General features: G+C 49.0%; 3 protein-coding genes and 1 long non-coding RNA gene across 5 annotated transcripts; 2 read left to right on the top strand and 2 right to left on the bottom strand.

Moving 5' to 3' along the window:
- Window positions 1–91,358: 91,358 nt before the first annotated feature.
- On the top strand, window positions 91,359–98,577 carry MANEAL (mannosidase endo-alpha like). 2 transcript variants are annotated; one of them, XM_030538953.1, is made up of 5 exons: window positions 91,359–92,303; window positions 95,573–95,682; window positions 96,142–96,218; window positions 97,020–97,610; window positions 98,387–98,577. In XM_030538953.1, exons 1-5 carry the CDS (start codon window positions 91,838–91,840, stop codon window positions 98,394–98,396), a joined length of 1,254 nt encoding a protein of 417 aa, XP_030394813.1. In that variant the 5' UTR covers window positions 91,359–91,837; the 3' UTR covers window positions 98,397–98,577. The 2 variants fall into 2 exon arrangements, with proteins under 2 accessions (XP_030394813.1, XP_030394812.1); XM_030538952.1 differs by having other exon boundaries at window positions 91,477–92,303; window positions 97,020–98,577.
- A 1,065-nt stretch (window positions 98,578–99,642) lies between these two features.
- On the bottom strand, window positions 99,643–105,247 carry YRDC (yrdC N6-threonylcarbamoyltransferase domain containing). The gene is made up of 6 exons (XM_030539365.1): window positions 105,103–105,247; window positions 104,442–104,637; window positions 103,268–103,382; window positions 101,804–101,923; window positions 101,173–101,315; window positions 99,643–100,797 (listed from the first exon to the last, which is right to left on the bottom strand). Exons 1-6 carry the CDS (start codon window positions 105,245–105,247, stop codon window positions 100,728–100,730), a joined length of 789 nt encoding a protein of 262 aa, XP_030395225.1. The 3' UTR covers window positions 99,643–100,727.
- A 48-nt stretch (window positions 105,248–105,295) lies between these two features.
- LOC115637618 lies at window positions 105,296–108,994 on the top strand. Its single transcript, XR_003997308.1, has 4 exons — window positions 105,296–105,369; window positions 107,509–107,674; window positions 108,251–108,370; window positions 108,737–108,994. It is a non-coding gene; the product is annotated as an uncharacterized LOC115637618 (long non-coding RNA).
- A 2,776-nt stretch (window positions 108,995–111,770) lies between these two features.
- Window positions 111,771–136,630, bottom strand: MTF1 (metal regulatory transcription factor 1). Its single transcript, XM_030538856.1, has 11 exons — window positions 136,551–136,630; window positions 134,576–135,040; window positions 128,992–129,230; window positions 128,336–128,467; window positions 127,686–127,759; window positions 124,893–125,026; window positions 123,388–123,465; window positions 121,799–121,901; window positions 120,549–121,105; window positions 119,499–119,562; window positions 111,771–117,912 (listed from the first exon to the last, which is right to left on the bottom strand). Exons 2-11 carry the CDS (start codon window positions 134,987–134,989, stop codon window positions 117,524–117,526), a joined length of 2,184 nt encoding a protein of 727 aa, XP_030394716.1. The 5' UTR covers window positions 134,990–135,040; window positions 136,551–136,630; the 3' UTR covers window positions 111,771–117,523.
- Between the last annotated feature and the right edge of the window lie 5,857 nt (window positions 136,631–142,487).

Below are 142,487 nucleotides of genomic sequence, written 5' to 3'. Positions count from 1 at the left end.
GCTGTGTAGAGCTGGCTGAACAATAGAGACCCGGACAGGTAATTAGTATCAGAAGGGAGATTTTATAGGATTAAGAATAAACAAAGGGAATCAATTATCTGATAGGAGGTTTCAGTCAGAGTCACACAATGGGATATAAATTACTGACTCCAGAGATCTGATGGAGTCCAGATAACAACAAAGCAAGACAAATCCAATTCCATCCCAGCTCATAATGGACCTGCAGCCCCTGGCTCAGGACCAGCCTGAGACTGTAAATACTGGGGAAGGCTAAAACGAAAGCATTGCTATGAATCAGCTGCAGCTTTGAGTGGACCTGGCCAGCCAGCATCATTACAGCACGGACTGATGCAGTGTCACCAGCGCTCCGGGGCCTTAGAGTGTGCCCCACTCAGAGACGGACACAGGCAGGTATGTAATCTAAGTGCCATTGACATTAAACACAAGAGGGGAGCAATGAAGAAGGGGGCTGGAAGGGGAGCTGGGGGAGGGCTGAGGTATGGAACAGCCCTACCTGTTTGGGGAGCAGTAATGTCGCTCACTAGCAATTGTCACTAGCAAGGACTAACAGTAGGCATGGCGTGTGGACACAGCCACTGTGGCAGACAGTAGATGAGGCAATCGAATGTGACAGGGCCAGGGCTTGGGCATTACAGATGGAGTCTGCTCATCCTCCCTGCACCGGGCAGGACACTTACCAGCTCTCCAGAAGTGAGGGGGGAGATTCTGGGAATTTCATTTACTGAACATACTGGTTCCCTGCCATCTTCCACTCCCATTCACACTACACAGCCTGTACCATGCTTGGAACCTGCCACCTTGCTAGACAAACAGCGCTGCCCATCCCTGCTAGGCCTCTGAAGACTTTGCAGAGAACACAGGCCAGCTGAAGCCAATGGATTTACCCCAAGGAGGGTTTTAGCCCATTCCCTCTTACGTGCCCCTGCAATGACAACTGCTCAGCCATTAATAACAGCTCTGATATTCACTGTGATGATATTACTCAACAGGAAATCGTTGGGTGCTAATAGAAATGTAATTTAGCACTCCAGAGGAACCCGCTTGTAATTTAGTGCTAATTAATGTCCAGTTACTTAAAGTAAACAGATTGAATTTGAGACTGAATTATTTTCTACACATTTAAATAGTTTCTGAACTAACACTGTCATGACTATCAAATTCATGTATTCTCAGAGCCTGAAAGCCACAAGCCCCCAGACGTGGGTGTGTCTCCGGCCATAAGGAAAAACAATGAGGAGTTCTTGTGGCACCTTAGAGACTAACAAATAAATGTGTTAGTCTCTAAGGTGCCACAAGGACTCCTCGTTGTTTTTGCTGATACAGACTAACACGGCTGCTACTCTGAAACCTGTCAGCCATAAGGAGTCTGTCAGCCAGCAGCACTGAGGGGAAGTTACTGTAGCTGCTTTCATAGCCCAGACTCCTCAGGCTCCTTCACTGATCCTGAAAAACCAGCCCACTGCCACCGTCTGGATTGTCAAAAGTAACTCATGATTTTTGGAAGCCTGAATTCACACACCTTAAATGGGCCTGATTTTCAGAAAGTGCTGAGCACCTGCTCTCTGAAAATCAGGGCACTTCAAAGAACAACTTACCTAGGAATACGGTGGCCTCTCCGTCTCTTGACCTCTTTAAATCAACGGGCATGTGTAAATGCTACATGGCAGCCCAGACAGAACTATTGAGCCTGATGCAGCGTGAGAGTCCCTGGCTTGGCTTGCGCAGGAGGTCAGACAGGCCACAAAATCTCTGAATACAAGGGGCCTTCAGCTGGGCCCCAAAAATCCAGGCACCTAAAAACATTGGTCATTTTTGAAAATCTTGACCCTTATTTTCCTTCCATCGTTCTCAGCAGAACCACATACCTGCCAGCCTCCACTTCCAACCCTTCGCACCAAAGCCCTGTTGGATACAACACACCCCATGCCATGTAGCTCCCATAGACCAAGCCACAATACACCCCATGGCTCTGGGTTGAGCCTGCTCTTTGTTTGTTGCGTTTGCTGCAGGAGGTGTGCTCCGGCCTACGCCTGTTGGTGGGTAGGAACGGGTCTGTGTGTTTAGGTGGCATCTGCTGTCTATCCCCTCGTTCCCTGTAGCTGAAGGTTTTGCATGAGTGGGAAGCTCCCTTGGGTGAATTCAGCTGTTCCTCAGCAAAGAGTTTTGTGTGGGAATTTATGTCTATGCTGAGCCTGAGCAGGCAATGTCAGCTCCTGCCTTTCAGCACTCAGGGCTGGGGGTCTCTCTCGCCTCATGTCCCTTTGTTCCACCCCGGCCCCCAGCAGGCTTAAACAGAGCCCAGCGAGCATGGTGCTACGCTGCTTGGCCACAGCGATCTGTCCAGGGCACTCACCACTGAGAGCTCTTTTGCCCAGGAGCCACTGTGCCCCTGTCCCCTCCGCACACAGCAGCAGTGCAGGGCCCAAGTCCTTTCTCTGCTCTGGCTGTCAGGATGTGTGGGTGAGTTTTTACCTGACTATACATTCCTCTTCCTGGTTTGCTCAGCCTGTTCTCCTTCCTGTCTGTGCTCAGTCCTTGGGATGCCAGAGCTCAGGGTTCAAGCCATTGGCCACGGGGTACTGTCCTCCCTGACATGCAGGAGGAAAAGCAAGTGGACTCCAAAAGGAGCCTTGGCTCTGTGCCACCCCATTGCTAAATCGCATTAGCAGGGAGAAACGCGTCACTTGGGTGCCCTGGCAGCAAGTTCAACCCCCTACGAGAGAGGCTTGGGCAGAGCAGTGACTGCTGGTCTGAGTCTGCTCCTGCTCCTGGCAACTGCACTTCAATAGTCAGCAACTTGGGCTTTCCCTGCAGCCACCTCCCCACCCTCACCCCACCCCACCTCAGTGCTTCAGTGACTAAACCCAGCAATAGTCTGGGGTGAATCCAAACCATCATTGATTTGTTGCTTTGCATTTTAACATGAGGCCATCACAGCTTGTCACCCAAGAGACGATCAGACGAGCAGATACACCCTAGGCCAGTGGTTCTCAACCTGGGGTACGCATACCCCTGGGGATACGCAGAGGTCTTCCAGCTCATCTAGATATTTGCCTAGTTTTACAACAGGCTACATAAAAAGCACTAGCGAAGTCAGTACAAACTAAAATTTCTTACAGACAATGACTTGTTTATACTGCTCTATATACTATCCATTGAAATGTAAGTACAGTATTTATAGTCCAATGGATTTATTTTATAATTATATGGGAAAAATAAGAATGTAAGCTGTTGTTCAGTATTAGTGTGCTGTGACACCTCTGTATTTTCATGTCTGATTTTGTAAGCAAGTCATTTTAAAGTGAGGTGAAACTTGAGGGTACACAAAACAAATCAGACCCTGAAAGGGGAACACACCTGCTCTAGGCACCAGTTACAAATGGGTCAGTGGTAGCATCGTATATTGTGGCCAAAGCAGTCTAGGATTTGTGGTCCCCATACCAGGGTGGAGGCAATGCCTACACATCTAAGCCCTGGAGGTACCCTCATAGCAGCGATTCAGGATAGCTTGTGCCTTAAGGGTTAGTGTCCAGAAGGCCACAATTCAAATCTGAGGCGGGTGAACTCTGCCCTTTATGGGGATGAATTGACTTGTGGGCAGAGTGTGGATTCTTCAGATAAGATCTTAAAATTCAAGTCCCTGTTTCCCCAGCATGGACAGCAAAGATCCAGGGCACGTTTCATAGGAGCAGGGCTTTTACCAAAACGACCCTCTCCTCTCTGTTGTGCTCCTGGCTGCCAGCCTGCAGAGGTAGCTGCACTCAGCGGTGCTGTGCGAATATGGGGTGTGCAGGTCAGTGAAATGTAAAGTCTAGCTTGTTACGTTCAGACTGGTAGTGTGGCAGGGGCCGGGGGCAGGGCGGGGGTGTTATTCACTTGTTTCCTAGAGTGATAGGATGGATACACCTGGGTACAACAACCTGCTCCCTCACCCGTGAGCCAATCAGACTCCACAGGAACCAAGATAATGTTCCTGACAAGCTCTGTCAGCGGCGCTCAGACTGAGCAGCACCTCTGCCTCCTTCCCCAGGCAGTGAAATCAAGGCAGCCGCTTGCACGCCCTGTAAAACACTCCTTGGCATGGGTGAGGGTGATCGACTCTGGCCCCAAGCGTGCGCTGGCATGGGAAGGACCTGGCACGCTTGGGCAGAGCAGAGCATGAGTTTGGTGGCGACAGAGCCGAGGAGGTGGGTGACCTGTGGGGTCAGAAGGTGACAGGAAGTGCACTGCTCTGCCAGTCATTTGGGCTGTGAGGCTTTCGAGGCAGAACAGGGCACCTGTGGGGGCCTTTCCAGGCACTTTCCTAGGCAGAGGCAAAGGGCGTCCAGCTCTGAGGTATAAAACACAGGACATGGGGGTAGACAATCTGGACTGGATGGGGGAAGGCTCAGCTCAGTGCTGCTTGCTCCCTCCGCACCCCCCACATTCTACCCTTTAAAATGGCAACACATGGAGAAGTGTGAGAAGAAAGCGCCAAGCCACTGATGGGACCTATGTACCTGGGCCTGGCCCTACTTTCCCCCTCTGAGCCTCCATGGGCCCCATGCCCCCTCCTTCACCCAGGCCTGAGGATAATGCCCAGGTCTTCTCAGCCCTGGCTCCCTGCACAGGCAGCAGCGCCCCACCCTGTTCCCTCCAGCTCCCAGGGCACAGACTTGGCAGGGAACGAAGCCAAGGGTGGCCCCTTGTACAAAGGGGAAACCCAGAAGGAAAGGCAGGCCACACGCCTGGGAGTGGGAGGAACAAGGACCAGAATTTTTGATGTCCCAGGAAGACACACAGCTGAAAAAGTTATTACAGATCATAAAATCTTCTAGTTTTATAAAAAAAATAAACAGTCCAGTCGCTGTGATATAGAGAGAAGAATACAATACAAGGAGCAGCAATCCCTAAAGAGAGGAGATTGTAACCCTTGAGCTCCCGGCAAGAGAAGAAATAAATGAAATTAAAAATACTCCTGGCACTAGCATGGCCCTTCCCTCTGGCCCCAAGCGTGCATCTTGCGTGACTCTCCACCAACCTCCTCTCTGGGCACATTGGCTGTTCCATTGCTGAGCTGTTTGAATCAGGGACCTTCTCTCCTGCATGTCTGTAGAGTGTCTAGCGCCGTTAGCACTAAATAAATAATAATAGCTAGAGACGAGGATTAGCTGTTTAGACTTATGCAAAGGAAGCCTCCGGGGCCTGAAGCAAAACAAAGTTTAGTGCGACTGTGCTGGGCTGCTGGGATGAATCATATTTTACTCCATCCTTATTACAGGATGTTCTCATTGAACATTTCAGACGAAAGCCTTCTTTGCCTGTAAACACTGAGCCTGAGTGCCTGTGATTGGTGACTGCACACAGAGGTCTATCAAAGAAATGCTAAGCACTGTTGGATTCAAGAGCACCAGAGAATAACTGAGTGTGTGTGGAAATGTCGGCTTTTGAAAAAAAGAGAGAGGCTGAGATTTGACTTGATGTTTCTCTGAAAAATTCACAAAGAACAAAAGGTGAACAGACCAAGGGAGAAAACCAGAAATTCTGGCAAAAGCAAACCCAGGCCCGAGAAAGACACAGGCCAGAGATCTGAGCAGCTGCTCAGCCACCTGCCTTCACATCTCTCCAGGAAACTCAGTGGGGCCAGAGAATCATGGCCCAGACCAACATAGGGGTCAGTCCCATAGAGTTAAACAATTTCCAGGAGTTAAACTATCACTTCAAACTGCAGAAGCATCGCAAATATCAACAGCCCTCTGCAAGGGCTTCCTCCCCCCTTCTGCATAGAAGAGCCTGAAAGCAGTGCTCCCAGAAACACAGCCAAGACAGAATCACAGCCACCGTGCGGAACAATGCCCAAGCTGAACCATGCACCACTCCCCCCACCCTACAGTTCCTTCTTCTGACCACGCTGTGATTCACAGACCTGTCAGGGAGGGGCCTTTCCTGGGTCTCTGGATCACTTGTTCAGACCCGTATTCTTGCTCTTTGGCACAAGAAGGCCCCACCGCTAGCTCTTAAGATCAGAGCAAACTGCTCACAGACATCCTGGGGAACATTCTGCTGGATGCACGTGTTGTTCCTTGGGGAGAACCTCCTGTTTGCCCTGACACTGCGGGTCTTCCGTACAGGTGTGGTCCCTTCCCTGCCTACTCCCCTGTACCCTGCCCACCCACTCTGGCGGCAGGCTGGGTGTGTGCTGGCTGAGGGCTTGAGTCCCCTGGAATGCTCTGGGCTGGGGTTTTGGAGAAGCTGTGGGTGGAATGGAGGGTTTGCTGGGAGAGGCTGGATTACTAAAGCTCTTCTACACGGACCCTGGGAGCAGCTCCTGCAGCTCATTAATGACACCAAACATCAGCCAATTTCACAGACTGACACCTGCTCCCAATGACTCCTGCCCGGACACTTTGGGTGGCAGAGGGTGGGACCCCGCCCTCAGCTCCATGGAACAGTCTCCCCCAGTGGGGATTTGCTCTCCTGTTTCCTGGTCTCCTCTCAAGCCCCTTCCCCTCCACAGGGCACCCCGGCTGACACAAGGAACATCACAAGCGGCATCGATGGTGCAGTGAGGGCAAGGCAGTCCATGGGGTGTAGGAGAGCTGTAGGAAAGGGAAACAACTCCGGAGGGGTGTAACTACCCCTGCTTTGGGTCAGCCACAGAGTCTGAACCAGGACATCCAGCATCCAGGCACAGACCTCCCCCAGTTCAGCTAAAGGAGAGACTCTGTCGGCTGGCAGCAGTGGAAGGCTGCTATCCGCAATGTAGATGAGCCACGAGAGTGGGATATATGCTGCACATTTTACAAGTGTGGTACTGGTGCACTACCATAAGTGAAGACAAATCCTTCTGTGTGTGTGTGTGTGTGTGTGTGTGTGTGTGTGTGTGTGTGTGTGTGTGTAATTAAGGGGAGATGACTGGTTGTTGTACAAGTTGTCAGCCTGGCTGTAAGGATGAGGAATGACACATAATACCAGTCTTGTTATTAGACAGTTACCAGTATATTACAGCTCTTCTTCCGTTAGAAAACCTATGGAGTGTGAGTTATAAGAACAATTAATCCAGTAATGGCAGCGCCTCAGACTGAATGCCATTAAATGTTTCTGCCCTCTCATTTACCTGCAATGACCTTTGTTCACCATTAGCCAGGGTAGCACCTTCATGCACCAATCCCAGATCTCTAGTGAGACCCTTCATTGGTTCCCAGCTGCAGAGAATCCATTGCTGACCCATTGAGCTGCCTCTCAGAATCAGTATTTGCTGCGCTGTCTTTCTAGAGGACCGGCTGTCTCCCCCTCTGGCTGAACTCCTGCTTGGGGCACTTCAGGACTGCCTGGCCAAAGAGTATGCGGAATGGGGCTGAATGTCCCTGCTGTAGCAGGCAGAGCTCCAACCTTCCTAGCATTGAGGGGCTTATCTCCTAAGCTCACTAATGTTGTTTAATGCAGAATTATTTTTTAATTTAATTCTCATCCTGGGCTAGGCTCTGGGATGCCCTGGCTGTTATGTGCCACAATAAGCAGCTGCCTTGCATCACCAGAGTCTTATTGCTGCATCTGGACCTGGCTTTGCATGTGGGAAGGCTCTTTGCCGGTTGGGAAAAGGTGTGGCCAAGCCAAGCCAGCCAGAAACCCATAACTGGGACACGTTTCTAATAAAGGCTTTTTCATATGAAAATAACCAGTGGCTGCTTCTTAGACTTTCTGCCTCTAGGAATGTGCTGGTGGAAGTCTCACGACTCATCTGGTGCAGCTTAGAAGTTCCCTCTGAGACAGTTCTTATCCTGCAAAGCTACATCTAAGGGAAGCTTTCAGCTGGACCACAGGGAGATGATTCAGCTTTATAGACTCAGTAAAAAGCTGATAATTAATGAGTCTCTTTCTTCACTGGAAACGGATGTCAGGGAGGTTAGAGGAAAATTGAGGGCTGAACTGTGGCTCTTTGCAGCCCCGCAAAGGTCAGAGACGGGGCAGGGGGAGGCGCACCCACCCCTAGGCAGCAATCTTTGTTGGTGCAGCCAATCACAATAATTTACTCTTTCCTCCCTCTGAGATGAGAGAGCATTTTCGGCTTTGAACACCTGAAAGTGAAGGAGAGAGAGGAGCTTCAGATTAATGTGTTGGATGCAGGAAAAGGTCCCTGGCAGTCCTTGATCCGCCAAACCTGAGTGAAGATGTCATTGAGTCCAGGATGCACAACTGCCCATGGTGTCGGTCTCTGGGCCCAGAGGGCCATGTGCTGCTCTGTGGGCCCTTCCAGAGGGCTTAGCTCCTTCCTATTGATTCTGCTGATCACCAGCTGGAAGGTTTTCCAGAGGTTTTTCCTTGTGTTTGTTTTTTGTATCTGGTGTTTGATCCTGTTACGAGGAGGGATCTTTCTAGGGTTAGCTTTCCTAGTCTTCTGAGCTAGGCCCTGAGTAGATTATAAAGTGGACAGGTGGGATCTGAAAAGATGCAGCTCATCCCTTTCAATGGTTCAGTTCAGTGATGTAACAACTAGCTCAGCCAGGGCTTCATAGCACCAAACGGAGATAATGAATCTGGTTCCCTAACAAGATGATGTGAGTGATGCAGTCACCTCCCCTGCTCTCTTTGCATGGGTGCAGTACTCAGAAATCATCATCTTCCTTTCCAGAGCACTCCCTGCTCTGCATAGAACCCCTGGGAGGCAGGGACATGCTATGCCCCATTTAATGAGCAGGGAGGCTGAGGCAGAAAGGTCGGGTGCTACTGCCCACACGTGTCGGGTAGCTGTTTAACATGAGTCCATGACAAATGTTTGTGTGAGGAGGTGGCAATAGGCACCATTGTGTCTTTCTCTGTGTCTGTCTCTCTGTCTCAGCACTCCATGGCATCTGTATGCCCACTCTGCTCTCTTCTGCCACCTCCTATTGCCATTGCCAGGTCCCTGGGCAGAGGAGAGGGCTGGCTCTGGTCAGACAGAACTGGCACATGCAAATGGCTGAGCAGGGTCATCAACGTACACATAAACAATAAGGCCCGAGACTGACAGTCTGCAAACGAGGAAATTAGAGCTCTGTTTTTCAAAAGGCTCCTGTCAGCTTTACAATGAATTCACTGATAGAAACACAGAGCAAACCCAGAAGGAGCAAATTCAACGGCTTTCAATTCATGAAGCCACAGGGCTTTGAACAGGCCACATCCCTGTGGCTGACAAACGCCTCATTCCCATTCTCTCTTTCTGAACTGCTGTCTCTAAACCAGCAAGGGAGCGGCGTTTCCTTGAAATAAGAAGCCTTCCCTGCTCCCGCAGCCCAGCCTGTATGCTGAGGGGTGGAGAAGGCCTCTGACAGGAACAGAAGGGAGCACAAGGGAGGCACTGCAGGGTTTGTCTCACCTCTGCTCCTGCTACTTGCATAGCCACTCCTTCTAGAGCTGGCAAAACTCCTGCCTTCATCCCATATAGCTCTGCAAGTCAGGCACCCCCTCAGCCACACAGAGACTTCCGTGCAGCCTGGGAGAGTCATCCCCATGCAGACAGACAGCACATGGCCCGGCACCACTCAAATCCCACAAACCATCTCCAAATACAGCTCGTGGAAGAGAAGTCATGCACACGCCTTGTGCTGGCCCTATGCAGAGGGCCGAATTTCACTTCCTTATAGCAAGAGCTTCAGCAACTAATGCAACGGATAATGTCAATATCCACCAAGCAGCAGTTGCAGCCACCAGTCAGTTCCCAAATTTGGCAGCAGATGACATTAGAGAGGAAGGAGACTTAGCAATTTACTCAAAGCCACTGCCTATGGGTTGTTTGGTATAAGGAAAAGAACAGTGAATGTGGCCAAGAGATGGGGTATTCAGAGCACTCCGTTACTTTCAGAAACCTTGTAGATTTCCCTTTGTATTTCAGAGATTTTCTTGCCAATCCCCCTGGGTACAGAGCAGGGCTTCAGGGATCACCTCCTGAGGGCTTTTTCCTGGGGTATCAAGTTTCTCACTCTTGCTTTGGGAGGAGCCTGGAGAGTCAGTGCACCTGCACAGGGTGAGGGGCTGAATATGCTGCCCCCACCCCAGCCCTCTGTAGGGGGCTGCTGTCTGAGCAAGTTACTGAAGGACACGCTGCATGTGAGTAGAACACCATTGCTGGGGCCGGCCAGCCCTGTACAGGCTGATCCCCAGGAGTCCAGGCAAGTTCAAGGGTGATTGGTGCCTCACGCTTTCAGCATCTCTAGGCTCATTTTAAGCCTCCTTTTCCCTCCAAAGTGCACTCTGAGGAGAAAGGTGCTGCGCTGGGCACAGTCACCCTGGCAGTCAATGACTGTGAGATTAGCAGGGGCCCTTAGGTGCTCTCAGCACAGGGGCTTGTCTGGGAATCCCTGACCAGCTGTTCAGTGTGACCCGGAGTGTCAGAAGGGCCCCATCACTCCAGGGTCAGGGGCTGCTGTTTCTGGAGGCAAAGGGAGTTTGGTCTAAGTAATAAGGACATCAGAACTGACCCTAAGCAGCTTCTCAGGGAACTGCACCAGTGTAACCAGACAAAGATCTCAGCTCCACCAGCCAGCGCCTCCTAGCCCCTGCTGACTGGTCCATGCTTTGCCCCACCACGCAGGGTGGCTGCTCAGACATTGTGAGGCTGGAATCAGGAGCAGCCGAAATCCACTGCCAACTAGAGTCTGCTCTGCTGAGTGGCAGATGGGCAGGGAAGCGGAGCTGGGGCTCAGCACAAACAGAGGCTTATCATTAAAGTGGGGAGAGGACATTCACAGCAACAGCCATTGGAGCCTGGAAAGATCAGTTCTGGGGTGTGTGGCACTGGCATAAAGGTACCAAGGCAGAGAATGGTCACCTGTGATCTGATGCTCAGTCTGGCCCAGCATGAGCAAGCTGAGCTCTCCGAATCCCAGCATGGCTGGAGGTCTGTTGGTTCTCAACACTTTACAGTGGAAATTCCCAACTGGTTCTATTGCTCAGCACAACAAGGCAGCTGGCAAGCCACCTTCTCCTAAGGAAAGATACCTGGCCATTTCCACCACCTTGTGCCCTAAGCAATGTCCCTGGTGTGGCATAAAGGCCATGAGGAGCATACCGTGTGCCAGCACATTGAACTCGGAGTACGTTCACAGGGAAAAGGTAAGCTGCAGTTTCCCACCAAAGGCTGATCATAGAAAACTGCATTTCACAAAGGCCCCAGATTCTCCCTGGAGGATTGTTCCGTGAACTTCCCAGCAGCTACCGCAATCATGGACAGTCCCAGCCCACAAGGCAAAAGTGGCTGCCTCTTGGTTGCTGTCCATGGTGCTGCATTTTTGGCCAGGACTTTGGCATTCTTTTCTGTGCACAGTTCACCCCAGTGGCTTTGAGGTTGCATGAAGTCACTTGCCCAATCTCACCCTTTACCTAGACATGTGCAAAATAGCATCTCATCCCAAGTCACTGCTACAGGCTTCTTTGTACTCGGGTCTAAAACAGGGTCATTAATTTTTTCCTCACTTTGGTTAATATATTACGTTTCAGACTGAGAACTCATGTCGGAGCCTTTGAGTCCAGAGGTCTGTGATGGAAAAGCTGACCCACCTCAAGTATAATGGTGCAAACCACCATTATTATAATTCTGATACCCAGTTATATGTAGTTTGAACAAAGGAGTTTGCATGGCTTTGATTTGCTCCTCTTGTATTCCTGGCTGGTTTTATTAAAATCAGTTAGAGAGATCTGCAGCAGTTCTGTTTGAAGCACAGTCATTAGAATTTGCATTTTCAGTGGGGTCAGAAATAGTTTCAAAGGGGCTTGCTTTTGTTTTACAGTGGGATCCGTGAATCATGGGCCATACTTTCCCACCAGATCTATTTCCAGGCTTGATCTTGTTATGGTTCCAGTTGTGTTGTTCTTATTCTGCTCTGCTACCATAATGAAAAGCAATGTAAAAGTTCTGAATCTAGGCCACTAAAGACCTGTGGAAGATCATTGCAATGTGTGTGTCTGCACACCAACTGCCTGGTTTCTGTTTCTCTGTCACAGAGCAGAACCCTACGGTTTCTTTGCAGGTTGGGCTCCTTATGGTACCGTCACAAAGCCGATTATCAGACGGCATCCCTGGGAAATGTCTGCAATGCGAGGTCCCCAGTACAAGTCAGAGGGTGGGATGCGGTTGCAGTGTACTGGAGCTCTAAGTACCCACAAGCCTGGGCCAGGGCTTAGCCAGACAGCACTGATGAGACAACTTCTACAAGTTTAACAGCAGCCTGAACGGCTCAGTCGCTGTTTCACTGGGGCTCTCGCACTGGTTAGGACCAGCTATTTGGATAACCTGGCGCCTGCTTAGCCCAGCCCATGTGCAGTGCCAGCGCTTCATCTGATACCAAGATGTGCTTCCTGACACTTTCTTATGTTAGGCTCTTTAACTGCCAGCCCCTCTGATGATCTCTGTAGCTGGCCCAGGGCAGGCAGGGAGATGCTAGCAGGCTGCCTTCCTGGGGGAATTGGAGCAGCAGAGACAGTGGAAAGAGAAAAACTGAAATAACTTTCCACAATCAGTCACTCATATTTCAGTGGATTCACTCTGACTGCTGCATTCACAGCCAGTGACACTTTTCAGGGTTATCTGAGGTGTCCAGGGTGAATTGCTACCACCTGCTCACAGCAGAAGGGAGCCCTGTCTGTGCCCACCTGGGACAACACTCCCCAGTTACCTGCTGCTGGCAACCTAGGTGCCCCACTCCAGGCCCTGTGACCTTCATTTGTTTCCAGGGCAGGCGAGCACTTTACACACCCACTTCCTTACATAAGTGCCCAGTCCCCTATCTTTTGGACCCCTATAATGCACACCAATCTGCTGCCTCCATGGAGACAGTGCACCACAGTTCCCTGGTTCCATCTCAGTTCAACACTCTCCAAAGCATGAGGCATGTAGACAGGTTCCTAGTAGAACCAGACTGAAGTGCATTTAACAGAGCTTGAGGTAAAGATTCAAATAAAAGCAAATATAAAGATGTGGAAACATAAGGTTCTAGGTAAAAGAAAAACATAACATGCAGTCTAGAGCCTGTCCATATGAACAAGGGACTTTCCAGGCTAATGAGATATTTCTCACTCAGTGGGATCCACTTTTCAGTGCAGCTGGGATCCACTTTTCAGGAGACGCTCATGCTGATAGAGCATCCCCCCCCCCCCAATAGATAAGCCACATGATCAAATCTTCTGCTCTTACCTGACCCTGGGCTTTTGTCTTCTAGCTGAGAGGGCCCTTTCTTCCGAAACTCTCCTGGCTGTTGTTTTCTGTAAACCTCCAGCCTGCCTCGTCTCCAGACAGTAACCACAGGCTGTCTGCATGGGTGCCCCTTGGTCTCAGGTTGATTGCGTCAGTCTCCAGCTCACCCTGTTCAGGAGTAGGTGTTACTCCCAACGGGTCTGGAGCACAATATTGACGTGTTACATAACTCTAAAGCTGTATCCATACAAACATCTCACAATTACCATGACAATTAGCTAGACAGTAGTTTCCGCCAGACACCACACATGGCCCCCTTGGGCTTAATATCAAGAAAAGGATTGGACACAGGTATAATACACCTGTCAGGACATGCCTGGGCATGTCTGTGTCACACAGCTTGGTTGCATTTGCTTTTTGCAGTGAGTCTAATCAATGAGCTGCCTGGCCAGAAGGTCACTGAAACAGCGACTGTTAAGTGACTATTGTAAAATATGATGCTGTACGTATTTATCTACTCCTGCCAGCGCCCGCAATGTACCAGACAATGAGCTCATGGAAAGGGAATTTTGAATTTTTAGTCATGAACATTCACACCAGGATACTGATGCTAAGAAACTATGCTCATCACTCAGAGAACAGAAACGTATCAGGTGATCTGTGTCAAATCAAGATACATTGAGAACTGCTTGAAAATGAGCTACAGCCGAAAAGTTTTTAGTGGAAATTATTGAGCAAAAAATTGTGAATTCTGAATCCATTTGAGAAAATTGCAATCTGGAGGACTGTGACTTCAAGGAGGAGACATTTGGAAAATAAATGATTTGTTAAAAATAGTTCCCTTAATGTCAGAAATCGCTCTCCATTCCAAACTTTGCTTTGAATGTGACCCTGATCTTGATACAATCTTATAATCTGTCACTTGAGTCTCACACTGTGGAGCTGGTGGGCTGAGCTTTTCACAGTTGTGTAGGGGATTTGGACACACAATTCCATAGGATGAACAGGAGCATTGTGCCTAAATCCCTTAGTCAGCTTTGGAAGTGGCAGCCAAGGTCTCACTTGTGTTTTGGATTTTCTTCCATTTTACAGTGGGGCCTCTGTTTATTGCTGGGGAAGGAGCTTCTGCATTTTGCATCTGATCCTTTGCATCAACTCACCATTTAAAATTAATTAGAATAAATTCTAACTTTATTAGTTCCTGAATCACTCAAAAGTAAATATCCGTTAACAACAATCACACTGAGGTGACTCACTTACGGCAGACAACTCTGGTGGATTTCCTTGGGGGGAATATGCCTTTGGCTCCTCTACATTAGACAGTCACAGAGGCAAGGTGCATAACATACTAATGAAGAAGGACACTTGGGCGATAGCTCCACCACTCAATAAGCACAAGCAGCGCAGCAATTATCCCTCAGTCTCAGGACCTGGGTTGTGGGGAGGTCATGCAGAATGAATCTTTCTTTTTTAGTTGATAAAAGCTGGTAACAGACTTTGCAGCAATTTATTCCAGCTGAGGCTAATTCCTGACTCCATTCTCACCCCAGGACTCGGCACTTGGGCAGACTCTAAATAAGGTGCCAGCATAGTGTGTCTGACGCCATTAAGTCTCCTCAGTAATTGCAGAGTGTTCACTGAGCAATGGGATGCTGGTTCGCGTCTTGAGGCTGTGGAGTTTCTATACCCAGAACTGCTGTGTCTGTGTATTTGAGCTGGCTGGGGAACCTCTAAAGGAAGCAGAATCCTCTTTAGGGCCCTGCCTGCCCCCCAGGAAGGTTCCACAGAGCCTGGCTGCCTGTCCACCTCCTCTCCAGTGTCCAGCGTGATCTGCATTCCCAGAGGGATCGAGATGATCTGTGCTCCCGTCTCTGAGCCCAGGGATGTCTCTGGGGTGGGTCACTGCCCTTTCCAGTCTGATTCTGCTGTTTCTGGGAGGAAACCGCATCCCACCCAAGCATGAATTTCATCTCTGAGCCACTAGCCAGGGCCTGAACCTGCACGGTGTGAAATACCCACTGCTGGGACTGTGCTGGACCGAGCCTCACAGCTGCTCAGTCCATGCAAGGAGGTCACACTGAACCAGTGCAACCAGAATGGCTGGAAGGAGTCGATACAAACTCTCACTGCAGGGGAAGATCAAGATTTTACATAACACTGAGATCAGAAAAATGCCAATTTCCCTGCTCCTTGGAAGAAGAATTAGTGTCACTTTGCCCAGAACGCTATGTCCATATTAACAAGAGATGGGGGCATTCAGTGAGTAGGACTCTAGGCTGAGACTCAGGAGATCTGGGCTCTACTCCCAGCTCTGCCCTGACATGCTGTGTGATCCCGTCCACATGCCTGCTTCTCTTTCCTCTCCCTCCTTTTGTCAATTCCGAGCATGAGCCCTTTCTCTCAATGCTACCCCAGGGGCCCTGCTCTCTGCTGAGCCCCCACCCCCAGCCCTGGGCTATTGGAACGCACACATGCAGAAGAACAGAGTTAAGAAGACCCTGGGAACCTTAACCCAGGAATACAGATTTAGTTTAAGGTCTCAGGTGCAATCCCCCAGGTTTGCAGTCTGCGCTATATTCCATTTTCAATGCTGCATGGCTGTGTCCTGGCTGCTGCAGCAGTCAGCACTGCGGGGATGGCAAGTTCATCCATCACAAGGCATCCATCGGCCCAGCTGTCATTAGCCGCCCATCAGCACAGCTGCCCACGGTCTGCAGGAACCGTCTCTGTTCTATTTATTCCTGAATTTGTCCAAGGTGGCTCTCACAACCCCAGGCACATGTACATAATGATCCACGCTACCTCAATGGAAACACATGCAAATGGTCCTGAATTCAGCAAAGCATTTAAACACGTGTTTAATTTCCATTGACTTCAGTGCTATTTGCTGAATTGGGGCCAGAAAGCTCAAAAGCAAATAGGAATTGGAGAAATCTCAGCCACTCTAGAGGCTTTCACCTGACTAAATAGATGAACCTTGCAACAGGCACTGAAGGTCAAAGCAACAAAGTGCCAACCATAAAGAGGAGGCCTTGTCTACGTGGGAAGGTGTCAGCAGTTATACGGACAGAGGCGTATGGGCATAGCCCCTTTCCCCCACCCCCCAGACTCTCTTTCGCTGGTACCAGAGTGGTTTTTCAGTTAGCTTGAACCCCCCACCCACGTGACAGAAGCTAAACCAAAAAGGGCCCCATTTGCCCCAGAATAAGGGCTTCCCCATGGGGCACCTGTGGGGTAACCAGCACCATTTGAATTTACACCTTAGTTTATACTGAAAAGTCTTTCCCAGGTGGGGGAGCAGCCGGGTGGCCCTGCTCTGCACTACCATGTGTCACTCTCTGGGGGTGTCAGGGGGGCAGCCCCTTGTGAGGAGAGGGCCCCTGGCCCAGTGGTAACCCCTCTCGGCAATGGCAGGACTGCACGGATAGCTCCAGGATCGCTGCCTCAGGGCACAGGGTATGTGAGGTGCAGCAGGTGCTGGGGGCTCTGACTGACGTGACGATCCCCTTCTCCATGACCATGACCAGCACTGTTCCTTAGGACTGCAGAAACAACCCCCCCAGCCCAGCTGAGCTGCCTGCCTGCAGACTCCACGCAGTGCCCCTACTCTACCCCAGTGGATTCTGCCTTATGGGCCACCTGATCTCCGCTATGCACTGAGGCTGGGGTACCCAGAGGAGCCCCAAGGAGCCTGGCAGCCGCATGCTATCGAAGAGGGGCCATGTCTGTTCTGTGTCTGCAGCACCCAGCCCAGTGGCGCCTGAGCCGTGCTGGGCCCCCAGCACTAGTGCAGTGAGTGCCTGATGCCCTCTGGCTCCTTTTGAGAAGTTCAGCCTAAATCCAGCACCCCCAGCAGAGCACCCAAAGCCTGTTGCCTTTGGCTCTGTCCTGCCCCGATGCAGCCAGGGTCAGAGCTCTGTCTGATTTCAGTGCGAGCGGACTGAAGCTCTTTGTCTGGTTAGTGCAATCCAGCTCCTCGCTGCTCAGCCTCTGCCCCTGCCTCCTTCGCTGGAGTCCCGCTCCCTCCTTTCTGTTCCTGCAGTTAAAAACTTGCAGCCAATTAGGAGGAGAGTCGGGGGGGAGTCCTGGGCTCTGGAAGGCACTGTAACAAGCCCTGATTATAATGGTGTGTTTGCTTCCCACGGTGAGATTGCTACAAAGCTTTGCAAAAATATTGCTTAAATAAACAGAATGAGAGGAAACACTAGTGAGTGTCCAATCTGCATTATAATTAGGAGGAAGAATAACAATGGCGGAAACAACCCTTTTCCATCTGCAGCTGCAGTTTGTGCCAGCTGTATTTGAGGGGATGTCTGCACTGCAGTGTAAGCCCACCATTCAAACTCACGCTGTAGTGCCTATCCCTGGAGAAACAGCTGGTCTTTCTCTCTCCTTCCAAAGGGATCTCAAAGCATGTCCATAAATACAGGTAAGTGTCACCACTGAAACGCAGCCACCTCAGGGTGGAAGGGGGCAGCTCACAGCAGTGAGGAGAGGAAAAACATTGGCCAGGGACCGGGGTCAGAGCCGGACTGTTATGCAAAGTGCCCTGAGATCCCTTGTCCAGACTACAGGCAGGCAGGAGTTTGGGGTTGAAGAACTCATCTGAAAATACCATTTATTGTTGTTGTTTTTCACTAGGGCAAACACTTCATTGTGAATACCACCAGCCAGGGTGGTGCCAGCCATTCCCGCTGCCAGTGGAGGTCGTCCTCGAGGAAAGAGGCAGGACCAGACTGGACAGTCACCGTGATTCTGAAATTAACTCGCACTCAGGATAAATTCGGCGACCCACACTGTGCCTTCGGGGCTAACTGTGGCATTACATAAACCAAACCCACTGTGCAAAGCCTGACTGGGTCCTGTGAGACACTCCGTCTGGTGGGACTGTAGCCTCAGAGGCAGCTCTCCCCTCCGCCTGCTTCCCCTTCTCTCCTGCTGCCCTAAGAAAAGCCCATTGCCAGGTAGTGGGAGAGAGACCCCAGTGCAGGTGAGACACATCGTGACTACCCTGGCTCACGTGGACAGGGCAGCAGTTACGGAGACACCGGGGACACGAACACATTGTTACAAACTGCGACTCTCTCTTTCTCCCTGTTGGGCCCCTCTGAGTAGGGCTACACTGCAGTTCAACCCCCGCGGCCAGCCTGCACCAGCTGACTTGGGCTCATGGAGCTCAGCCTGCAGGCCTGTAAAACATTCGAGCTTGAGCTGGAGCCTGGGCTCTGAGACCCGGCGTGGAGAGAGGATCCCAGAGTTCAGACTCCAGCCCATGCCCAAACACCTACCCTGCAATTTTCCAGCCCCTTTGCCTGAGCCCCAGTCAGCTGGCACAGGCCAGCCGCGGGGGGTTCATTGCAGTGTAGACGCACCCTCTGAGGCCTCAGCAGCCTTGGTCCCCTCCCCTCCCCTCTGCAACTGCGTCTCTCCCCAGATGCAGGAAGCAGCTGGGTGGAGAACAGGCGGCATGAGGCCTAAGTGATGGCATTTCCCAGTCACTAACAGACACCTAATGATTCCATTTCCTGGCAGGAGGATGGTCTCCTTCCAGCTGACACCTCCTGTGCAAAGCTCCAGCCGAATGCGATTGCAAGCGACCCAGGTAATAAAGGCCAGGTTGGGCTGTAATGGAAATGCCAGCTCAGCCTGGGCTGCAGGGGGGCGGCAGGCACAAGCCTAATGACGATGTGACATATCATATTTCCATGGCAGCAAGAGTAATTACATGGCAAAGGCTGAACAAAAGCCATTCAGACTGATTAGAGCATATCCAGGAGCAGGGCACCGAGGAGCAGGACGGGGCTAGATTGGATTTTACCAGCAGGAGGGAGCACAGCTTTCAGTGGACACCAGCCATGGAAGAGTCCAGCATCTTCCTGGTTAGTTAGCCTCTATCACCGTAAGCCATGGCAGCTTGGATTGTACTGCTGGTTCTGGAGGGAAATGGGGCTTGTCAGGATGCTGAGCATGGGCAGCGGACATGGAGGTGTTGTATGGTTGCTCGGGAAGTAGGCAGCATTGTTTAGTGGTCAGACCCAGGAGGGAGTCAAGACTTCTGTCAGCCATCTATGTCACTGACCCACTGCGTGACCTTGGGCTATTCATTTCACTGCTCCGTGCTTCAGAATCTCCATGTGTGCAAAGGAGGTGCTGATACTGACCCAGCTCCCAAGGGCCTGAGGTCGAGGTCCCTGGGCAGGTGGTGGTGTTATTTATTGTTAGCACGCTGGTTTGTTTCTTGTAGGGTCTCCTATCCTCACTGAGCAGCACACACATTACTATTCTGGTAGGGTTGCTCTGCTCTCCACCAGAGACCTCTCTCCCTGGTTTTCCTGTCATCCCAACCACAAACTCAAAGGAGTTTTCTGCGCTATCCCCTTGGCTTCCCAGTGCAGTGACAGGAGAGCTCTGGTGTCTCTCTGCCTGGGCTGCACAAGCCGATGTACCTAGAGAGAAATGTTCCAGCCTCAGACTGCGCTTGCCAGCCAGCCTCTGCAGGTCCCAGGTGGCTCCATGCTAGGGGATCTGGGAAGGTGGCAGTAAATCAAGTTGATCGGTGTGTGTCTCTAGATGAGCGGTGCCTGTGCTCCTTCCCCTAACCTCTGGCTGCTCCTGGAGCACGAGCCTGTCTGGCACATCACTGGGGCTTGCACAAACAGGTACGAGTGCTAACAATCGGCATGGGCGCCTGTCCAGCATCTCTCTGCAGACATGGGCCTGGATCCCAGCTCCCTGACTGTGAGCGGGTTCGGCTCAGTTTCAGACCCATCTCTAAAGTCCTGGTGCCAACGCTGTACCGAGGCGGGTGTTTTCCAGGCCCAGACGAACCTTCCCAACGAGGCTGGCAGGCGAGACTGGAAAGAAAGTGGCGTGTGTAATCAGAGACTGAGGAATGACAGCATGGTCGAAGGACGCGATCACACACTTCTCCAGTTAGTCACACACCACAATGGGAACGCGGAGTCTGAGCGTCACTTAAACCCTTCAGATCAAAGCAGAATGCGGCCTCTGGCGAGGTGACTGCAAGCACCTGTGCTGTGGCTGTCTGGGGTCCCGGTCAAGCAGCCTCATTCTGCTCACTGCCACGCTGCCTTTGCTTTACCAGACTTGCTTTTAGTTGCCTGGCCGTGAGATGCCCAGTGTCTTTGGGCAGAGGCATGAGAGGGAGAGGGTACACACAGTGCCCAATGTGGGGCTGGGATGGCTGGGGAGGCAGTGACCCAGGCAGGGAGAGCGGTGACCTTGGCTGGGGGGAACGGCGACCCAGGCTGGAGATACACAGATTCGTCCCTCTCTCTACTCTGCCCATGGGTATTTCTACTCTCCCCACTGCTGACAGGTGTGGTGGGTCTGCGGGGACAGCCCCCACTTGGAGTCTGCCTATCAGTGCCCTGGCCATTCTGGCAGCCCCAGAGCTGTGTGCAGGAGCGGCTGTGTCGGCCTGGCTCTCTGTGGTACAGTGATCTCCTCCCGGGACTGCCAACGAGCACAGGCATACCTGCCCCAATGCCTTCCCCCCAGCCACACAGCGACACTGTGAGCTGGGGCAGGAGCCTGGGTCAGCGACAGTTAGAGGAGAGCTGAGAAAGCCTGACAAAGCCACCAGCATGTGAGCAAGCTCCCCACCCTGGGTCTGTCTGTGTGTGTCCCCCTGTCATAAACAGATAGCTAAGGGTTAATGTCTCTTTCACCTGGAAAGAAGTAATCTGAACCACCTGACCAGAGGACCAATCAGGAAACCGGATTTTTTTCAACTCTGGGTGGAGGGAATTGGGTGTCTGAGTTCTTTGTCTGTCTGCCTGTATGCTCTCTCAGATGAGGAGTGATTTCTATTTCCTGCTTTCTAATCTTCTGTTTCCCAGCTGTAAGTACAAAAAGATCAAATAGGATTTATATGTTTTTTTTGTATTTACATGAATATAGTTGCTGGAGTGCTTTAAATTGTATTCTTTTTGAATAAGGCTGTTTATTCAATATTCTTTTAAGCAAATGACCCTGTATGTGTCACCTTAATACAGAAAGACCATTTTTATGTATTTTTCTTTCTTTTTATATAAAGCTTTCTTTTTAAGACCTGTTGAAGTTTTTCTTTAGTGGGAAATTCCAGGGAATTAAGTCTGTACTCACCAGGGAATTGGTGGGAGAAAGAAGTCAGGGGAAACTCTGTGTGTGTTAGATTTACTAGCTTGATTTTGCATTCCCTCTGGGTGAAGAGGGAGGTAATTCTGTTCTCCAGGACTGGGAACGGGGAGGGTGGAGTCCCTCTGCTTAGATTCACGGAGGTTGCTTCTGTGTATCTCTCCAGGAGCACCTGGAGGGGGGAAGGGAAAAGATTTCTTTCCCTTTGTTGTGAGACTCAAGGGTTTGGGTCTTGGGGTTCCCAGGGAAGGTTTTCGGGGGGACCAGAGTGCCCCAAAACACTCTAATTTTTTGGGTGGTGGCAGCAGTACCAGGTCCAAGCTGGTAACTAAGCTTGGAGGTTTTCATGCTAACCCCCATATTTTGGACGCTAAGGTCCAAATCTGGGACTAGGATATGACATGGTGGCAGAGGTGGGATAGACAGAATCCAGAAGTCAGTAGGAATATTATATTTTTCTTTTCTCTGCTAGGGGCTTTTTAGCAGAGAGAGTTTGGTTTTAAAAGGGAACCAGAGAGAATTTTTTTTTCTGCTCTCTCTGGCAGTCTTTGGCTTGCATATTAAGCAAGCAACCATTAAAGAGACTATTTCGGGGCTTTTGTCAGACAATAGCCCTCCCATTAGGAGGCAAGTATCAGCACTATATACATGCAAATAAAGTGGTTTTTCAGGTTTACTTTACATTGAAAAAAATTAGCTAGAAAAAAAGGGAAAAAGGCACTGTTGCTAGGCAGACCCCAGGAGGCAACAGAGCCTGCAGTTCAGACAATAAACACCGGAGGGCACCCCAACACAAGAAAACAGGAACCATGACTTCTAAGGCAAAAATGGAGGCTGAAGAACAAATCAAAGACACCGAGCACAGGCGAGAGATGGAAAAAATCCTGTTTCCTGATTGGTCCTCTGGTCAGGTGGTTCAGATTACTTCTTTCCAGGTGAAAGAGACGTTAACCCTTAGCTATCTGTTTATGACACCCCCACACTAGTGTCTCCCTCTCCATCTCCCTGGACCCTGCCCTCCTGCAACAATCTCCCTCCCTCCCTCTTGTTTGACATTATCTGAACTGGCAAATCTGGAGCAGAGTTTGGCAAAGTCTCTGGAGCCATGGAGAGTGAGAGAAATCTCCCCCGTCCTCTCCCACCTAGCTCCCTGGGGCCAGATCTGCCCACCAAGCAGAAATCGCCAGCCCCACAGCATCCTGGATGGAGTGAAGGAGGCAACCTGATAAATATGCTGGAAAGAGACTGTGCCAGTCCCAAACCATCCCAGCTGCACAGCCTGCTGCAGGTCGACTCTGAAGTCCTCTGTGCATCTCCCCAGCAGCAGCATCCGATGCACCAAGTCCCAGCAAATCGCGCTCTGCGCAGGGCATCTGTTCTGGTGATGTGCTGAGCTGGTGCCTTGGGATGGACTCAGACTCTCCATGTGCTGTAGCTGCAGATGTGGTTAGAATAAAAACCCTGGTGCTCAGCACCCTCTGCCCACCACCCTGGAGGGGTCAAAAGCCCCAGGCAACTTTCTGGCTGTTAGTGCCTGGGTTTAACAGGAGTTTGTAATCAGTAGTAAACGTGCTAATGGGATAGAAACGCAGGGAGTTCATGTTCCTTCCTCCTTCCCATTTAGCACAAACATCCCTTCCGCTCCTGGATCTCCTGCCTGTGTGTTTCCCAGGGACCATGGGACTTTGTGTCTCACACTTCAGTAACTCAACTCCTTCCTGAAGAGACAGCGCCACTTGGACAGCTTTACGGTGGCGTCTTGGCACCAGCGGAAGCTCTTACACTAATTGCGTGGGATGAATTATGCTGCTTGTAATTTTGAAATAACTGGGCAGATTCCTGCCTTGATACAGGCTCCCTATTGCTGTGAACTGGGGCCACTCCTGCGATGAGGCTGTGCAAGGTGCTGGTGAGGGACAGGTGCACCCACAGCTCACTAAGCTGCATCCTTCCTGGCTAACTGCATCCTCAGCTTTGGGGGAGTGCAAGGAATTTCGCAAAGGGCCAAGTTATTTGAAGACTAAATTGCCTCTCACACCTGCTTCCACTGATGGCCTGCCAAGCCAAAAGCAAACGCCTCCTGCCCTAACAAGGCAGAGTGGAAGATACCCTAAGGTTAACAAGCAATGCACACTGGGAACCCAGAGCCGTCACTGAACTCTCCAAGGGGCGACGACGGCTCTGCCACTTGAGCTTTCAAAAACAGGCCTGGACAGCACACGCCGGGATTTGCTGCAGAGATGGATCCTTCACCAACCTCACTAGGGGAAGGGACCTGGTGCCTATTAATTTCTAGAATGCTCCAGAAGCCAGAATCTCAGGGGAGCAGAGGCGCTGTAGAGAGGGTCAGAATGTTAATGGCCCTTACGGGAAAAGTTTTGGCACAGCGGACCTGGTGCACTGTACACAGGCAGTGCTGCTCCGTGACCTTTGTCAATGGCTGCACAAGGGGCAGGGTAGTGCAGGATCAGACCCTGTACAGCAGGATCCAAAGCTCCCTCCACTCCCTCTTACCATGTCTCCTGTCTCAGTACAAGTCTTGCTCCATCCCACACCCCAGGGCTCCAGCGCTAGACTACAGAGCCACTGGCTATGCCATGGGACCCAGTGATATGGGTCACAGCTGGGTTGCAGTGCGATCCGAGCAGTGTGTGTCTGCTGGCTGCAGGAGCGATGAATTTCACAGCCATTTCTTGGGTCAGAACATGCCACATTCAGCAGCTGTGGCTCTCAGGCCTCCAGTCTTGATGGGACCTGAGGCCTGGGGTCCAGGCTGGGCTTTGCCCGTTACCAAGCATGGCTCCAAAATCATGAACAACAGAAAGACACCTGCTCTACCTGACCACTTATTAATGCCTAAAGGGAGCAAGGATCTGGTGTGAGGAAGCCCCCATGCCCACTGGCACTGGTCCTCCTGGAGCTTGGGCATGTTCCTGCCTATTGCTCCTTCCTAGCTCCATTCTCCTCCTGGTGCCCAGCCCCTGGTTCAGGCAGTAGGAAATCTGTCCTGTGCCTCTGGCACTCTCCACCTAGCACAGCTCCTTTCGCATCCCAGCTTCCCTCCCATCCTGGCACAGGGCACATATCTGGGAGAGTCCTGCTGCAGAGGGTGGGACCTGTATTCCCTCTAGGAAACCAGAGGAAAATGGGACAAGAAAGCAGAGAATCAGAAATACAAGAAGGGACACAACTGCCCTGCTCCCCTCCTCCCCCGGAGCAAATGGGCAAATCTTGCGTTATATTCTCCCGAGGGAGGGGATGGGAGTGATGCCTTGACAGGCTGGTGCTGCTTTCAGCCCATCATCACAATGCCCTGCCCTTGGTGCACACGGCTAAGGAGCATCGGGGTTTGTGTCTCCCAGGACCAGTGGAGACAGCAGAGCTGAGTTACAGGGAGTGCAGCAGAGACCCAGGCAGAGACCGCAGCCCCGGAGTCAGGCTTTCCATGTTCCTAGGGAATATTCCTGAGTGTGGACGTGGTGGGCTTGTTACACATGGCCAGGGAGATATGATAATAATAATGGATCCAATTGTACTGAAACCCTGCCTAGCTCCCCCAAGCTGCATGGCAGAAGGAGTGAGAGCAGTGCTCTCAGCCTTAGGGCTGGCTGTTTGGTCAGGGCTGGCCACAGATCCTGTGAGTCCTCTAGGTCAGGAGAAGATCCCAGAGCTGCCCTATGCTGCCGCCCCTGCTGCCCCAGCACAGCACATTTCAAAGGCCTCAGCTAGGAGCTAAATGTTAGTGGTGGCCCCATGGCCGGTGAGTAGCAGAGGGGCCTCGGCGTGGGGAGGTACAGGTTCTTTTCCCACCTCTGCCACTCACCGTGGCAAGGATACTTCATTTCTCTGTGACTGAGTTTCCCCTTCTGTACCATGAAACTTTGAAGGTGCTCTGAGGGTGAAAGACACCAATGAGAGCCAAGAGTTCTTATTTAAACCATGTTACTTGCCTAGTAAATGATATTCCGATGGTGTATCAGGGTCTGTGAGAACATGGTCTTTGCTTTACTGTACATTTCTCACTTTTGCGTTTTTCCCACCAGGACTTTTCCTCCAAACCCGTGATAAGGCGAGGAGCAGGCAGCCCTTGGCATAGGCTGGAGCCAGGCAGGTTTCAGGATTAGAAGCACCAGGGGAGAAGCAGCTGCAAGACTTGCTGCCAACAGCATCAGATACAAGATGGGGAGGCAGAAATGAGGCTTTAGTGGGGGACCAGTTAGCAAAACCCAAATACTTCCAGGTGCCCCAAGACCCCCCATCCAGGAGGTGCAATTGGAATGAGCTCTCTGCCATGTGCATGACAAGAACTCACTTTCAAAAGTGCCCTAAATCCTGCACCGCATCCCAGCAACACAGAGCAAATAGACCGGCTAATCTGAATGATTAGGAGATTCTGTTTAGCTATTTTCTCTTGCCTTGGGTGTTTCCACCTGGTCTCTTGCTATGAGACATCAGCAATGCCTCCCGTCCGGCACCAGATGCTTGGAGAAAAAGCTCAGAGACTTTGTCAAATATTATCAGAGGATCATTTTTAATCACAGTCAGAAGCAATGTGAAGTGACTGGGCCTGGCCTACACCGACTGACTCTTACCTGCGCTCAGCATCACAGAGAGTCAGGACAGGAGGGACCATTGGTCTGCCCTCCTGTGTGGCACGGGCTGGGGAATACCAGCTGGTGGTTCCCAGCCCAGGCCTTGTGGCTGAGTCAGAGCAGATACTTTAGGAAGAGCCATCCACCACATCCCCAGCTCAGCTGCTCCAGTAGTTAATTCCCCTCCCCTTATTTCTAGTGTGAACGTGGCTGGCTTCAGCTCCCAGCTGTTGGGTCTCTCTCTCCACTGTTGTCTGCTCGACTGCTACCTTTTCCTGCCAATAAACCAGAGGCCAAGAGCCTTCAGCCTCTCCCCGGGAGACGGGCTGTCTAGAACGAAGTCAGTCCTGTAGCTCTTTGTCAGCTGACATTCCTGTGACAATTGGCTGACGCTGTCTCAGCTGGACCAGGCTGCGATGGGCTACGTTGGTGGGAATAGAGACATCTCCATTTTGCCCTGCACAGGGATGTTATTTCGGTATTTCTCTTGGTCAGACAATATGTGGGCCCCACAAGCTGTAAAGCGTAAGCTGGGTAGCAGCAATACCCTGAGGCTGGGGGTGACACTGTCACGGAGTGTGGGGGAGTCAGGCCCTGCACCCCTCTTCCTGGGACTCACAGTGACTCTCAGCCAGCCAGTAAAACAGAAGGTTTATTGGACAACAGGAACGCAGGTTACAGCAGAGCTTGTAGGCACAGCCAGGACCCCTCAATCAAGTCCTTCGGGGGCTCAGGAAGCTTAGTCCCCTGAATTCCAACCACCCAGCCCAAAACCGAAACTAAACTCAACTCCCTCCAGCCGGCCCCTTCCTTTGTCCAGCTTCCCGGGCAAAGGTGCTGACACCTCTCCCTGCTCCCTGGCTCAGGTTACAGGCCTGGGTCCTGGTCCCTCACCTAAAGTAATCCCCGGCTCTCTCATCCCCCACACACAGTCCCTACTCCATCACAGGCACACACAGCAGTAACCCCTTGCTATGTGCCTGCCCTCTAGCTCCGCTGCAGCTCCCATGAGCTCCATCACTGGGATGTTCTCTCCCTGCAGCAAAGCCCTTCCCACTGTCATCTCCTGGAAGCTGGATATCCAGCCCAGGACCTCCTGGTGCAGCCTTGGCTGGGAGACGCACTCCGAGCCGGGCATGCACTGCTCTCACCCTCCTTGCTGCAGAGCCGCTACTTGGATGTTGCTGCTGCAGAGGCCGTGGCTCCTCGTGGCTTCCTGACAGTAGTGATGACGAGCTCGCCCCAGCCGTCGCTGCTAGGACTTCGTTCATTAACTCAGCACAGGGACCATGCACACAGAGCTCCGCCTCGGTGTGTCTCGGAGCCTTTACAGCGGGACAGGTTCTTCCCCATCCCCCTCAGATTGTCTCAGGCAGGAGCTTCACTCTGCAGAACTCAACCTGCAGATAAACCTCTTTCCACTAATCTGATGTGCAAAACTGAATGGAGCTTGGAATCACTGGCCAACCTGGGAATTCTACAGAAGAGACCTGGGGATAGATCCCACTCTCCGTGACTCCTGATTGACACTGGTGCAAGCCCATGAGTTGTGTTGCATGTAAACCAATGCAAAGGAGAGCAGAATGTTTATCCAAGACCCTTGGTGGTACTCCTAATTCTGTTTCCAAGGCAGACTGGATTTCAGCTTCTGAACTCTGTAATTCTAATTACAAGACCTTGGGTAAGACCCGTAGCATCTTTGCTGTGGAATCCAGGTATCAAGTTCTGATTTATCTTTGTGACATCTTATTTTCAGCCTCCTCAGTAGAGATTTTAACCTTTCATGTCAGGGCCTCTTTGAATTTACTTTCTGCCCCGAGGTACAAAAGAAACCTAGAGAAATCAATTTCCCTTCCTCCAAGACTCCCAAGTTTTCAAGAACTTTTAAAGGGCAGAGAGACCAAGTAGGACATTTCTTATCTTTAAAAAAAAATCATTTTATATTTTCATTAATCAAGCAGCTTTGCTCCCAGCCTCCCTTCTTATGCAGAGAAGCTGAGAGAGATCTGGAGACCTCCCTGAAGCCTTCACTGGAGAGGGGAGAACCCACTCCCAGTAGCTGATGTTCAGGTACTGCCACTTGTTTGTTTACTGGTGAATGGTTCCCTAGGGCAGATCTTGCAGGGATGTTGTAAAGGTTTTGGGGCCCAGTCTTAAACCCACCACACTTTGGAAATGTGACCATCTGTTGGGGAAACATTTCTCAGAACTGAAGCCATTTGTTTGTTAATCTGAATGAGCTAACCGCTCTGCCCCATTGCAGAGGCTTTTCTCGAAGCATCTCCATGTTTTTGCAAATATCAATATGGCTTCCTGAATTCCGCGTGTGGTGGTGGAATATTCTTACCCCTGTTTTACAGAGGGATAAACTGGGGCACCAGGCCAGAGCCGCCTAAGATCTGACCCACAGAGAAGGGAAGTGACTTGCTGCAAGTCACACAGCAGAAGAGCTCACAAAGGAGCAAACGCAGCTTGGCTCCCTGTCCCCCCAGCCAGCACCCCCCTCGGTTCGTTTGTACCTCGCCTCAGCCAGCATCAGGGCTGAGTGGATTCCCTGGCAGGGCCAAAACCCTGGCAATGTAAGTGGGGGCCAGCCCCCAACCAGAGCACAAACCCAGTATCCCACTCCAACCTTCCTGTGGTGCAGCCTGGACGTGTGTGTGTGGGGGGGGACCGTCTAGGCACTTATCTAACCCAAGAAACTGACTAAATGAGCCAGTTCTGCTCAGTGCACCAGCCCTCCCCCACCGGGTGCTGGAAAGCGGCACTGGCAATGACATCAGCCGCAGGGCCTGGGAACCGGATGCCCAGCTGTATTGTGAAGGACACATCCCACAGCAGCATTTGCAATGAGAGAACCGACTCCCAGAGCCTCAGCTGCCCCCCAGCACCTGGACAAAGACGTGTAACTCTTCCAGGCCTGCAGAGCTTGACAGACTTCCTGCCAGGGGGGCAATTTCCCCATCTCACTTGGCTCCGGTGAGGTTCTTGCCTTTGCCGAGGATGTCCATCGGCCCTGTGCTGTGAGTGCTGGGCAGGGCATGATGAATGGGACATTCCCAGATTACCATGGAGCAGCCAGGCTGTCCAGAGGGGAGGGCGGTTTGCCTGGGGCCCCAAACCAAGTGGCAAAGGTTGGGGTTGCAGCACCACTCAGGTTGGTCCCACCTGCCCCTCTGTCAGGGGGGCACCATAACCCCATCTGCCAGGCCCCACAGGAAACCACCCCCAGCCCCACGGGGAGGAGACACCACTGCTGCAGGAGGAGCATGGGGCAGGGTCGCTCGGCTCCTTCCTCCCCCAGCCAGCCCGGGCCCCCTTGTCTTTGGTATGAATCCTTGGACTTCACTGAACCTCAAGGCCACAGGTGCTAGAACTGGGGGCACTGGGGGTGCTGCACCCCCTGACTTGAAGTGGTTTCCAACATATCCAGGTTTACACTTTGGTTCAATGGCTCTCAGCCTCCCACTGTACAAACTATTCCAGCTCCTCTGCTCCAGGCTGGTCATTGCACCAGCAAATGCAGCCCTGTGGAAGTACTGACTTCGGAGATCTCAGCTGTTCCTCTCACCCCTCCGCACCCTCTGGCGCAGACACTTAGCTGGGGCTTTTCACAGTTCTGCTTGACGTACCAGTGCAAGTGGTGCCAGCTAGTGACCAGGTGTCTAGAGAGATCCAGGGTGATCAGCCTGGTATGATGAATTCCGCCGGTGGGCACACAGCTGGAGGACTGCTTCTTCGGGATTCGGGATGAGGGCTGGACAGATCCAAACGGGTATTCACAGGCTCTGATTTGTCTCCTACGCTTCTTGTCTTGGGTGCTTGCTTAAATTAACTGGCTTCATCCTCCTTGCTGGGTGGGGCTCAGAAATCAATGTAGTCTGTTTCCAATGGCTGCTGTAATTCCCACCTCCGATTCCCTGTGGTGGGTTCCCATTTAACCCAGTCACAAGATACTCTGAGTGTCTTCTTGTTTATTTCAAGTCGCAAGCAAGCCCCATTTAGAATGTAAACTGAAGGGTCAGCTGTGGACTTTGCAACACAATTCCCCATGCAGCAAACCCAGGGCCGAGCCCAGTGGTCGGTGAAGTGATTCCTGGGGCTACAGGGTCCATTTCTGCCACCCTGGCTCAGGCAGAGCAGCAACTGGACTCCTGTGGGGAGCAAGGCACTGCTAAGCGTGTGAGGGTCTGAGACAGGCCCTCGTGCTAGAGAAACCATAGCCCTGAGCAGTGACCCCTTGGGTGGATTCACAGACGTGCCCCCTCCAGTGAAGCTGGGCTGGAGCAAGAGGCTGTGAAATTCATTCACTTCATTCCCAGGCATGGCTCTGGAGGCCCAGGGAGCCTTGGTGCCTCCTGGGCAGTGACTGGCAAGAGACACCTTCCTCCTGCTTGCCAGATGACATGCGTAATTCAGACGAAATATTCACCTACGGCTGCCTAAGCCAGCCAACGTTATGACATTACAGGTCACTGAACGCAGAGGGGATCCTTCTCTGAAACACGCAGCGATTATTTAAAACAAGTCTTAATTGTGACAGGAATTGATTTCTCTTTTCTAATATCCCTGACTTTTAATTAAAAGACAGTTAAGGAGGCGCCAGGTTCCCGGGCCCGCGAGAGGCAGAGCAGCTCCAGGAGCACATGCTTTCAGTGCAGAAGGGTTCTGTGTTAGTGAGTAAAGTGAGGTTCCATTTGTGAATGTTATTTCACGCTGGCTGGGATGGCTCCCATTAAACCGAGTAACCGACCCCACTTGTCATCGGACAGGGTAGAACCTGGGCCCTCTGGACCTTAGTGCAGGAGCTAAAAGCCTGGCCCTTAGCTAAGGCTGTAGCAGACTCACTAATCGCTACGTGATCTCAGTGCCCCGAGGGGACAGACCACCACACTCAGCAGATGTGTGAGTTACAGGAGCAGGAGAGGAAGGGGGAATTGCCTTTCCCAGGGGCTGCACTTTGCTGCCATCACATGGGATTATATCCCAGCAGCTCCATCTTTGTCTGACCTCAGCTCGATTCTCTCCTGTGCCCTGAAATTAGCTGCCGGTGAGGAGCCCACAGCTCCCCCACCCTTCAGGGGTCTCCTCCCTCCCAGCAGTGCACCCCTTGGCCTCTAATCACTATGAAAGCAGGACAGCAGTCCCTGTGCATGGAAAGGTAGGTTACAGCCCCATCCAGCCCCCACTGAAGAAGTGAGACCTTTTCCCCAGAGATCGACTGGGCCCAAGCCCCATGTCTGGCTGCTTAGAGGGGTGCTGTGATGACATCCTCAAAGGCATGTAGGCACTGCCATGCCAGATCAGACAGGTGCCCAGTTAGCCCGGTGTTCTGTCTCCAGCCAGGACTGGATGCTGCAGAGGAAGGTAGAAGAAGCCCCAGAGAAGGCAAGTGGGAGTAATCTGCCCCCAAGGAGAGCTCCTTCCTACCCACTCAGGGGCTGGCTAGCTTTAAGCCCAAGGCAGCAGGGTTATCTCCCTTCCAAACGTCTGTTTCTCATCCTTACTATTGTTACTCTGGCTATTCAGTTCTTTTCTCGACTCCTACCAAGCACTCAGCTGTGGTGATATTTTGTTGCAGCAAGTTCCGCTGGCTAATGGTGCATCGTATACATTTCTTAGATCAGTTTTCAATGTGCTGGCCCCAAGCTCTCTGATATGCAGAACGAGGCAGCTGGACTGGTCTGTAGCTTCTTCTGTACAAGCTCTGCCTCAAACCGGCTCCGAGAGTGAAACGCCAAAGAGCAGCAGCGGGAGAGCGCGCTCCTGAGGACATCTGGGAAGAGCCTCAGCGTCAGTGGAAAGATGGAAGGAGTTGAAGGCACAAAGCTAGGAGTGGCAGTGATGCCAGTCAGCTGGTGCTGCAGAGCGAGAGGCTCCCGGACAGGAGTGGAAGGAGAGGCCCCACTTCGCCACTGCAATAACCCAGTTTTATTGCATGTCACCGGGTGCTGAAGACCTGCGTGGGATCTGTACATGAATGGCGCCATTCTCCCTCCCCATGTCATGAATTTGGTTGTCCTGCCACAGAGCCAGGGCCTGGGGTTTTCGGGGTCTCTTCATCCCCAGCTCCCTTCTGAGCAGCTGCTTCTTCCCTTCCCTGTGTCTGAGCTGCCGGGATTTATGAGGCTTTGAGATCAAAAACACTCTGCATAGCAGCTAATGGCTCATAATGGGAATATGTCCAAGTAATTAAAATAAAGAACAGCCCTGCTGCAGGGAGGGGACGCATGAGGCTAATATCTATTAGAGTGACAGAATAGTGCTGGAAACGGCTGTTTGGGTTGGATCTGCTCTGTAATGGCTATTTAAGCTGGAGTGAAACCTAATGCAGTGGCATAATAAACAGGGCCTTGCTGGCTGTCTCTCCAAAGGACAGGGGAATGTCTCAATTACCATCCATTCCCTCACTCTTCTGCCCAGCCTGAGGTGGCAGTGAGGACAGAGCCTCTTGCAAGAGGCTGACTGGTAGCTCAGACCACAGTGAATATGCAAGTCTTGGTGTGACTAACGATGCTTTAAATGTTCCCAGCATCAGGCTTTGCATTCAACCCTTCCCTGTGCACCAGAAACAACCATTTTTCTGTAAGTGAAACACAGATTGTCATCAGCCGAGGTCTCCTGCTCTGAGGCTGCTCCGGTCCTGTGTTTGTCATTCCTCAGCCTGACCTAGCCAGCTCCTTCAGAGCCTGGCCAATGCGTCTGGAAGGGGCTGCGCTCCCTGCTCCTTCCTGGTATGTGATGTGTGCTCGGCTCTAGCATAGCAGCCAGGCTTGATTAGAAACATGAAAATGTTTCCACTTGTTCTGCTCCCCGTTCCTCTGGGTTCTTCGTACATCTGCATTCAAACCCTCGTGCCTACCAAGTGCCTCTAAAGCCCTGATTCTCCTGCACACTCCAAAGCTGCGATTTGCCCTTGGACTGCAGGATGCAAACACCAAATCTGGCGCATTTTGTTCTCTGCGGCAGCTGGATTCCTACGGGCTGCGAAGGCCAGGCCAGGTCAGGCTGGGTGCATCGAGCTCCAGGCATTCTGGAGGAAGCAAGTTGCCTGCAACAAGCTCCAAAGCCCCCACAGTGACGCAGGAAGTGTCAGACGTGCTGGGGGTTGAGCTCCATTGTTAGTGATGGGGAGTCCCAGACAGCCCAGGTGATAAGCAGCCAGAGGCTGAGGCACGTCTCTGTTCCCAGGATACCTCCTGCGTCTACCTAGGGGAGCTACTTCCGGCCACCAGGCCCCCTCGCTCAGCTCTGGAGCTAGGCGTGGGCACAACTTGGGGAGGGCTTTGGGTTTTTCTCACACTGTTTGCTTTCCCCAGTTCATTTAGCTAATTGCAAACCACTCCCCAAATCTCGTGCCTTGCCCCAGTGACCCCAGCTGCGTGCATGGGGCAGGCAGACATTTGTTCATCTGACCTCACTCCCATTTATATCCACCCTGGCAAAGGAGTGTTCCCCATTGTGGTATTGGAGCCAAACCTGTTTACACTTCCATAAGGCCACCCTGAAAGCAGCCTCTGTATGCTGAAGGGATGGGCAGCTTCCCCTGGGAGCGCAGCAGAAGGGCCCTCCCCACTTCCCACTGCAGATATGGACACCTGGGTACCGTGATAGGATGGGAATTCGCCCTGGACTTTGGTAAACCAGGCAGAAGACACAGGATAAGGGGTCTGGCTCCTGGGCATCATCAGTGGTGGAGAAGTAGGGCCAGGGAGAGGAGGGAGCATCTGGAAGCCAGAATGAAGGCATGGGACGAACGAAGCCCTGCAGCCTTCCTCCCAGTCTCTGGCACGTCCTGCTGAAGAGATGCAATGGCAGAGCCACCGGATAGCTGGGAGCTGGGACCCTGAAATGTTTGCTGGGAAACTAATCACAAACTTGGCCAGAAGCAGCTCAATCAGCCTTAGTTAAAATAAAATGGGCCGTGGCAATTGAATTCAGCTGGAGAGAGACCTGGGATGATCTTCCCTCTCCTGTTAGCCGCAGGTGCTGCAGCTACCTCTGGGCACCAGCTTGACAGAGCTTTTTCTCATTCTTACGTTGTACGGGGGGCTCCTGGATGTCTCTTGCTCACCTTTGAAGAAGGCCCGGTGCATGGCCCTGACCTGTATGAAAGACTGATGCACGTTCTTGCCTGGAAACGGGAATGAGCTGCCTGGCATCTGGCTTCCAGGAGGAACTCATAGGCACACTTTGCCTCTGGAGGAAGAAGCGGGTCTGCTGATTGACAAGGGCTCTGACCTTATCTCAGTTGACAGCAGCATTTTCCCCCTGTCATATCTAGCCAGCTAGGCACAGAGACGTGAATTTATTACTTCAAGAGCCGAGGGAATGAAGCTCCAGGGCAGCGGGAACCAGCAACAGCTCTGCTGGCTGCACCTTGTGGACGCACACAAAGACACCATCTGGGAAACAAGCCCTCACAGCCACATATGCCACGTGCACCAGGGGAGACTTTGCTCCGAGAAGATCCCCTTGTGGCAGGGAGTGACAGAATGCAGGCCCAGCGTGTCGCAGTAGCAGAGATTAGCTTTTCTCAGTACCTCTTTTGGCCAGCGGAGCCCATGTATTTATCCTTCCCTTTGGATGTGGAGTTTGATTGGGGTGGGGGACGGACTTGAAAGCTTTTGCAAGAAATGAAGAAAAGCTTTTCCCGGATCATTAACAGAGTAGGTGGGTAGGCTTGGAAATGAAAATGCACAACTGAATGTTCACCACCTGAAATTCAGCTCCTCTTCGGCTTGCCTGACAGGGGTCCTGGGCTGGATTCTCCCCAGCGTGTCGCCTGGTTTCATTGTTTAAACTTGTGCAAACTGTGGGTAAAATGCTACCAGATCAGACAAGTGTCAGTCATGACCCCAAGCACAGAGCAGCAGGGACTCAGTCCTGGCAAGCGGATACCAGCCCAGGCAGAGCCAGCAAAGGCTGGATTGTAGGCTTTGTGAAGTCAGTGCCCCTTGCAAAGGGAACCCTGATTCCTGAAGGGTGAGAGGGAACAGCTGATTGTCAGAGGTGATTTAAAACACCAACTTTATGTCAATGTGTCACGGAGTGTGGGGAGTCCGGCCCTCCACCCCTCTTCCTGGGACCCACAGTGACTCTCAGCCAGCCAGTAAAACAGAAGGTTTATTGGACAACAGGAACACAGGTTACAGCAGAGCTTGCAGGCACAGTCAGGACCCCTCCACCGAGTCCTTCTGGGCTTTCAGGGTGCTTGGATCCTAGCTAGGATACCCTGAATTCCGCCCACACAGCCCCAAGCCCAAACTCAAACTGCTTCCCTCCTGCCACCCCCTTCCTTTTCCCCTTCCCGGGCAAAGGTGTTGACCTTTCCCCTCCCTTACCTAGCTCAGGTTACAGGCCCTGGCATCGTCCATCCCCTAAAGTCCTCCCCTGCTCTCCCACCCCCCACACAGACAGCCCCTACTCCATCACACAATGTCTTGAGATTTCAAGCAGCTGTTTACTCTTTAGTGGAAAAAGTTTTTCCTTTTACGCTTACAAACACCAGTAAAGAGATGAATTGTGAGCTGCCATATCACTCAGCATTTCCGGAGTTTAAAGCGAAGGGTAATAATTATATCTTGGATACAGGAGTTCTCCAAATCTGTCCTCCGAACATGTCTATCGGCTGGAGTCTTATCCAGAGAAAACCGCTGTGGAGTTCTGAGCAGCTACACAAACCTATGCCATTACTGCGTAGCCTCAGGACTGAAAGGATCTCCAGGTCAAAGGGTTCTGGGATATTGTTTGGAAGCTTTCTTGTTGTTTTCTCTTACTGAGTCGTGCTGCAGAAATGTGTCCTGGGTGTCTCGTCAATGCATTAGCGTCCAGGGCCAGAGGTGACTGGTTTGAACAGGACCTGGCTGAAACATCTGGGCTTGAGGGCTGTTTTATTGGGTTCATTGTTCACTGTTTGACTTAATGAGGCTTCTGAGGGCAAAGTAGGCCAGGCTTTTCAAGACCTGTGCAGGGGGAGGCCTGGAGGAAAGTGCAGTGTGGTTTTGGCCGAAGCAGGCAAACAGGCAGGGGCAATGAGATTGGAGATGAGTGCCGAAGGGCAGAGGGGTGAAGGGTATTGTAGGCAAAGACCAGGAGCTTGAATTTGATGCACTGAAACAGAGCTGGAGGAGAGGAGGAGAGAGAGGGCAGTGGCCTGGGCAGAGTTACAGGCCAGCGTGACAATCTGCAATAGGTTGGAGTCGGGACCCTGTGCCCCGATACCTTTAACAGTGTAGGATACCGTAGTGCTCAGACACAGGGCAATAGGGTCCCTAGAAATACTACGATCGACTGAGAGGAGGTACTTGGAGGTCTGCTTCTCCTGCCATACAAGGAGCAGAATGAAGCTGGAGGAAGGGGCTGAGAACCCTCCATTCTGCACCATTCCCCACACACTTCACATTCATCCGCATTACAAATGCCCAAGTATCGGCTTCAGAAATAAAGTCCATTTATTTAGATTATTTGGCTCATGAGCTATGAAGCAAAGTACAGACAGTGAGGAATGGCTGCTTGACACTGCAAGCTGTCCTCCACCACTTCCCAGCAGCTCCCACCACACAGCTGCCCTGCCAAATACTCCGTGCATGAACTCGGGCGTCAACCCGAGAACCCGACATGCACCAGGAATGTCTCTATCAGAAGGAGATAACGAGAGCTCCGCCAGCCTCTGTGAGCGCCCCTCATCCTCAGGCCATGGCCTCGTTTCCAAAGGGGTGTTCCTGGGAGTGACACTCATCCCATCACAGGGTAACAAAATCTTCTGCCTGCCTGCTCCATACCAACTGGGGTGGCCTGTTTCTAAAGTTCAGTCTAAGCTGCACAAAGCTCCTGAGTCAGAATCCGTAACAGGATTCATCACTTTGGCTTCACTGCCAAAACAGGTGTGTTTTTACAAGGAGCATGTAATGTGCCAATGGAGATGCACCTCACGTAGCTCTCACCTCGGTCTAGCTAGTCGGTGTCAGTGTCACGGAGTCACCGGGCGATGCTCTGGAACTGCTCCCCACCAAGTCAGTCAGGACTTTGGGGAGCCTCCTCTCCCTTGGAGCAGACTTGTTCAGGGCAAGCAGCTCACACGGCTTCACCTCCTGGGTCCCTCCTTGGAGAAGCTGAGGGAACTTGCTGGTCCCACCACTGCCACCAGTTGTCACGGAGTCCCCGGGCGATGCTCTGGAACTGCTCCCCACCAAGCCAGTCAGGACTTTGGGGAGCCTCCTCTCCTTTCGAGCAGACTTGTTCAGGGCAAGCAGCTCGCATGGCTTCACCTCCTGGGTCCCTCCTTGGAGAAGCTGAGGGAACTTGCTGGTCCCACCACTGCCACCAGTTGTCACGGAGTCCCCAGGCGATGCTCTGGAACTGCTCCTCACCAAGCCAGTCAGGACTTTGGGGAGCCTCCTCTCCCTTGGAGCAGACTTGTTCAGGGCAAGCAGCTCACACGGCTTCACCTCCTGGGTCCCTCCTTGGAGAAGCTGAGGGAACTTGCTGGTCCCACCACTGTCACCAGTTGTCACGGAGTCCCCGGGCGATGCTCTGGAACTGCTCCCCACCAAGCCAGTCAGGACTTTGGGGAGCCTCCTCTCCTTTCGAGCAGACTTGTTCAGGGCAAGCAGCTCACACGGCTTCACCTCCTGGGTCCCTCCTTGGAGAAGCTGAGGGAACTTGCTGGTCCCACCACTGCCACCAGTTGTCACGGAGTCCCCAGGCGATGCTCTGGAACTGCTCCTCACCAAGCCAGTCAGGACTTTGGGGAGCCTCCTCTCCCTTGGAGCAGATTTGTTCAAGGCAAGAAGCTCACACGGCTTCATCTCCTGGGTCTCTCCTTGGAGCATTCAGCATCCTCTGCCCCTCCGTGCGCTTCCCACAGCGAGTCAGCCCCAGCGGGGTCCTGGGGAAGCCACAGGATCCTGCACCCCCACTTCGCAGTCAGACGTGACTCTCAGCCAGCCAGTAAAACAGAAGTTTATTCGATGACAGGAACAGGGTCTTGTCATAAACAGATAGCTAAGGGTTAATGTTCTTTTACCTGAAACACTTGACCAGAGGACCAATCAGGAAACAAGACTTTTTCAAATCTGAGTGGAGGGAAGTTTGTGTGTGAGTTCTTTGTTCTTTGTCTTGTGTCTGACCCTCTCGGCTCTGAGTTTTACCTGAAACACCTGACCAGAGGACCAATCAGGAAACAAGACTTTTTCAAATCTGGGAAAAATGTTATGACAGGTCTAAAACAGAGCTTGTAGATACAGCGAACCAGACCCCTGGGCCAGGTCCATTCTGGGGGGCAGCGAGCCAGACCCCCTATGTCTGCACTTCACTCCTCATCCCCAGCCAGCTCCAGACTAACCACCCCTCCCAGCCCCTCCTCTCTCCTCAGCCCCTTTCCCGGGCCAGGAGGTCACCTGACCTCTTTGTCTCCAACACCTTCAGCTGGCACCTTTGCAGAGCAGGGGCCCAGACCATCAGTTGCTAGGAGACAGAGTGCCAGGCATTTAGGTGCACTGGCCCTTTGCTCTTCAGCAATCACATGCCCTTATCCCACCACCTAGATACTTAAGAACTGCATAGGGGACACTGAGGCACCAACACAGTATTCAGAGGAAACACCAAGAACATTCCCAGTTCATCACAGTCAGCCCAGGTGGGGGACAGCTGGCCTCACCGCCACTGAGATTTTGAACCACACCTGGCTTGGCAGTGACAACATAGCCCAAGTCCTTTGGCTTTCTCACAGGTTCCAGCTCCCGGCACTGCACCAGTGTCTGTTTGAGCAGGACAATTTGCTCTCTGAGCTCGTTGGGTCCCAGCTGCTCACCTGTCTCATCCTGACAAGGACAGGACATGGAGATGGAGCTCAGGAACCTGCAGCTTTTCTCATCTCCTGGTTCGGATGGGGCAATGGCGCATGAAAGCCTGTCCACAGAGGTTTGGATTCTTGTGAAAAAATCCTTCACAGAAAGAGAAATCCAACAGTCGTTACTTGACCCTTCCCTGAAGGAAGGATAATGGTATCTGGCAGCGTCTCTGCTCTCCAGAAGGAATGGAATAGCCCTGTCAAGTCCCAGAAGAATTTGATGTGCTGACATACCTTTTTAAGCTGTTAAGCTTTTAATTCGGCCAACTTTGTTACCTTGGATATTGTGTTCTCCAAATCAGCGCAGTCCTCATCAGCCTTCATTAACACCACTGGGTACAAAACCTGGCACTTTTTACTTTGATTCTGCTGTCGTCTGGGGCAGGCTGAGAGGAAAATAAATCTACTAATTCTTCCAATTCCTTCAGAATTGGTTTGGACCAGGGAGGACATTGGATGCCAATGTTCGTCATTTGAAAGGAAGAGCTCTTCGCTTGCAGATGGTTGGAGACCTTGATAACACCCCAGGCTTTGACATCGTTATGCAGCCACAGAGCAGCTGCCAAGCAGCATAATGCTTCAATAAATGGAAAGAAAGCTCCTTCATCCTGCCGCCTCTCGTCCTAAGAGGGGCCTTTCATCCTTCTTCACAACCCATTGTATTAGGAGCTGTGTAAAGCACAAACCAAAAATCAAGCAAGGCGCTTAAATACAATTAGTGACTTGTCTTTTTCAAACAAAAATTTGCATTTTCTCTTTGAAGGCATCCAACCTGTGGCTGACTCGTTCCCAAAACATACTGCGGCTCTGGTCATTGAGCACAGGGAGCCAGTGTTTGCAGACAAGCCTGTGTCAGCAGTGTGCAGACTTCACGGTGTAGTGTTAGCTCATCCTGCATTCCTCTACTCCATACCATTCCCTCCCTCCCTCCCTCCCTGCACAGGCTTGCGGCCCCAGAATAGAGACAGGAACCCAGTCTCACAGCCAGTCATGCACTTTGCATGATGACCATTCTGCTCAGAGGCTGGATGTCCAGGAAGTTCAGAGAAATGTTCCCATCACCTCTGCCCACTGGGAGACTCAACCACGTTCATGAGGCTTCCGGGACCCTAGACGTTCATTGCAGCCTCAGGTTTCTAGCAGGTACTTTTCTGCAGTTCAAGAGTGGTGCCCGGTTAGATAAAGTGCCTGTCAGACGCGTATTTGTCTGTTGACCCCCATCACTAGCTTAGCCCTCCACTAGCAGCAGCATGTCCCAGCAGCATCTGGGGAAAGGCAGAAGGCTGGTGTGTTTGGCAGATATTGCATCAGTTTGGCTGCAGAGGAGCCTTGTGGCTTGTTCACAGTCACTGTGGACAGTCCTTTTTGCCAGGATTTCCCTACATTTGAAGGAGAGACTTTTCCTTTGCTGCCAAAGGGTCAGAATGACAAACCTTGGCCCAGGTTCACTGGACCTCAGGGCTTGGAATTGCTGGCTAATAAAAAGGGTCTGTTGCAATGGTGAGGAAAGGCTCCATGCTGTCTGGACAGGAGCATCAAGGCTGTTCCCTTCGCACCATGTGAAGATCTATAACTGAATTGCCATGACAATGATTGCCAGCAGCTGTAACTCACCATTTCACCAAGTGTGTAGCCTGCTAGTGTATGGGAAGTGATATACAGCCCCTTCAGCTGAGCATGTAATTAACTGGCGTAATTAACTGGCATGCCAAAGCTGTGGCAGGACAAGAATAGATGGCCAAGTGAAATGCTTCCTGGGCACTCTCCTTCCGTCCCCGCCATTCAACGCGCTGCCATAGTGTGGGATTCACAGAGCTCACCCTCGGAGCAGTTGGAACTCCTTCTTTGCAGAACAGGCCGTGCTGTACAAGGGTTAAGATGGACTAAAGCAGAACATAGACCATGTGCTGGTTGGCTGCACAGATCACCCGATGCCAGTAACAAGCTAGGTAAATTGCACACAGGTTTGTCGTGCCCAACATCTGCCTTTTAAGGATATAAAAGCTAACCTTCCAGATGGGTTAGGTCTCAGAATCCACCTGCAGAGAAGAGCTGGAGACTCCCCACGGGCGGTATCAGGGTGTTACAGTGTGACCATGGGAGAATTCTTAGGACTTGTCTCTAGTCTTGTGTTCTCAGCACTGTCACAGGCGAGCTGGCTGCAGCAGCGGCAGCACAGTCCTTTACTATCTAAGGCAGAAGAAATGCGGTGAAGAAAAGCACGCCACAAAGCTGTACTGCGGTGTATACAGGGAGTATCTAGCCAGACACGGGGCTGTGGCTCCAGGTCTATATATCTGCTAGAAGAAGAGAGCCCTGCAAGTTGTGAGAAGAATATTGAGTTAGTGCCTTTCACACACACGTCTGGGAGAAGAGATATACCTGAACGCCGTAAAAAGGGGACTTCACCTTCACTGGTCACAGGTTTTGGTCCAGGCCTATGTTGCTCACAACCTGCTGCCACACCAAAGCTTATCACTAGTGCCCCTTGTGTGACACATCGCTTGGGTTTCTGCTGCCAATGCAAGAGAGAGAGAGAGGTCTCCATGCAGCTACCAGCTCTGCTAGATAAGTGGCTTTTTACTTCTTAAAAGAACTAGGACAAAGGCATAGCACCAGCACTCGCTCCAGAGGCTCCCGCAGAGACCAAGCTAGTCCCTTCTTTGGCAGGAGCGGTGGGTATTCAACTGAAAAGCTGCTTCAGAGTGAAGTCTCGTGCACAGGGAATGAAAGTCCCAGCAGAGAAGAAGTCGCTGGCACTGAGTCTTGTATGAATGTAGGGCGCTGCCAATTACAAAGCATGTTAGACCCTGGCTGCAAATCAAACTGACTTTGTTCCTGTGAGACTCGCATGTCAGAGGAGACTTTTCACATACCCCTGAAAGCACCAGGAGTCCCTGCTCAGGGATAGTGGCCAGGAAATGCTGCTAGGCAGGCAGGAGCACCCACGGAAGGTTTAGCAACAACAAACGCAAATGAGCCCTAATGGGAATTAATCTGCAAGTGGCACCAAACTCACTCCCAAGTGGAGACAGCCCAGTTTCCAAGAAGCTGTCCAGCACTGTAGCCCTGGGAGTGGACCGCAGAGCAGGGGTCATTCTGTCCTTAACGCCACTGAGGAGGACACCAGAGAGTGGGAGTTTATCTATACTGGGAAATCCCATCCCTGCAGTGCATTGGACGAGATCTCCCCGGATGCTGTTTACTCCTGGGGGCCAATTGTTGTGTCAGCTCAAACCCCGCCCTCCAAACCTGGCTGGTTGCTCCCTCAATCAGGACTAATGTAGCACTGAAGTGTTGCCTGGGGCTTGTGCCCAGGGTGGGTTTTCAGGACCCTGCTGAGAGGTGAGCTTCACATGTGGAGAGACCAGAGGACAAAATTGCTGCCTGACCCTGCCAGGCGAGCGGTGCAGTGGGAGGGGAGGGCAGCTCCGCATTGCCCAGGAAGGGCTGAGAACCTGGCAGCGCAGAGCCCTAGGTACTTTGCTCCCCAGTGTGACACTTTCCTTCCCACTCCAACATCTGTCATGCTAATGGATCTGAGGCATCATCACACTCAATAACTTACAGAGCAGCAGCTGCAGGTGAGGTGAGAAACGGATTTTTTTGGTGAGAACAATGGACATTTATAATGTAGACTTCCGAGAGCAGTAACAGTAATTAAGTATTGACTGAGAATGTCCTAAATGAGCCCTGGGTGCACATTACATTCTGCTTAACTCAATAATTACTGTATATATTATCCCTTCCCTCACTCAGTCTTTATTAAGCTAAAAGGTCTGTAATTAGTTACTTAGTTTAAGTGCAAGATTTCAGTTAATTCATATTATGAAATATAATTGCTTATTAGAGATAATGTTGCATATTCCATCACATGAGCATTGCTTTGTAATAATTTAACCAAAATACAATAGTTTGTGTCACAATGGATGAGCAGAACATTTATTCCTCAGACACCAAAATGCAAACGTGTCCTCTACATAGTAAAAAATAAAAATAATCAAGAAACTGGGGCTCTCGGAATCTGGCTCTGTGCTATCGAAATCGAACTGTTGTGCTCACTCAGGGTAAATTCTGCCCATGCAAAGGAGCAGCACAAGACCCACTTAAGGCCCAGTTTAGTCCTCAAAATAAGGCTTAAATAGTGTGCGTTGACCTTTGGTTAGCCTTCTGCCCTGGGTGAATTTCCCCTTCAATCAATACAAGGTAAGCGTGTAGCCACCTTCCTTCCAAGGCTGTAGAAAGCCCCATTCAATACTAAGGGAACAGATACTGTTAGTTATCCCTCTTAGCCCCACTCTCTGCCCTCTCCTTTCTTCATAGTGGGGTAAACCGTGGGGAAGGCTGATAAACATTACAGCCAAAACAAGAGTGAAGGGCAGCGAGGAAAACCCACTGCAATCGTTTAGAATCTGTCAAAGGAAATCATCCAGGAAATGAAGCCAGCTTGGCTCCACTCCTCAGGCTGAAAGTTCGCTCAGGGTGGCCTTCGCCCCGAAGCAAAGGTCAGCCCCACAAGACACAGGAACCATGCAAGTACTGAAGGGACGTATGTGGTGCATAGCCCTTATAACTGACACTTCTGGGACCAAGGTCTCTGGACAGGACCAATGTTGCCAATTTTGCAGTATTTGTGGTGGTGGACATAGGGGTGTTGCTGATTTTGAGGTTTCTCATTTCTCATGATCTCATGAGAAGTTCCTGGCTTCAGCCGCTAGCCGCTGTGCCTGGGGCAGAGCCAAAGCACCAGTCCATGGGGGAGAAGCCGTAGCAGCTCCATTACCTCAGGGCACTTTACATGGAGCAGGGGCAGTGTCCATGGAAGGAAAGAACTGGACAGGGATGAGCAGGGGCAGTGCCCTGAGAAAGAGCATCTGAAATTCCCTGAGTAGGGATCACGGAGATGTACGGGAAGAGTCTTTCCCACCCGTCATAGGGAAAGGGAGGCGGTTGCCCAGGTATGGGTGTTTGTACACTTCAGACTGTAGAACAGGCTTATATGCCCACAGGACGCACACACATGGATGTGTATACACCCTGCAATGACACACACACAAAGGGGCAATTTCTACCAATAGCCCAAAAATCAGAACAAAAAGGTCCTAAACAAACATGCTGTATAAACCCCACCTCTCCCGTTGTTTTGGGGTCTGCCTCATGATTTCTGAGCAGGCAGAGATGGCAATATTATAACGATGGCCTTGCATTAGCCAGGCACCCACCTTTTGTGGGAACTCAGTTTGATCCGCAGCAGAACTTGAGAAATGTTTGTCATAAACAGTCAGAAGAAGGTGAAACGGCCAATTTTCATGGCTTGTGTCACCCCTCCCAGCTCTAGTAACATTCAAGGAAAGGTAATTTACGTAGAGCCCTGTTCTTCGCATAATGAGACTTGTTAGTAAATCTCACCTGAACGGATGCCTGAAATGTTATATTCAGTTCATGTTTGTTCACAGCCAAAGAGTGTGATTGATTTAGCTAAAAGGGGCCGTAGTTCCTGAGCTCACGACCCCCACGCTACAATCCTTGGGTAGCACCAGGCCCTGGAAGTATATAAAATGTATTTAGCCGATGATTTTGGTGCCGATTCAATTTAATTTAGACTTTAGGAGATTTTAGTTTAGGACTTAATATTTTATTTATGAAGGTATGTAAACACAGCACATCAATTTAGCAGCTGCCGCCAGTTTACTATGAGACTCTGCTTAAGACAGGACAATCTGTCTAGCTACATAATGTCAATTCTGTGGCACTATTACACAAATGCAAAATTGCTGTGACATTCGGAAACAACAGCAGCCACACTAGACACTTAGAGAAATACTCTGTAAACAGCACAATAAACTATTGACTCTGCGGCACTTGGTGCAGAAGTAAAATGACAAAGTTTTTATCTGTAAAAAGCCATTTACATGGTGTCAAGGCAGCAGATGATTCTTATCCTCCAGATAAAGAATTTCAAAGCTTTGGTGGTGCAGAAAAAAACATATTTATTGTACAATTGAGGAGGAGAGAAACAAGCAGCTCCTTCTGACCACGAATGGCATTTTACTGCCACGGGTGAAAATGTATTTCCTTTTGCACTCTCCTCCATCTTGAACAAGGCAAGATGAAAGAAATCATGTATTTGCCCAATTAGCCATTTATTAGGGATTCCGTGTACATATTCCGGGGGAGTGGGGAATTAATAGTCACAATCTACCCTTCATTCAAACTAACAATCTGTTCAGGGCCCAGTTTTATGAGTCATTAATTCCTAATAACTAGAAAGTTGTGTGATGGGCTTTGGATATGAATAGTTTACTGTATCAGAAACAATTCATGATCTAAATTACCAACTATAAATCAATTTCTGAAATGTTGACATCTCTCTAATAATGATAAATGCAGAATTTATGGCCTGTGCCAAAGTTCACATCAAGTTTTTTGATTTATGAGCATCCTGAGCTTGAGTGAGGAGGTTATCGCTGCACACAGCACCTTCCCCCCAGACTCGGGCCCACTGGTGTTTCCCCAGCCCAGTGGCTGAGAGGGTGTCTGCTAGCCCCGTCCCCTCCTGTGCCCAGGGACTGGAGGCTCCCCCCGCTCAGGGGCAGCTGACACTGGCAGACAGCTCTGAGGATCTAACAGCTTTGTCAGTTCATTTCCCCCATCACAAAGGACTAGACAGATGTATGGGGAGGGTGTCACTTCCAGCCCAGTGAAAGATGCTCACCAGTGTCTCAAAATGCCCAGTCCTCAGCTCATCGTCCTTCCTGTTTCTTTTGATTCTCCTGGCGCTGAAGAGGGCCTGCATTCTTCCCTCTGCTCACCTCCTGGCATGGAGCCCGGGATGCAGGCTTGGCACAGAGCCCTGTGGGGAGGCAGGGCATAGGGGTGGTGTGATTGGAGCGTTAGAACATGCTGGGTGCACCATGGAACCCAGAACTGAAACAGGCCCCACTCTCCCGAGCTCCCAGCCTACAAGCCAGAGGCTGAGGTGGCAGGACAGACTGGAAAACCCAGGAGAAGGGAGAACTTGAGGGAGAAGGTGGCAGGCACAGGTGAGGAGGGGAAGAGTGAAAGTCCCTGAGAGATGAACATGACCTGGCCCAGTTGCAGGGATGGAGACAAATTCCAGCTTCTATTTTTGCATTAGTCCCATGATAGCCCCGGCTCTCCTGGGCCCAAGACACTTAGTGGATGATTTAAACCACAGCCACAATGCCAAGCTGCTCCCCACAGCTGCATCTGGGATCCTTTTGGCTCAACAGTGAGAAGAGAAGAGTTCCTCTCCCCAGGCTCTCTGTGCCTGTACCGGGTCTTCAAATACCTCCGCTGCCTGCTGGCAGTGATTGCCTGTCAGCTTCAGCATGGAGGGGGGGTTCTTACCCACCCTGCCTCTGATGCTCATTTCCACACTGACTTTCGGGATCAGCACTCTGTGTCACAGCAGGCAGCCCCCGCCCTGACGAGCTAGCGTCCCAGGTAGCCCCTGAACATGATTATTCCCTTTCACAGAGGCACAGCGAGATGAAGTGACCTGCCCAAGAGCACCTAGGACAGAGCTGGGACTGGTCCCAGGCACATACCTCAGCCCCACAGCCAGCCTCCCACCCCGCTCCAGATTCCTGTGGCTGTTGGCTGCAATGTAACAGCTCAAATGGCTGCCTAGTGCCTACTCCCAGTTGTAACCACCTTTTAGACCAAATATTGCCCAGTGAATGGCCGCAATGTGACCCTGGTGCTCAGGCAGACAGAGCCAAGGAGTAAAGCAGGTATTTAGGCTAAATAAACCAAGACTCCTGTGTAGCTTTGCAGTGCTCCAGGGCACCCCTCTCCCTGGTGCTGCCACAGGTGTTCACATAGCTTTGTCAGTGAGGCCGTCTGTGCTGCCAACCCGCATGACTTCATTTGATTTCAATTTAGTACTAGAATTAAGCTGACACACAACTGTGCGTGAAGGGAAAATTTACTCTATCAATTTCGTCACTGAAAATAGGGACTTCACTATCTGACCATTCATGTTGCAGGGTCTAAATCAATTTATTACCCAGCTCAGCTCCTGGCACAGGGAGAAGCTCTTACATTTCATTACTAAATTGAAAACAATATTTGTTTAAAACAAACAATAAGTGATAAATAAACCCAGTGCCTATCACTCCTCCTCCACCCCAGCCTCGTCTTCCCGTTTTTCTTCCTGATTAGCCAGTGGTCTGTGAGTGGGACTCGCATCGGTCAATACAGGCCCCAATGGATCTTCTCAGGGACCTGGGGCAGCACTATGTCTATTGCCTCTTGATCCGTACCTAGAGCAAATCCACAAACAAGTGGGGTCAACGTTTCACCTCCTTAGAGCAGAAAGATAAAGGTGTGGAATGAGGAGGGTTCTCAGTTATTTGTCTCTTTAGGTCCAGGCTCCTATCCCCATTGCCCTTGGCTAGAGGGGACACCTGGGATCCTTTAGCAGGAAGAGACGGTGGCAAGGCAGTGTTTAGCAACGTTTCCCCATCAGGCACAAGCTCAGAGTGAAATCTGAGGCCTAATCCATGGCAGCTGCGCTCGTGCTGCCACGTGTCATGTGCCCCGCACTGCACAGGCAGGGGAACCTCTGCAGAGGTTCTAGTGAAGGAACAAGAACACTTCCCAATTACCATTATAAAGCAGCAGAATTCCCATCTTTGCACAGAGAGGTTTCCCATAGGTCCATGCTGTGACTCAAATTCGTATCTAAGGGTCAATGCTTACAAGTAGCCCTTTGTGATAGCAGCCACTCAAGTTCACTGGCTAGGTTGCTAGTTCATACCTGGCCTGTGCAGCAGTGATGGTACCAGATGATGGTGGGGAGCCAGTTGCGGTGTTCCCCAGAATCCCCAGCCCTGGTGTGCCAGGTGCTGTATAAACATGTAACAGAGAGACAGCCCCTGCCCCGGGGAGCTTACAGTCAGCTAGTGGCTTAAGCTGAAGTCAGAAAAGCCTCTGATATCAAATCACTTTTGCTCTCAGCCTGGTCCCATGGGAATAAGGTCGAGTATCCTTCCGAGGAGGAAAACGCTACAACACCCTGTTGGAAGTGGCCCCTGTGCAAGGGGGCCAGAGTTAATCGGCCACTCCAGCTAATTGGCTGCATCTTCCAGAGACTATTCATCTCCAGGAAAAGGGTTACAATGAGAAGCAACCTTATAAAGGCTGTGAAAGTAAATGCTGACCTCCCTTCAGCCATGTGTCTGAGCCCTCTCCCCCCACCCCCCCGCTCTGGGGCTCCTGCTCTCCCATCCCCCACAGTAACGGTCAGAAAGGCTGGAGGAGAACAAGGAGTTTTAAAGTGGTTAGAGATGCGCAAATCCCTCTTCAATGGTGTTTCTTTGCTCTCCTGGCAGCCTGAGAACAACGCTGACATTGATTTATTGTTCTCCGATACTGCAATGATCACCTGCCATTTTGTTTTGACAAGGGCCATGGAAACACATATTTTTGTCAGTCGCTTCATGAACATTGGAAGAACTCCCACTGCAGACAGAGGCATTTTTGCCCTTGGCCTTTCAGTTTTTTAAAGTGAGGTAAATAGGCACCATGTCTATGTCAAACCCTTCTCGTTTATGCTGTTGTCCCCTATACATTATTCATTTGAATGCAGGGAGGTGCACACAATGGGGAGGGAGTAGCAACAGGAGTTACTCTTGTTCCTTTGAAAGCTGTTTTCAAAGGTGACCTTTCCAGAAGCATAAAGAAATCCTTGGCAATATAGCCCTGAAATCCAGCTGGGCAGCCTCACTGATTAAATATTAAAGGTGCCACAAGAAGGGTGGGCAGGAAGCAAGGATTAGGAATCAGCTTGTTCACTTCTGTAGTCGGATGTGGAGCAAGATGATCAACATTTACTTATGTCCCGGGGCCCGTGTGTCCATGGGAATCACAGGTTGGGTGTGCCAGAGACAACTGGCTCCAGGCTGCTCAAGGAGGAGTAAACGCAGAGGAGAAAATTCCGCATGTGCAGAGACCAGCATAAGGCCTAGGCACCATGTAGACCTGACTTTGAAGATTTAAGGCATACACAGAACTGTTGAGAGGCATTGACACGTGGGGGAATTCCCTCCAGGCTTGGGGTGCACAAAGGTGTGCTGTGTATCCCTGGGTCTAGGCGGAGATATGGGACCATAAGAGCTGCCAGGAAACTCAGTGACAACATGAAAAGAACCCCTGGTGACTGTCCCTGGCTTCCTAAAGCAAGGCCTGTGGCTGCAGGCCGCTCTTGGGGGTCTCGTCTTTGCATACAAATAGTTAGAGAGCTGTGATAACAAGGACCGTTACTGCTCCGGAACGCAGAGCCCTTATTACAGTGGATATAGATAGAATGGGCCAGACTGTGCCTTCAGCAATCCTCATTCAGCCCCACTTGGCCCTGTGCGTATCTTGCAGACAGCGATGACATGGAGATTGCTGGTTTTCCTCCACACCACTGAGTCAGAATTTCCTGCTTCCCAGAACCAAGGAACCCTTTGTAACACAAGGACAATGGTGGTGCTGCTGGTCACCTTGACTCCTTTCCCCCCTGTCAGCCTGACGGGGCTATTTCTTGAGTGCCCGTCGTCATCAGATCTGCCCCTTCCTCCCACTGCTGAGTGAATGTCTCTTCTCAAAAAGTGTGAGCCAAGGGAAGGACTTTTTAGTGGAATGAGAATACAGAGCTGGCCTGGACTTCACTCCATGGTTTAGAAAGTGTAGAATCAAAGTTCTAAAGTCAGAAGTGTGGGAACTACTTAACCCAAGCCAGGGCCATGACAGCTCCCCAGCCAGCCACAGAAACCTTCATTAATTCTAAAGCAAGTAATTAGTGACTATAACATATGACCAATACAATTACATTGAGCTTTCCCCCACCCCAGAGTACTGGTGTTCCGTCGTCCCATAATTAGATGACAAAACTGACAGGCAGCTGCAAAGAAACAGCCCTTCTTCACACTCATCTAACTTTGCAGACACCCCAAGTGTTCTGCACCAATAACTACTAATCAGGTTACTTCTCTGAATATTAAAAAAAAGTTTCACAGGTAATTTATGCTTAATAGCAAAGGGCTCTGTACTGGCGAACAGCCAAATGGCTACAGTTGCGGAACATTCTCGTCTGAAATGGTATTTAAGTTTGTGACACAACTGACAAAAGCAGAGACACCCAAAAAGTGCCACTCCAGCTCCTGCCGTGGTCATCATGCCCTTGTCTCTGCACCTGGGAACCCTGCACTATGTGAATGCCATGCCTTCAGTTAAAATCATCCAGAGTATAACCAGTGCATTCAGCTGGGATGGGCCCTCGAAGTTTGTACTGTATTTGACATTGGTTTGTCCATCCAGTTTGGGGATGAATTATTTGACCTTTCCCTGTTCTTTGAGATGGCACCACTATACCTGTGAGTTTGCACATTTCAGTGATGCTCTGAGACCCCTTGTCAAAGCCAGAGACAGGGAGGAGGTGGAGAATATTTATTATAAATATTATATATTATATATTACATTGCTTAGATGCACATAGTGGCCCTGATTCTCCTCTGACTCACAACACCATCACACTGGTGCAGCTTATTAAAACCAGTGTCTTTATGGCAGACTTTGGCCCCGTGTACTCAGTGAAAGCCAAACAAGACAGATTGGTGTGTAACGAATTAGCATGAAAGAAGCCTGTGGCTGGTTCGCTTTTCGCCTTACAAACCTCGTGTCATTCTCTGAACTGGCCAAGTCCCCAAAGCAACAAACTCACTTTTCCTGACTCCAGATGACTTCAGAAAACTTCATTTATCCTATGCTGCTGCTCTTGGAAGAACATCTGTCACATGAAAGCCACTTTGCTACAAATTAATTATGCTCCCATTATGCTGGCGGTTTGGGTTTGGTTTTGTTTCTCTCCGATCACCCAGTTAATAGCCATGCTTTCCAAGACAGAAATGTGTAGTTTATAATGCTTCATTGAAGTGATTTACCACTAGTGGAAGGACTGACAGCAAGAGCCTCTATTTATCCCGAGAACTCGTACAGCACAGGGGAAAATAATGCAAGCTCCCTCTCTCTCTCTGTCGCTCTCTCTCACACACTGCCTCACCAGCACACCTCCTGGCAGCTCTGGGTCCCATTGAGTCCTTGGCCTCTCTGCTGAGCCAGCCACAACAGCACCAGTTATTGCAAGCTGGGATGGGAGGGTTTCTGCTGTCAGTAGTAGGCTAGGAACTGGTTAAACTGAACTATCTCATTTCAGACACGCCACCAAGCCGTCCAAAGGCAGTGACTAGTGCCTGCAGCTGAGCTGGGCCCGGTAGGATTGTATCATCAGTCTTCACACTTAACCCATTTGAAAATTCAATCTGAATCTCCAGCCTGCCACACCAGAGTGCCCCAAATCCCGGTTCCATGCTGCAGAACTGAGACCTGGTACACTGGGCCCTGGACATGAGATCAGGAGTCAGCAGACAGCGGCTCTTTATCCCACACCTTATCTCCTGAGCCAATCAGCCCCCTAAAACAACTGCATTTTCATCAAGGAGGAGGGGCTGAATCAGACGGAGTAACTCCAAATGAATTAGACCTTCGCAGCTTGAATATATCTCCATGTAAAAAGGGTGCAAATATTTTACATATCAAGATTCACTCTACAATAAGCTGGTCTCAACGTAAGATATTGAAAAATGTGTTTTAAAAGCTCCAGTTGCAGGTAATTGGAGCTAATTTAAATATCTGGGGAAATTGGATATTTGAATTTTAAACTACTTGTTGGTCAGATTCTTGGGTGGGGTCAATCAACATAGTTGCATGGAAGTCAATGGAGTTACACCGATTTACACTAGCTGAGAATCTAGCCGTGCATGTCTGTCTATCTGCCTGACTGTCCCCCTGCTTTAGCTACTACTGAAGCACCTCTCACTGTTGCATTGAGGCACCATTATTCTATTGGATCTTTCCAGTGGCTTCCACAATGTTTGCTCCAGATTTACAGCAGTGTAACTGAGCAGCATCTGTCTCCAGGGGCTGAATCTAGTAGAGGCTGACAAAGCATCTGACATCAGAGACTTTCACATTTTCTTTTTTCATTCCCCTCAGCCTGGAAGAGCGGAGAACAAAATTACACATTTGTTAAAGAGAAACAAAAATCAGCCATGAAAACTAGTAATGAACTCTGCCAGGCTTCAGTCCCATACTATGTCAAATGTCTGAGCTTTCAAAGCCAGTATCAGTATTAAACATTTGCTACGGGCTTTCATGTGTCCATAGCCACTTGTCATCGTCAGTTAGCACATCACTCGGCAGCGATGTGAAGCCAGCTCAGAAACCTAGCCTGGCACACTCGAAGGGGTTACAGCCCAGTCGCCTCTCTATTGCCATGGCTGCTGTTTGTACAGACCCTAGGAAGTGAAGTGCATTAATAGGAACACAGTCAATATTTTCCGGCTGTTAACAAACTCTCGGAGCTCAGGCGAGCAGTTCTTTCTATTCTCTTTACTGAGTTTTACTCCAGTATTAAAGAGTGGGAAGAATTGCACAGGAGCCAAAATCGATTCTAGAATAACAATCTTTACAAAAGCCTGGACATTTAATTAAACTCCAGGAGCTGGGTTCCCATTCTCTAGCTGAGCCTGCTACTCTGCTGGTGGCCAACCTGAGGAGATAATCTCTCAGAACGTTCTGCACATGTGGGTGCACAGAAGGGTCTCCAACTGGTACCTGCCTATTCCACTAGAAAACAAACAAATGCAAACGGGGAACAAACCGAGCAGGATTTTATCAGCCATCTACCGTCACTGTCAGATCTTCACAGCAAAATGCAACAAGAGCGTCACAAAGCCCTGTGGGAGCACGTGTGGATAACCTGCCTCCTATTATCCCTAACACATTGAGATTGATGTAAATGCTGAAGCATGAGGTGTTATCCCTTCCAAAACCCTGTGTCAGCCCTAACATGCTATCCACATACACATTCACTTCCTCTCCGAATCGCAAAGTTCTTGCTTCAAGGATGCGCCCAAGCACCATCAGGCTTTTTCCAGCTTCTCAGACTCCATAGACGTAGCACCCAGTTCACCACCACCTCTTTAAAGCTGTACAGCCATGAAAGACAGCCTCAAGCTGAAGTGGTGAATGAGATCCAGAGGGAAGAGGAGCAATACCTGGCTGGAATCAGTGCTACGGGAGGCAGACAAAATCTCCTGGGATGACCATGAGAGCTCCAGTCTGGTGTTGTTTGGCTTCCAGATGTTCACATCTCCTTCACCTGTTCAGAGCTGATGTTGCTCTCTGCATGTTTGGTGCAGTCTTGTTATAATGATGTCGTCCATCTGTATTTTCTTAGACTCTACCTGGTAAAAATGCCCCAGAGTCTGTAATTTGTCACCATAACAGAATCCCAGAGAACAGCTAAATAAACTACTAATATTGACCAAACAAACAAACAAAAACCCAATAATGATTCTATTGATCCAAGATCTGAAGCTGATGGATGACCTGTAAACAATGGATCTGAATTATCCATGAATTGATATTGATTTCCAAAATCAAAATGTAAATTTTGACTCACAGTTAAAGTAGCTGGAAAAGTTTTTTTCCTTTGAAAACGTTTCTCTCTCCCATTACTTTTCTACATAATATTCATAATTCTTAGCTAAGAGCATCTCCAGTCACAGTCAAGATCTGTCCTTATAACTTTAGCTAGGGCTGCAAGAGCCTGTTAAACCTACGCAGGAGGCGGGTTTCTGAAGCCTCCAAGAGCTGAGAGACTCTCAGGGAGATTCATTAAAATCAACTGAGAATATAAAAGTAACAAAAGCACCAATGCCAAGGCAGGAGCGTCCTGGAGAAATCTGCAGCCTGGTCAGCACTAATGTCCAATCTGGGTTCTCGGCCTTCGGATCACTCCACCTCCAGGATCATGACCACCCTCCCTTTCTTTGTGGCTCCATAGGAAATGAGTCCTGAACCCTTCTTCTTTGGTTACAGGGGGTCCTGTGTGGAACTACTGCTGCAAGGGACATGGCCCTCTGCTGAGAGCAGTGAGAAGATCTGTATTTAATAGGCCTCTGGCACTGCACCAACTCCCACCAGCTCTGAACTTGGCTCAGGGTCTCAAAATGAGTGCAGTGTGGAACTATGAACCATAAACCTAGCACACTCCTCCCCTGAGCTGGTCCATATCATCAGAGAATATCTATGGTGACTTTCCGAACACCTAGTTTTCAGCACTTCTCCCATCCCCTGTCACTAGTTCTACATCTGTCAAGCCAGGATGATAATACTGAGCATACAGCAGAGATGTTCATGCAGACAGCGGGCTAGGTCCTGCCAACACCAGGCAATTTGAGGTGAATTAGTAATAGGCATGTAATCAGACACACAGTGTACGCCTTAAGGTCCAACATACAAGAGACCTGGCCTGCCAAAGAGAGATAGGAGAGCCTGGGAAAGGTGACCTACATAGCAGCCACTGTTGAAAATCCTTGCCGTTTGCACATGTGCTTCTCTGTCTCCAGTAGCTGATGCCCTTTGCTGCTTCCCTGGACCCATGACAAACCTATTAGGATTCCAAAGATTGGAATAACTGCAATCCCTGGGAGATGCCCAGCGCCGCTGCAGTGTTTTGCACAAGGCAGCAATAAATTACTGACAGTCACATATGATTTATCACTACCTGGGGTTCCAGAGAGTGATAGTGTTTCACCAGAGAAACGGCCCGTGAGCGCTGGAGCCTGTGCACCGGTTTGTGTCTCATCACGTTGATTGGTTATTTTGTTGGGACTGGACACAGCCCCCAGTTAGGGTGATATTTGAATGTTAGAAGTGACACCTTTGGCCACGTGATGTTCTGCCGTTGTGCAGATTTACTCTGGCAATCCAAAAGGGGCCATGTGCCAGAAGTGAGATTCTCAGACAAACCTAATGCAGTTTCTGCTTGGAAAATGAACGGTTCTGCCAGAGACCCTGTGTGCTGCCCCAGTCCTGGGCATTACAGCAGCAGGCTTCCAAGTGAGAGAAAGAAACAGCCCTAGGATTTGCTAATGGCAAAGACGGCCAGTTTCAGAGGGTTCCCAGGAGCGCTTTACACCCCAGAGCAGAAAGCTATTCTGTGGCCAGCAATCCTCCAGAAGGTGGGTAGGGACAGGGGTTGGGAGGCTGACATCCTGCTTACTGTCCCTGTCTCTCCACTGACTCTCTGGGTGACCCTGGGTGAGTCCCTTCCCCTCACAGGATGATGCTTACCTGCCTCCCGGAGATTCGTTCACTCACTGCCTGGCAGGAGCACTGATGGGCAGAGCATCACCTGTCTCCGTGTTCACTGGGGCCTCGCTCAGGCTACACCCCCATGGACTTCCCTGAGAAGCCTCCTGCATGAAATGCCCCTGATGGGACCCCAGCCCCAGTTCACTCCAGCTCAGCATGTGCATCGTCTTACTGCCATCACAAAGTGCTTTGCATTTTATTCCCTCGGCCTCTCTCTCCGGCCAGCCTGCCCCTGCCCTCTCTGAAATCAGGGCAGTTTGGTCATTGCCCTCGATGGGAAGACCCTTACCTGACAGTGTGCACACACATGCATGCGTGTGTACATCAGGGTGACCAGATGTCCTGATTTTATAGCAGCAGTCCCAATTTTGGGGTCTTTTTCTTATATAGGCCCCTATTGCCCCCCCATCCCGATTTTTCACACTTGCTGTCTGGTCAGCCTAGTGCACATGTGTGTCACTGCACTTCCCCACCTGTGTGTTGCATCACTGTGGGCATGGGATGAGATTTGGCTGTGAACACAGACCCTTCTGCTGGGCTCTGCATGACCAATGTTGGTCACAGAGCATGTCCGCAGGGGATGCCCAGCACCTGTTCCTGTTCATGAAGTAGGGGGATAATATGACATATGGTGGCATGTGGCAACCTGGCAGCCCCTGCCCTCACAGCCAGCAGGGGTACTCCCCCCCACCCCAGCCCCTCTGCAGCAGCGAAGCCCTCACTCTGAGTGCTGCTGTTCTTGTCACCTTGTGTCCTGAGCGCACACGCCGATCCCTAGCTCATGCTCCCAGTCCTCCGATCAAGCCTGGATTCCATGTGACTATGAATGGGGTGGTCTCCTGCTTATCCACCCATTAGCCAGCTCCCAGAGATTAGTCACAGGCTTTATGTCCCTCTGTTGGGTCTCAAGGGCACTCCAACCCTGGAGTGTGACTAGGCTGCAGCTTTTGAGTTAGAGCAGAGCATCGCGGAAATCGTCTGCTCCAGCCCCCTGCCCTGTGGCAGGACCAAGTAAACCAAGAACATCCCTGACAGAGGTTTGTCCAACCTGTTCTTAAAAACTGCTAGTGATGGGGAATTCACAACCTCCCTTGGGAACCTGGTCAGAGCTGAACTACCCTGAGAGTTAGAAAGTTTTCCTAATCTCTAACCTAAATCTGCCTTGCTGCAGATTAAACTCATCACTTCTTGTCCTACCTTCAGTGACCATGGAGAACAGTTGATCACTGCCCACTTTTTAACAGCCTTTAACATATTTGAAGACTGTTATCATGTCCCCCACCACTTCAGTCTCCTTTTCTTGAGACTAAACACCATTTTTTTAACCTTTCCTCATAGGTCAGGTTTTCTAAATCTTTTATCACTTTTGTTGGTCTTCTCTGGACTTTCTCCAATTTGTCTACATCTTTCCTAAAGTGCAGTGCCCAGAACTGGACCCAGTACTCCAGCTGAGGCCTCACGTAGAGCAAGACAATTATCTCCTGTGTCTGAAATACAACATTTCTGTTAATACACCCCTGGATTATAATAGCTTGTTTTGCAACTGCATCAGTTGGTGGTCCTTTGCTGCAGTACCACTGCCTAGCCAGTTATTTGTTCATTTGATTTTTCTTTCCTAAGTGAAGTACTTTGCACTTGTCTTAACTGAATTTCATTTTGTTGATTTCAGATCAATTCTCAAATTTGTTGAGGTCCTTTTGAATTCTAATCCTGTCTTCCAAAGCGCTTGCAGCCCTCCCAGGTAGGTGTCATCCGCAAATTTTATAAGCATGCTCTCCACTCCATGATCCATATAATTAATGAAAATATCAAATAATGCTGGACCCAGGACAGAGCCTGTGGGACCTCACTAGATGCATCACCCCAGTTTGACAGCAAACCATTGGCAGCTACTCTTTGCGTAGGGTCTTTCACTCAGTTATACACCCACCTTAGGGTATTTTCACATGTCCCTAGATAGGCTGCCCCATGTATGCGATGACTAAACCAGCATTGCTCCCAGCAAACCCCCCTCCCCCCCGCAGCTCCGGGAGCCAGTGCTGGCAGATCCTTTCATCTCTGCACTCTCCTCCCAGCCTCGGCTCTCCCAGTGCACTTCATAGCAATGGAGCTCAGCACAGCCACATTCCTGGGTCAGCAGCGACATGGGCATGGCAGTGGGTCAGGATTGAGGGACATTGGCAGAGCTGTGGGAAGAGAGTGACCCCAGGACTGGACTAGCAGGGGACAGGGGAAGCAAAGGGGGGGCTGTTGTAAGAGGCCTGTATTTAAGTTTTTCAAGGTAGCAGCAGTCCACACAGCCTGTTACATACACCTGTTTATAAAAGTCACCAAAAGATGGAGCCAGACTAAGACAAACCGGATTGTTTAGGTTAAAGACCTAGGCCCAGGGGTCTGCCATAGTCTGGCATGGCAAGGAGCTGAGCAGGTCAGCCTGGCAAGGGGAGGGAATGTTTGCACGTGCAGTCACTGCAGTGTGTTATGATTGATTGGTTCGTGTTATGGGGAGCAGCTGCCCACTCTTGTTAGCCATAGGTTATCAGGGCGGTCACTCAATGGGAGTGGGGGGACTGAAAGAAGCAAGCATTACCGTCACTGCTGCCACCTCCCACCATCTCTCGAGACCCCCAGGTCCACCATGACACCGTTGGGCCTTCAGCATCCTGACCAGAGCAGCCCAAAGAGCAGGAACCCATTAAATCACCTCTACCTCCCCCAGCCTTGGCTGAACCCTGGTCACCTGGGATGTGAGATGTGGGTTCCTGCCCTCACGCCCTCCTTCATGTGTCTTCTTCCTTCCCCACCTGACTTCTTCCCTTTCCTGTCTCTCTCTTTTGGCCTCTGTGTAATAAAAGTCTGGCTTAGCCTGCCAAGACCATATTTTGCAACAGTGCTGTGCGCCTGGGACCACAGAGGCAGCTAAAAGCAATGGCCTGTTCAGCCCAATGCCAGTACAAGCTTGCCAGGTCCCAGAGCAGCTGATTAGACCATGTGCTGGACCTGCATTTCTCCAGCAGTGAGACTTCCAGTGAGAGACAGCACCAGAGACAGATGATGCATTTTCTGGTCTTTTCTCTCCCATTTTGTGTGTGTTTGTCTCATTTGTCTTCAGGGAAACAGGATCAGACTTTAATAGCAGCAGCAGCCCCAGAGCACCTCAACCAACCTTTTCACTTGTCCCAAAAAAGGGCAGGTATTACCATGTGTCACGGAGTCACCGGGCAATGCTCTGGAACTGCTCCCCACCAAGCCAGGCAGGACTTTGGGGAACCTCCTCTACCTTGGAGCAGACTTGTTCAGGGCAAGAAGCTCACACGTCTTCACCTCCTGGTCTCTCCTTGGAGCATTCAGCATCCTCTGCCCCTCCATGCGCTTCCCACAGCGAGCCCGCCTCAGTGGGGTTCTGGGGAAGCCACTGGGTCCTGCACCCCCCCACTTTGCAGTCAGACATGACTCTCAGCCAGCCAGTAAAACAGAGGTTTATTCGATGACAGGAACAGGGTCTAAAACAGAGCTTGTAGGTACAGAGAACCGGACCCCTCGGCCGGGTCCATTCTGGGGGTCAGTGAGCCAGACCCTCACGTCTGCCCTCAGCCAGCTCCAGACTAACAACCCCTTCCAGCCCCTCCTCTCTGCTCAGCCCCTTTCCCGGGCCAGGAGGTCACCTGATCTCTTTGTCTCCAACACCTTCAGCTGGCACCTTTGCAGGGGAGGGGCCCAGGCCATCAGTTGCTAGGAGACAGAGTGCCAGGCATTTAGGTGCACTGGCCCTTTGCTCTGCCAGATACTTAAGAACTGCCATGGGGACACTGAGGCACCAACACAGTATTCAGAGAAAACATTAAGAACATTCCCAGTTCGTCACACCATGCCACCTACAACAGTCAGGCAGGGGATACCCACTTCTAAAAACCCTCTACCACCAAAGGGCCTAAGGGATATTGCTACAACGAAAGCCTTGCTTAGTCCTTTACAATTCAAAGGCTTGAACTGTGTTTCCTTCTTTTTCTGTATCTCCAAAAAGAGGTTAAAGAGTTTTTGTGCTGGGTGTTGTAATGGGAGTCACCAGTGATAATGTGGCATGAAACCCCGGCCCACACAGCCCCGTTCAGTGTCGTAACAGAGAACAAGGGTTTTACTAACCTTCAATCCCTTGCTGGGCCTGAGACACCCTCCTGGCAACACAACAGGACTGAGGGGCATCAGCAGATGGCTGGAGAAAGCTCAGGGCTGGAATACCAGCGGGCTGTGAGTGGAGATATTGTGGTGCATCGACAGAGCAGGAGGGGTAGAGGCGGGCCAGGGGGGCACCCCCCAGGACTGGGATAGTAGCAAGAGCTGCCAGTCAGGAGTCAAGGGCATTGGCATAGTAGAGGTTGCAAGATGGCTGCCTGCCCCAAATCAGGCAGGAAAAATAATAACCAGCAACTTTTCTGAAATAAGTAAATACCTGGAAATGTGAGCCCTTTGAATTATTAATGGTCAGCTCAGTTCTTCAGACACCTCAGTCATTACTGCCAAGAATATTTGATGCAAATAAAACCCTTTGCCTGCTACAGCTGCAGAGAGAAGGAATCAAACTTGTATATTAAACCAACTGCCTTGAGGTGCAGAGAAATCATTTGAAAAATGAGCTCAGCGGCTGGTGAATCCCTGAATGCATCAGGGATCGACTGCCTCATTATCACCAGCATGGGGAGCTGTGCCCGCACAGGAGCGGCAGGAGGCCGGATTGGTACACACAGCACTCCGTGGCACTGGCAGGTCAATAGAACAGCTACTGACAGGAAGAGCAGTGGTCTGGAGCTCTCCACAGCCATTCCCACCGCCAGTGCCTGGACCAGCAGTCACCCCTGGGTGGCCGTTTAATCCCATCCTGCACAACATCATGGCCCCACTGAATTCCATTGACTTGGGTGGGGCTGGAGACACAACCGGGTTTGCTTTTTTAAACAAACATCTTCCAACCTATGAAAACGCTGCTGAAGGCCGTTCACCCAGCTCCGGGTGTGATCGGATACCACGGCCAGGCATGCAGGCTAAGAACCTGAACAGACTAGAACAGCTCTGGCTATGGCATTTGCCAGCCCTTCTGCCCAGCTCCTGCCGGATGCCCAACGTCTGCAGAACGCCCTGAGGAGACCCATCTCCATGGGACAATCCCGTCTAGCCAGGGTCCTTGGGGTTTCAGCCTGCAGACACCACTGATAAGCAGCGTATTTAGAGAGAGCCAGAGTCCCACAGCCATTTGCCCAGGACTGCTGCTGGGTGTAATTGCTACCAATCGCAGGCACCACTAGCTGTGAACAAAAGGAGCTGATGGGCTGCCCAAACCACAAGGAGGTAAAGTGGGGCTCAGAGTCCAACACAGAGCTGGGAGTGAATGCAGCCAACGCTTGCTCAGTGTCAGGCTCCTGGCTCAGCTTCCTGGCCTCTCCTTTCCAACCTGTCATGACCCTGCCACCCATCTCTCAGTTCTTGTCTCTTGCGATGTGGCGTGTCCTCCCCACCAGTGAGACTGGCTCTGAGTGCCTGTCTGCCTCTCCCACAGACATCGCTGGCCTCAGCCATGCTGCCCCTATACCCAGGACACCCTCCCCACACTGACCCTCCCCTCCGACACACCCCTCTGCCTCTGTCTCCTCCAGGAGGAAGCCAGCACACGTGGTGTGGTGTGTTATCCCTGCCCTGCCCAGCGATATGGAAAGACCCCTAGCTGCCGACGTACCCATGTGTTCCAGACAGTGTGACACTTGTTTGCTGGCCCACTCGCTTGTTCATCTCTTTCCAGACAGACTGTTGGCTCCTCTGGGCAGGGACCTGGCCTCGCTGTGGGTCTGAGGAGAGCCTAGCTCCCTGGGACCCCATTCTGACGGAGCCTCTGGGGGCTTCTGGAATCATCCAGTAAACAGTGAACAAGGAGGCAGTGCAGCCAGGTCTTTCTAGGCCTCCACCCTGCAGAGAGGCAAAATATGCCAGCTCAGCTATCTGCCCCCAAATGCCGGCTAAACATTCCCTGTATTCCCAGCCAGACTGTGTGGGAGAGCTGGGGCCTGGGTGGGGATCCGTCGGAGAGGTTCGTGAATGACGCTCAGGGATCATGCACAGAAGCAGCGGCTGTGACCCATAAAGAAAATCCAGCTGCTGCACAGGTGAGTCTCGGACCTGGGCACTGCGGCCCCCCAACCCATGCGACTAGACCCTGGGGAATGGAACTATCAGAGGCAATGAGATAAAGAGCCTCAGGTTCTCAGCCATGAGATTCAGGTTCACTTACCCCAGGCACAGCTTGAGAGAGAGCTACAAACCAGCTGCAGGCGCAGGTCTCCCCCCCTCACTCTCCTGGGTCTTTGCCCCCCTCCCTCAGGGACACAGCGGCACAGACAATGCTGGTCAGGGAGTGAGACACTGCAGGGGAACCTGGCCCATCCTCGAGCAATCACCCAGCGTGACCTCCCCCAGTGTGCTGGGATGCAGCGAGGCGAACCGCATTCTCCAAAGTAACGTAGCACAGACTGGGCTACCCCCACGTCAGCGTGTCCCCCTCTTGGCTAGCAGTGCTCCACTTACCCCCACTCGCAATGGCACCCACCTGCCCCACTCTGCTCCCCTGTGTGTCTGCCACCTAACAGAGCCCCGACATGTCCTCTGAGAGGCAGCACCTCCAGCAGCACAGCGCCCCCAGGATCCCCTGGGAATCACACAAATTTGGATCAAAGTTCATGTGTACTTTGGGCTGCGCTCAGCAGCACTCAGCATGTCAGGGTGTCCCAGCTTCACAAGACAGGCACTACTCCTTTCTTGTATCTGTTCTGGACAGGCCCAGCTCCCTGCGGCCCACTGCACAGCACAAGAGTGGGTCCGAGCCCTTGAGCGCCCGGTCCTGGCAGGAACCCAACCCCATGGCATGCAGAGAGCAGGGAGCCACTTGCTGTCCAGGATCTAAATAAACTTCATCAACATGGGCTGCCAGCCCAGGAAGGGGCACTCAGATGGTTCCAGTCCAGGAAGGGGCACCCAGATGGTTCCAGGCTGCCCAGTGAGCCGACATCCCAGCACTGATTTAATGACCTGCCTGCCCCAGTGTAAATTAGGCTGCCAGCGGGGCATCAGATGCCTGCTCTGAACCTGCCTCGTGTGCGTTTCTCAGCCAGGCCCCAGGGAGCTGCAGGGGGGGCAGGCCACGTGGGATGAAGAGGGGGAGGCTGGAAGGATCTCTGGGCAGTGGGAAAAGGCTATGTCCCCTCAGCGCCGGGCCTGCATGGGCATTACTCAGTGAGTCCGTGACTGTCTGAATGGCCTCCCCACTGTGCCTACTCCAGCTAGGCTGTATTCTTTGGTTATGGTCAGACAAGTGCTGATGGGGCAGGTAAGTCTGGCAGCTGGCGCGCACTGACCTGGGGGTGAACAGTGGCCCCATGGTTAGCAGGTTGGGGAGCTATGATCCCCCCACCTGCCTATCCCATCTTCACTCACATCCCGCTTGACCACGCCTTATCACACCGATTTGCAAGGGAGCCTGAGAACCCCAGCAGTGCCTGGCCCATCCCATGCTTCGGGGTGGGCAGCACGAGCTGACTTTTCGATCTCCCTGTCAGACAGGCCCCTTCATCTCGTCGGAGGCTAATCGATTTAATTCCATGCACCTTGGTATAAAGTCAGGGTCCAATCCCGAAAGCAATTTGTGTCTCCCGGAGCAGGCAGTTGTAACATTTCCCATTAAAATGTAAATTTAGCTAAGTTTTCTGGCATCTCTTTTCCTTCCTTAAGGTAAAAAGAATATGAACCTGTATTATTTTTTCCATCAATGTTATCTTCCTCTCAGTTTTGTGCTAAGTAAAAAAGCTGCCCGATATACACCTTCTGCAAATTAAATTTGAATTGAGTCTGACAGCAGTACAGGGATACAGATTACAAAGAGATGTGCTAGTCTAATTGGAATCATTTCTAAAGGATTATTCGAAGCAGTTTTCACCATGGAAGGCACAAGTGGAGAGATGTATTTAGTTCTCGCATTGAACTCTCATCTCCGCAGGTCCATGTTCCTGTGGTGGCCTGCAGAAGGGAGGACTGGCTGCAGACAGGTCATGAGAGTGAGGGGGACGGGCTGTCTGGCAGGACATCTCCTGCACCGAACAGGACTTTGCTGGGAGCAGCACACCCAGGAACATGCATATTTTATTAGTGTTGTTTATATGCCACTGGCATCCCACTGAGCTCAGGCCCCCATTGTGCTGGGCAGCGTCCAGACAAACAGCGGGAGCTAAGTCCTTCTCCAAACACCGACAATCCGAGACAGGCAAAGGGTGGGAGAACCAGTGTTATTATCCCCATTTTAGAGAGGAAACAGAGACACAGAGAGATTAAGTGACTTGCCCAGGCTCACAGGCCGTCGGTGGTAGAGATGGGAGATGAACTTGGTTCTTCTAAGTCCCAGTGCAGTGATTTAACCGTATGGTCACTGTTCCAGTCATGCACTGCACACACCGGGGCATACGCACACTGGCGGGTGTGTACACTGCATTCGGGGTGTGCACACACTGCAATGTGCATATGCTGTGTATGCGCACTGGGATGTGTGCGCACAACAAACCCTGGGGTCTGCCCATGCTGCATGCTCTGGGTGTGCACGCTGCGGTGCTCACCTGGTGCATACATTGGAGATGCATCAGCTGCCAACTATTACTGAACATCATTGCAGGGAACAGCAGGAGTGCCCCTGCCGCAGGTTTGCTTCCTGTCCCCACCCTATTGCACTGACTGAAAGGGGCAGGAATGGACTGTGCACCAAGCAGTTTTCACAGTGACTGCAGCACCTGCAGCTCTGGCGTCAGGGTGGCTCAGGTAGGGGTGGGACAAGCCTCCCACTGCTCGGTCACTGCTGTGAGCTCAGCCTCGGCCTGCAATGAGCCACCCTGAGCTCTGTGGCCTCGGTGGTTGAGGGGAGCCTCCCCCAGCCGAATGCACAGCAGCCTTGAGGTCGGTGGTGATTCCACACAGCCTGAATTACGCTCCCCTCCCAGGCAGAGCAAGCCGACCCTGCTGTCTGCTGCCTACACTGGGCCTGCTTTGTTGATTGGGTCTTCAAAGCTCTCAGCCCATGCAGCATCTTTGTTCAGCGCCATGTCTAGAACTCTAAGCCCCAGAGCCCACGTTCGGCCTTCGAGTCAGCAGGGACCTTGTCCTGATGTCCACACCAGCAATCAGCATCAGGGTCCTTCTGGGACACAGCGGGTGACACAGCAAGTCCCACGGACTCAGCCTCCTGGCATCACTCCATTTCACACCACTGCCTGTGCTCCCGAGTTACCCCCAGGGAAGTGAGAGGAGAACCAAGGCCACAGTGTGTACAGAAAAGCTACTGGTTTAAACCTCCTGTGAGCCTGCACATCGAGTAGAAAGGAAGGGCAACATGAGGGCAAAGGCTGACAACATGCAAGGTGCAGCCAATGAACCTATGCTACCTCTGCAGCTCAGAGCTCATGTCAAACAACGTTGGGGGTGATCAGACTGCCTTGGATTTTCTGTGTCCTATTAAGAAAATAAGAATGTCCAGACTGGGTCAAACCAAGGGTCCATCTAGCACAGTATCTTGTCTTCTGACAGTGGCCAATGCCAGGTACCCCAGAGGGAACAGGGAACAGGGAATCATCAAGTGATCCATCACCTCTTGCCCATTCCCAGCTTCTGGCAAGCAGAGGCTAGGGACACCATCCCTGCCCAGCCTTTGCTAATAGCCATTGATGGACCTTTCCTCCATGAACGTATCTAGTTCTTTTTTGAACCCTGTTATAGTCTTGGCCTTCACAACATCCTCTGGCAAAGAGCTCCACAGACTGACTGTGCGGTTTGTGAAAAAATACTTCCTTTTGCTTGCTTTAAACCTGCTGCCTATTAATTTGCTAAACAAGAGCCTCTGAGTCCTGACCTTTGCTCTCTCTCACCTGTTGGCCACTCTCCTGGGCTGGGGGGATGTGCCATTCACTCAGAAGAGGCCTCTCAGGTATTGTATCTTTAACCAGAACCTCCCACAATGAAACGCTGCATTTTTCCTTCACGTGATGAGAAGAGAGCAAAAGACACACCTTGTAATGAGCAAAGGATTTTGCCCAAACGTGCCCAGAATAATTAAACAAATCTTTCTGCTCACGCTGCAGTTTTTAAAGATGATCTTTAAAGATTAAAAAAAAAATCCCAGCCGATTCACCACTTATTTTCCCTTCCGACCCCTGGAGGCTGAGAGGCTGTTTGCTCCCTTCCTGGGGAAGCTGGCTGTCAGCATCTGAAGGGTATTTAAAGGGCATCATCATCGGCCATGGGGAAAGTAGATGTGATTATGTAAAACTGAAAATTAACATCTTTTGATGGTCAGCTACATGGACATTAATAGGGAACCGTGAGAGCCATTCTAATGCTGCCTGCCCAGAACTTCTATTGGACGTGGCTTGTCAAAGTCACACCAGAGAAGGGCTGCTGCAGAACGAATCTGGGAGTCGGAATGAAATAATTAATGTCTCCGACTGCATTTCCCAGGGGGATAATTTCAGGTGCAATGATTTGAATGACATTGTTTCAAAGAAGAGCTCCCATTTTCCTGACTAATTTGAGGTTAACTAAATTTGTTTCTCACTAGGAAACAGCTCATCAGCTCAGCTAAAAGAACACCATCTTCACAAGCCCTTAGCAAGTCCCTGAAAAGCAAGCACAACACGAGCCTCGTCTCTGTGCTAGAGCAGGGGCCCGCAGAGGCAGCAGAACGAAATCCACCCAGGCACCTCCTTCCTGTTCCTCATGCTAGGCCAACTGCTACCAAAGAAGATGTGTAATTGTCCTTGATAAGACACACTGAGATCTTTTGCTTGGCTCACCCGTAAACAAGGGGCTTTGTTACCTCCAGAACACTTGTGCTTCCTTCGAGCTGAGCTCTGCTTTATGCTAATAGCTGCCTTGTCCCTGGTTAAAGGAGATGGAGACTAGAATGAAATGAACTAAAATTTTGCCCGAGGAGCTGTTTAGCTTTTACCATTTATTGATTTAAAACCTGGGGAGGGGGGGTTGAATCTCCACAATGAAAGGCAAGTGCAATAGACATGAACAAAGACAGAGCAAACTCTTGATGGAGAGTGTTGATCAGACAGGAAGATTTTTCATGTTGGCTTTTTTTTAAACAGCAATTGCCCAAGAAACATGAATTCAGGCAGTTCTAGGAAGGGGATTTTCCTCTCAATAAACTGAGAGGTTTTCAGATAAACTAGACCTGCTTTTAAGAGACGAACCAACCTGTAGTGAAATGTTCTGGAGGGAGATTGTGCATTCCTGGGGCCCAAACTTCAGCAAAGATTTTTAAAGTGGGAGATCCCTTCTCTGTGCTTCTTACTTGGGGTGAGGGGGGGGGGGGTTGGCAAAATGATCCAACAGTTATTATTCCTCACAGATTTGTTACTAAGTGCAGGCAACAAGCCCAGTGCTGCCCAAGGGACAGAGCACCTTGAAATGCCACCTATCCCTGGTGCTTTCCAGTGCCTGCTACCCTGGGGCCCAAGCACTGTGCATAGCCAGGTGCATACCACGCTGGTAAGTGCTTAAGCAGTTAGATGCCTGGGCTCTAACATCAGGCGCTACAAGAGGCAAAGAAGGCTTGTGGGGCTGTGCACCAGTGCCCTCTACTGGTCTACTAAACGGGCATGGGAATCTCTCTGGAGTTCATGCTCTAACTCCATCCTTTAACTCTCCCCTTGTTTAATCCCTTCTTCCTCTAGAATCCAGCTCCTTGTAGCTCCTGACCTGCACCCAACCTGCTGAGCTCTTTGGAAAATCTGGCTCCGATGCTGGGTGCTGAGCACTCTGGTGAAATTATGGCCTAGATGGCTGCCTCTCTCTGAAGACACCGGAGTCTTCAGTCATGCAGTGATGAGATGCAGTGAAAACACAGGTGCTGGAGTGACCTCACTACACACACCGGCCTCCATTTACCTCCACACCATTTATTTCTTAGAAACACACTTTGAACAATTGTTTGTTTTTTCCAAACAACATTTCTCATTTTTCCCTGCGTGCTCCCATCCCCAGCAAGCTCTGCTAACTTTCTGCAAATAACTCAGCCTGCTACAAGCTTGAATTTGGAGTCATCTGAACCTAGCTTGATATCTCTGGAACAAACTCCCATGGGAGCTACGGGCCATCGCAAACCTCCCCACCTTCCACTTCAGGTGTAAGGCATGTTTCTCTGACCTGCCTTCTCCAACATTAACCCAAAGCCCATGGGCATTTTAAACAAACAAAACAAATCACTCAGCTGTGAGAGAGGGAGAACAAATCAGTGATGCTGAATGTTAGTCTCATCACACAATGCGCTCCTGGATGGTGCGCCGATACTGCGGTGATGCGGATGGTACAAGAACCTGCTAGAACAGAATGGAATGTTTCAGGTCCCTTTAATCTATTAGGCAACTGCAGAAAAAAACCCACTGGTTGGAAGTGAAATTAAAGAAGCTCAAACTGAAAATAAGGCAAAACTTTTTACAGAGTGGGTCACTGGCCATCAGAATAGCTTCCCAAGGGTCGGATGGATTCGTAAGTCAGGACTGGATGCCCATCTGAAGGATTCACTTGAGGTCAGCCACAAGTGAGTTCAGCGCAGGCGTCACTGGGGGAGGCTCTCTGGTCTGTGCTATGCAGGTCAGATGAGATGAGCAGAGTGGGCCTCTCTGGCTTTAGACTCTATGATGCCTCCTTGCTGGGTCATAGTAGCTAAACTCCCAGGCTCTCCCAGTGCTGCTGGCAGTTTGCAGCGAGCTTCTGCCAACAAAGGAGTTCACAGTTCCCTTGAAGTCTTGTCAAAACATGCTTTGGCTAATGGCCTATTGCCTCCCAGCGTAATGAAGTAATCATACTTGACAACTCTGTAGCCAGCCCACTTCCTAGCGTCTTGAGGACAGATTTAATGGAGAACATCATTACAGACCCCGGGAAGAGATGGCACATGAATAAAAATTGACAGTTCTTTTGCAAAAGGGGCCTGATTGATCCAGTTGTATTATCAGCCACTAGACCAGTGGGGCCCTGAACTGTCTGGCAGCTTGTCCTTTCCCTACAGAAGCAGCGACCCCTGTTTGGGAAACCCTGAGATAAAGAGAGGGGAGGGGAAACACCATATCTATCTTCAGGGTCTACGTTAATCACAGTCCTCTAAAAAGTCAGCCCAAATTACTTTGGTTTCTTCAGACATCCCCTGTCTGCAGAATGCCAGGCTGCCACCTCAGCCTGACACTGAGCTAGGCAGCAGTCGTGGATGGGCAGGGACTTTTCCATTATCGCAGGATTCACTTTTAGTTGGACCTGTGCTGCTGCCTTGTTACCAGGTACTCTCCGGGTCTCAGGAATATAGCCGAGAATGAAACTTATGGGGGAGGGCTCCAAGTTAGCATCCAGTATCAAATTGGTCCTTTGACCAACCTCGTAGCAGAAATTCTTGACATAGAAGCATTTCCAAAATAGATGAGCTAGGGAGCAAGCGAGTTACATTTCCAACAGTGGGCAGCAGTTATGAGGCCCCCTTCGGTTGTGTGCAGACCAGTGGACTCACTAAAGGATTGTGCGATGAAAAAGCCTTAGTCTCAGGTCTGTAGCTGTTCCTTTGACTTTAGATACAATTGTATTCCACTGAGTCAGCGATAGCTGTGGAGTCAAATCTCTGCTCCAAGCAATTCTCCAAATACCAATCTTTGACAGAGTTTTTTGGGCCAGAAAATCGTAAAGGGAAACTGCTGGCTGAGTAAATCCAGGACATTTCCTCCAAAACAATAAACGTTCTGGAGGCTCGGGAGCGCCCAGTGCATCTGGTCCAAAACTATTAGTAACTTTCTGTGTTTTAATCCTGCAGGGTTAAGTATCTGACTGCAAATGAAATCTCTCTCCCCTCAGCAGCAGTAAGTGAATGCCTGGAATCAGCCAGCATTAATTATGCAGGACTCATTTGTGGGTGGAATAAAAAAAAGAGGAAGATCTAATTTAATAAAAAAAGAATTAACTGAATGCTGAACTTTACAATCCCTCTGACCATGTGAGTGCATCCTGCCCAGTGTGTGAGCGCTCGGGAGTGCTGGCACAGAACATTGTATCCAGCCCTTCCCAGCTCCTTATGGCAGGACTCCTGGTCCCTGTCTGTCTCTTCCTCCAGCCTCCTCCCTCTCCCAGACAAGTAAAATCCTGGCCCCATCTTCCTACAAATCACTTTGCACACACTAAAAAGGGATGCGACCTGAGCCTGGGCTGAGCCATTGTCTAACTGAAACTCAGGGCTGGGCACTGGCTGCTGCTGCCTCCCTCGCTCCCTCCAGCCCCAGCTGGAAATCAGCCCAGGCTCCCAGCTGAATTCCTGTGGGCTGCAGGGAGGCGAAGGGGCTGCTTTTCCCAGCATGGTTAGTGGCGGAATGAGCAGGCTGATTGCTAACAACAGACGATGTTCAGTGAGTCCCGTGGGGAGAGAGGACTGTTCAGTGTCTTCAAAGGGTGGTGTTTCACCATCACTAATTCCCCTGCAGAAAGGCCCATGGAATCCCTGGAACTCTGCCCCACTCCCCCTTTCTCTGAGCTTCACCCTCTCAGCCCCCAGGAGCTACGCAGCACAAAAGCAGAGCTTGGTCAGTGTATTCCTCCTCTAGGGCACAGAATTCCCAGCTGGTCCCTGAGAGAATCCCCTAAGGAAGGGCAGTAGGTTCACTCCAGGGAAGCCTGCAATGCAGTGCAGCAGAAGCAAGGAGTGACCTGTGTGAAAGCCAGAGAGGCCTCTCCTCACCCCCCGCAGCGTCTCAGTAATGCACGGAGGCCCAGCTCTCTCCTGGGGGGGGGGGTTGGTGCAGCACCCTGGGGCCTTTTAGGGCAGAGGGCTTAGTGGATGTGTGGGGTAAAGCTCTGCAAGACACATGCTGTCCCTGCACTTGCCTTCCTCTTCCCCTCATTCCCCAAACTCTGGGGTCCCAGCCAGTGCATTGTCAGTGCCCATCCTGCTACTGGGCACAGGGGCTTCCTTACCCCACAGGCACAGGCTGCACACGTGCTCCCCCACATCTGTCTATGTACACTGGGTCTGGGGGGCAAAGGAGCAACAGCAGTTTTGGAGGGTCTGGTTCTCCCCCACTGAAAGCGCTCCCAGTGAAACAGCTCCAAGGACAAAGCCCAGAAGCCCCCTGAGTCCCAGACAGAGCCAGGCCTACAGTGCTGCAATGCCTCCCCACAGACATGCACATGAACAGCCACAAGGCAAGCCCAGATTTCCCCAGAAGGGCCCAAGGGGCCGGACACTCTTGGGCTAGGCCCTGTGAAATGGGGCGTCAGGGCTGTTTTCAGCTGCATTCATTTTTTCACTGGTGCAGCTCCATGCTGGTGCCAAGGGGCAATCCTGTGCAGGGCCAGTGCCAGGGATCATCTGTCCCGTGGGGTTCCTGATGTGCTCGTGGATCACATGAGTTCCATGGTGCCCACTGCCCCAGTATGTGCCCATACACAGCACGCAGCCCAAGGGAATGTAGAGACCTGTGCGGGAGCACTCCCCGTGCCAGGCGGCAGGGCAGGGTGGGCAGGCTGGGGAATGTTAGAGAGAAAACGGAGTAAGCAGTAGCCCCCAGCACCTGCAGGCAGCCAGTGCACAGTGGCCTGCGCTGGGAGCACACACTAGAGTTAATTATGCTGTTCAGCCACTGGATACAGACCCCCCTGTGGTCACCTGATAACGTTCCTCAAGCCCTGGTTAGAGGCTGCTTGGCCCTCTGCCCCGCAGAGAACCTCTGATGTGTCAGTGTCGTGACGCAGGGACTGGAAACGCCATGCTGGGGCTTTGGCTCATGGTCACACACTTGCTAATGAGTTCTGAGAACAGGGCAGGATTCTGCTTTCACATACCTGGTGTAAATCAGGAGTGATGCCACCAAAGCCAGTGGGGTCACAATGCTGCAAAACTGGTGCAAGCAAGAACAACCCCTCAATTTTCAAAATATTCTTCCCATTAGAGGAGAAGTTTGCTCCTCCCTAGTGCTGAGAAGGTTAAAATTGCTTCCATATGCAAGGAAATCACCGTCCACCTGCGCTGGCTATTACGTTCTCAAAGGAGATGAGTGATTGCTCTCCTCGAGTCATAAAACTGAACTGCCTGGTGCTGCTGGATGGCAGGAAATTTATCTGCAACTGCTCTCCTGTCCTCCGGGTTATTACTGCTGCTCACTGATTGGAGTAATCAGTTATATGCCATCCTATGGGCCCACTTAGCTCCTGAGAATCACTGTGGGAAATGGGATTCAGGATGCACCCATCCTGCCCTGGCAACCTCAGGAGAAGCAACTCACAAAAACTCTGAGCTAAACTTCAGTGGTGCTGATCTCTGTGTCGCCATTTCAAGGGGGCAGTGTTTGGTATTGACATAAGCAGCCCGATTCTGCCCAGGTATGTGGCAAAGAGCTCACCAGGCAGCTAAGCCACAGCATCATTACATTCCCACCGTGTATTTTACAGTAGCCCTTCCCTGGGAGAAAAAAAGCCCATAGAACTGCTAATTTAATTCAGTGCAAGCTGAATCCAGCCTCCTGGGGAATGCAGGACAGCCAGGCTGCTGGGAAAGTGCATTGAGCAGATCTGGAAGAGAAGCTTTGGCCACTCGATATACACCAGTGCAGATGGAAGGACAAAATGCTCTGATGTACACGCAGGGGGGGACATGGGCATGGGGACCAGTTCCAACTCTCAGAATGTCACTTTGTACCCAGCAATTTATTTGTCTCCATTTTAGGTGAAGCAGACTCTGTGGCTCACGCTGCTTGCACCACTGCTGCCTTTATGTTCCTTGGGCAGGACTTGAAAGAGCTGGGGACAAACCGAATTCCTTCCCTGGGCACTGATCACACCTCGGATCATCAGGAGGGAAAAGGCTGTGTATGTTTCGCTCAGTTGAGAGGATGGAAATCATTGTGCTCATACTCAGTTTCTTTTGTTGCCAGTGTCACTTGCAGGCTGCCAGCGCAATGTCCTTGGAGTGTCACTGGGGTTTGATTTGGTTTTTAATGTGGAAACATTTCATTGCTCCCAGGTGGTGTGAGTGTTTTCGTTTGGTCCGGGCGAGCTCCCTGCCAGCAGCCACTTCTTGTTTATAGCAAGAGAGCTCTAATCTGAGAAGCTCAACTCATCTCTGCTACAGCAGCCTGGCACAGAGAGAGACATCAGCTGAGCAAACAGGTCCCAAGCCACTGAGGTCTTTGAACCTTGCCCTGTGCGCAGAAACCCACAGGCAGCCAGAGCAGACCCCGTAGCGACGGGAGCCTGTGCTCCTCAGGCGAGGCGGTAGCTGCACTCTGTGTGAACTTCAGTTTCCAAGTGCTCCCAAGATGGGGCCCCTGGGGAGCACATTACAACAGCTGAGTCTTGACTTGACCAAGACCTGGAGATCATCAGCCCAGCCAGCCCCACTCGCCTCATGGCCACGTAGGCTCTGCTTCCAGCTGGGATTTGTATCACAAATCAAGGCCCCGTTGTGCCGACAGTGCGTGCCCAGAGCCAGAGCCAGCTCCTGCCCTGACTAGCTCAACAAGACAGACAAGGGGTGGCCACGAGGAAACTGTCCTCCTGGTACAGAGGGGAGCTGGGGCCCAGAGAGACACCAAGTGACCTGTCCAGCCAGGCCAGATGGGGAGTCTGGGGCAGAGCAGGGAGCTGACCCCCACTTCCTGAGTCCCAGGCCAGTGTTGGGACCACAACCCCGGGCTCCGTCAGAATACCTGCCCTCTGTTATTCTGTGGCCTTGAACCAGTAACATGGCAGGGGAGCAGGTTGCTGGTCGCTCATCCCCCCTGCCAGGTCTCAGCCCTGCAGAGTCCGTTACAGGAGCGTGCCTGGGGCCAGGCAGGCTCCATCCCCATTTGCAGTGAGACTAGCGGCCAGTGGAGTAGTGCTGATGGTGAGCAGCTCTGCAGAGAACCCAGCATCGCAGTGCTTCCCCTCGCCCTGCGGCTGGAGGAACCGCGTGGACAGAGCCAGAGCCTGGCAGAGTGGAATCGGCCACTGCTGGCTGGAGCCGCAGAGATGAAAAATCTCCACTCTGTGCTGTGAGCGTCTGGCAAGACGGACTCTGCTCCCGCTGGACCCGCTTGCCTGTGCCCTGGCCTGATGCCAAGCCTCTGGCTTACAGAGAAAGTAAATTAAAAGGAGATCAACATAAATAGTGCTGGAAAGATCTAATCAACTACAAATTGTCATGTGATGTGTCTGGCTTCATTAGTCCCAGCCAATAGTCTCTGTTTGTGCTGGGCTGTGGACAGGGGCGGCTCCAGACACCAGCGCAGCAAGCGTGTGCCTAGGGCGGCAAGCCGGGGGGCGGGGGGGCAGCCTACCAGTCTCTGTGAGGGTGGCAAGCTGGGGGGCCGACCTGCTGGTCTCTGTGGGGGCAGCAAGCGCGTGCCTGGGGCGGCAAGCTGGGGGGCGGCTTGCTGGTCTCTGTGGGGGCAGCAAGCGTGTGCCTGGGGCGGCAAGCTGGGGGGCGGTCTGCCGGTTTCTGTGAGGGCCACAGGCAGGTGGCTTTCGACGGCAGGGATGCCGATGGTGCAGCACCAGCAGACCTCCCGCAGGCATGCCACCGAATCCGTTTCCACCATAGAGCCGCCCCTGGCTGTGGGGGAGCAGGAGGGCGTTTTACAGCAGCAACTCAGCTTATGTTGCTGCCGGGGTGATAGTGGGAACCTATCTTTGTGTGTTGTCTCAGAGAGCTCGGGTAGCTGGATCCGTGGCTGGGACACTCAGGTGGTCTCCTGTGCCTCTGTCCAACCTTGGTACACATGCATGGTAAACAGGAGATGCTCCAGCCCCACAGGGGTTTCAGAGGCTGCTGGCATCCCTACGTTTCACCATCTCTCAGATGCTCCTGTCCTGCCCCTCCCTCCCGGTCACTGGCTAGCAGGCTGCCATGCATATGGAAGGTTTAAACTGGGAAACTAATTCCTCAGCCTTGTGTGCCATTAGCTTCCCTGACTCCAGAGGTGTGCAGCACACGTGAGCTCATCCAACATGCAGGGATAGGATGGCGATGGCCAGCGCCTCGCACATTCCCTCTGGGTCTGTGGCTGGGAAGCACCTGCCAAACACAGACAGGGCCATGTGCTGGCAGCAGCAGGCACCGGGGTCCGTCTGAATGGAGCCAGCCATGTTGAGGAAGTAGCCAGCAGAGCACCCTGCGAGGCGGGTGCAGCGAGACGAGGATCAGGTCACCCTGCACTGGGATTTCTGGTGGGTTAGACTCACGGCACCTGGAGAGGGAAGATTAGGGACTATGGGCTGGTCTACACTACAGTTATCTCAGCTTCCTACAATGCCCAGGGGAGGCCTGTGCTAGAAATGCTGCAGCTGTAGCGCTCTAGTGCCAATACCACAGCAACAGACAACAGACTTTGTAGTGCAGACTGAGAGATGTCAATGCCTGTGCAGTGTAACGAAGCAAACCTAACCCTGCTGTAGGCACTGCTGGGTCTGGGGAGGAATCCTTCTGTCAGCCTAGCTACAGCCTCTCCAGGAAGTGAGTTCACTACAGTAATGGAGGAACCCCTTGTGTCGCTGCAGCATTTCTAGTGTAGACACGCCCCACAGGTACAGCCCCTAGCAAGATGGGCCCCCACACTCGGTTAGGGTCTGCCCAGCACACTAAGCCCTTATCTTGGCCAGGGCTACTAGGGCACCCCCTATTGTAAATAACAATACAAATCCCTGCATGGTATTTCCGGCATGTATTTAACTAACATTAAAAAACCACCAGATCAAGTTTCCCCAACAGTCAGCTGTTTTCCCCTGAAATAAACTAAGCTACCTAGCACACAACTGAGCAGTTGTGCTATCCATTCAACCAATCAGTTCGGCACCACTGAAATCGTATGAATAATTTATGCAGATTGTATGCGCCACTCCCCATTAAAAGCTCATTGTCGTGCCATTTCCGAGCAGCTATCTGGGCAGCTTTCCCCGACCGTGGCCTGTTCTGTTCCAATGTTATTATCATTATTGATGCATGAATAATTTTGCCCTGGATGAGCTGGGCACAGGAAATGAGCAGGATTAGCTGGCTGCTGTGAGGCTGTGCTTTCTGCCCAGGGTCAGCAGTGATGAGGCCAGGTGGCTATTTGCATTGCCCCTTTGGCAATGAATTTCTGACAGCAAGGAGGGTACTGAAAACCCAGCGGCGCGCATGGAACGGCACAAGGCTTGCAGCTGAACAGAGCCACGTTTCATAGCCTACGTCTCACACCCCCATCACTGCAGTAGCCGAGCCCGCCACAGATATTCCTGCCTGCATCTCTTAACCCACCACCTTTTAGAGGCGTGAAAGGCAGGAAGTTTATGGGGAGAGGGGATTTCTCACTGGCTGGGGCGCTTCTAAAGGGAGCCCCCCAGAGTGGAATGGCTAATTGCATCTTTACCATGCACTTCCCTGAAGGGACTGAAACGCCCCAGTCGATCAGCTGCTGCTTTCAGGTTTCTGTTCTCGCATGCCTGTGGGATTGCCATTTAGACGGTAACTCCTGGGTTTGAGCCCTTGTGATATTAGCCAGTCAGCCCCAGCAGCCAGACTGCTCTTGCACAGGAATGCAGATAACACACCTGCTCCGCCTTTGCCAGGGGATTTCTGGACAGATCAGCAATAGCTCCGACTTCCGAGCTGAATATTTACCAACAAGAAAAGCAGGTAGAATCTGAATCCTCTGTCAAAAGCAGCAGCTAATTGGGGTGACATTGGTTCTTTACTGACACTTTCTTCTCTGGGAACTCTAGTTCTGGGATTCTTCTTGTGCACACTGCATGGGAATGTGTACTGTCACTTTGGAGCCCTGCCCTCTCCTCCCTTCTCCCAAAGCAGGGAGATGTTATGCCAGCTGAAGGTCAAGGCAGGCCCAGGGACAGAGAGATGACTCTGCCTTAGCAGCTCTTATGTGGCCAGAGAGACTGGAATTCAGTTTATACCAGCAGCCAGTTTGACTGTGCTGTGCACGCTGTGTTTCTGGTCACATCTCTGTTCCTGACAGCATGACCCTACCGTGCCCTTTCAGTTCTGGAGGGGAGAGAGCTCTGCCCTGGAATCCCTGGTGGGGACATTAGAAAGCTGAGCTGTCCTGGAAGTTCACCTTAGACTGTAAGCAATTCACACCTTGCCCTGCTGTTTTAATTCCAGGAGTTCATTGTTTTGAACATCAGAAACACCAGGACCCTTGAAGTATTTCTGACCCATAAGCTTTTTTTCATCTAGCTTTAACGCAATTATGAATTCCTGTCAAGTTTAATAGCTGATTCCCATGTAGGTTTAAAGTTCCCAGCTATAAGAAACCAGCGGAGGATTAATTTTTGTCCTCCAAGTTCATTATCATAAGTCAGAAGAGTCAGTTTGTGCTCTAAGGTAAATGAATAATCTTCATTCCTCTGCCGCAGCAGAAGAATGAACTCCGGGAGTCCCCCCCGTACAGCATGTGCTGCTTTCCAAATAATCATCCTGCCCCTCCAGCAGTGGAAATTAATAGGATTTAGTGCCTGGAATCCAAGGACATTTAACAAGGGCAAGGAAGGGTGTGAAGTTAGACATCGATTGATCCATAAGGGCATATCCTGTTCCATACGGGGCCTGGTGCAGCATGAAAATGTCCTTGCTCTTACTTTCACCAGATATTCACTTATTCTGCGGGATCCATCCCTCTGCTTAAAATTGGAGCAGACCAGTTCAGGCAGGTGAATCAGCATCCTGCTGGCCCCACCACTGACCTTAGAGCACCTGTGGGCTCCCATGTCACGTTCTCCTCCCATGGGGAAACCTCTTCCATGTGCAGAGGTGATCTTCTGAGGCAGGTACTTGCAGAATAACCAAATCAGCAACTTCAAAGAGTCCCTGGCCCTTCTCACTCTGCAAGGAAAAGGATATTTCTCTAACACGCCTCAGTGTCTAACTCCCATAGGTCCAAGCCAGCTCCCATTGGAAAAAAACACTCTGAACTGGAAACAGCTCCAGGTCTTAGTCCAAGTGGTAACTAACAGCCTTAAGCAGCCCAGTGTTCAGCATGCTTTGGCCTTTCGTGTGGACGAGGCCAGTGCTGGCGAGCCTAGGGAGATGCATAGTGTTAGCACAGTTTCTAACATGATGCTCTTCTCCTAGTGAAGACGAGGTCTGAAGCACACAGGAGCTAGACAGAAGGCCAGGAGGTCCTGCAGAGAGCAACCTGCTTGGGCGGGAGCTCAGGCGAAGCAGATTGTCCCGCCTCTGGGCTCTGTTACATAAATGAATAGTAAAGGGGGCACCTTGGGGAGAAGGTTGGAGGCTCTTTCTGAAAGATCCGCTCTAGCTCAGCCCAGAGCCCTGGGCTGGCTGCAGGATTCACTACGTAACTTCATGGGCGTGTGCTATGCAGGAGCTCAGATCGGGCCCGTCTGGCCACAAGAGCTTTGAATCTTTATCCAGCTGTAAACCTCATGGCCCGGACCTGATCGAACTAAAGGGCCGGACCCCGATCACAGCTCCTTTCTCCCCTGACATTCAGTGAGCTGGAGGCAGTTGGTGCTAGATGGATACAGGCCCAATCATTGCACCAAGTCCTTGTAAACGACTGATTAAACATTAAAGACAAATGCACGGAGCCACTTCAGCTTCAAAATGAGAAAAATCAATTAGCAATTCATTTGTGAAAGGGACAGCGACAGAGGAGCTGGAAGAGCCATGCTCACCAAAGAAACAGCCCCTTCTTAATCAGGCCTTAATGATAAATATTCTGCAGATTAAAAAATGAAGCCTTAACATGGTAATACATTGTTTGGCACGTGGCAGCTTTCACTCAGCACGTTTCATCCATTAAAGACGTTTCGTTGTTGTTGTTGTTGTTGAAAGAACATTGTTGCAATTATAAATGCATTATGAAAAGTCCCTCCTAGGATTAAAGGTTAATGGGAATAAAACAAACCAGGCTTGAATTCTGCTGGGTCAGAACACAGGAGACTTCAGCCAACAGCTCTTCCCTGGGAGCCCCAGAACGACCAGCCATGGCCTGAGGCAGAGTCAAAAAACGATCCCTGCCTCTTCCCCTGTTGTCACCCATGTGACAAACTGGGAATGTTCTTGATATTTCCTCTGAATACTGTGTTGGTGCCTCAGTGTCCCCTATGCAGTTCTCAAGTATCTAGGTGGTGGGATAAGGGCATGTGATTGCTGAAGAGCAAAGGGCCAGTGCACCTAAATGCCTGGCACTCTGTCTCCTAGCAACTGATGGTCTGGGCCCCTCCCCTGCAAAGGTGCCAGCTGAAGGTGTTGGAGACAAAGGGATCAGGTGACCTCCTGGCCCGGGAAAGGGGCTGAGGAGAGAGGAGGGGCTGGAAGGGGTTGTTAGTCTGGAGCTGGCTGAGGGCAGATGTGGGGATCTGGCTCACTGACCCCCAGAATGGACCCGGCCGAGGGGTCCGGTTCTCTGTACCTACAAGTTCTGTTTTAGACCCTGTTCCTGTCATCGAATAAACCTCTGTTTTACTGGCTGGCTGAGAGTCACGTCTGACTGTGAAGTGGGGGTGCAGGACCCGGTGGCTTCCCCAGGACCCCGCTGGGGTGGACTCGCTGTGGGAAGCGCACGGAGGGGCAGAGGATGCTGAATGCTCCAAGGAGAGACCCAGGAGGTGAAGACGTGTGAGCTTCTTGCCCTGAACAAGTCTGCTCCAAGGGAAAGGAGGCTCCTCAAAGTCCTGACTGGCTTTGTGGGGAGCAGTTCCAGAGCATCGCCTGGTGACTCCGTGACAACCCACTAGCATTGCCAGGCAGTGAGATGTAAGGGTTAGGGCAGCTGACTGCACCTCCGGATACCTGGTTCTGTGCTCAGTTCAGCCACTTGTCAGCTGGCCCCTGTGAAAGGGGGCTGAGAACACCGACCTCCTGGCAGGGGAGGGGTGAGCCTGCTGGGAGAGGTGCTGGGGAAGCACAAGGGGTGAGGGCAGAGTGCTAAGCTGCCCCTTTATGTTCCCGAAGGAGGCTCTTGGCACTAATATGGGGCAGGAATTTCTGTCTCCTCCTGGAGGGTGCACTGGCCAAACCAATAGCCATTCCCTACTGGCCTGAGGCCTGTCTCAGAGCAGGATAATAAAAGTGATGGGAAACTGCCCAGCTAGGAGCCAGCGGCTGCGCAGAACAGCCAAGCTGCCATGTTGGAAACTCTTTGGACTCAGAGTTACGAGCTGGAGACAGCCTCCACTGGGGCTCCAAAGAGCCCGCTGGCAGGTCTGTGTCTCTGAGCAGTTCAGCCACAGAGCAATGAGTGACTCACAAGTCCAGCACTTACTCAGGTCATGACCCTGCCTGCCTCCAGTGAGAAAAAGGACAATATTCCTGTGCATTTCAATAGGAGCAGGACGGTGCCCTGTGGAGACCAAGCCCTGTACGGGAATCATCTCAGCACAGGGTCTTGCTGAGACTTGAGCTTTCCAGGTTAGGATGCTGGTCTGGAGGCAGGAGGCCCTGGCCATAAATCTGCTGCTCATGTCTGCAAGGGAAACTCCACCCTGGGCTGCCTATTCTAAGGGGTCTAACCTGGTCCCTGGGCTGCGAGGCTCTTTGCAGTTGCCTATAGCCATCTCCTTGCTTTGTCTGACTCGTTCTGCCATAGGGTCCAAGGCCAGAGGGACCGTTGTGCTCATCTCATCTGACCTCCTGCATAGCACAGGCCAGAGAACCCCCTGGAATCATCCTGTTTGAACTAGAGCAGAAAATCCAGCTGCCTTCCCAGCGAGCAGGAGATGGCACTGAAGGGAAGGAAGCCAATGAGCCTGTGTGAGTACGGGTAGTAGAACTGGGCCCACGGAGGGCAGATGCCCACCCAGCTACTGGAAGATCAGAGCAGGAATGGAGAGAGCCTAGGAACCTGCACACACCTTGCTCCTGGGCTCCTCAGCCCCCCACATGCCTTCGGGGGTCTCAGACACCAGGGCTAAGTGGGGGCAAAGCATTACCCAACAGCATTCCACAGCTCTGTGTGGGGCAACTGGACCCCCTGTCATGGGCACACCGCCGGGTGCAAGGTTGCTCTTCCAGCGAGCACTGAGGGAAAACATACCCTTTCTCACTGGCTACACTCATGCCCCTGGCCGTGGTGCTGAAAAGAGGCACCGAGCTGGCATGAACTCCAGCTGATAATTACTATGGATACGACTGGTCTGTCTGCCTGTTCCTCCACCGCCCTGTCAGCCATTCCCTTCTGGATGCAGGGAATCAGAGGCACTCCTCATCTGGCCAGATAGGGCCTGAACTTAGTGAGCTTGGCTCATTCTGTGACCCTAACTCTGACCTCTGGTGGAAGCAACTAGGACCATTTCACTGCCACTGGGTCAGCCTCTGAGCTGGGCCAATGCAAAGCCCCTGATCCCCCCTTCATTACAGCAGCATCCTCCCAGTGAAGCCAATGGAGTTACACCAACGTTGGCACATCACAGAGTGGAGATCAGACCCAAAGCTCCAGCCAGCCCTCAACAAACACCTCCCAGCACAACCACAGGAACAACCAACAAACTCCTCCACTGGGAAGTAGCTGAATACACCCCATTGAAGCTCTCCACCAGGACAGACTAGCCAGTCTTATCCTGTTGGCCTTAGCTTATCTGCCTCTTTCTTCCTATCCAAGAGGGTTCCACTAGCCCCGGGCTTCTGCTAAGCCCCTTGGGCAGCAACCATGTCCATTATTGTGTGTCAATGACCTCCGAGCCCCTTGGGGCTGTATAACAAACACTCACTAAGGAGGATTTCCTTCTCCCGTGTATTCTTTACATTTTTCCTTTGCTAGTTTTATTTCCTCTGCTCCTTTCACTTTCTCGATTTGGTTTTTAACTAGCACATCTCATTAGTTCACACAGTAATCAATCAGCAGCAGCAGCATCCTGCCACCTTCTCAAACCCCATCCACCCCTGGTTCTCATAGCACTTTGCACAGAGTAACCAACAGAGTAACCACTTTGCACAGAGTAACCTGCCGTGGGTGAGACCTGTACGATTATTCTCTCTACAAATGGGGAAGGGTCTTGCTCCATGTTGCTGAGTGGGAGCTACCTTGCCTGTTCCAAGCATTCACATTTTATAGAAAAGTAGGGGGGGGAAGGCTAGTCACGGGGATGGCTCTTGACTGATCTATCTTCTGCATGTTACTTATTGCATAGCTTTATAGCTCCAAAGTAACCAGTAAAAAATGCCCTTGGGAACAGGCAAGTGGAACCAGATTTAAAGTTGACACAATTATTCAGCCCCTCGCACCAGTAGGAAATTGCTGAAATGTTTGTCAGTGGGGAGAGCTCTTCCTTGGAGCTCTCCCTTCCTAGCCAAGCATTGCAGATGCCTGAGTCCTGCCACTCTGGGTAGTGTCTTGGAGCCACTGACAGTGACTGAATCCCTAGCATGAGCACGATTGAACTGCTAGCGCTGAATGCATCATGCTGACAGCTCCAGCAGCCAGAAGGCACCTGGAAGCCAGAGTAAAGACGTAATTTATAGTGACCGCTTTTCCTCCAGGAAGCAAGGTCACCAGCCGTCCAACCAGACGCCTGACATGCAGCTTGTCCTCTTGACTCTGGTTTAACAAATAAAGCTGTCGTTGCAGAGGCAGAGAGCACCAACAGCTTAAAATGCATCAGTGCCAGACAAGCCAGCTAACATGCCCCAGCCCCTTGCCCACCAGCCCGCTGAAGGGCTGCTCAGAGACACCAGCGAGGGTTGTTCTAGGCCTGGGCCAGAGACACGAGCCTGAAACAAGGCTTTGGGGCCCACTGAGTCACTTGGGCTAACAGAGAAGTGTGCTATGAGCAAAGCCAGGATAATAATTCAATGCCCTCTACCACATGGCATCTTCTGTGTTTCTTAGCTAACACCACTCCCTTCTGCTCCGTGGGGCTGGGACTCATGTCCCATCCTGGGCTACCTACAGAGCCTGCTGGGGAGAGCGAGCGAGAAAAAGCAGGTGGCTGATTCATTAGTGCCCTCTTTGACGGGAGCGAGGGGTTGCTAGGTTTTGCCCCTGGCTGGGGGCTGCTGTTTTCTCCTAGTTAAACAGATATCTGCAGGTTTTAGCACCTTGATGTCTCAGTTGTTCTTCTGGCAGTCACAGAGCCAGAATCCTGTCCTCTCGGGGTCGCTGCAAAGAACGGGATCGCTCCCTAGCCAGGGCTCTCCCTGGTGCCCTCCCTGTCAGCTGCCAGTGTTGTAGCAATTGCTCCTCAATCAGGCTGACCAAGCCTGTGGATGCTGACCCTCAAACCCACCTTCTTTGCGCTGATGAGGGCTTTTCAGTCTGTCCTGTGCCCAGGGGCCGAGCGCTGGGCAGGAGTTTACAAACGGAGACAGAAATACATGGAATCCATGAGACTTGGCCCCTGCTGAGGATGCTGTGCCGCCTGTCCCTACCCTGACATGCTGCGGGGTCTGTTACGTCTCAACCGCCTGGGCCAGGGTGTCCTGCTGCTGTGGGATCAATCACTGTGGGTCCCCAGCATAAAGGAGAGGGGGAGTTGGTGCTTGTCTGAACTATCCCAGCCCTCCTGTGTCACTGGGTGTTGGTCCAAAGGGGGTGGCGCTGCAGGAAAACCAAGGCCTGCCCTGAAAGGCTTTGTGAATAAGAGTGATTCCCACGGGCAGATGTGGGGTCTCCTGTACACCAGCAGGAATTGCCATCAACAGACGCATTACACAGAGAGGGGAGGTCAGTGTAGGGTCATCCTTGTGTCTCTTACAGTCCATTAGCAGTGATTGAAACAGCTGCCTGCTGGCAATACAGAAACATACAAATTCCATGACACTCGGGAGCTAATTTCTCCTCTTTGCTGTGACAAGTGCTAAGCACAGTCAGAACTGAGACTCCTTCGCTCCAGCACCTACTAGCAACTGGTAACCTCTCTGCACCCCAGCAGCAAGTGGCATTGTCTCCAGGCCTGCTCCTGACCCACCCCACCATCACTCCCCCTCCCCAGGAGCAGTAAAGACTGCAGCACCCTTAAAAAGCGAAGGTGCTTTTTGTTGCCTTGTACAAAGATAATGCACAGCTAGACCTGCACACTCCGCATCACATGTGCTGCTTTCACATGTTAACTTTTAAACGCAGCTGGGAAATTCTCCTGGCCTACACCCAGCCTGGTAACGATGCCTGTTTAAATGCTCCCTGCAGTGACCTAGCGCCATCTAGTGGTGGGAACCCATCTTGTTCCATCCTCACCAGGGATTTGGGGGACAGGAAGGGTTTGGGACCCGTTGGGACGCCAAGGAATGGTTCAGGGGTTTGCAGAGATAATGAGCCCATGTGCATTGACGTATCAAACAAACACTAGCTCAGACGTCATCTCAGCTGGCAGCCAGTCCCGATGGTGCTGGAGGCCCCAATCTCAAATCTATAGGAACTCCCATTTCTGGTCTTCTCATTCCTTTGCTCCATGAAGGGAATTTCATCAGTATGGCAGGTGGGGGCACAGGAGCCCAATAATGAAACTGATTCATCACGAGTCCCTCCAAATACAGAATTTACATGGGAAACGATGCAGTGCAAGCGGGCAACCCCACTACTTCTGCCTCATTCGACATTGACTGTTCCCATTAGCATTTCACATTGCTGATGACTCTCCCAGCTGATCATCACTCTTTGAATATTTTGCATGTAAATGGTTCCACCCTTTGCCTTCAGCTCCTGCACCAGCAATTTACGTTGCCAAGTCATAAATTAAATGCCACTGCTGATATCCACAGGAACTGAAATCATGCAGGGAGGGTAGGCTGACAGCAAATTCACTGGACTACAGATTGCCATCTCCTGGGCACCAGCCATAGAAAACCTAAAGCTTTTCCCCACCTCTCTGGAGCCATCTACCCTCTGCAGTTTGACCTCTCTGAGCAGCTGCAGATAGCTGTTTGAAAGGAAATGAAGCACTTACCCGTGGGATGGCAGGGCTGAACAGTGCAATTTAACACTGTCCATCAAAAAGCAGGAATATTTAGCCCCACTGGCTGCATCTCCCCATCTGGTTCTTGGTGGCGGTGGTGTACTGGAATGCAAGGAGCTGTAGACTGGAAGATCACTGTGATGCAGTAGGGACTGTCTGTGTGGGGAGTGGGAGAGCAGGGGAGGACTTTAGAGGATGGGCGATGCCAGGGCCTGTAACCTGAGCTAGGTAAGGGAGGGGAAAGGTCAACACCTTTGCCGGGAAGGGGAACAAAGGAAGGGGGTGGCAGGAGGGAAGCAGTTTGAGTTTGGGCTAGGGGCTGGATGGGCGGAATTCAGGGTATCCTAGCTAGGATCCAAGCACCCTGAAAGCCCAGAAGGACTCGATGGAGGGGTCCTGACTGTGCCTGCAAGCTCTGCTGTAACCTGTGTTCCTGTTGTCCAATAAACCTTCTGTTTTACTGGCTGGCTGAGAGTCACTGTGGGTCCCAGGAAGAGGGGTGCAGTCACACTTACCACAGGTCCCTTTGCATGAATGAAGAAGAGAGATTGCCAAGAAAAGGAGTTAGAGCACCATATAACTAACTCACTGTGACAGGTTAGACCCCCCCTTCTGGGATGCCACCTGATGTACTGGGGTTTTACTGAGCCCCTTCTGCTCCACCAGCCTGGATTCCCTCTCCCCATTTTGCTGAATTAGGTGCTCCAGCCTCCTGCAGCACACACAGGGCCGGCTCCAGCTTTTTTGCCACCCCAAGCAGTGAAGAAAAAAAAACTGATTGAGCTGCCGCCAAAGTGTCGTGGAAGAGGAAGAGAGGGAGTGAAGGACCCGCCACTGAATTGCCGTCAAAGACCCAGACGTGCCGCCCCAACAATGGACCGACTGCCACCCCTTTCTGTTGGCCACCCCAGGCAGCTGCTTCCTTCGCTGGTGCCTGGAGCCGGCCCTGAGCACACAGGTACACAGGTAGGGCCACATCCAGCTGCAAACACAGACTGAAGTCAGCTCTGTGTGAGAGGATTAACCCAGCATTCACATGCACACCCCCTTGGGGGAATAAACCCAAAATAATAACTGTCATGCATTGTACAGAAAGATCTGCACAGCACAAGCTCATAAAAATTCGACCTCTCCCTCAATGTGAAGAGAAATATGCACAACTTCTCCGCCCCCCATTAGAAATTGCACAAACTGGGTTTAATAAACAAAACAATTTTATTATATTATAAAAGGTGGACTTTAAGTGACGATAAGGGATAGCAAACAGAGCCAAGCAGATTACTAAGCAAATAAAACAAAACACGCAAACTACGCTTAAGACCTTAAAGAGACTGCTTTCAAGAAATAATCTCTCACCCAAAATGTTGTTTTAGGCAAGTTGCAGAGTTTCTGTAGCTTAGAGTTCCAGTTCTCTCTTCTCACAGACTGTACCTCTGCCTCAGTCTGGCCTCACCCCTGCCTTTCCCTGCAGGTTAGTGCCTTTGTCTCTTCAGGTATTTTCAACAGTCTTTCTTTTTGGGTAGGCAATGGAGAAGGGAGTCCAGATTAACCCCCTTCCCAGCCTTAAAAAGGATTTTTCTAAGGCAGGAACCCTTTGTTTGATTCCCATCCCCCCTCACCCCCCACAGAGGAAAAGTACCAGCAGTGTCCAAGGTGATATTTTGTATCAGGTGATTTATCACCCAGAAATGATACATGCACACAAACTGGATAATCACATTCAGCAAATCATAACCTTGTCAATGATATCTTACATGAGACATCTTGCATAAAGTATATCTTAGTCATACCATATTCATATCATAACTATATTTCTATGAAGAATATGGGGTGTAACGTCACACTTGCTGAACCAACTGGCTCAGAGGGACACACTCACTGTACCTGGAAGAGATTGCAGGATGGAAATTAGATTAAAAGGCCTTCCCATTTCTAGCAAATAACTGCAAGTCAGGCAGGGAGGAGAAATCCACATACACCCCAAAGGAGCCCCAAGCAAATGGCAGCTGATGAATAAACACACAGCACTGCCGACCCCAAGCATTCAAAAACTATGAGTCAAGCCCCCCAAATCATGAGATTGACTTAAAAATAATGAGACTGGGGGGGGGGGGAATTGAAAAGGCAGGAGGTCTTTTGATTCGCTTTCTGGTTTCCGAGTATGAGGGTGCACTCGGGTCACATGTTCAAGCTTTTCTTTCTCTGCAGCCATGAGGGCTAGAAACTTACTACAAAAAGAAATTAAAGCTGGTATTCTCTTCGACCCTCATTACTTCAGAAGCTGGGACTTTGAGAAAAGCCCCAGGTACTGCAAGACATGCTATAAAATCACACGTCTTGGCAGCACTGAATATGTCATAACATTGTGCACATTTATTTCTCTCCTTCCTGTGAAAGTTAAATGCTGCCTTTTGATGTGACCCAAACTCATGTCTCTTTAACTTCCACTTAGATTTGTGTGCGAGGAGACCAGCTGGACCAGCATCTGCTCCCACTGCAGGGAGCACACACGTGAATGTGTTTAGAGCATGTAAGAACGTCTGTGGCACTAACAGAGCAGTTTGCTGACTGAAAGATCCGGCTGGCAAAGGCCTTACTGCTCAAAAGCACTGAAAAGCAAAGCCATGTGGATCTGCTCACACCACTCTTGTTTCAATGAACAGGAGTCTATGCTTTAAAAAATGTTCTTTTCCTTTTCATTTAGATATTTGCACCTGAGGCTTTTTGGTTTGTGTGCAGCACACGGAATTCACTCCAGTGCTAAATGGCCAGCAATTGGCCTAAATACCACATAATTTCCACTTCAGCCCTACAAGGTCTGTGCATCACCTAAGTTCCACGTAACCCTGTATGGCTGAAATGAATCTTAGGTGGTGCATAGGTAGGGCCCTACCAAATTCATGGACATGAAAAACACATCATGGACCATGACATCTTGTCTTTTGTGTGCTTTTACCATATTCTATACAGCTTTCACAGGGAAGCCCAGTGTTTCTCAAATTGGGGGTCCTGACCCAAAAGGGAGTTGCAGGGGGGTTTGCAAGGTTATTTTAGGGAAGTCACAGTATTGCTAGTACCCTTACTTCTGCGCTGCCTTCAGAGCTGGGTGGCCAGAGAGCAGCAGCTAGTAGTTGGGTTTTTAAAGAGTTGGATAACCCAATGGCTGTCAGTGACATCAGGAGCTCTGCAGGCTGAACCACTGACCATGGCCATTGACTCCCATAGGGTGCTGCAGCAGGGTCAGAAAAGAGGTCCCCACCCTCTTTCCTTGCCTTAGCGCACTGCACACTGGCCAGCATCCACCAGCATTCACTTGTGCAATTCCTGCCTTAAAGCAGATCAGCATTTCCATCGAGAGGACACTTGTCTCCTTAGATGTCCTCCTCATTGAACTGAAGGAGGGATTCACCTCTAGGATGATGCTGACATGAATGAATGCCACATGCTCAGAGCACAGACAGCTGCTAGTGACCAGAGCATTGGTCTGGCTCCTGTTCAATGAACCTACAGCACTGGGAAGTGTATCTGCACCACAAGCGCAGGGGACAGCCAGGTCTGTAAAGGGGTAGCAGCCAGAAATGCTGACTAGCTGGTGCAAGCCTGAAACTACTGTTCCATGTTCTTTCCCTTCCATAGATAACACCTTTACAGCTAACCCAAGCTGATAACACCCTGCATACCCAAGGGACCTGCTAGGGATAGAGACACAGAACAGAACTTAATTGGGTCCATCTGATTCCCAAGCTCATTCTGATTACGTCTTTATTTTTGTTTAAGGAAAGGAGCCTGTGCCTTTGATTCCAGAAGCCATCTATGGAAGCCTCTTGATAGCTTTGTAAAGGCCTCTTGCCTAGGGCTTGTCTGTGCAGCTGTGCCGCTCTAGCACTTTGGTGAAGTCACTACCGATGGGAGAGCTTCTCCCATTGGCCTAGGCACCCCACCTCCCCGCGAGGCAGTAGCTCCATTGACAGGAGAAGCCCTCCTGCCAACAAAGCGCTGTCAGCACCAGGAGTTAGGTCGGTAACCATGGCTCAGCGGTGTGGCTTTTCCATACATTGCTGGTGTAGAGCATGCCTTAGGGAACGGTCAGTACTTGATTAACTTCACCTGTGAGGGAAGGCAAATGATTTTATAATACATAGGCCCAAAGCTCTGAATCAAGATTGAAAGTTAAATTCTACCTCGGCAGAGAGAATTCTGATTAGATTCTAAACCATTCAGCTCTCTCAAAGGCAAGCTGACAAACTCCTTGCTGTTACTCCAGCTTGCTAACATTTAGCCAAACTCTTGATAAAGAATGTCATTCTGCATGGACAGATTCTGTGATCAAACCTCGGCCAGAAACCTCCATCACTTTGGAGAAAGCGTCAGCCTCAATTAAGCAAAGTAATGCCAAACCTACTGGGAAGCTGCGAAACGCTGGCTCCAGATTTGCAGGGGATTTGTTCCCTTGACAGGTTTATCTCATTACCCAGTTTCCATTTAGCAGGAGTTTTATTGCCTGTAACATTTGTGCATAACAGAGTCACCCAATTAAAATGTTATTCCCGTTAATGGCTCTGATAGTCACATTTCAGTGTTTGCTGGAGCGTGTTTTCCTTTTCTTCAATACATTTAATCTTTGATCAGCTGTTTATTTAGAATTGTTTCACTTGAGACTCCAGTGCAAATGGCAGAAGGCTTCATTCTCCACCACTGGATCCTCCCTCTGCTCCCACAGCCATTCAAGGACCCAAAGACCACAGGCCAACAAGATCATGATTATCATTCAAAGCTATGAGCTTGCTCCAGAAACAAGATGAGCATCTTCTGGTCCCACTGACTGCAATCAGAGCTAGCTCAGCACTCCACAGAATCAGCCCTTTATCGCAAACACATCTCACTATAAAGGTATGGTTAGGGAGCCAAGTGCCATGGGATCTATCACCAAACACATTTCAGACTTTCTTCCTGGTGAGACTTGTTCTGTACCTGGCACTGCCCATGAGGGTCCAAGTGTTCAGAGGAAATGGGTCAAGTTTCCCCCTGAAATTAGACCTTGCTTGATTTTAAAGTCTCCTGGAAAGCCCCTCTTCATTGGATACCAGCAAATCACTTTGAACATATTTGAGGTTTATCAGCTTTTTATTGCAGAACCATATTCCTTACACAATGGACACACACATGCCATAAGCACGCATGTACCCTAGGTACACATGCACACGCACACACACACTTCATAATCAAACGACTCTCCCAGAATTACCTGGCACTGCCTGCCGCCATCACTGTTAGAATACACAAGTTAAGCAAAGACAACCATGGTCTGTGTTTAGCTCAGAGACCTCCAAAGACTGCTTCAGTGCTCCAGGAACTGGTGTTATGGATTCTGTACATGGCCCCCTTCACTCTGAGTCAGCACTGAACTAGTATAACAAATTAGTGTTGTGGGGCTCTGTGCTGTTGGAACTGTAACCTTTTGAACAAAGCCCAAGCTTCAAAGACAGCACAAACTAGCCATCTATGGTGCCCTGGGGGAAAATGCAGGCTCCCTAGGCTGGAGCTGTCAAGGGGTCACTACTCCATCACTGAGGAGGGGAAGGGTACTTTTCAGAGGAAAGGGCTGTTATCTGCTGCATGAGAAGGCATCACCTCTGAGGAAGGGAATACAGAGAGAAAATAAGTGTGGCACTTTGTATATCAATGAGTTGAGATAGGAGACAGTTTAAATGAGACTGACAAGGCCTTCATCTCTTGCAAAAGGTTTCTATTGCACCTCATAATCTGAAACAGCATTGGGTCTTCAGTGCTCAAAGAGATTGGGTTGGATATAACCTGTGTGGGCAGAGTTTGGTTTGGGCCCTAGTTTGGCAATTGGCTGTACATGCCAAACCCCTGCAGGCTTCACTGGGACTCCATGCACCACACAGGCTGCCCAAACAGCATCAGTAATGCAGCGCTTACGCTGGGCCCTTCTATATGGTAAGTGCTATCTCTGCTAAGTTCCATTGTGTGCTCCAGAATCTTCATTATACAGTCTTTAGCTATAATATTTGCAAAGAACCTTCAGTAACATGAATGATGCATAACCGATGTAGCAATGTCTGCCTGAGTCTGAAGAGAGCCTGAAACAAGAGCTCTGAGGTGTGACCTGCCCCATTCATTTTAGCAAAAGCATAGCACAGATGTCCAGGGATGATTGCATTAACACTGACACTGCCAACATTACTGCTCCTGTGAAACAGGAACATGAGGGTCCCGAAAGTGACCTCTCATCCCACCCCACAAACGGGTGGCATTACAGACCAAGCCATAGCAAGCGGGCCTCAGCCTGGGTCACAGGTGTGCTAGCAGGCAGCTTATCCAGCCCACGGTCGGACCCTGTTTAAAGCACAGACCGCGCCCCTGCAGGCCGGAATAATACCCAGCCCCGCCCCTCAGCAGCACAATCCCATCCCGGGAACAATAATGGGAGGCGTGCAGCATGGAAGGAGTTAATTCAGAGCAGGTCCTCACGCTTCCATGGTGCTGCTGGGACTGTACCATCCCACAGGGGGAGGAGTAACAGCCCTTCACTCTGCACTGCAAGGAGGCGTCTCTAGCCCTCTCCCCCTCCCCCCCGGCGTATGTAGACTGTTCCAGGACTCCTCGGCGCACCGCTGGATGGGCTGCCCCAGGCTGGTTGATGCTGCGTGTGTAGGGCCTGCCCGCACCGATTCCGGCCGGAGCGCTTTCGCCCTCTGTGGGGACGTTTCTGTGGGATTCGCCCAGGCTGTGAAAGCGCAACGGCGCGGGCGGGCGTAGTGCGGCGCTGCAGCCCCGGCGGAAGCCAGCAGGGGTCCCCAGCTCCCCCGCTGCCGGGCGCGGACGGCTCGGAGCCGGGCCCGCAGCGCAGAGCGGAGCCGCCGCCCCGCTGGCCGGAGCGTGGAGCGGCCTCGCCCGGGCCCTGGTGCCTGCGGCTGGGCCGGGAGCCGCTGCTCCCCTGACCGCGCTTCGCCGCGTCTCTGCAGGGGCCGCCGAGCCCCGGGTCCGACCCCCCCCGGGACCGACCCCGGGGACCGACCGACCCCCCGCGGGCCCGCCCGACTGACTGACCCCCCCGGGACCGACCGACCCCCCGCGGGCCCGCCCGACTGACTGACCCCCCCGGGACCGACCGACCCCCCGTCTCCCGCCGGTGACCGACCCCCACGTGACCGACCGACCCTCTTCCCCCCCCGCCGTGACCCTCCTCTTCCCCCCGGTGACCGACCGGCCCTCCCCACCTCCCGCCCCCGTGACCGAGCTACCGCCCCGGCCCCCCTGCCCGGCCGTGCCCCCCCTCTCCCTGTGGTAACTGACCGGCCCTCCCCGCCCCCCCCTCCGGGCCCGACCGACCCACCGGGGGAGTGACCGACAGACATCGACACTCCCCCGCCCGCCCCCCATCCTCCCCCGTGACTGACCGCCCCCCCCGGGGCCTGACCGACCCGCCCAGGGAGCGACCGAGGGACCCTGACACCCCCCGCCCCCCGTGACCGACCAACACCCTCTCCTCCTGGTGACCAATCGGCCCCCCCCCGCCGTGACCGACCGCTCTCCCCCCCAGGCCCACCCGACTCTGACCCCCGCTGCCCCCTCCGTGACCAACCAACCCTGCCGCACCCCCCTGTGACCGACCGACCCACCCGAGGGGCGACTGACGGACACCGACACCCCCCCACTGGGCCCACCCAACTAACCAACCCCCCTCCCTCGCTGGGTCCAACTGACTGACCGACACCCCCCCATGACCAACTGACCTGCCACACGCCCCCCGTCCAACCCTCGTGACCAAACGACCGACACGCACCCAGACCCCTCTTACGGGCACAGCCACTGGCCAGCGCTGGCCCCAGCCCGTCCGCTAGCCGGGGGCTGGCTGCCAGCCCTGCCCCCTCCCCTGGTGCCATGGCCCGGCTGAGGCGCAGAGCCTGCATTGCCCTCTTCCTCTTCACCCTCTTCATCTTTGGCACCATGATGGGCCTACGGACTCTGAAACCCTCTGACGGCTTCTCAGACCTGGCGCCCATCGCAGAGCGAGGGGAGAGGCGCTCTGTCTCCCATGAGGCCATCTCCCGGCCTCAGGCAGCTACCAGCAGTGACGCCAAGGCACCAACGCCACCCGTGTACTACGACCTGCACATCTTCTACTACATGTGGTACGGGAACACCCACTTCGAAGGAAAGTACCTGCACTGGGACCATGTCATGGTGCCACACTGGGACCCCAAGATATCCGCCAGCTACCCCAAAGGGCGGCACAGCCCCCCAGAAGACATTGGCTCTAGCTTCTACCCTGAGCTGGGACCTTACAGCTCCAGGGACCCTGAAGTGCTGGAGGAGCACATGAACCAGCTGAGAGCAGCAGCAATTGGTAAGGATGCCCTGACATAAGTTTCATCATTGTCTCATCAGTGCACCCTAACACTTTCATAGATGTTGGGTACCAAACGAGGCCCCAGTCCTACAAGCTGACCTGTGCAGGTGAGCCTCTGCATCCATGCAGCACCCCAGTGAAGCCAGTGGTGTTGCAGATGCAGACTACTTGCTGGAGCTGAGCATTAGACTTTAAATCCATCGGGGTAAACATGATAATATTTTTAAAATACTGGAAAAATAACTCAAACTGCTTTAACCCCAATTCGGAGAGGATAGCATCACAACTTTGTGTTCAGGTGTATATATTTGAATTTTCATCCACAGTGAAGTTTCCTGACAAAGACTCAGTTGCTTTATACCTTTAACCCATGGTGAAGGCCAGATGGTGACAAGGGGGTTAAGTTAACAAGGATGTAAGCACCAAGGTGGGAGAGGAGACATTGAGAGTGGTACAGGACAAAGCAGTTGCAGTAGGAATAATGGGAATAAATTAAAGGCAAATTTAGCCTGAATGTCAAGGGAAATGTACCTTTTAGTGTTTCTCCAAATACTTACCTGCATGGGACTGGCTGTGTTCAATATCTTCATCAACGACTTAGATATTGGCATAGAAAGTACGCTTATTAAGTTTGCAGATGATACCAAACTGGGAGGGATTGCAACTGCTTTGGAGGACAGGGTTACAATTCAAAATGGTCTGGACAAATTGGAGACATGGTCTGAGGTAAACAGGATGGAGTTTTACAAAGACAAATGCAAAGTGCTCCACTTTGGAAGGAACAATCAGTTTCATACATACAGAATGGGAAGAAACTGTCTAGGAAGAAGTACGGCAGAAAGGGATCTAGGGGTTATAGTGGACCACAAGCTTAATATGAGTCAACAGTGTGATACTGTTGCAAAAAAAGCAAACATGATTCTGGGATGCATTAACAGGTGTGTTGTGAGCAAGACACGAGAAGTCATTCTTCCAATACTCTGCACTTGTCAGGCCTCAACTGGAGTATTGTGTCCAGTTCTGGGCACCACATTTCTAGAAAGATGTGGAGAAATTGGAAAGGGTCCAGAGAAAAGCAACAAGAATGATTAAAGGTCTAGAGAACATGACCTATGAAGGAAGGCTGAAGGAATTGGGTTTGTTTAGTTTGGAAAAGAGAAGACTGAGAGGGGACATGATAGCAGTTTTCAGGTATCTAAAAGGGTGTCATCAGGAGGAGGGAGAAGACTTGTTCAACTTAGCCTCTAATGATAGAACAAGAAGCAATGGGCTTAAACTGCAGCAAGGGAGGTTTAGGTTGGACATTAGGAAAAAGTTCCTAACTGTCAGGGTGGTTAAAATACTGGAATAAATTGCCTAGGGAGGCTGTGGAATCTCCATCTCTGGAGATATTTAAAAGTAGGTTAGATAAATGTCTATCAGGGATGGTCTAGACAGTATTTGGTCCTGCCATGAGGGCAGGGGACTGGACTCGATGACCTCTCGAGGTCCCTTCCAGTCCTAGCATCTATGCTTAATTTTACTCATGTGAGCACTCACAGTGAAGTTAAGAGGGCATGACTGAGGTTAAGCAGGTGAGTGTTTGCAGGACGGGGATGCATAGTTACAGACCCCAGGACATTAAAAGGGCCTTTGGCTGAGTGCAAGGATCTGAGAAACTTTCATTCTACAAACCAGAGTAAAACTTCTACACGATGACTTAGAAAGCACTGGTTAAACCTGATCAAAAATGCAGCTTGTAGCAAAGCTATTCAAACTTGACTTTTAAAAATTGGCAAACTATGCCTTTTGCCTTCAAAACACAGGGAAAGAAAGTTATTTAAGACTGCCAGAAGGTGTTGCTGGAATGAAAATAGTACTGATAGGTTAGGGTTATTCTGTGCTTGCCTTAAAGGCTAAGTGTTTTCTTTTTAACTTGCCTATTTTGCTGTGTAGCAGTTTAAATAGAGCAGAGCAATTATGTACTGTATTGAACAGCCTCATTAGCACTGGTACCACAGAGATCAGCTCATTCAAATGTCTGTGCTATACAGGATCACACAGGACAAGTGAATTCCAAAATTAAACAAATGCTGTAAATTGCCAAAGCTGACTCTTGAATGGGGCAAACGTCCCAGCTCTCATGAGACTTTGATTCTAAGAGTTCAGGACCTTTGTTTGGGATGTGGCAGCCTCCTGCTCCCTAGGATGGGCCTGAATTAGTTGTACATTCTCTCTGCCACCAGCACTTCCTCATGTAGCACTGAGTGTGTGTTTTTTTGGATTTCCCATCCAAGTACTGGCCCACTCCAGCCCAGCCAGCCTGCTTTCAAGATCAGGTGAAATCACAGCAGGAAGATTGTGTGAAGCAGATCAAAACAAACTATCATTAATATCAAAATTGGCTCCATTTCACTGAGAATTGAGTGAGTTAGTTAATGACTTTTATGGTATCATTAATCAAAGAGTGAGCAATAGGAAGTCAGTTTGTGGCAGTTAATCCTAATTGTGGCCTGGTATTAAAGTGGCTTTGTTTGCCCAGGATTCAGTCTAATAGTTCTCCAACCATCACCCGAGAAGCAGCTTGCTAGCTTGGGACTGTTAAGCACAGATGACATTTCAGCACCCCAGGTGGTGGACAGCTCCATTATTAAATTACAGGGACAAAAACCTCCTTTAGAGCCAGATGCTTTTCCTTTGAGAAAGGTCAAGGTGCAGTGTTTACTGGTGTTCTGTCAATTAACCCTTTCCTTTCCAAATGCGGTATCTTTGTGGTATAACCGGATTTAAAATACCTATGCTGCTGATCTTCCACATAACTAAACTGGAACTTTTTATTAATACAGACTAGTGTCTTTTCACTATGCACTAGCTAAGGCACTTAAAACTGCTCCTCCTGTAGCACTCTGCCATTGATGTTGCTATTGAGAATTTAACTTCATCTTGAGGAATTCTCAAGTTGTTACCCTGCTACTAATTATACCTAATCGTGCTGACATACTGCAAGTGCTTGAAGACAATTATAACCATCTCCCTGCACCTGGCTATCAAAACAAGAGGATCCAGGCTGGGTAGAGCTGGTGGTTCAGACTCTCCTATTTTAAGGGGTTTCCTGCCTAAATCTGAGGTTTAGCTGCTTTGACAGCTAAGCTTAGAGGACTCCGTGCAATTGTTAGAATGACTAGAAATAAGTTTTAAGTTCTGGTGTTGCATGGGAGAGGCAGAAGGCAGGATTTAAAAATCAGTGCATTTGCTTGGTCCTGATATCCTTCTGCATCTTTTTGCAGGAGTCCTGGTATTGTCTTGGTACCCACCTGGCCTGGCAGATGACAACGGGGAACCATCAGACAGTCTTGTGCCATTTATCCTGGATGCCGCACACAGATATGCCATAAAGGTAAGGCTGCTCTCTCTTGTTGTTTGAAGCTACTAAACTAATTGCTCAAATTAACCAGGAATTGCTGCTGTGCTTCTTCAGCAGGAGCCTGCTCTGCAGTCTGTTGCTTTGTATTATTTTTAACTGCTCATTATGGGAGGCAGTGGGGAGTCTTTATTTTGCAACAGCTGAGCACAAACTAGCATCACTTCATGAAAGGGATTTACAGCTTGTTCTCACAAATATTAAAACTAATTTGGGCAAAGCTACTATAAAAACCATTCCTGCACCAGCTCTCAGGGATAGGTTACATGCCCTGTTATGATGGACTAGACCCATAGTCTGTTTCCTGCAAGGGGGCTGCCTAGGCAGCTTCTGGGTGGACACTGTGACCTCTTCAAAGGGTCTAGGACTTACTGTCACCAGGAAAGCATGTGCTGTAAGATTGCTGTCACCATGTCTCCATGATTTATTTTGAAGGTTGCTTTCCACATCCAGCCGTACAAAGGGCGCGATGACCACACTGTGCATGAGAACATTAAATACATCATAGACAAGTAAGTGCTTGCCTTTTGGTAGCTGCCATAAGCACATATTTCAGGCCCAACTCTGTGCTAAGATATAGTGTCAGGCCAACCATATCTTACTTAGTTCAGATACAGAGCGAGCAAGTTATGCCACAGGATGCTGTAGCAGAGACATTCAACAGCATCACACAAAGGCTTGTAAATTGCTCTTTACCTATATGTGATCCTCAGCAACCCTTGTAAAGTGAGTATATTAGCCCCCGAGTCTCTAGAAAAGGCCATTTCAGAGATGTTAACAAGAAAATAAGATTTAAATGCTGGGGAATAAAGAGTGTTTCACTGTGGGTCACTAACTGGAATGCAGGCGAGCCAGGTAGTAACCAAAAGCTATTCCCATCCATTGTGGATCTCTCGCCAGTTTGTAAGTGGGCACATGTCCACAGGGCATTTATTGGCATGTCGATGGTGATCGTGACTGCCATCTGTCTCAAGTATAAGTTAGTCTGATGGAGTCTCTCAGGGAATGCAACAAAGCCCTCCTGTTCCTCCAGCCATTCCCTCAGCGTGGTAAAGCGGGTCTGAAATGTTGATCAGTCCAGTGCAACATCCTCCCCTTTGTCGGTCTAACCATGGGCAATGCAGCTGAACCATTCTGGTAAATGGTGACACAGGGAGCATGCAAAGGCCTAAACTGAAACAACCAAGGCATGCAGTTGAGCTGGGCTTCAGGCTGCATTTGCCTTGTAATGGGCATACTTGCCTGCTAGTCAGCATGGGGCTTGCTCCCCAGGCTCCTATCACTCACTGAAATGGTCTGTGCTTTCTCTGTAGGTATGGAGCACATGCAGCTTTTTATAAGTACAAGACCAGTACAGGACGGAGCCTCCCATTATTTTACATTTATGATTCTTACCTGACACCCCCTGAATCCTGGGCCAACCTCTTCACCCAGTCAGGCTCTCACTCCCTCCGCAATACCCCATACGATGCAGTGTTCATAGCACTGCTAGTGGAAGAAGGACACAAGCATGATATTCTCTCCGCAGGATACGATGGCATGTACACATATTTTGCATCCAATGGCTTCTCTTTTGGCTCATCCCACCAGAACTGGAAAGTTATCAAAGCCTTCTGTGACTCAAACAACCTTATGTTCATTCCCAGCGTTGGCCCAGGCTACATTGATACTAGTATCCGCCCATGGAACAACCACAACACTCGCAACAGAGTCAATGGAAAATATTATGAAACGGCTCTGCAGGCTGCACTCATGGTGAGGCCGGAGATAGTCTCCATCACTTCCTTCAACGAATGGCATGAAGGCACTCAGATCGAGAAAGCAGTGCCCAAGAAGACATTAACACGCCTGTATCTGGACTACCTGCCTCATCAGCCCAACATGTATCTGGAGCTGACCCGCAGGTGGGCAGAACACTTCAGCAAGGAGAAGGAGCAATGGCTGATGTGATAATTCTGCACAGGAAGCCTTCAGCCAACCTGTCTTTGCTTTATGAAAAAGGTCACAATCAGTTGTGGGGACAGGTGCTTAAGGAGCAGTTGGGAAAAGCATCTTATGGGTCACAGTCTCTGGTCAGGGCTGGTGGGTTTGTTCAGTTGGCTCCATGAACAGCCCTAAAGCTGGTTTGAGCACGAACTCCACACTCACAGGAGGAAATGTTAGTGAGCAGAGGGGTCTCTAAGCAGCAGTCTGGTCCATTGCTGCTGTGAGTTTGGTACAGATTTCCCTTTTAAAGCCCTTCTGGAGCGGAACTGATCTGTAAATGACCAGGCCAGGGAATGACTGAGCAAGAGATCGGTTTTTCTTACAGTGCATATCTTCAGTGTAGTATTTTAGATATTAGCTGGGCTCCTACCCCCAGCATGCATTTTATTCTATGCCCTTCACCAGTTGCCTGCTGATTACACTCCACTAGCAGCTCTGACTGCACTTCCATTATTAGCTGATCAAAGCAAAGAGTTAATTGTGCCTCAAAATTGTTTATTGTAGAAGAAACAAAACCACACAGTTAACTACCCTTTGTGTGGTCTCAGTGAGCCACTGCATCCAAATAAGTAAAAATTATTAGAGCTGGAATGTAACCTATTGGCAACCAATGAACTGAAATGATCTGTCCTAAATGCTTTAGTGTTTCACATGTTCAGAACTTAGCCTTAACTTCATTTTATCTCCCCTCTAGAATCAAATGAAGTGCAACCACTTGCAATAAAATGCAACTGAAAACACTAATGTTCTACGAGACAAAAGTTACATCACTATAGAATAAATACCCTTTTTTGTAACTACAGTACATCCAGGTCCTTCTAAATTTGTTGTAAGAACTCATTTGTACTTGTCTTTTTATCAATAAAGTGAGATGTGGCAGCTTTAGCTTGAAGTTAGTGCTTAATTTATACAAATTCTGACTTTTGCTGCACAGTTAAAGTACTAGTGGTTTCATTTTTCTCTGTTTAATGCAAATGACTGAAAATCTATTTAGCATATCACTCTAGGTAAAGAAAAGTATTAATCATAGATGTGTAGGGCTGTAAAGGAGCTCAGAAGGTCATCTAGTCCCACTGTTCTGGACCCCATCTTAATGGGAGTGCCGGGGCTAGTATTAGACTTGCTGGGGCCCATTATTATTTTTTTATAGCCTCTGCACATTGCACAATCACTGGCACCAGCCTGCTCCCGTGGTCAGTGGTGTGTTCCTACTTCTACACTCTTACTAGTCACGCATGGAATTTCTATCCAAAGAGATTCCATGGCAGAGTTTGACTCATTTACAATTTTTTGTATGAATCCCTGTTTTCTTTCATAACCTACTCTGTGTATATAGATTTTGTACCCTGGTATTACCATGTCCCATTGAATATCATCATTCCACCACCTTTCTATGATGCCTATTATACTAATATCCTATTTAATACTAGGTACTCAAATACACCCATCTTTGTATTTAAACTCATGATGCTCATAGAACCTCTGCTTATTACCTTTTATATCCCTTACCAGGTGTAACTCCTTCTGTCCCTTATCCTTGCAATTCTGTCCCTCCATACTTGCACTATTCTTTTGTATTCCTGCTCAGCACTTTGTCCATATTTCCACTTTAATGACCTGACAATCAAAAAGGAATCTTATATAAAGAGCTCCTGATGCAAAAGTTGTGTGCATGGTACCAGAGTACACCCCATTTAGTGCAAAAGTGGAATAAGCAAAAACCTCTCCCCATGGTTGTCTCTCACTCACAATAGCATCTGGGTTCTAAAGCCCTCATTCATCTTTTTCAAAATTTGGTAAGAGTCCAGCTGCTCCATGCCTTGCTGCATGATGGGCCTTGTTTAGCAGGGTAGTTGCTAGTCAAACCCTCATCTCTACGAAGAGAGACTTGTAGGCTGCACAGAGATTAGTCTTAGAAAGATGAAAAGCCACCACCTCCAAAGGTAACAGTGTATGTACAAAATTCACACTTTAATGGCACAAACACAAACATCTTAAATCTAACCATTTATAACAGAATTGTTTCAAAAACAAACAGTTTGGTCACCAGTTTTTAAACACTAGTAAATATCTCCATGAACAGATTAATTTCACTTTAGTGTTCCCAGAAGAATAAATACTGGCTCAGACCCTTTTGGCCTCCTCCTGTTCTAACAATCTCACTGAATTAAGATTTATAAAAACTACAGACCGATCCTTGTCCGCGGGTCAGCTAAGTAGAGAAAGCAACAACTTCATGGGTGATGAAGGGAACAGTTCATGAGGGACTCAAAAGACTGCACTTTAGGATCTGTCCTGTCTCCTTTTACAAGGAAAAAAAAGGAATAATTTAGTCTAGTATTAGGATTAGCAACCATCACTTAAAATAAAACTTAGATGACTTGCAAAAGAGATGCTTTTCTGATAACTAAAAAGCAGCTGAAAAGTTTCTCCTGTTTGGCACCGTTAGAAATATCAGGTCTAGAGTCACTACTTTTTGCTGGAGAACAGTAAGATTATGGCATCATGAGAAACTGATTATGCCAAAATAAAAAGCCATTTTCCTTTCAGTTGCTCTGCTATTTAAGTCAAACAGACAGGTGGAAGAAGGATTCTCTTTACTAAAGGAGACAAAGCTCACTCCTGCAAAACAAAGCAAGAGGAGACTGTGCATTCCTGATATTTCTAAGTAAAACAGAAGAAAAACAAAACACCACACACTGTGGTGTGTTTTTAAGTCAAAGCAGCAATCAGTCGCCTTTAAATCTGAATCAAACCCAAGTGCTGTACACAGGTATTTCAGTAAAACACTATCCTCTGTCCCATGCCAGAGCAGCAGTTTGCCAAGATATCGCAAACAGACATTTGTTTATTTCAAATCCTAGTAAACCCCATTGCGCAAGGCAAATGATCCCTTGTATGGTAACCCAGGGTGAGACATGAGGACTGATACAACCATTGACCTTATTAAACGAGGCCATGGACACTGGCTTCCTGAAGAGACGGACACATGGTGCCCACTTTTACCGACTGCACAGCTTCCAGAGTTTGGTATCTCACGAACAAGAAGGTTCTGATGTCAAGCCATATTTCTTCCCCAGGATTTCAACTGTCGGTGTCAGTGCACTATGGAAATAAAGGCAAGTGGAGTGGTGACTAGAAAGGAGTTCCCACTTGCAGGACTCGGTTCCACAGTTTTGAATTGTGCAGTTAAACGAAAATACGAGAACCAGCTGAGCAAGGTCATCTTCAGCCCAGCAGTGAAAAAGAGGTATACTATGAACTAGCAAGTTATATCCTGCTGAACCTAGTATCTGTTGATTTTCAGCATCTCTGGGCAGGCCAGAGTTAGTCGGGAGTTAGAGAATGCTGCACTTTGACAACATTATACACGAACCACTGTAGGGAAATGGGCAAAACAAGCCCCATGTTTTAACTTTCAGTTGCATTTTGTTTTACTCAAAGTGAAAGCTGCAGCTATGGTCAGCAAAGAGTGCTTACCAGCCAGGCCGAATAATGGTATATTTCCCAGATACAGACAAGTCGACCACAGTTGACCCCAGACGACACTCTGGACTCCGGATATCTCCAATTGCACCTCCATCAATGACCAAGGATAACTGAGGCCAGAGGTCTTGGAATTCCTGAGGCAAGAAGGGAAAATTGGGTTCAGCCAACCAAACTTTTGAGGGGTTTTTGTTTTAGTTTTTAAATAGATACCACAAGTGAAGCTCTGAAGGACTCCAGTGTCAGGGAAGACATTCCTTTCTCTGAGCTTCTGATCTGAACATGCCATAGACATCGGAACACAAACTTTCACTATTTTAGGAGCTACAAGTGCCCTCTAAGGATTCTCAAGTTCAGGACCATTTGCTGCATAATCATGTTTACACAGGAAGCCTTTAAATAGTCTGCATTTTAAACTCTGCCCTTCCGCAGTCTTTAGGGAGACTCCCAGCCCAGCAGCAGGGATCTGTAGTCTATCCTGAAGCGGGTTTGTAGCAGAAACAGCGTGGTTCAGGATGAGGAACAAGCACCGTGGGAAAGGCCCTGGGGCTTACTGTACAAACAAGTTAGTAGCTTCTCCCCGCTCCTATCTCAGCAGTTCTCCCCAGTGACAAAACAGCCTTACCGAGACAGTCAGTGTGCTCGCCCGAGTACTGATGTTAGCACTCGTTAAAGCCAGTGGTCCTGAGCAAGCCTGTGCCAACTCCCTAATAAAAGCATGATTTGGAATACGAACGCCAACCAACTACAAGAGAAAAAAAAGAGAGTTGTGTTCATATGCAACAGCCAAAGAGAGGATGCATTTACAGGCAATAGGCACAGAGCTACAGGTCAACCACATATCACATTACGCATATGAAGCCCTGTTGACTCAAAGAAGTGTGGTCCGACTGGCAGCCTGAGGGCTGGATTTGGCCCACATAATGATTCCATCTAGCTGCTGCCCCGGACACTTAATTTTCAGTTATGCCAGGGCAGGGCATAACCCAGACAGCGCAGGGGGAGCTGGTACCATTCAGCCCCACAGTGGAAAGCCCATAAGGGCTCTAGCTTCCCCCCTCCTGCAGGAGGCTTGGGAAAGTACCAGGGCCTCCAGTTTCCTGCCAGTCCACAGTGCCAGGTCTCTGGCAGGGGCTCTCCCACTGGGAGGTACTAAGGGCGCCCCAGCCTGTTACCTCCTGTGTGGTTGGTAGGTCCCTGGCCACTGGGCTGCCATGCTGCTGTCTCAGGCATGGCTGGAAGGGGAGGTAGTGGCTTCTGGGTCTCTACAGCCCCGCCTCCCTATGGTCAGTGCAGCTGGCATCTCCCACTCCAAGGGGGGGGTCTCTTTACTGCTGCACTGGCCCAAGGGTCTGAGCACACATACAGAGTACAGCAAAGCCACTGCCAGTCTCCTCCTTGAGATGGGGGTAGGGAAGAGGGACAGGGGACCACATACCATTTCAAAACTGTCTGGGGGCACATCTGCCTTGATATGTCACTGAAGTTCAACTTCTGATCTTCAGATTGTCAGGGAGAGAACTAAGCCGGGGGTCTGAACTATGGACAGCCTGTGGCCCTACTGAGGGAGTTTCTGAGCTGGACAGCAACACCCTCAGCTGCTGATTCCAATGTTCTGTTACGAATATTGATGTTGACACTGGGAGTCAAGTGCTAGAAACTCTTTCCAATTTTATTACTTCTTAGCTCCCATTAACACCTTAATGGGTACATTCTAAATCCGTTAAAACAAGTGATCTGATTCTAGAATCTGGAATTCTATTTCTGGATGTGGCCCACAGTATAAAGTTTGGACCACAAAAAAGGAAGGATCAGTCTTTCTACCAGCTTCATAAGTGGTCTTGAGGTAAGCACCCAACACATCAAAAACTATGAGCTATATCACATTCAGACAGGACACCTACAAATATATCCATCTTAGCTCATGTTCGTTATTGACAGGGCAGGACCTAGCCTCAAGAAGATGTCAATCAATGCTGAATGCCATGAACACACAACAAACGCCAGTGGGAAGGCCAAGGAACTATACACAAAGGAGAAGATTGTCACCTGTCAAACAGCAGAGATATGTCATGTCCCAAAGACTTACCGACGTGAAAGGGTTCAGGTCTTTATTGAGTCCTTCTGAGCGTTGCAATACCAAGGTCACAGGTCCTGGGAGGAGGTCCTGGAGCAGCTCTTCTGGCACATTGACATGGCAGTACCTATAAAGTATGTTGAGATGTAACTGCTGTAAGATACAGTCACAAGAGACTAGCCATCACTGGGAGTGCTGCCACGCTCCCAGCTACCACCACTCCCTCCCTGAATTTTTACATCTTTGCTACTGCACAGTTGAGGCAGGTAGCAAAATGCAACAAAAACAGACTGGCCCTCCCTGACCAAAGCACCACTCAGTGAGAATTTTAGCAGTCCCAGACCTTCGCTGAGGGAATTTCCCTTCCCTGGGCTCTCTAGGTACATCTGTCCCCGTTTCAATATACGGCACAAGGTACCTGCTCTACTGTAAACTTGTGCTGGACACAGATTTGAGATGTTTAGAGAGGAGACAACTTAAAATCTATATTGCAAACTCATCTTTTTCCCAGTGTCACCAACATGGTAGACTAGGGGTTGGAAACCTTTCAGAAGTGCTGTGCCGAGTCTTCATTTATTCACTCTGATTTAAAGTTTCACGTGCCAGTAATAATGTTAATGTTTTTAGAAGGTATCTTTCTACAAGTCTATAATATATAACTAAACTATTGTTGTATGTAAAGTAAATAACGTGTTTAAAATGTTTAAGAAGCTTCATTTAATAGTAAATTAAAATGCAGAGCCCCCCGGACCAGTGACCAGGACCTGGGCAGCGTGAGCGCCACTGAAAATCACGTTACGTGCCACCTTCGGCCTACGTGCCATAGGCTGCCTACCCCTTGGTTAGATATTAAAACTGAATTCTGAGCATTCCATTTACGCTTGTGATTGAAGCTGCTTGCATTTCTCTCAGCATCAACCATGATGTCAAATTAATCCAATTCACTTTTGCTTTTGTTATACACCACTCATGAAAACAAAGGCAACTACAGCTACCTGGAAAGTGCTCAAGGGCTGCAAAAGAAAACTTGCTTAAAAACAACTTCCCCCTGTGATGTTCACAGTGCTGTTATTTCTGATGGTTTCACAAAAGCTATTTATAAATGATCAAGTGACACTTCGGTGACAGACTCCCTGCAGTGCGGGGGGGGGGGGGGCGCACCTGTCCCAGCCAGGCACATGCTCACCTGTAAATATGCTCCACATCTCCCAGGCAGATCGCCAGCGGTTTGCCCCCATTACGCCCTTTCAGACTGTAGATCTTTCGGACCGCCCGAGAACTCTGGGCCAGACAGGCGATCCCGTAGACGGTGTCGGTCGGGACCGCTACCAGGCCGCCCTCCCGCAGCGCGGTCACGGCGGCACCGAGGGTCTCCTGCCAGCCTGTCGGGCAGCCACAGCGTTAGATCGCGGGGGGCGCCCGGCTCCGCCCCGTCTCACCTCCTGCCCCGTCCGGCCCGGCCCGGGGGGTCCCGGGCAGGCGCCCGGCTCCGCCCCGTCTCACCTCCTGCCCCGTCCGGCCCGGGCCGGGGGGTCCCGGGCAGGCGCTCGCTCGCCTTTGCCGCGGGTGCAGCTGGGCGCCGCGGAGCCACCGAGCGGATGCGGATCCAGTGAAGGCACCGCCCGGCCCGGGCTCCTGGGGGCTCCCGCCGCTCTGCAGAGACGAGCCGCCCAGGCCGCGATAACACACCGGGCCCCCGGCCCCGATCCCCGCCACGCCCCCCGCCCCGATCCCCCCCTCCGGCCCGGCCCGGCCTCCCCGGCCCCGATCCCCGCCCGGATCCCCGCCTCCAGCCCCCGCCCGGATCCCCCCCCGGCCCGGCCCGGCCCCGCCCCGCCCCGACTCACCCCGCGGGTCGCGCTGCGCCGCGCTGCGCCCGGGCCCGGGCAGAGGCAGCGGGCGGTGAAGGCTCCGCAGCGCCCCGGCCCCCCCCAGGGTCCCCTCCGCCGCCCGGGCCCAGCCAGCCAGCGCCGCCCCGCGCGCACTCCGCATGGAAGGAACTTCCGCAAGGAAGAGCCGCGATGACGTTATTCCGGTCACGCCCCTTCTTAAAGAGACAGGCCCCTCCAACTGCAGGCGCTGCCCTGGCTCTGGGAGGGGAGCGGGGCCTAATGGTTAGAGGGGCGGGGCTGGGAGCCAGGACTCCTGGGTTCTCTCCCCGGCTCTGGGAGGGGAGTGGGGGCTGGTGGGTCGGAGCAGGGGGGCTGGGAGCCAGGACTCCTGGGTTCTCTCCCCGGCTCTGGGAGGGGAGTGGGGGCTGGTGGGTCGGAGCAGGGGGGCTGGGAGCCAGGACTCCTGGGTTCTCTCCCCAGCTCTGGGAGGGGAGTGGGGCCTAGTAAAACACAGATGGGCACTGAATTTAGAACAACCCTGGTGCTTTATGGCAATAAAATTCTTGCAGAAGAAACTCATGGAATTTACTTATTGCATCTGTGTCAGAGAGCCATAGGATCTATGCCAACCCCCAGCTTTTCAACAGGCCCTCAGAGGAATCCTTTCAGTGTGCCAGACCCCCAGGAGGTCTCACTCTCTTTGGGGTAGGCCATGAGGCCTCACTGCCTTCGAGTCTGACTGCCTGGACTTCAGCATTCCTGCTTCACACCCTGAGCTCTGCCCAATAAGTCAGCTGAGATAGACTCCTGGTCAGAAACTTTACACTCTTCAGGGACCAGTGCACTTCAGCAAGTATGTGCAGTGAACTCTGGCTGCCTTTCCAAAAAGGAGTAGGGTTTATTAGTCAACTGGAACACATCACTGGCAAATCCTTGGGTTAGCAGAGAGAAGCAAAGATGAAGACATAGTCCATTCTGGCCAAGACAGTGCAATCAGCCAGCTAAGCTGCTTTGGAATCCATTTCAGCTTTCTCCCTGGACCTTGTCTCTTTGTCTTTCAGTCCCAGCTGAGAGCCCTGTGTCTCACCCAAGGCCAGTTTTTGTCCTAGCCTCTCATCATCTTTTGGCCCCCTGTTCTTCTCTAGACCCATGCTGTGATCATGTGTTCTGCTTGCCGTAGCGTCTCATGGATGTGTCTATGGTTGCAGAGTGGGGGCTCCCCTTGTCTTTCCAGACCCTCCACTGATATGGGTCGGTTTCAGCCAGTCTTTTAATGACCCAGTTGTACCAACTCAGACAGTTAGTTAGTGACACACACTCACTCCTCATGTCTCCTGCTCTGCCCCAAGAGCACCTTTTTAACCTCTTTGCATCCACTGGATTGCAAGCTCTAGTCAAGTAAGTCACTGCCCAGCACATCATTCATACAACTATTACAGAACATTCCCAGGTTGTCACAGTATGTGAGGCAGGTGAATGAATTGTTCTTTGCACCCTGTGCTGTTCATACAAGAGAAAACAGAGCAGGTAGACAGCCATGGAGATACACTATCCCCTTACCATGCCAAAGAGTTCACCGTGGGGTGGCAGTGCAGGTTGGGGGTGGGGCACACCACCCCAGAGTGTAGTTCTTGTCTACTCTGCTAGACCTGCATTCCCCAGCCCACTCTCTGGTTAACACCCATCCATGGCTCTGGTTTCCACAGTGCTTGATTTGCACAGCTGAGTGCTGCCTTTTTCTGGTGAATGCACCAAGCCATCATGCCTTTCAGATCTGCTTTTTCTGAAGTTCTTGAGAAGGTAATATGTAGTTCCAGCCTCTTTTTTCCCTGCCCTGCTAAGTTCAAACATTAAGCCACCTTTGCTTAGTGCACTTCCAAATCTCTCTTGTCATTATACAAGTACAGAAATTATTCATCATGATCCAAAGGCTCCTGTGACAGCTCCATTTAATCTCATAGTACCAGTCACAAAAGTCCTACCTTGCTTTATCAAGTAACTGTTGTCCCAAACTGGTGCCGTGCTGTCTTTGGAGATTACACATCAAGATGGGTGCCACTTTCTCTTCTGGCACTCACCATAGGGACCTTTGATTTTACTACAGCTGACAGCAAAGAACAAAGACCTGTAGGAAATAATTTAGCAAAGCCTGGACGAAGGAAAGCAAAACCAGATTTCTTACAAAGACTATAGTTTTGCTTGAAGCCTTAAGAACAAGAAATAATTAGAGGTGTGGCCTGTTTTGAAATGGAACAAGCTGAGGTTTCAAGGAAAACAGGTGGTAGCAATTGACTCAGAGAGGCTAAAGAGATTAGTTCTCATCTTCTAGTTAACAGGACCTGCTCCAGCACCACCCTGGGTTTTTAATTTGTGATTGGGAGCAGGGGAGAAAAACCCCTTATAACTGATTTTTTTTTTCAGTGTTACTTATCCACTCCAAGAACTTGGTGATATTGGATGTCATCTCCCACTCCTAACTGTCCTGATCATAAGATTAAAACGATCTGCTCTCAACTCTAGCTTGGCAATGGATGCAAAGGAAGCTATGAAACAGGATGCTGAGCAGCCCCCAGACACTGAGTCGCTGGTTTGTATGGCTGTATGAATGGGTCTGGTTTATGGCATGAGGAGATGGAGGCTGGTGGTAGGGATGAGGTTAGGCTTACATGTAAGAATAACTCAGATTTCTATGTGCTGTTTGTCTCCAGACTTTGTCAAAGCCATAAAGCAGCATTTTAACATCGACTCAAAGAAAGAGACTGAGCTAGCTCAAGCTCACCACCATGCTTGAGTTAAGGGGTTGTGTGTGTAGACACAATTCAGGTTAGAGGCAACACTTGAATTAACTCAGTGGTGAGGACAAGCCCTGTGCATGGCTCAGCTGCTGCCCTCTCCAGAGGGTTTATTGCAACACTGATTCAATTTTCATGTTCAAGACCAAGTGTAACTAATGTAACTGCTCCAGTCATGTGGATTTTACAGGAAGACTTCTGGGCACTGCAGGCAGTTGCCAGGGAGATGATGCTGTTTGCCAGGCCTGGTGCAGATTGCAAGGCCCTCACTGGCTCTGGATGACAGAGAGCCCAGAGGGGTCCCTGGTTACTCTACCCCAGGCCCTGGAGAACGTATTGTGGTGACTCATCTCCTCTCCTCTCCTCTGTAGGTTGAAGGTGTGAGAACCCTGTTACGATCTCTTGAGGTCCGGCAGCAGCACCTCCTGGCAAACATTGCCAGCTGCGACGAGCTGATGGCAGAAATCACCAGTCTTCAGGCCGCTCTCTGTGTTGAGTATTGTGATCTTCCCCACTTTCCTTGCAGCAGCAGGGCCATGACAAGGTTTCTGTAAAGGGGACCAACAAAAGAAAAGCCCTTAACATCACACAACTGGTCTGCTCAAGATGAAGCAACTCCTGTAGGGTGCCCTGGTTTCCACAGGCTGTTTCGCCACATGAATGGCAAGACTGGGGGTGGGGGAAGGGTGGGTGTTGCTCCATTTTTTTTCTTCAATTACTAAGTTCATTAGAAAATGTTATGAGCTCTGGAAAGCAGCATCTTGACCCTAGTGCTGTGAGGTCTATGGCATCCTTAAATTCTGTGTTAAAGCGCTCCTGGGAGTTATTGGACTGATGCACGTGTGTTTATTTGCTAGGCACCTGCCAGAACAGAGGGCAGCTCCTTGCCTGTGCAAGAGGAGAACAAGCATTCCTGAAATGCTTAATGAGCAGCTCACCTGAGGGCTATTGATGGAGGAAGCCACTACAACTCTCCTTGGCTGTTCCCTACAAAATATACTTGCCCTCTATTCCCTGAACTCTTTACATGTGTTTGGTGTGTGTAAGTGCATGTTGCTGTGACCTGCACTCTCAGTCTCATTGTGTAGAAATAAATGACACAACTGTTTGCTCTAGCTCTGAAAAAGCTGCAGCCTGTCACAAGTTCATGCCCCAGGAAAAGAAACAGTCTGACAAGCCCAGCTCCTATCAGTGCACAGGAGCAGAGGCTGCATCTCACCCTCTGTCCTGCTGATCTGTGTCCTTCATAACCTTCAGCAGAGGATGCCTCCAGCTTGTAAATTCCTTCCCCCTCATTCCTAGGTATGGTCCTATCTGTATTTTGAAGGGGGGAGGATTACTACCATGGAGCAGTGATGTCTTTGACAGCAGGTCAAACTGCTGCTGCTTTCTGCTCCATGAGTCAGGCTTCTTTGGGGGATGGAGGAGATGCAGAAGCCCAGCAGCTTCTGGTTCCTGCTTCCCAGCTGCCCCGGTTTGATACTAGCCATTTCAGTTTAGGAGTTTGAGGGAGCTGCTGCCAGGACCAATATGCTTTGATTTACTTCAGTCTGAGACTGGGTGAAAGAGGGTCCCTAAAATAGTCCTGGAAGAATTGACTCACTTGGAGCTTCATACTGCCCCTCGAGAGTTATGCTCCTGGAAAGGCAGGGCTGTGGCTCTGGCTGGAGTGAGATGAACCTTGAGTGTAGCAGTTGGTGTGCTCTACCACTGCTTTGTACCTCAAGTCTGATCATCGCCCAGGCCTTGTCCTCCCCCATCTGTTTGTTGAATCCAGCTATTTTCTCATCATCCTGGACTTGGTCCCTGTCCTGAAGAGCTTGATTCTCTCTTCATTTTGTGTGTCAAGCACAATGGGGTCTCAATCCTGGAGCAGAGTTCCTTTATGCTCCCATAACACAAATCCTAGACCACTGACAGTATAAGAGGGCAGAATGTGGTCAGCCCTGCTGCGTAGGAGAGACTTGCCCAAACACTTCAGCCCTAAATTATTAGGGGCCTTAGGAAACCCTGGGGCCTTAAATTGGCTCACCAGGAACTTGTTCAGAGGCCAGCAGCCATTACTGATTCCCCTGCCTCTAAAGTGAATAGGTGCCCTCTTTTGGCAGCTTCTGGATCATTTTTGAGAGGCCACTCCCTGTGAATGAGCCAGGCTCTCACCTATTTGGGGGTTTTAATTAACATGCAATGCCTTTAGGACCTTATCCCTGGGTCACTGCCTGCAGTCACTGCTAGCTGACAGTTACAAAGGGGTGGCAGGCTAGGTAGCAGCATAGTACAGTGGTTAGGACACTAGCCTATGACTGGGGAGACCTGGGTTGAAGTCCATGCACCACCACAGACTTCCTGGGTAGCCTTCAGTAAGTCCCAGCCTCTGTACCTGTCAAATCACAAGCACCTCCCCAGGTTGGTGGGAGCTCAGCTGCTACAGAAATGGACGTACAGAATAAGTACATAAGATAGATAATGCCAAGGCTGGGCAGAGAAGCCTTTCCTACTCTTTCTTCCTCAATCCTTACTAATAGCCCATAGTCTAGAGCAGGGGTGGGCAGCCTGCAGGCTGGATCTGACCCGCCAGCCGGTTTAAGTTGGCTCTCAAGCTCCAGCACTCCAGTCAGGGAGCAGGGTTGGGGGCTGCTCGATGCAGCTCGCGGAAGCAGCCGTTCTCCTCCTCCTATGCGCTCCAATGGGAGTTGCAGGGGCAGTGCCTGCAGATAGGGCAGCCTGCAGGGCCACCTGGCCACACCTCCACATAGGAGCCAGAGAAGGGATATGCCACTGCTTCTGGGAGTTGCTTGAGCTATGTGCTGCCCAGAGCCTGCACCTAAGCCTCTCCCCATGACCTAGCCCTGATCCCCCTCCCATGCTCCAAACCCCTTGATCCCTCCTGCACACCAATGCCCCAGCTGGAGCCTGCACCACCTCCTGCACGCCAACCCCCTGCCCCAGCCCTGATCCCCCCTCTCACCCTCCAAAACCCTCAGTCCCAGCCCAAAGCACCCTCTTATACCCCAAACTCCTCATCCCCAGCCAGAGTCCTCACTCTCCCACCACAACCCGGAGTCCCCTCCCATACCCTGAACTCCTCATTTCTGGCCCCACCCCAGAGCCTTCACCCCCTCCCACCGCCAATGTTGTGAGCATTCATGGCCTGCCATATTATTTCTATTCCCAGATGTGGCCCTCGGACCAAAAAGTTTGCACACCCCTGGTCTAGATCCTCTTATGTACCTGAAATTCTAAGAAAGGCAATTTCATTTTCCAAGCTCAATTTGTTTAAAATTCTTTGTGCCATGGCTGGTTGTGTATCGGCCAATCCATTCTCCTTATCACTTGCCTCTTGTTCTACTTTTATTGCCACTTAGGTAAGCACCTTTAACCAGTAATACTAAAATGAGTGCCCTACCGAACAATTCTATTTTACCTTCCTCATTCCTCCTGCAGTTTCAAATGGATGAAGATATTCATTCCTCAATTCCTGGAAGGTGGGAGAGTGCACTGCTGAACAACTGCTGCATTTCAGGGGTGAATTAAGTGTCTGAGGTACTCTGGGGTCTTTGGACGAACACTGTCCCTTATGATTATTTTGGGGGAAGTGGTATACAGCATAAGTATTTACAACAGCCAGTCTTACTCCTTTGCATGCCTCAAAACTATTCCACCGTTCCACATGCCGGAAAGTACCTTTATGGACATGAAGGTCGTGGATCCAAAAGCTTTAGTATGGGGGTAGGGGGGACCGTGGAGAAATCCAATTGCATAGGAAAACTATTCTCTCTCAAACTCCAAAGTCTCAGTGCCCTGTTCTGATGGAAAGGAGAGCAGAGTGCTCAGACTCACATTCCAAAGAAACTGATCAATCCCTTGAGGAATGACTCCAGTACCACAATGTTTAAATAAGCATTTAATTAGGATTCCATTAGTATTAATATTGCTTTCAATTCCAAAAAATGTTAATTTCCCACTTCTCAGCAGATATTTCAAAGTACAATATTAACTTTATACAAAATGAGCAATTAAGCAAACACCATTATTTCACATTTTACATTCTTCAAAAATACAAATTCATATTTACTCTTTTTTGGGTTTTGGAGATGCTCTTCCTTTGGAAGTACTGTACCTGTAACTAACATCTTCATGTTGCTCAATGCAAGTACATTTGTTCCCATGTTTCATAGTTAAATAAATTCCTTTAATACCATACACACACACTTGAGAAATTGATGTGTTTGTTTTTTAAAATCATCTCCAAGACCATTGCCCGGCTCCCAGTACGTGTAAAACACAAGCAGTAAATAAACATCCTAAACTCTTCCTAGATTTGCTGATCTGAAGATTATGCAGCAATCAAAGCTGAAGCAAATGCTCACCAACTAACCAGCAGCTACCTGCCCTCCTAACTGATGCTAGTCTGTGTAAATAAAGCAAAATGTCAGCTATTATTTTCTCTTCAAAATAAGGGTCAAGTGAATAGCTTCACTTTATAAGCAGGTGGAAGGACACAAAGCTACAGAGCAAGGAAACCTCTGAATGCCAGCTACTGTAGCTACGATACTGCAAACACACCCTTGATTTTGCTGAAAAAGATCATATGAAAAAAATGTATTGTAAGAAAAAGTAGAAACTGCATTTAGTTGAGAAAGTGTACACTGCATAATAAACCAAATTTTGGCCAGCTTGCACACCATCAAAAGCATGGTGTGGGATTTTTAAACTAGTTCCAAGAACACACACATTTAGACTATGTATGCTACTACATAAATATCCAGTTTAGTTTGCATTTCTCAGTGCAGACACAGAATCCAACTTCTAGGACATATGATTTATATCAAGACAAGATGCAAAAAAGTTAAAAGTTCAGCCCTGTCCATGAGTATTGACTACAGTAACATTTATAAAAACTCGACATTGTTTCCAAAATATATTGAGGAAAAAGACAATTAAAAACAATGCAATCAGAAATGTGTTGTGTTCAAGGGATGGTTATTTTTGCCTCAAAGTCCAATTGACTATTAACTGCTCTGCCCAGCTAGCTCATATTGGTAAATACTCCGCACTTCGCTCTTTTCATTCATACACCTCAGAGCATTTACAAAGGTGAACGAGCATCACTCTCCTCATTTTATGGATGAGGGAACTGAGGCACAGAGAGGTTAAGTGGCTTGCCCATGGTCACACAGTCAGTCGGTGGCAGAGTCAGGACTAGATTACCTGGCTCCCAGTCCACTGCCCTATACAATGGACTGTGCTGCCTCTCATTTCAGTTGCCACCTGCATAATATTGTCCATAAGACACTAGTTTTTCCATCTCCTATGAGCTCCGAGGCCAATTACACCTTAATGAACTAACAGTGGCCCCCGCCCACAAGCAGTTCCAGACCCTCAGGCCAGCCATGAGTTCACTTGCCAATGCTTACTTCTAACTGGCAGAGTACTGTAAACAGGTTAACAATGTTGCTGCAGTTGCAAAACCAATATTTGATGATTCTGCTGGAGAGTTCTCCTCAGCAAAGTAAGGCAGATAACGTGACATCGAAAGTGATTATGAAGACAAACTCTAAAAGGTGCAACATGCCTGTCTTGGAACAGTTTGTCACATCTGTTCATGTTCGTTCTGAAATAAGATTGAGGGGGGACATACAGATGAACACAACAAATAAAAACAACCTATTACTTCTAACAGAAGTGACCAGCAGCTGATCAGAAAGCTTGAGAGGACAGGCCTGCTAAAGCACTGTGCTCTCGGTGGAAGTTTTGCATAGATTGGACATTTGCTAAGGATGCATAATTGTGTGTGTGTATAGACAGGGTAGGGTGAATGGTCACAGAGCTAGTTACTACACAATTTCAGTTAGACAGACATAGACCAAACACATGGGACAATGATCTTTAGCGACACGTATTGCACCAGGATAAGTGCTCATCTTCGCACACCCCTGTTAACTTTTAATCAGAGCAAAAATAAACTTTCTGAAAGTATATACAAAAGAAATTGCAGCAATTGGGTTACAGATAAAATAACCTAAAGTGCATTTTAGATACTGGTACGAGGTTCTGCAAACTAGTCTTTCTGGACACAGTCAGCATTACAGAAGTCCCCAATTTGTACACTGTTCTATGTAATTCAGTACCAGCCCTGAACAAATGCCGACTTTCTGTCCCTAGGAGCCTCTACCATCTACAAGCATGAAGAGTGAGTTCTCCTACCTGCTGCATGTTCCGTCAGATCACTGGGGTTACTTACTTGCCTTCCAGAACTACCAATGTTGGTATTTAGATCAGTTCTGTACTTAAGTTTTGTGTCCATCTAGAAGCCATAGGAAGCAAGTAAACCTCCATTAGCCATCAAACAGCAAATGCTTAAACACAGAGCTATATGGAGCAGTGCAGTTCTGCTGTGAAGACTGATACGGAAAATAATCCACCAATTGTATACATTGTACAGGGCATTCACACCAATCTCAGAGGCCTGACAGCGCATACTCTGGGAGTCTGATGTCACACCTGGCATTTGCAGGTCTCAAAAGGTAGAAACTTTCCCTTCCTTTTGTCATACTGCTGTGAATTTATTGAGCCAGGAAAAAGCCTCCAGCTGGGGTCAGGGGCTCTGATGGGTCAGCTGTAACTGCAAAGACTGCACTTCCCTGCCAGGCCCTCGCAGGCTCCTCCACCAGTCTGCAGGTGATCCCCTCAGTTGGGCTTTTGACTGTGTAGCGTCTCAGGCAGTACAGGAACTGGCGGGGCACGGCAGGGCGCTGGGAGTGCTTAGACACATGCAGCATTATTTAACATTCAGACAAATAGAGCACAAGTAAAAAAAGCAAACATTAACAAAGCAACTGCCTAAGGGACACATGTCTTTGTGCTGGGACAGGCAAGATGCTGATGAAACCCAACTATTCTGCTGTCCTTAGGAGCCTCTCTTAGCCTCACCTAAACTGAGAATATTATAGACCGTTCCCGAACCACACCAGGTCGGATGCACATATTCACACAAGCGAGTTACTGCACACCCAGTGTCCCTGAAGGAAGGGCTACCAGGTCCGTCAGGTGCCCAAGGTTTCAGATTTAGGGCCAAATCCTGGTCCTTCTGCACTCAATGGCAAAACTCCCATGCCCAGAGCAGGACCTGGGATTTTACACTTTTACTTTCTCTCTCTCTCTCACTGACACACTCACTCTCTCTCAAATGCTTTTTAAAATGCCAAATACCTAAGCAGAGCCAGAGACAAAGGTGCAAGTGCCCCACTGCTGCCAGATTGCTGCCCTGACCCCACACCTCCCACTTCCATGCAACTTCAAAGCAGAATTTGAAACTGGACAGTTGTCAAGAGTTCTTGCAAAGATTCTCAGCTAAACAGATTCAAGCCTATTTCATGTGTGTTCAACAGCCCCCCTAACTGCTGCCGGCCGGCCTGTGTCCCGAGCGAAGGTTGTGAGATGCCAGCCCAGGTCAATCCCTTTGCAGTACTGCTCAGCAGGGTGGGGTGGTGTCACAGAGAGAAGAAAATACTGCAATGCTTTGCCAGTTCATATTTTACAGATGCAAATCTGAGTGCTACAGCAACAGTAGGAGGAACCCATACGCACCCCGGTCCCGCGGTACATCCCACACAACTGCACTAGAAGCCAGCACTTGCTGGAAAGGAAAAGCAGCCAGGGAATTTCCAGTCCTATTGCCGTCCCACAAGCCCTTGTCATTAGGCTAGCCAGGACAGAGTGTACTGTGCTAGTATGGTCACTGCTCTTCACAGTCACAAGTCACCCATTTCACTGCCCCTACACCTTCATCCTCACCCCATCCTCCATCTTCCCACATTGTATAACTGGGGGAGATCTCCAGACTGCCTGGAAGCCTGCGTCCTTACATCAATTCTGTCTGCACCTAGGCAGTGAGTTTGCAATTGGACAGAACGAGAGATGAAGTCATTGTCCTAGCCTAAGAAGATGGCAGATGTTGGTAAAGCTGCACAGCTCTCCGGAGGGTTTTAGAAGCCGACACCCCAATGTAGTACTTTAAGAAGGAAGGTTTGGCTGCTCTATCAGGATCCCCCCCAAGAACAGATGCTGAGCACAGCTTTGATAAGATGTGAGTAAACAAGAAGAAAACTGAAGGGAGAGAAGGGAAGGGCCTCCACCTTCCAGGAGTTTGTATCCTTAAATCTACTGAACACAGTTACTCAGCATTATTTGGCTTATGGTCATATCACTACACCTAACATCGTAAACTGAATAAAGACTATCTCATATTCTTTCCTCCAACACAAAAAGACTCACAGCCAAAGCCAGACAGATGGATAAAATACTATAAAATTACATCTTTTAAAATAATGCAGCATAAATAAACCATTTAAAATGAAACTGCATTTATTGCAACATTACAGGCTTTTTGGTGGAAGGGGAGTTTGTGGTTTTTTTTTTTACCCTGAGTCAGTTAGAATATAGCGTTTCAGCTTGATATGAAAAACTACTAAGTTGTGTAATGCATTTTAGTCAAGAAATAGCCCCATGCACAGAGAGCTGACACTACAGCAGGTTGGAGGCCGATTCAGGCAGGGATTATAGAGTTTAACAGAAAAGAGGAAGTATTTCTGGACTGTTACAGAACATGCTCACTGAATTCTAGTTTACTATATGCTGACAAGGAATCATGGTCAACAAAAGAAGAGATTTACCTGCAAAGTTGTTGCGCTCCTGATGAATTAGATGTGGGTTTTTAAAGCCTGACTCATGTTTCTACAGAAAGTCAGATGTTGATCAGATTGGTCAAAACAACAAACAGGTTCCAATATCACCACATGTGAAACCCACTGCATTCTGCAAGAAGAGGCAAACAGAGCAGGTTCTACACAGGCAGAGGCTCGGACCACATTTCTAAATTAGGAAGCAATGGGCCTGAAATGTACTCTCTGCCCTGATATAAATCAAATGAATGAACACAGCAGGAGCACAAGTACCTCATGCTCTTCTTTAGGAACTCCCCAAAGGTTTCAGTTTGTTATTAGTGTTAGCATAATATAAACAGCCAACTCCTCCCACTAACGGGGTGATCGGACGAGTACCCCAGGAATAACAAAAGCATCTTAAAAGTATCATTCCAGAAAAGCTCCAGATCAGACAACTCCTACTACAATAATACTATCTTCTGCTAGAGAAACGTCATTCTCTGGGCCTCTACTATAGTGCATGGTCAGTATCAGACACAGAGGGAGACAGGAGGAGATTATAGACCCAAGAAGTTGTAACAAAAGACTCACTCGCTGCCAGTACCAAAAACCCCAAACATAAAAGTGATGTGCAACAGGAGATTGACTGAAACTAAAACCCCCTTTCTTTTTATAATCTTTATGCAGACGAGTAACCTTAACTTCCATGTTCACATATGACAACAAGCAAAAGTGACAGACAGTGCAGCCAAAACAGTTCATATATAACTTAGCTTTTTTTTTTTTCCATCCTTTTTTTTCTTTAAAGATTCAACTCCCAAAGATGGATGTTCCTGGGACGTGACTAAAATGACATTCGAGAAGCAGAAGTAGGCCATAAAACTTCAAAACAAGAAAAAACTCTTGAGCCTTCAGTGTCTGCTTCTAAGGAGGAGGATTTTAGCCTCCAGGTGCAAGCGAGAAGAATCTGGAGCATCTTTACTTGGAGAAACTGCTATTCAAACCAATTTCTTCCTCCCCCTGTAGTAGTGCTTCAATTGGAATCAGATTGGATGGGGTTTCAGGGCTTTGGAGGGACAGGAAGTCGGATACATCTATGGCACTTAATGTTTCAGTCTGTGAGTCTGAAGGGTTAGCTATCTGACCGGTGGGCTCACAGGAAGAAGAGGAGGAGGAGGAAGGAAAAGTCTGAGGCTGCAGCTGAAGAGTTGGCTGCTCCAAAGTTTTCGGGTCAGGCGAGGAACATCCCTTCTTACTAGTTGCTTTCTCCTTGGCAGAGTCTCTGCAGGCACACTGACACTGGCAGGCCTCCTCTTGCTTTATAATGATAACAGGAACGCTGAGACCAATCTGCTGAACAGAGTTTCCTGAAGGTGAAAGACACAAATAGGCTCAGAAGTGAGAGAGCTGCATAATCTCAGTGCAGTGAGACACAGGTAATCTTTTAGGTTTAATTCAGATGTAAGCTCCTCATAGCAAGAGACTTTCATTTTTGTCTGTCTCAAGTGACATGCATGCCTGTGGCGTCACATAAACAAGAACAACTATGAGATCAAGAAAAAGGGAAACAGCATTTCGAATGACCCTAACTAAAAGCTAGGAGACCTGTGGAAGCTCAACTTGCCATTAACCTATGAGCTAAAGCATGGAACTATAAATCTGCTCAGCCCTGTAAGAGGCAATGCAGGTAACAGGTAGTCAGAACTGTGTCAAGATGCATTAGACCAGCACTGATCACATGAACACACCAAGCTCTTTGCAGCTAGTTACTACTAAGTAGAGGAGCAACAGTCAGTCTGCCTAGGTTTCAGTCATTAACTCCTCTTCTTCTAATACAGGACTTGACCCACAGTCACAGGATGAAGTGGGGCCATTCCACAGCGAGCATTTCTTTTCTTGCTCAGTTCCTGTGTGGCATTTCACAAGAACATTGGTGTTTCCCAGCCAATAGCCAGGAGAACTCGTTCAGTGGAAAGGTTACCTGTTCTGTGACACTAGTTTTAGGAGTCCCAATGTCAGTATCTAGATTTTTATACAGCACTCAGCACCAGCTACCCGAGTGCCAACTTCATGTTTTAAACCAGCTTTAAAGGGGTTTAAGCAGAGTGGTGTTTAAAAATTAAAACCCTTTTCTGTTTACATGCCGCTGTCCCTTTAAAGCACAGACAATCCCAAGGGCCTCAGACCAGCCTCCCTTTCTCAAAAGTCAGCTATCTTCCCGTTCATTCTCTTTGCTCTGCTTTCCTGACTAGTGACTGCAGAGAGGGTACTTTCACTTGTGCTCCTCCGTTTATTTAACACTGTCTCCTTTCCACTTTTTAAATCTCATCTTCAAGCCTCTTTAGCCTACGACTGACTCTGTGAAGCATCTGATACTCTGTATGAAAGATGCTAGATAAAAACAAAATATATGTGACTGTATATTTTATTAGATGCAGCTCAGAGAGGCGGTCAGCCAACAAACAGTTGATGCTGGATGGATTAAACAATGTAAATTATCAGCCGCTCCCTCTCCCCTCATGTAAGGATTTAAGGTTGGAAGTGCTCTCAAATCTCAGCGAATACATTAATTATCTAACTTAAAGGAGTTACTTTGACTTTTTCATCTCATACATACATGACATTAGAATACCATAAGATTTTTAATACAAGAGATAACTAATCAAGACAATATATTTTTCAAATTTCTCCCCAGTATATTTGCTATTATCTTTAAGAAGGAAAAAAATGTTACAATGCAAGAACCCTCAATACGGTCAAACATGAGTCTAAAGTGGACTAGGCTTAAACCAGTACCCTTTAAGAGTGTAAAAAGCTGAAAGTTTTCTTGGACTTTTTAACTAGCAATTAAAACACCCCAACAAGTACTATTCACGGAGATGTCACCTATTACCAAGGGAATGTCACCGGGACTATAAAAAAGGGTAAGAAGTTGCATTTCAAATGCACATACCTGTGTTGCCAGCCACTGGTAATGCGGTGGTAAAAAAGACTTTCTCCACTTTTGGAACTTGTGGCTTTAAATAAATAGAAACATATTTGATGCAGTTAAAAATCAGATCTCCACTAAGCAACAGCAAACTCCAAACAGCTGTGAGCAAGAGAAACGTGTATCCCAGAGAAATGACTGGAAAACTGGATTACAAATTAAGTAGTTTGGTTTGATATGGGGACTTCCATGTTCTAGGTATCGCAAAACTGGGACAATGACATAGGTAGTCCTGAGATGCTGAACTGAGGTACTGTGGATTTGCCAGCACACACTTCCAACAACATTAATTAATACTTAACCAATAATCCATCGTTTCCAGAACGTTCATATCAATGCCTCTCTCTTTGTTGGCATTCGCAACAGAGGAAGCTTTAGAGACCACATTGGCTCATTACTTAAAAGAACACCCCAAACTATTCTTGAGGTCACAAATCCAGATTCACTTAGCATCAGACGCATCCTTGTTTTGCAGAAGATTTTTCATTATCCTTATATACAAGGCTCCTCCAATTTATGAGGCAATACGATTGAGCTACAGAAATGTACAGACTATGAAATGCCTCAATGCTGAAAACACTATAGTTTTTGTATTCTGTTTTGTCACAAAGATGGATATAAAAATTAAATACAAGTTACTCTCAGGCCTCACACTGCAATGCCACAGGTGAAGCAAGTCCACGTCCTCTGTGAGGCCTATACAAAGGAGTTTGTCAGACAATAAGAAGAAAACAACCACTAAACCTTCCTCATCTCTGGGTTTTCCAGACATTTTCTCCTTTGTAACCGCCTTTTAAGTTCTTCAGAGCAGGAATTGTCAATTTGTGATCTGTTCCAAGCCATTCACATCACCACTACCCAAAACTGAAACAGACACACCTGGGATGGGATTGAATCCTGTACCTCTCCAATATACTAAAGTTAGACATTTTTCTATTAAAAACAGCCCCTGCACTATGTGAGGAACATGAAAGTTTTGAACAGTCGTTCAGCAATGTTATGGTAAATACTAACCATTTGTTCTTGATTTTGGGGAGATCCATTGGCACCATTTAAAATCCATTGTAAGTTCTGTTCTCCCATGACTATGCTCGACTGCAGAATAGCAGTGCTCTGAGATGGAGTAATTGTTATAGTAGGATTACTTGTCAGAACAGAGTTCGCACCCACAGGCACAGACTGAACCACACCCGGCAGAGGCTCAGTGGCACTCGATGTTGCTGGAGCAGAGGCTCCAGCAACCACTGAAAGTCCTTGTACAATGGGCTGTGGTGGTATCGGAGTGTGAGGTACAAAGTCTTGGTGACTGGCTGCAAACTGTGTGCTGTGAGGAACAGGCACTTCTGGGGTCTGTAAAATAGCCGCAGGATTTCCAAATGCAGCTTGCTGTGAACTGGTTCCTATGGAAGTGGGAGCTGGAGGGGGTGTGCAGGTTTGTAGTGCTGGGTGAGAAGGCTCGGAGATGCCAAGCTGCAGTACAAGTGGGAGAGATAAAGATGCTGAATCTCCTACAGAAGGCTGAACAGTAGTTATTGAGTCTGCATCACTGTTAAAACTTTCAATCAAGGCAGCTGCCAAAGGAAACAAAGTAAAGAAGAAATATGAATACACCAAGTCTCACATGGTCCAGAAAAACTGCTATTCACTGAACCCTGAGAAACGAAGGCTGACTTGCCCTCTAGCTAACAGAATGCCAATAGCAATGCTTTTCACAGTCAAAGCCCTGTACAAAACTCATTAACGCAAGCCAATTAAATAGGGACATTTTAGGGAGCCAAGCCAGGGACCTTTCTATATCTAAATTTAGGAAGCCAATAACACTGTACTCCTGTTAGAGTCATTAGCTCTCAGAAGCTGAAAGTATTTCTATTATAAACCCCCTTCTACAGATGGTTTCATTCATTCAGCCATAAATACCTGCTCCAAGAGAAAACCTAGTACAGAGGAGTTTATAAGGAACATAAGCACTGCAGCACCATTTTCAGTGCCATAGGACGACACATGCTGCTGCAAATATGATCTCAGTTCTAGTGACACTGTCCCAACACTCCACAGACTATGAATACTATTTACTTTAAAAATCAAAATAAATTAAACTGGCGATGCTCCCCACCAGCCCTTTCAAAGAGACACCTGTCTGGTTTCTACTAAGGCTTTATATAATCCACTAGGCAATAATTCTCAGTCTGAGATGCATAAATGGAATTAGCTGTCTGCACGGATAGGTGGGAAGGTCTCTCAAAGAGCACAGATACAACGTGTACCTGTCTGTTGAGAATCTTCCTGATTTGCTGTATGATCTGGGCTCTGGAACATGGATTCAAAAATGCTTGCTGGTGAGATTGTGCTAAGATCTCGTCCATGTGTCTGGGGAGGAGAAAAAGGAGAGAGAAAAAAGTGTTAGATAACAACAGCTCCCCAATCTTAATAAACTATTTGCATAAATGCCAGTCATCCAGCATATGTATGTTGCAATCGTTTGCTCAGTTATTTTAATGGGCCACCCTCAGAAAGGGCAGGGTACTTTGTACTTTATGCAACTAGCACACAGCATGAAAGATGCAAGTTAGCTAGCACTAGCCATGATGCAAATTCACCAATCAAATGAACAAGCCTTTATAGAGAACTTAAATACAACCCTGAACTTGACAAACCCCTTAAAAGGACATAACTATTCTTCTGTAGCTGTATTTCATTTTAACCCATTGTTTGTGATACTTGGGTAGAATCTGAAACATTAGAATTGTTTATATCAGTTTTACCCCTATCATTTGGGAAAGTTTTTCTTATGCACAAGCCAACATGGCTCTGCTTAGTTTACAGGTAACACTGGTGCACAGACTAGGAAGTAATGTCAGAACTGGTTCTTAGAATAGGATTTGTTAAATGGTTCCATGAGCTAGCGCCACTAAAAGATACTAGCCTCTCAATAATGTCTAATTCTTCTCTATGCAAGATTTAGTTATGACCACATTCCCCACTAGATGAGAACAGTTTTAACATAAAGGTTAGATTTTAAAGGAACACTGCTAGTGCTGGAGAAAAATCCTCTCTTCTCACTCTGCTGAATTAGCAAGTCTGTTTTCAGGTTACAGGAACATTTACACCAACCAACCAAAAGTCTGTGCTTGAGATGCCAGCAAGGTGGAATTATTTCCTGTACAGACTCCTACAAGTCTCTTCCCAGATGAACTTGCAAAAGGATGCAATCTCTTTCAGCAACACCTGGAGGCAACTTAATTGATTGCATCACAGCCAGTTATAGCCTTTCCACCAATAGATGCAAAATGCAAGTTACAGAAATGGCTGGGGAGGGAATAGCCAAATCGTAGAGACTACGGCAGTACAAGCAAATGGTGCTAATTCTGACTCCAACATAAGGCTCTTTTAACTAGCTGCAAGTGCCAAAAGGACACGCTTTTAAAGGAATTGTTCCCGCTTAACAGAAACAATATTGTGAAGAAAAAAATTAAAATCATATGTAGTATTACAATTACCGACATCTGCCTCAGTAGTCAGAATCAGATGCACTGTATATGCCAAATTCACCCAATAGGATTGCAGAAATATTTCATAATGACAGATGGCGAAATCCAGCAGTAGGAAAGGAATCAGAAGGGCTGCGTAGGAAGTGCATGCATTTGTCAGCACATGATGTAATGCATTCTGCGAAAAAAATTCACTGAACTGCACTGGTATCGTTCCTAGAGTAAGTCATTGCAATGCCCCTCTCACTAGAGAGGGGCTGTGCCCAGAGAGCAGATAATGCCAAAGGACAGAGCATGTGAAACAAACTCAACCAATTTTTAATACTTAAACTCTGTGTTCCTCTGGGAGAGGCATGGTTACTTACTGTATTAGAGTTTTCCCGCAGTTCTGAATCTGTGGATATGAGGTTTAAGTCGCTCAGACAAAGTGAGTGGTTTGTATCCTGAAGAGAAATACAACTGCAGTTATGTATTTAAATCAGTATCAGCAATACTGTACATTCCACAGTATTTTAGATCATTTTCTTTAGAGGTACAGGCATCTACACAGCTTGTCAGGCTATTCTGTTCAGGGTAGATAAAATAAGTGATTTTAAAAAAAGAATTGATTTTTAATTTTTTATTTAAATTAAATATTTATAAAAATCTATTTAAAATTAATTCTGAAACTGACAACTTATCTCAAAGCCAAAACTACTTATAATCTATTTAAATTATTTAAATTGAATTCAATAAATAATATTTACTACATATTTCCTGCCAAGTCCAAGACACTAAACTAGTGAAAGTCACTGGCTAAGCACTTGGAATCAGAGTTTGCTGAAATGTTAAATCAGCAGCCTCTTCTGCTGGTACAGAGAATGTTTTCTTCACCTCAGTGTATTCAACTATCAGTTCAAGGACTAGTTCATTCAAAGTTAAGAAACCAATTAAGAGCTGAAAAAGCAGGAAACTTTGTTTTCCTCTTCCAATCTATGACTGAAAACTAGGTGAGACACAATGAGGTCTACTCATTCTGAACTCTTGAAGGACATAGTGAATTAAACTGATTGTTTCTTGTCATCAACTACAGATAATATTTCCTTTGTGTAGTAAATCAGTTCATTTTAAATGCAAATAAGATTTGGTAAATTTTTTGATACATTTTGTTTATGTTTCAAGTGCATTTAAGGTAGTTTTATTAAATAAAAAAATTTAAATGCTGCTTTTTTTCATTTTTAATTGAATTTGAATTTCTATCCAATTAAAGCTTGACACAAATCACAAGTAAAAATTAATCTAGTAAATAAGAAATGCATAAGCCACCATTTCCTAAATTAAAAAATAAAAATTTAAGAATTTGAATAAATGTAAGTTAAGCTATATGTAATTACATAAACAAATGTGTACACATATACCATATCCTAGTTTGCAAAATGCAGTCCAAATTTAGTGTAAAGGTTATATTTAGCTGCAAATCAACATGTTTTAATGGTTACCAACCAATGAAAATTAACCTTTATTTAGGAAAACAACTAAAAAGTACAAATGCAAAAACACAATTAAAAATATTATTTAAATCAAGGTTTCCTGCTTGCTGATTTTAATCATAACTAAAAATCAGTGACAAACAGCTCTGATTTAAATCAATCCACCCTGATTTTGTTCCCTGATAAGGCACGATCTATTTTGAAGTTTAAGGCTGGGAATTTCAGAAGTGCCTGAAGAAGTTAAGCACCAAAATCCCACAGATTTCCAGTGGGAGCAATGCACCAAATACGCTTAGCACAATGTTGCACACACTTTACTGCCTCAGGAACTTCTCTCCAAAATATGGTTTTGTTTCAATCTACCACAAACGCTCTAAAGAAAAAAAGAGAAAGCTACTGACCTCAGATACATTGTTATTGGGAAGTGCATTATACAAGTGTCCTTTCTCGTGACCTTTCATGTGACTCTTGAGACTATACTGAGTACTAAAAGTCTTCTCGCAGCCATTACTGGGACAGAAGAAGGGTCTCTCTCCTAGGGCAAGCACAAAACACCACACTGATTTGTACAAAACTTTAGACATCTCTTTGCAATACATAAGTCACTAAAGCCATTTTGCTTAAGTCAGAATCATCCTCCAAGATATGGCACTAGTTAAAATATGGGAAAATAAACCGGTAAGCTGGCAAGAGTATTTTAAGTGCTCTAACTGCTTCAGCTCTTCTACCACTATTCTGTACATCTCACTTCAACCACTGTTGTATTACGTTAGATGGAATATATAGGCGAAAGGTGTTAACACAACCCCTCACTGTCTAACCCTGAACAGTTTTAAACAAGGTTTGGTAAAAAGAGACCCCTGCCTGCTCAGTCCCACATATTAACAATCCTTTAACATTTTATTAAAGATACAGGAAATAATGGAAAACAGTTAAAGCGTCTGAAACGTAAAGTCAGCCTTTCATTTTAATAACATCCCTTGTTCCCTTTCCGTCTAGCTGGAGAGTTTCTAGAAGGAAAGACACCCCTCCCGCCCGGACAGTCTCTTAGATGGCATCAAAGATGATAACTGTCCTTTTGGGAAAAAGAGAAGAAGTTAGTTGAAATGGGCTGGAGCTGTTACTGCTGCTGCTGTTAAAGTCCAATTCCGTTTCCTAGAAGACAAAACAAGACAAACACACACAAAAGGGGAACAAAAAGAACAGCAAAGACAGCAAATGCAGCTTTTATCTTTGATGACGACTTTCACTTTCAATTTCATTGCTGAAAAACAGGCATGGCACACGATCTTACCAGCAACTCCAAGACCTGGCAAAATTTGTATCAGCATCAGGCTGTTTAGCATATGTCATTTAGCTGCCATTTTCTGATCACGGGCTCACAGCAATGTTGCAAAATATACAGTCTTGGGTGCCTAAACCAGACTTTTATTAAACAGAAGACAAAAGGATAGACATAGCAAAGAAAAGAAATAAGGTGGGGCAAGGAATGGGCAGAGGAATCTCCCATCCCAGGTGATGTTTGGCCTTTTTTCAGAGATGCTGGAGAAGTCATCTGGGTACCCCTCTCTCAGGCCCAGTCTGGTCAGGTTTAGGATGAAGAAGGTCCACGACTCCGGCAGACAACATGGATCACAAGTATCGGAGGGGTATCATGCATCCGATGAAGTGGGTATTCACCCACGAAAGCTCATGCTCCAATACGTCTGTTAGTCTATAAGGTGCCACAGGGCTCTGTCGCTTTTAACATGGATCACAGGCATTACGGTGACGCTTGCTCCAGTAGCCAATTTCTCACCCCCAAGTCTTTCTTTAAGGACTCAAAAAGGGAGTGATGCATGGAATAAAGCATCCCCTTGTTATTCTGTCCACCAATTAGACCTACTAGCCAAAAGAAGGTTCCACACTCTTCTTGTTTACCATGCATCATTTTAACACAGTCCTTGAATTGTATTAGGCCTTTTTCTTTGGACTAACTCAGTCTGTCTCCCTTTCCTACCTTTTCCCATCAACATTTGTTGTTATAGGTTATTGTGACGACATTATGAACTTACACACATTTTTTTTTACAGTTGAGTTAAAAATTAGGGTAAAGTTGTAAGACCAATTATCACAGCCCCCCATAACTTGATAAGGAAAGAGGGACATCGCCTCCCATAAAGATACACTCAAGTTTGAATATCTTGTACAGGTTGCTGCATAGAGACAAGCTTTCAGAGAATTTCCATAAAACCCACATTACAATGGTCCAAGGTGAATTCTACCACAAAAAACCTCACACTAAATGTTATGCTGAAAAGAGTAAACAGTGACTGTAGGACTGTGGAAACATGTCTAAACAGCCTATTAAACAGCTTTAGTGTCACTTCCTGGGTGCAGCGTAATAGCCTTAGAAATAGAAGTTTCCAAATTTGTCAAGTGAATTGGTGAATATTTAAATTTTACTCATCATTATTGCTGCATTTGTGAGGTGTGCTGGTGAAATTCAATAGCTGCCAAATTTAAACCGAATGGATATTTTTCTATTGTTCGCTACCCTGAGATAGGAAACAAGAAAGGCAGCTAATTAAAATATTAACTGAATTATTAATTGCTCACCACTTTTGGTACAATACTGGTTTATTTGCTATGGTTTCTGAAGAAAGTTGAGAATTTGTTCTAGGAGACAACAGGAACTGGAAAGGTATCTTTTGCTGTGGATTCACTGGCTGGCTGAGTTGAGTTAGTTTGTTCCCATCTGAATGTTTGTTTTTATTAAATGCTGCTGAATGTATTATGATGTTGAAAGATTAAATGTCAGGTTGCCTAGACATCTTTTTTATTGTTCCTTACATCTGAATGAATAAAAAACAAACAAATAACTGAAACCTGACTGGCAGATCATGCCATTAAATGCCCCTACTATGCTGCTCTGTAGACTACACGTATAGGCATTATTAGGCTTATGGAAGTTTGTAATATATGGAGATATACCTATCTCACAGAACTGGAAGGGACCCCAAAAGGTCATTGAGTCCAGTCCCCTGCCTTCACTAGCAGGACCAAGTACTGATTTTGCCCCAGATCCCTAAGTGGCCCCCTCAAGGATTGAGCTCATAACCCCGGGTTTAGCAGGCCAATGCTCAAACCACTGAGCTATTCCTCCCCCACAAACAAAAGAGGCTCAGTTAGAGAAGAGATCCCTCCAGACTTACCAGTATGTGTCCTAACATGTGTTTTAAGGTGGTGGCTTGCAGCAAAAGCCTTTCCACAGCCGTCGTGATCACACCTGAGTGAAGCACCAAACAAAAAAGTTAGCAGCAGACCTCTTCGATATATCAGGTATAATGCGAAGTCATGCTTCCCATTGGGTGCTTGACTGAACTGCAGGAAGCTCCAGATTTAAATTCTGTTAATAACAGCTATTGGGAGGTATCTGGCTACACATGCTGCACAGATTACAATGTGACAGCAAAATATACTAGAGTGAACAAAGCAATTTATTGCAATCACCATTTTTTATGGATTACACTTTCCACCATAGCAGGGAAAAAACAGATTTTGCAGATGTGCTGCTCCTCATAGCAGCTTAGCCAGCCTGATCTATTTGGCAACAATGTAATTTAGTGCAAGTCACTGCAACGCTGTACTCTTCTCGCCAACTGAAAAAGGGGCAGTACAGATATGCTTATGTATCAAGCCTCCCTCACGGGACTAAAAGTGAAAATATTTCAGGCAGTTTGTCTCTAGATTCCTACGAGCCTCTTCTTTGTAATGACTTCACTAATTTTCACAGACTGTCACTTACCAAACTCACCTGCCATTCTCCCCACAGAAGAGGGGAAACTGCCCTCAAGCGACTTACCTAAATGGCTTTTCTCCTGTGTGTGTTCGAATGTGCTTCCTCAAATCGCTGAGCGTTGTGAAGTATTTACTGCAGCCTTCACTTTCACAGTTGAACGTTTTTCCTGTGTGAAGCCTCTGATGTGCTTTCAACCTGCAAAGCATTCCAAAGAAATCCCTCTTACCACATGCAGCACAGCAAGGCTAATGAGCCATATAAAAAGCACCACAAGACAGGTTCAAAGGCTTAACAAATTCTGTTTGTTCATTAAATTTATCAATATCAGTGTTTATGAAGAGTCTATAAGGTGCCACAAGACTCTTTGTCCAACAGAGTGTTTATAAAGGAGTGCAGTACACAGGTCAAAAATGTCTGAAAGCACTAGGTGTTCGAACAATGCTGAGCACAAAGGGGACCACACAACTACTTCTACTGCAACACAAATAAATAATTAACAATAATGTCACAAATGCTGCTCTCCCAGTTCTTGGTTTTGATGGAAGAGGATTTTTCGGCTGATTTGAGATTCTATAGCAGGATTGGGTCTGGAGCTGGGAGAAGGATCCACTCCCAAAAACTGCAAGCCAGGGTGATCAAACAAGAACTGAATTTGATATGAAAAACAGCGGTAACCATTTGCCATGCAACACAACAGAGCTCCATGGAAGGGCTCTTACCTGTACAGTGTATTGAATGCCTTTTCGCAGCCCTGCACATCACACTCAAACGGCTTTTCCTTAGTGTGCACTCGGACATGGATTTTGAGACTATAGGAGGTAAGGAAGGCCTTGCCACAACCTTGTTGATTGCAGACAAATGTGTATTCCCCACGATGCGTCTTCTGATGAGTGCGCAGATTCCCAGCAGTGCTGTAGGTGCGAGGACAGCCCTCAAAGGTGCACTGGTATCTCTTAACCTATGATAAAAATGTTGCAGAGTTTAAGCCTACAAAATGTACAATTGAGCTGAACCAAGTTTCTAGCACTTCTGGGATCTAATTCACAGCATGGGCTCTGATAGGGTTCGTTGCCTAGTGTGACCAGATAGGCTTTTGCTCTAATTAAAGACAATAAGCTGGCTTCTGACTCCAGAATGATACCAATGTATTTTTTTTAATTAACAGATGAAGCACCAAATTACTTTGCCCGCCTATTGTGTTATGGGGGAAACTCAGGCAAATCTACAGAAACAGAAGTTTAGAGTTTAGCTAGTATAGGAACATGAGTCTAGGGGGATAATAAATCAAAGTGAAGGTCTAAGTCCCCATATGCATTCCAAATTAATAAACTTAGCCTTTAGCAATGGGCATTCAACTGTGCTGGCATGTTTAGAGGAAGAGGCAAACTGATACATACTTTTCTAACCCAATCCACCAAAGTGCTGAACCCCCTTAACTTCCATAGACCTGCACAGTGTGAAGTACAGTTGCTCAGCATTTCACAGGACTACGAGTCTAATGAAATATTGCTCTATGCTCTCTCATTTTTAATTTAAAAAAGAGAGTCTGAACTTAAATTCAAAATATTCTAAAAAATTCAGTTATTGACCAAGATAATTGTCCAGTTTCAAAGGCACATTAACAAGTCTACAAAGAGCAGCCCTGCAATCCGTACAAATTTCAAACTCACACCAACATCCCCCAAGAAGGAACACAAGACCAGGCCCTAGAGGGATAATGGCACTATGCTGCTCCAACACACTGATAGCGAGTGGATCTCTTTCAGGTTACTGTGGATTATACACTGCTTTGTTCCATGTAGCCTGTATATTTTTTTTACATATCAATATAATTTATAGCAGCAACATAGTAAAACTGAGGCATTTTCTTTGCATATATAATGTGATACTGCCCAAAGACACCACACTAACTGGGAATATCAGCTCAACAAAGCAAAGGTTTGGAAAAAAGCTCATGCCAATACAACAGCTTTTAATTCTTCCTGCGCAGATTGTTTTGTGAACCAAAATGAGATTATAAACATGGCGCTTTAAGGCACTAGCAAGTAATCCAGAATTCCCAACCAGCTGCTTGGATCACATAACTCATGTCGGACTAGAACTGACAGAAATTCTGCCAAGCTTCAACACCAAACAGGGAGAGGGGGCATTGGAGGCACATAGTATGGAAGTCAGACTGTTTCACTGAATTGGACTCTCCCCCCACATGGAATAAATCAATTTGCTATGCTAGACTGGATTCCTCTTCAATGGTAATTATTAGACTGACAGCTTTAATTTGAATGCAATGGTTGAGATCTCCCATCAGTCGCAAAATGATTCCAGAGCCCCAGTGCAGAGTGGATGACTGGCAAGTGGAAATGCAGTATTTCAGCAGAGGTTTAGAAACATGTATAAAGACAGAGCAAAGCCACAATACAGTAGGAAGAACTTGCTGCTTTTTCTCTGAAGATTAATCACTGGATATAGGAAGATAACTAGGGAAGGACACAAGCCAGCAACCTTCTTATGTTTCCCAAAGTGCTACTTTTCCTAAAGCACCCAGTACTATTGCTACGAGAAGAGGCTTTGGGATAATTTCTAAATACAAGATACCAAACTGTGCATTGAAACTGGGGAGACTGGCTGAACCAGTACAGCCACATCACTTATAGCTTCCTGTCCACACTGGGGAGAATAGTCATGCACCAGCTTTCAGGAAAGTGAGGCCAGAAATTTGTGAAATTTTAGCATTTTTAAAATACTCGTCCATGACAAGATAGAGAACTGGAAAATCTAGCATCCATGGGAGAGGAGAATCACTGTGCAGAGAAGGCAATAGCAATTTTGTATTAGTTAAAACATACCATACAGCATGATTTAGTTAACAGCAAGACAGCTGATGCAAGGTATCTTTGCTGAGCATTGCAGAAAGGTTACACATCTGCTCGGCAATTAAAAAAGTTGATCTTATAGTTGTAGTGTTATAGGCTGAAACAAAGCACCAGAAAGGTCTGGCATGTAAAGTAAACTGGTGGATTAAAAACAGACACAGGGTAGGAAAGTGAATTTTATTAGCCTGAAAAAGATACATTATCCTCCCTAACAGAACTACCAGCTTTAGTACCACTCCTTACCACCAATATACATCAGCACTAAAATAAATTGGATCTCTGGCAATGCAGTTTGTCCTGAATTAGGGTGCAAACTGCTGCATCAAAAACCTCCATGTGCAGGAGAATCATCTTTACATTAACTACTGCAATACACAAAAGTGTTTTACATGTGAGCTACGCAAGATTGTGGACACTACCAGAAGCTATTAACAATCGCTTGGTTCATGGCTGCATATATAAGTGGTGAGACGAGGAACTATATAACCATACTCAAAGCAATACACATCTTTAGTACAGAGGGCATTTGTTTACTGTAGATCAGGAGTAGGCAACCTATGACACGCATGCCGAGGCAGCACGCGAGCTGATTTTCAGCTACACTCACACTGCCTGGGTACTGGCCACTGGTCCGGGGGCTCTGCATTTTAATTTAATTTTAAATGAAGCTTCTTAAACATATTAAAAACCTTATTTACTTTACATTCAACAATAATTTAGTTATATATTATAGACTTATAGAAATGAGAACTTCTAAAAATGTTAAAATGTATTACCGGCAGGCGAAACCTTAAATTAGAGTGAATAAATGAAGACTCGGCACATCACTTCTGAAAGGTTGCCGACCTCTGCTGTAGGTAAGAGGTCGGTGCAGAGGGGGCCAAACATCTAAAATGAAGCTGTCATGCAGAGTACAGAGCAGGAAAAGATGGAGTTTACCAGAAAAAGCCTTGATGCCATCACCATAAATGAAATATGGCACTAGGACACAACCATAGATGGCAGAACACAAACTCAAAGCAATATCAGTTCTGTAGAAGGCAATGGCTATAGCTCACAAAAGCTCATGCTGAAATAAATTTGTTAGTCTCTAAGGTGCCACAATTACTCCTGTTCTTTTTGCAGATACAGACTAACATGGCTGCTACTCTGAAATCTATAGCTATGTTGTGCATTCTCTTTGCAAAGAAACGATAGCAGAACCTTGGAGGGTAAGCAGAAGGAGTCTAGGTTTTACACATACATACAAGTAGGGGCTAAGAGGAAGTTAAGTTTATCTTTATTGGCAATGAAAACTTGGTGGCATATGGGATGGAACATTGTCCAACTAGTTAAATTGTTCAGACTGCTGAGTAATTCAGAACCCAGGGAGCACAAATTACAAGATTAAATTGAGTTCAGGGTGAACTAGTACCAATGAATAGGAAGCTTATGAAACTAAGATGGAAAATGATGAAAGTACTCGGTATTCTTATGAGGAAAGTAGTACTAAAGGTAGAATGAGATGTTGTAACAAAATAGAATTAAAGGTGACTGCTAAACTAAAGAAATTGGGGCTAAGCCCTTTTACTACTTTGTGAATGTTCATAAAGGGTTTCTATTTTCTTCTATCTCAAATATAAGCAACATCAAGTCATCTTCCCTGTTTTGCAAGGGCCAGAAAACTAGTGAGATAGCTTTTTCAGCTCTTAAAGGTGCAAGGGTGTTTAGTCTTAAAAGTTCTTTCCTCCCAACTAGTTGTCAAGTGTTTAAATTAAGCAGACGTAAGATCCCATTTCCCCAGGATTCACTTTTACTGTACCACTGCTAATAGTTCTGTAGTCATCTTGAGTCCTCTACAAACAGTGAAGTAGTCATTGCCTGAACAGTGTATAACAAAGCAGAAAAGACCATGACAAAAAATCTTCCAAGCCTTTTAAACACCTCAGAAAGTAATAGAGGACAATCCATTTTTTGCACATTTGGAGAAGGATCCACACCGAGTTAGCTAACATACAACACTATTCTCAGACACTGGAAGTGGCAAATTGAGTGTCCTATAAAGGACAAAGGAAAACTGTAGCATGACATGAAAATAAATTTTAGCAATAAAGCAGTGGTGAAGAAGGCAGGGTGCAGCAGCCAGTAACACTACCAAAAATTGGAAGAGGAAATATCCTATTTGAGTCCTAGGCTAACAGATTTGCTGGGTGAGACCTTCTGGTCCAGAAATTCCATCTCTTACCTGAAAGCAACTGCTGCTGCTACTGAACCACTTTCACTTTGCCAAGTGAACGCCAATCAAGGTCCCCTGCTAAACTAAATTATTCAGGCTTTCAAACCCAGATTCCCTTCTAACTAAAGGCCCAATTCTGCAACCCTTATTCAGAGTATTTGTTACACAAGTAGTTCCACTTGCTTTAATGGAAATACTCATGTAAGTCCTTATTCACCATGAGCAAGGACTACAGGACTAGCCTGAAGTCTGAAATGCTGACAGATTATATTAACATTAGTCAACTAAAGACACCACACACAATTCATAATTATTGTAGAATTTTTTTTTTAAACCAAGTCTGTCTGAACCCGCTTTGCTTTCAACACAACAAAAATTCACTATGAAAATCATGTGTTCTATTGCAAAACCACCCATTTCACATGAGTAAGCTAGCTCAAAATGTCACGTTTTAATCAAGTACAATTGTGACTTCCTAAAACTTTACTTGCTGCTGCTACTTATTACAGTACCTCAGTAATAATGTTATAACTAAGGTTATGTCAAGTTTCTGTTTCAAATCAGTGTGGGTGATGAAGGTTTAATATTTTAGAAATTTCAAATCACAATGGGCTGGAATTTGACACTTAATTGGGATGCAGAAGTTTTCCTAAGCCAAACTTGGTACACCCCAGGCTAAGAAAGCTTATATCCATTTTAAATGCTTAGTTTTGGCAATATTTTTAAGAGTTGTGAAAGACTAATCAAGCTATTTAGAGAAAAAAACCACTAAAACACATGCACTATTACCATGGTCCTTATTTTCTAGTCACCTTTTATTACAACTATATTTAGTGGTTACTGCACTGTCACGAAACACGCTGGGGTTCTCTTCAGATAGTAGCAGTTATATAATAAGGTATATGGCCTACGTAGTGAGAGCAGGAGAGACTGAATCAGGACTGACACGTTACGTTCTTGACTCTGGCTGCCGACTCCTGTGCAATCCTGGGCAACTTATGCACTTACCTACACAACCACAGAGCTACCGTGAAACTAAATCTAATGGTTGAGATTTTCGAAACAGTTAGTCATGTGTTTTCCTTTAGTGTGCAGCTAAACTCTCAGTACCACTTGGGGGGGCGGGAATCAACAATATCTGCAAAGCGTTTTGAGGTCATCAGATGAACAGCTCTCAAGATGGGTAAAGTTCTACGATTATAGTTGGTTACTTACTTCTTTACGCTTGGTTTCTGGGCATTCAGATTGCAAAGTGAGAGTAGCTCCTTCGATATTTCTTGGCATGGGAGTTGAACCAGGATTTATAGTCAAATGAATCTGATCTGGAGAAATAATATGTTGCACATAACCCTGGGACATTCCTTCATGATCTGCTATTAAATGAAATCCTTCTTCATGACCCTCTGGTAAAAAAGGCAAGTGATCTCCACATTGTCCTTCATCCTCATCATCTTCTAATGTCCCATGGTCTTGTTCAATTAGAACAGTTGTCCTGTCATAAATTGTCCCAGATGATGAAGGAATCAGACCATTTTTGTCCACAAACCATATCACTTTATCATCTTGGGTCAGTTCATCTTCCTCCACTTCATAGCAGTGAATGCTGCCATCAGGACTATTTTCCCCCATGGTTTAATGGAATTCAGTGCAGCATCATGACATTAAAATGTAACAACTCATCTGTAACAAGATTAGTACAAGAATATCAATATTTAGATAAGGACTTCACCTAAATCCCCAAGGGTGTGAACTTCAACAAGTTTATATTTCTTGTCCCCATTAACTCTCTTCCAGAAATCTTGTTGCGTTTTCAGAAAAACGAGACAAATAGTGCAGTTAAGTTTGTATTCAGTTCATATAGGAAAATACTTTCAAAAGTGCTTCAAATCTTCTAAATTGTTAAAATATATATTGTATGAGACCTGAAAAGGGCCTATAGTTCTCTCTTAGATTTAGAAGAAACATCCCTTCATAGAGATTGGGCCTCTTGTACCTAAGTCTACTAAAAGCCACATGCAAATCATTGCCAGAGAGCTGTCTTGAAAATACAAAACATGCAAGAATCTCTTTGGGGCAAGACTGTCTTTTTATTGTGTGTTTAAACAGTGCACAGCACAACAGGACCCCACTTCCTGACTGGGGTCTCTAGGTGCAACTGCAAGAGAAACAGTTTCAGCTATTTACAACATAAAGTGCCAGAGTTAATGGCTTATAGTATGACGTTATAACAGGATTGTTTCTGTGCTAAAGCCTCACAGACTTTATAAAAACAAGCTGAGGGCAAACATGCTCAGGGCAGCAGATCATATTACTCTTCCACAGACATCTCTTGCTTGTTGCCTAGGGCTGCGCTCCCTGAAACTGCATGAGCTTTGCTAACATGTTTGAACCTCAGGGCTGGGCTGGAGATAAACGACTACTCGACACAAGACGGCACTAACCACAAGCCCTCAAAAACCACCCCCGGGAGCCAAGCGCCAGCGTGAAGCAGGGAACAGCGTGCGCCTATCACCGGCCCTCGAGCGCTGAGCCAGGTGGGCATGGGGCTGCTCCTGACATGGCAGCAAAGTCCGGACTGGAGCCGGTCCCCCGCGCTCGGCGCTGCACACTCACCCCGCCCCCGCTGCTGTCCCGGGCTGGAGCCAGTCCCCCGCGCTCGGCGCTGCACACTCACCCCGCCCCCGCTGCTGTCCCGGGCTGGAGCCGGTCCCCCGCGCTCGGCGCTGCACACTCACCCCGCCCCCGCCGCTGTCCCGGGCTGGAGCCGGTCCCCCGCGCTCGGCGCTGCACACTCACCCCGCCCCCGCTGCTGTCCCGGGCTGGAGCCGGTCCCCCCGCGCTCGGCGCTGCACACTCACCCCGCCCCCGCTGCTGTCCCGGGCTGGAGCCGGTCCCCCGCGCTCGGCGCTGCACACTCACCCCACCCCCGCTGCTGTCCCGGGCTGAGGCCAGGCCCCGGCCCCCACCTTAGGCCTGGGCTCCAGGCCGGGCCACCAGCGCGGCCGGCTGACCCCGAGCGGGCTGACGTGCCGGGCCGGAGCCAGAGGCCCGGAGCCAGGGGCCCGCAGCGGCGGCACGGCACAGCTCGGCTCGGCTCGCGGGCCCCAAGCCGCGCTCACTGGGCCCGGCAGGACCACGGGCCGCCCCTGCCCCGGACGCAGCCCCCAGGCTGGGCGCGCCCCGCTCTCACCAAGCGCCCGGCAACGGCGGCATCGGCAGCCTCTCAGCGGAACCATGATTACCCAACGCATCACTTCCGCTTCCGGCGCGCACCCCAACACCCGCCCCTTCCGGCCTCCGTCCCACCTCCTCGGGGGCGGGGAGGTCTGTGGGAAAGAGGGGAAGGACTAGGGGCGGGGCCTCAGGCAGAAGTGTAATGAATAAGGAGGCGTGGCCAGAAGAGGGGGCGGGGCCAGCAGGGTGCAGCGAGGGGTGGTCCCAGGTTGGGACCTGTGTGGAGGAGGGAGCAGGCTGGGGGCTGGGAGCAGCCACCCCATCTCCCAGGGAGCCAGGCCAGGCTGGGCCGTAACAATGCAGCGGGTGGGAGCAGGGCCCATCTAGCCCAGTGTCCTGGCATCCGACAGTGGCCAGTGCCAGGTGCCCCAGGGGAATGAACAGAGCAGGGAATCACCACATGATCCATCCCATCGCCCATTCCCAGCTTCTAGCAAACAGAGGCTACAGGCACCATCCCTGCCCAGCCTGGCTAAGAGCCATCGATGGACCTAGCCTCCATGAACTTATCTAGTTCTTTTTTGAACCCTGTTATAGTCTTGGCTTCACAACACCCTCTGGCAAAGAGCTCCAGAGCCTGACTGTGCATTGTGTGAAGAAATACTTCCCTTTGTTTGTTTTAAACCTGCTGCCTGTTAACGGGGCAGCTGGGCTACAATTCCTCACAGGAACAGAAGGGGTGACCGTTTTTAATGTGGGAACTCCCGGCAGCATGTCTGCATTGGGCCCAGGTGTGACCTGGGCTGGGGTCAGGACAGTCAGGACATGGAGGGTAGCGTTTACCCTCCCCTCATTCAGGGAATATGGTGTTTAGTTTAGGGCAATAACTCACTTCGGTGTTTTAACCACTGCACTACTGCCTCGAAGGAGGGGGCGGGCAGCAGAGCAGGGACAGTAAATGCTCAGACATCACAGTAACACCAGGAGTAGAGTTGCCAACTTTCTAATCACACAAAACTGAACACCCATCCCGCCTCTTCTCTGAGGTCCCATCCCTCCTCCCTCTGTCACTCGCTCTCCCCCACCCTCACTCACTTTCACTGGGTTGGGGCAGGGGATTGGGATGCAGGAGGGCGGTGAGCTCTCCAGCTGAGGGTGTGGGCTCTGGGTTGGGGCCGGGAATGAGGGGTTTGGGGTGCAGGTGAGGGCTCCGGGCTGGGGTAGGGGGTGGGCAGAGTACGGGCTCTGGGCTGAGGTTGCAGGCTCCAGCTGTGGCCAGAAATGAGGGGTTCTGGGTGTGACAGGAGACTCCAGCCTGGGGCAGGGGATTAGGGTGTGGGGTCCTGGCAGTGTTTCCCATGGCTCCAAGAAAGCGGCCGCCGGGTCCCTGCAGACCCAAGATGCATGGGCAGCCAGGCAGGCTCCATGCACCTACAGGAACTGCCCCCACAACTCCCATTGATTACAGTTTCCAGCCAATGAAAAATGCAGAGCCTAGCGGCTGCAGGGACCGGGCAACTGCTTCCGGGAGCCACATGGAGTTAGGGCAGGCAGGGAGCCTGCATTAACCCCAGACCCCCCTTGCGCCACCAACCAGACTTTTAACAGCCCAATCAGCAGCGCTGATCTTGAGCCGCCAGCAGGTCCCTTTTCAACCAGGCGTTCCAGTTAAAAACCGGACACCTGGCATCCCTAACCAGGAGGGAGGCGGTGATTCAGCTGCCTTTACATGTAGCAAGATGGTAAGGATAACTAGTTGCCAAGGAAGAAGAAAAATGGGCTGTGATACATGCCCACCTTCTAAGGCATGGTGGGAAGGGCAGTTTTTTCATGGTCCTGACATGGCTTGAGCTCTTTCAGAGGAAGGTAGAGGGGTTTTAATTAAGCCTTATTGCACTTGCACAGACTGGAGTGCTGACCTGTTATGGCTGATCATGACTAATACAGCTACATATTTGAAACTTCGGTGCTGCCCAAGAGCCAGGGCAATGTACAACAGCCTGCGTTTGGCAACATACAACTGTGCTTTAACTCCTGATGCCTGGCACCAGCTTTGTCCTGGCACTCCCTACTCTCTGCTGTTTTGCCTATTACCACAGCCTCTGTGGATCCTTGGGAAAGCCACGTCCTTCAGTCACTTGCATCAGCCATACACATTTGTATCATGTTTTATGTTCTTTCAAGCCATAGATATTACGTGGATGGGTCCCAGTAACGAGCCCTAGGCGCCCTTCCTTGGAGCCTCAGACCACTGCACGACCCAGCTTTCATCTCAGGTTACCTTAGAGCTTCTGGGCTCTGCTCACCAGGTTCTTATTTTATCTCCAGGGAATTCTATCAGAGATATCTATTGAGACTGCTTTCTGACAGACTCACAGCCTTTGTCAGAAGGGACCATTATGCTCATCTAGTCCAGTGGTCATGAACTGGTCGATCCTAGAGGATCTCCCAGTCAATAGCAATCTCCAGTGGTAGTGGTGTGGCTGCCGCTAAGGCTACTCCAGCCCCACACCGCTCCACTGCAGCTTCATGGCACGTGGGACTGCGGTCTCCCTCTGCACATGCTACTCCTGCCTGCAAGCACCCCACAGCTCCCATGGGCCAGGAGACCTGCAGGGGCAGTGCTTGCAGAGAGGGGCGGCATGCCCCCCATCCTTCCCACCCCAGGGGCTGCAGGGGCGCGTTGGCCCTTCCAGGAGCGGTGGGTGTGGAGGCAGCGTAGGCAGGGAGTCTGCCTTAGCCTCACTGCTCCTGCCACCAACCAGCTGTGGGGAGGTTCCAGACTTGACAGTACACTTTGCAGCAGTTACACAGTAATATGGTTGCAGATGGGGTTTAAAGCAAAACAGATTGTTTTAAGTGTGATTTTGGACTTAGAACTGGCCTGCTTAAAACTAAAATTAGCAAATTCCCAAAGGCAGCCAGTCAGTTGTGAACTATACACAGACCCACCTGTTTGGCATATACACACCTGGGCCTGGGCAGCTCCTAAGGAAAAAGAGCAGAGAGGAGGGAATTTATTGTAGTGTTAACTTTAACCTCTCTCCTGCCCCTTGCCCTGGGAGCCATTAACCAGCTCTAACCTTTCCTTTAGGCTCTGAGCAATGTATTGAAGAGAGGGCCTGGAGCTGTATCAGTGTAGATATAAAAGAAAGCTCTCTAGGAAGCTATCCCTAAAAGGACAGAACAATTTTTGACTGTGGGTCTTTTTTCCTTTGGAAGTTTAAGAGTAGCAATGATGGATTACAGTGGAGTCGCATCTTACACAGGAGTTAGGTTCTAAAGTCAGCGCATACGGCAGAAATCGCGTATAGTCAAAATTACGCTTCAAAATCCCTTAAATCGCCCATAAACTACAGTATACTGGATGTGGTTGTGTACACACCCCTGTACAGTAATATGTATAAATGTATGCGTAATGTCCAGTATATATGCAAAATATAATTTTACAGTGCTGTATTTTTAATTACAGGGGGTAATTACATGGGGTCATCAGGGCTTGATGTCGATCCAGGAAATGGAGGTGTCAGAGACCGAGTCTTAGACAAAGTGATTGACTCTAGTTCAGCTCGAGGAGTTGATTGTGCAGGCTCATCTGCTGCTGGCTGTTTTTCCTTGAAAAGCATGGTGATTGGCAACTGTTGCTATTGTTGCTTGAGCTGGTCAAACATTTCTTGATACGGTCTCAAATCATCCATAATACTACATGTGATTTTGAGGCTTCGTTCCACAGAGGGATCGTATTCAAAAATTAAATAATTCAAGTGTTTCACTGCTTGTAACACTTCAGCAAATTTATGAGGATTCCAACTTGCTAGCTCTTCCTGTTCATCGTCATCATCTTCGTCATCTTCTATAGAGGATTTTATCAGTTCCTCTAAATTTGTTAGTCAAGATTTCTCTATGGCTCTCAATTAATTCTTCAATTTCTTCCTCAAGGGGTTAACAAAGCCATCACCACCCACTTGCCTGGCCACGTGAACAACGTGTTTCACTTTTGTCAATGGTCGGGAAACCCTTAAAATCAATCATTCACACATTCTTTCCATAGGCAATGCCCAATGTTGGTGAAACCTGTTTAGTATAAGTGATGCAATCAGCAATGTTGAAGGACTTCCAACACTCCATCACATTAAGATTGAGATCAGCATCCATAGTGCTATGTATCTGTAAGAATTAAGCCTCGTGTACGTGGCCTTCAAATAGCAAACCACGTCTTGGTCGAGAGGTTGGAGAATGAAGGTGGTATTTGGGGGGGGGCGGGTGGGAGAAAGACAATTTCGACATTGTTACATGCAAACTGGAGTGCTGCAGGATGGCCAGAAGCATTGTCTACAATCAGCAACACAAAGTCACGCACCTGGCTCGTCACCTTAACAGTTATTGGAGCACTTGATGCCATGGCTTGACTAATTTGTCTCTCTCGAATCTTGATGGCATGGATGCTAGATTTGTTGTGGCCATATTTATGTGCCATGTTGGAGACCGACATACCTTCTCTCAATAAGTCCAACACAGACAGTTTTTCCTCCAGTGTTGGAACAGATCACGGTTTCTTCGGTTGAGCACCAGATGAAGTAGTTGGCTTGTGTTTAGGGGCCAGGTTGTACAAAAAATACATATCTTTAAACACTAGAATCACATTCAGCACGGCGAGATGCTCACACTATGAAACACACGCGGGAACTGAGACCGACCGAGGGAACAGTAGATTCACATCTCCCATGTCACGCTCACTCCGGAGCATACGCTCATTGAGTGGAATCACCCGCACTATTTACAGCTATCTTGTTTTTCTTTTTTTTGCCAAGCGCGTATAGTTGAATTCGCATAAATTAAATGCAAGTATGATGCGACTCGCCTGTACTATCATTTTTTGGCTTTTGACTTGACAATAACAGAAATTTTGTACTTAAAGACTGAAGCAGTTGAGAGACTGTCCCTTAAATCCCTAAAAGGAAGTGGGTTTTTCACAATGATTTGACTTTTTTTTATATAATTAGTCATTACTTTGAAATAGATAATTGCTCCTTAGAAAGTTGCAACCTGCCATTTGCTGGTTAAAGATAATATGGTAAATTAAAAAAAAAACAGTAATAAAATACAATTGATATGTTGTGCAAATGAATATTTTTGTGCAGCCACATGCTATCTTGCTAAAATCATTAGGCCAAATTCACCACTGGCATAAACTGGTACAGCGCTACTGAAATTGTTAAATGGCGAATTTGGCCTCTTATCGTTTAGTGCAGTGGTTCTCAACCTATTTACCATTGTGAGCCACATATGCAGCTCTGTGTGTACATGGGCCACATCCACACTATATACATATACATACATACACACACACACCCTATAAGGCCCTGAGGATGTCACATGGGCTGCAGCTGTGTGCTGATTGGGCCACAAGCAGCCCATGGGTTGAGAACCACTGGTTAAGTGGAACTAGACAGGTGAGGGGGAAGGTTTTTCCTCCTAATTGTTGAAGAGATTGATGGAGACACAGGTGTAAAAGACCAGGAATTCCCCAAAACTAAAAAGAGAGAAAAGGAAATTGTATCTAGGAGGGGAAGGAAGAAAGACATACCGCTTTAACCCCCAAAACCAGGAAGCCAAGTGACAGACCACAGGCTGCAGCTCTATCCAGAGAGGAAGAAGTGGGACAAACACTCATTGTAGCTATTGTTAACAGGATTATAGCATCAAAATATAACTGAAGATAGAAAAAAGTTGCTGCTCTGTACAATATGATGGAATATGCTTAAACTGGAATTTGCAAAGCTAAAGAACAACATTAATCAGTACTGTAATTTCATCTCAGTATTTTCATTGACCCAATATTCTTAGTTAGCACTGAATCATCTCACATTATGCTGGCTATCAGTCACTGCCCTGAAAACAAACAGCAAACATCTTAAGCCAATGAGCTGATCTACATAGGTCTGGATAATAG

This window comes from Gopherus evgoodei, chromosome 20 (genome assembly GCF_007399415.2).
Source record: "Gopherus evgoodei ecotype Sinaloan lineage chromosome 20, rGopEvg1_v1.p, whole genome shotgun sequence".
In the NCBI taxonomy this organism is placed as follows: Eukaryota; Metazoa; Chordata; order Testudines; family Testudinidae; genus Gopherus; species Gopherus evgoodei.
The sequence above is the reverse complement of the archived record's forward strand: the minus strand, read 5'-3'. Positions and strand labels throughout refer to the sequence as shown.

Bases quoted from the DNA above. Each gene is read 5' to 3' on its own strand.
- MTF1 (XM_030538856.1), bottom strand. From the start codon at position 134,989: ATGGGGGAAAATAGTCCTGATGGCAGCATTCACTGCTATGAAGTGGAG. The intron at 127,760-128,335 runs GTAAGTCGCTTG...TGCTTCACTCAG, and splicing joins ACAGGAGAAAAGCCATTTAG to GTGTGATCACGACGGCTGTG. The intron at 121,902-123,387 runs GTAAGTAACCAT...TCTCCTCCCCAG, and splicing joins TGCGGGAAAACTCTAATACA to ACACATGGACGAGATCTTAG.
- YRDC (XM_030539365.1), bottom strand. From the start codon at position 105,247: ATGCGGAGTGCGCGCGGGGCGGCGCTGGCTGGCTGGGCCCGGGCGGCG. The intron at 103,383-104,441 runs GTGAGCATGTGC...CATACTTTATAG, and splicing joins GATGTGGAGCATATTTACAG to GTACTGCCATGTCAATGTGC. The intron at 101,924-103,267 runs GTAAGTCTTTGG...TTTCTCTTGTAG, and splicing joins ACCTGAACCCTTTCACGTCG to TTGGTTGGCGTTCGTATTCC.
- MANEAL (XM_030538952.1), top strand. From the start codon at position 91,838: ATGGCCCGGCTGAGGCGCAGAGCCTGCATTGCCCTCTTCCTCTTCACC. The intron at 92,304-95,572 runs GTAAGGATGCCC...ATCTTTTTGCAG, and splicing joins GCTGAGAGCAGCAGCAATTG to GAGTCCTGGTATTGTCTTGG. The intron at 95,683-96,141 runs GTAAGGCTGCTC...TTTATTTTGAAG, and splicing joins CACACAGATATGCCATAAAG to GTTGCTTTCCACATCCAGCC.